General features: G+C 42.7%; 2 protein-coding genes, 2 long non-coding RNA genes and 1 pseudogene across 5 annotated transcripts in view; 2 read left to right on the forward strand and 3 right to left on the reverse strand.

Moving 5' to 3' along the window:
- Positions 1–19,772: 19,772 nt before the first annotated feature.
- On the forward strand, positions 19,773–41,479 carry LOC111524183 (annotated as a pseudogene).
- Positions 41,480–50,529: 9,050 nt separating this feature from the next.
- LOC111524181 (40S ribosomal protein S12-like) lies at positions 50,530–52,061 on the reverse strand. The gene is made up of 2 exons (XM_023189300.1): positions 51,984–52,061; positions 50,530–50,919 (listed from the first exon to the last, which is right to left on the reverse strand). The coding sequence occupies exons 1-2, from the start codon at positions 52,059–52,061 to the stop codon at positions 50,530–50,532; spliced, it is 468 nt and encodes a 155-aa protein (XP_023045068.1).
- Positions 52,062–77,795: 25,734 nt separating this feature from the next.
- Positions 77,796–78,672, forward strand: LOC111524195. Its single transcript, XR_002725724.2, has 2 exons — positions 77,796–78,021; positions 78,370–78,672. It is a non-coding gene; the product is annotated as an uncharacterized LOC111524195 (long non-coding RNA).
- Positions 78,673–131,118: 52,446 nt separating this feature from the next.
- Positions 131,119–133,254, reverse strand: LOC111524184. 2 transcript variants are annotated; one of them, XR_002725719.1, is made up of 4 exons: positions 132,803–133,254; positions 131,940–132,048; positions 131,683–131,752; positions 131,126–131,389 (listed from the first exon to the last, which is right to left on the reverse strand). It is a non-coding gene; the product is annotated as an uncharacterized LOC111524184 (long non-coding RNA). The 2 variants fall into 2 exon arrangements; XR_002725718.1 differs by lacking the exon at positions 131,940–132,048 and having other exon boundaries at positions 131,119–131,389.
- A 4,317-nt stretch (positions 133,255–137,571) lies between these two features.
- Positions 137,572–144,179, reverse strand: part of LOC111524180 (uncharacterized protein C2orf91) — a 15,686-nt gene continuing 9,078 nt past the window's right edge. The window contains exon 4 of the mRNA XM_026456111.1: positions 137,572–138,100. Within this exon, the coding sequence (XP_026311896.1) occupies positions 138,090–138,100 (11 nt within the window). The 3' untranslated portion in view covers positions 137,572–138,089. The remainder of the gene's footprint in view (positions 138,101–144,179) is intronic.

The raw sequence follows: 144,179 nt of genomic DNA on the forward strand, positions 1-144,179 counted from the left end.
ATGGAAGGTAGAGGAGAAGTAGCAGTCATTATTCTTTGAAGGTCCTTGTGGTCAAACACAGTGGCAGATGCCAGACTAAGTTCTAGTTTGTCTTTGTTCTCCTTTACTCCACACCTCAACCTCATTTCCTAACCCCAGTCCCTGCTGACTAACAGCAGCCCTAAGCACACCACCAGATTGTTGGCTATAGACTATCAGTACCAGTGGCTACACAGAGGCAATAAATTTTTGTAAACTGATTTACGACCTCCAGCTTTTAGTCCCACTTTACTGGCTGGATATGCTTGACTTTTCAGATTTCTCTGCAAGTTCTGAGTTGTCCACCCACACAAGTGCTTCAGGAGGAATAGTCAGTAACTCCTGGATCATCCCACAGTCACCCCTTCCAAACCAAATTACAGAGTACTCAATAGAGAATAAATTAAGTTGGAAATATTATGAGAGGAATGAATGATGTACTGGAGCCAACTCATACCAAGGTGGCAGAGCAAATTCTGTGTGTATCTTCTTAACGATGTGTTCAGTGACATCCCATTGGTAGCTTGACATTAGTCATAATGGGAGTATTTACACGATTGGAATTTGCAAATACTATAAATCAAGGATTTTTTTCCAGAAGTGCTATCAAACATTTACCAGCACATGATTGGAAATAGAGGAGAAAAGATTAAATGTCCAAGATAAAAAAAAAAAAATACAAATTAGTGGGAAAAAAGACCCTACAGGTAGAATTGTGGCCTTGAAAGAGGAAATAAACCAATTTTAATATAGTAAAACCAGTATTTAAAAGTCTGATCCAGTAATACTTTTCAGAAATACAAGATGTGGATAAACACATTGAAATTATCCACTGTTTAACTAGGAAAATTGATCTCAGTCATCTCTAAGATATTACATATCCAATTAAAATCAGCAATAAAAAAGAATGAGATCCCATCACTTGCAACATGGAAGGACCTGAAAATGATTGTTAAGTAAAATAAGCCAGGCACAGAAAGACAAACATCACGTTCTCACTTATTAGTGGGATCTAAAAATCAAAACTGTTCACTTATAATATAAAGAAAAATAAAAATCTCTGTTCCTTCATATTGAAAATACCAAATATTTTACAAAGGAAAGAAAAGCCAGGTTGACATTGAACTTCTAAATAGCAACATTCAAATCTTCACAACTTCAAAGCAACATGTTAAAGATTCTTGATGAAAAAAGTATGTGACCCCAAATTTTTCTGTTTAGCCAAGATATTTTATATGCAGTAACTACAGAATACTGCCCTCAAGAGCTCATTTTGAAGAATCTACTAGAGGATGAACTTCTTTTAATCAAGAGATGACTGGGGAAATTTGACCAAATTCAATTGCAGTATTGCATATAATGAATTATAAATCTAAGACTAAAACAAAGATGAGTCAAGGTTAAAAAAATGCTATGTAAATGTTATATACCCTGACAAAGAAAAAATAATGCAATTTTATAAATTAAAGCAAAAACGGAAACAGAGAAGAAAACATAGAATAAGTTTATTGATTGCCACACAGAGACCTGACAAAACAGTAGTTGCTTAAAGAAGGGGAATGTTTCGATATTTTGAGTATAAAAGGCATTGATACACAAATAATTACTATAACAAAAATACAAACATTCTTTTGTGTGTGTGTGAGGTGGAGTTTTCATTCTTGTTGCCCAGGCTGGAGTGCAATGGTGTGGTCTGGGCTCACTGCAACTTCAGCCTCCCAGGTTCAAGAGATTCTCCTGCTTCAGCCTCCTAAGTAGCTGAGATTACAGGTGCCTGCCACCACACTCAGCTAACACAGCAAATATAACAAAACACACAGTAAACATAATAGAAAATAATATCACAGAGTTGAGACTAAATATGTCAGGCATACCAATAAATGTAAATAAACTTTTTATTGCCTTAGGTTGTGTTTCCCTAAAATAAAGCCTGGTATGGAGTTCTTGTTAAAGTGAGTTCATGAAGATGTGCTCTCAAGAGAAATTTACAAGAAAAGGAAGCAAGATAGAGCAGAAGCAGCAGCTAAGCAAACATGTGGATTCATAAAAAGTCTAGCTTCAGCCCATCCATAGCACAGGAAGTTCTAGATCATGGATTGCACCACTAGAAACAAGAGCGCCGGGTTGTTAAATATCAACATCAGTGAGTCACTGTCTAGCATTGGAGGCAGGGGTCATAATTTCAAGGCATCTCCCAACTAGGTGACTCCCATCCACCAAAGGCAATCTTCCAAAGAAAGGTGAAGGTATGAGCCAGTATTAGGCAAGACATGGAGTAGCTAGAAGATAAGTGCACTGGCCCAGTTAAGGGAACTGGGTCCAGGCACAAATGTCAAATCCTGTGCTTACCACCTAAAGGAAAAACATTTCACATTGGATCACAAAGCAAAACTGAACTCTATGTTGTATACTCAAGAGACAACCTAACACTGACACAAAGACAGATGAATAGACCAATACAACAGAATAGAGAGCCAAGATATAAACTCATGAATAAAAGGTCAACTGGTCTTCCGCAAAAGTACCAAAATACACAATGGAGAAAAAATAGTCTCTTCAGCAAAGAAAACTGGGAAAACTGGATATTCACACATAAAAAATGAAACTGGATCCCGTATCTTACCCAAAAAAATCAATTTGAAATGAATTAAGGTTTTAAATGTAAGACCTAAAACTGTAAAACTCCTAGAAGAAAACATAGGGAAAAAGCTTTTTGACACTGGCCTTGGCAATGATTTATTGCATAGACACAAGAAATGCAAGCAACAAAAGCAAAAGTAGACAAGTGGAATTGCATCAAACTAAAAAGCTTCTGCACAGCAAAGGAAACAATTAGCAGAGTGAAAAGGCAACCTATGGAATGGGAGAATATATATGCAAGCTATATATTTCAGAAGTTATTAATATTTTAAATTCGTAAGGAAATCAGAGAACTCAATAGCAATGAAACAACCTAATTTTTAAAATGGGAAAAGGACTTGAATAGACATTTCTCCAGAGAAGATGTATGAGTGGCCGATAGGCATATGAAAAGGTTCTCAGTATCACCAATCATCAGGAAATGGCAAATCAAAACCCTGAAGAGATAGATATCATCTCATACCTGTTAGAGTGGCTATTATTAAAAATATATGTAAGATAAGTGATGCTGAGGAAGTAGAGAAATCGGAACACTTGTAAACTGTTAGTAGGAATGTAAAATGGTGTAGCTACTATGGAAAATAGTATGGAGGTTCCTCAAAAAAAGTAAAAGTAAAACTACCATATGATCCAGCAATCCCAGTTCTGAGTATATATTCAAAAGTATTGAAATCAGGATCTCAAAGAGATATCTGTACTCTCATGTTCATTGCAGTGTTTTTCGCACTGCAAGATACGGAAAAAATTCAAATACTCATCAACAGATGAATAAAGAAATGCGAATAAAATGCATAAAAATGAATAAAGAAAATGTGATACATTCATAAAATGGAAATTCAATCAGCCTTTAAGAAGAAGGAAATCTTATCATTTGCAAAAATGTGGAAGAAACTGGAAGATATTTTGCTAAGTGAAATTAAGGCAGTCACAGAGGGAAAAATATTGCATGATTCCACTTATATGAGGTAACTAAAATAGTCAAACTCATAAAAATGTTAAGTAAATTGGTGGCTTCCAGGGGTTGGAGGGAAGGGAAAATGCGGAGTTGCTGTTTAACAGGTATAAAGTTTCAGTTGTGAAAGATGAATAAATTCTAAAGATCTATATCAATATAGTGTCTATAGTTAATATTTACTATATTATGCACTGAAAAATTGTTAGAAGGGTGGATCTAATTTCAAGAGTTTTTACAACAATAACAAAGAAGAAAAAGGAAATTTTAAAGGTGACTGACATGTCTAAGCACTTTTATTGTGAACGAAGTTTTCGTAAGTATATTCATGTGTCCAAATTTATCAAGCTGTAGTCATTAAATACGTACAGTTTAACGATTATACCTAAATAAAGCTATTTTTAAAGGAGACAACCTAAACCAAAATTATTCAAAGAGACTAAAATTAAAGAGATGGGCAAATGTATACAAGGCAAATGAAAAATACTAGAAAGCAGGGATTGCAATCTTGGTATCACACAGTGAAACCTCAAAAGCAAAACACTATATGAAATAAAAAAGGATATTTTTAAAAGTCAAACAATAAGTTACAGTAAAAAACATAGTTAATAATATCTTTGTACCAAATAATTAACAACCATATTATTAAAGGAGAAACTACAAGAAATTCAGGGAGAAACAGACAGAAAAACATTAACAATAGGATACATTAACAAACCATTCTCAGTTCAAAGCCAGTCAAATAGACAAAAAAAAACAGTAAGTATATAGAAGATCTAAACAAAATAATTAGTAAAATGTAGATTAAAATGTATATTAAGCTCCCAAATACAACAACAGAGAATGTAACTTTTTTCAAGTATACATGAAACATTCACAAAATTGACCATACATTAAGTCACAAAGGAAACCTCCATAAGTTTCATTTAAAAATAGAGACATAATAAAGGATGTGTGGCAGACATATTCTAATGATCCATGACCTTGTACAATCCCCTCTTCGTGAGTATGGACAGAACCTACAAAGTGCTTCTGGTCAACAGAATATGACTTAGGGATGGGATGTCACTCCCATGAGTATACTATGTTATGTAAGACTCCATATTAGCAGACTAGAGTGAGAGATTCTTCTGTTGGTGATATGGTTCAGATGTGTGTTTCCTCCAAATCTCATGCTGAACTGTGATCCCCAGTGTTAGAGGTGGGGCCTAGTGGGAAGTGTTTGGGTCATGTGGGTGGATCCCTCATGAATGCCTTGGTGCCCTCCCAGTGGTAATGAGTACATTCTCACTCTGTTAGATCAGACAAGAGCTGGTTCTTTAAAGGAGTCTGGTACCTCCTCCTCTCTCTCTCTTTCTCCTTCTCTCACCATGCAACACGCTGGCTCCCCCTTTGTCTTCCACCATGACTGTAAGCTTCCTGAGGTCCTCACCAGAGGCACAGGCTGGCACTATGCTTTGTGTGCAGCCTACAGAACCATAAGTCAAACAAAACACTTCTTTATGAATTACCCAGTCTCAGGCATTACTTTATAGAAATGCAAACAGACTAACATAGCTGGCCTTGAAGTATACAGCCATGTATGAATTGCCTATGGAGAAGATCATATGTCAGGGAACTACGCAACCTCCAGGACCTCCCACCAACAGCAAGAAATTGAGGACTGCCATCATACAGTCACAGTAAACAAATCCTACCAACAATCTGAATGAGCTTGAAACAGATTCTTTGCTAGTTGAGCCTCCAGATGAGAATGCAGCCAGGTCACACCTTGCATGCAACTTTGTGAGACTCTGAGTAGACGCTCCAGCTAAGCCATGTTTACATAGCCTCCTAACCTGTAGAAACTATGAGATAACATGTGCTGAGTTTGTAGTGAGGTATTACAAAGCAATAGAAAACTAATACAGAGATAGGATGGTGCTATAATAAATACCTAAAAAGTGGGGAATGGCTTTGAAACTGGGCAGTACACAGAGGCTGAAAGAATTGAGTGGCATGATAGAGAACACTTAATTGCCTTGAACAGATTGTTAGTAGAAATCTGGACTTGAATCTGCTGGTGTGGACTCAGAACGAAGTGTAGAACATGTTACTTGAAACTGAAGGCATGATGATTCTTGTTATGTAAGGCACAGAGCTTAGTAGAATTATTCTTTGCATTTATGTAGAAAGCAACACTAGCAAGTGATGAAGTCAGATACATAGCTAAGATTTCTAAGCAAAATGTTGAAGATGCTACCTGGTTCTTCTTGCTGCTTATAATAAAATTCAGTATGAGAGGGATAAATTGAAACTTGGACTGTTAAACAAAAATTGACCAGAATTTGATTATTTTGAAATTTCTTGGCATCTCCAGACACTAAAATTAAGAGATTCAATATCAGGAAAGCAAGAGCTAGAGAAAAGACCAAGAGTATGGTTATACAATCTTTTGCTAAAGCCTCAAAAAGAGCAAAAAATTAAATTACTCAGTCATGAGAGGACCCTTTCAAGAATTAAAGGTGTGCCTCACAAATCTTCTCAATCAACCAGAGGACTTAAGTGTGGTCCCTTAGCCATCTCAGCAGAAGTCAAGAGACAGAAGGGTTTATTTCAAAAAGATCTGTCAATATGGCTTTTGTCTAGTGGAATGAACCCCAGGGAAATCTACAGGAGATACGCAAAGTTCTTATGGAAAATATTTCAGCAGAAATACCATTGGCTTGAACAAAATGAAATAGAAAGAGTACAAAACATATAAAGGCAGTCAGACTCCCAAAATTCTACTGGCAGTGGAAGGGCTGACAAAACTACTCACCTGCATACTTGCACTGGCTTTCATAAAAAGGAAGGGTGGCTCAGAAGGCAGAGCCAAAAGCTCAAAGGACAGAGAGAGGGAGCTATAAAGAACTTTTCCATTTTCCGCAGGTTTGAAGTGTTTCAAAAAACGTGTTGAGCATTCAAAAGCTAGCAGAAGGCAAGAAATAACTAAGATCAGAGCAGAACTGAAGGATATAGAGACACAAAAAACCCTCCAAAATATCAATGAATCTGGAGTTGGTTTTTCGAAAAGATCAACAAAATTGATAGACCGCTAGCAAGACGAAAAGAGAAGCAAAGAAGAAAAGAGAGAAGAATCAAATAGACGCAATAAAAAATGATAAAGGGGATATCACCACCGACCCCACAGAAATACAAACTACCATCAGAGAATACTATAAACACCTCTACGCAAATAAACTAGAAAATCTAGAAGAAATGGATAATTTTCTGGACGCTTACACTCTCCCAAGACTAAACCAGGAAGAAGTTGAATCCCTGAATAGACCAATAGCAGGCTCTGAAATTGAGGCAACAATTAATAGCCTACCGACCAAAAAAAGTCCAGGACCAGAAGGATTCACAGCCGAATTCTACCAGAGGTATAAGGAGGAGTTGGTACCATTCCTTCCGTAGGGACATGGATGAAGCTGGAAACCACCATTCTCAGCAAACTATCGCAAGAACAGAAAACCAAACACCGCATGTTCTCACTCATAGGTGGGAACTGAACAATGAGATCACTTGGACTCAGAAAGGGGAACATCACACACTGGGGCCTATTATGGGGGGGGGAGGGGGAGGGATTGCATTGGGAGTTATACCTGATGTAAATGACGAGTTGATGGGTGCTGACGAGTTGATGGGTGCAGCACACCAACATGGCACAAGTATACATATGTAACAAACTTTCACGTTATGCACATGTACCCTAGAACTTCAAGTATAATAAAAAAAAAAAGTGTTGAGAAGAAAAAGAGAAATAGAGACAGGCTTAAGGGTCAACAATTAAAAGTAATAGGTTTGAATCCTACTTTGAAAACAAACAACTGTTAAAGACATTTTTGAGCTAATCAGGGAAAACTGCAGCTACTATTACATGATATTAAATAGTTATTTTAATTAGGTAGAATGTGCTAATTATACATGGTTATATATTAGAAAATATGTATATATGCATATAGGCTTTGTAATGTGTATACATAATATATCCACAGAGTAAGAATAATAAAGCAAAAGTGGTTACATTTTAATTTTGTGTGAGTCTGGACAAAGGGATATGTAAATTCTGTGTACTACTATTCTTGCAACTTTTCTGTAAGTCTGAAAATATTTCTGAATAAAAAGTCGAAAATAAACATATACAGTGTTTTGCAATTATAAACTTAGAAGCTATTTTGTTTTCAAACCACATGTAGATTTTGTGTCATGTTGAAAACTAAAATTTAAATTACAAAAAAGTAAATATTTCTGAAAAAAATGTTTGAAAGTAAATGGAACAAGAGTAGCAAAATGTTGATAATTGAAGCTACATGAAAGGTACACGGAGCTCATTATATTGTTTTCTTTTATGTGTTTGAACTTTTCCATAATAAAATATTAAAATAGGCTGTGTGCGGTGGCTCATGCCTGTAATCCCAGCACTTTGGGAGGCCAAGGTGGGTGGATCACCTGAGGTCAGGAGTTCAAGACCAGCCCAGCCAACATGGTGAAACCCTGTCTCTACTAAATCCAAAACATTAGCTGGGTGTAGTGGTGCCTGCCTGTAATCCCAGCTACTCAGAAGGCTGAGGCAGGATAATCACTTGAACCCAGGAGGCGGTGGTTGCGGTGAGCCAAGATTGCGCCTGCACTCTAGCCTAAGTGACAAAGCGAGGCTCTGTTTCAAAAATAAAATTAAATTAAAATTAAAACATAAATTGTAACTCAGTAGTAAGCAGCAAAAAACAACGTAATACACAGGTCACCTGGACATCAAAACAACGGCATCTCCCTCAAACATTCTTTGTAAACTGTTATTGTCCCCATTTTACAAATGAGCAGACTGAGAATTTAAGACGACAGGACCAAACTGCCTTGCTAGCTTGTGCTGTCAGTGGAAATCTAAGCTGCCACCAGCTTGATGCACTGCCATAATAAATACTCAACAGCCTGGCTGTCCAAGGTGAAAGAGGTAAAACAACAGCTCATTGGAGGGGTTTTAAGTGATTTGTCCAGCCACGCAGACCCCCTGACAATCCAGAGGGGCATAAAAGCTCATCAAACCTAACAGCGTTACTCTTTTGGAGTAACCTCCCATGGTGACACGTTCTCACACTCTTCCTTACATCTTCTCTTACTCAGCCTCTCAGCCTGCTCTAATATCTGTGTGATTAAGACAGCCAGAGGCAGCTTCCTTTTATAGCCACTTTCCACAGGAGAAGTTGTGCCTTCCAGCTCATTTAGTGGGTGGTTAACCAGAAAATAGAGGTAGCTGAATTTCTTATTGGTCTTGGTTCTGAGATACAGAACCAAAATTAAACATGAACCAAAGTCTCTGGCCTCCACCACATTAAATGTAGGTAACACAGGTTTTCCTTTAAGTGCAGAGTCACCAAGGTATGACCTACCAAAGTCACCTACAGAGTTTCAAAATATAAATGACCACACCTGAATCTTCTCTTTTTCCTCCCTAAAGCATGTCAGCAACTCCACAAGGGGATGCCCAGACATGTATATTGTACATTTTTTAAAGCCCCCAAAATAATTCTGAAATTTTCCACATATCAAGATGGCCCGAATGACTCTTGGAAAAAGTTCAGACTATAAGATGGAGGATATCATCCTGGGATGAGCTGTGAAATTCCTGGTTGGAAAGTTTTAGAACCCCATCTATAATGGATGTAGTGATGGTTCCAAAGGCCATGTAAGAACCAGCACCAGGATGTCTGCATAAGAATCACTTAGAGCTTATCAAACTACAAAATAGTGGTAGGTAAGAGCTAGGAATCCGGATTTTTAACAGACTTCCCATGTAATTCTGATGTGCAGTCAGGTTTGGGACTGTATGTATATAGTACTCAAAATACCGTGTTAGAGCCCTTTATGCATTCACTCATTCATTCAACAAACATTTACTGTGTACTTACTGTGTGCCAAGCACCAAAGATTAAATAATGAATACAACTCAATGCCTGCCCTTGAGAGGTTCCCAAGTCTAATGAGGGACGCCAATCCTTTTGACATGGACCTTATAACACAGTGTGGCAAGTACCTGCACAGACTATGTGGAAACGGCTGTGGAGAGAAATTATTTAATTCTACCTAGTGAACCAAGGATAGGCTTCACCAAAAAAAAAAAAAAAAAAAAAAAGGTGACATTGGAGCTAAGCCTTGAGGAGAAGCGAGGACTTTGCCAGTTGAAGAGGGAAGGGAAGTTCCAGGTAGAGATCCAGAGAATGAAATTACATGGCATGTCTGATGACAAGCATGGCCAGAGCAGAGGGAATATGGGGAAAGTGGGCAATGGCTGGGAGGACAGGTGAGAATCAGATGGGGAAGGGTGTAGTTTCATGCTGAGGGGGTCATCTCTTGTTTTTAAGCATGATAACATGATCAGATCTTTATTTTAGATAATTTTGGTGTCAGTGTGCATAGGAGAGAGATATAGACAAAATAATTAATTAGGATGATATGAAAGTGTCCATGACAGATGAGGAGGTCCTGAAATGGGAAAGTGGCCATGGGAATAGATATGAAAGATATTCCATAGGTAGAATCTACAGAATAAGTAAGTGCTGCTTGAAAAAAAAAAAAACCCACATATACATATACACACAAAAACAAGAACAACCCAAAAAAACTTATTACAGAAAGATGTCCTTTCTCAGTATATCTTTGTCTCTTCTCTGCTTCATTCTCACCTGATCCTGTCATCTCACTCTGAAGAAAGAAAGTATCATTTTCCCTCAGTCCTCTCACAATTCATGAAAAATGAAACCAAATTTCCACTGTCCCAATCCTTTCAAATGAACTCAGGAATGAAGACTGTCGACTGCTGTCTACTGAGATGGGTGGGCCCTTAAGTGATCCTCTTTAGCCCTACAACCTCCTTGTTGTACACAATGAAGAAATGAGGCTCAGAAAAATAGCTGAATTTCCATCATCACACAAATGATTTTAAAAAAAAATACATACTATGTCTTCTGTTAGTACCATTTGAACCTTTCAAAATGCATGACATTCACCGCCTGTGTAGTGCTCCTGTCTGCCTTTCTTTAAAGATTCTAAGATAAGCTAAAATCTATTATTATTTCTGTTCTCTGCTCTTTTTGATAATCAAGAAATGCCATGGTTTCTCTCACACTGAAAAGGAGTCCAATGGACATCTAGTGGTTCACTTAGATAATTGAATCTTTAATAGTATTATCTATCACTGTATTTAGTGTGTTAAATTTGATTAGCATATTAACTAATTGCATTAGATTAGTGGTCTCAACCCTTTCAGATCTGATGATCTGTTTGTATAGCTATTTTGAATCACCCCCCTTTTCTATCCTGAAATGAAATTGATGTAAAATACAGTCTACACAAGTAATTGCAAAATTTCAATATAGTGCCCTTTTATTTTCCTTTTATAGAAAATAAAAGGAAATTAATTGCCAATAAAATAATACATCTTTCATATTTAAGTAGTTGGCATGGTCACACCTGAAAACATGATGTAGTCAGATGCTTATACTTATATGTGGAATTTCTGTGAACACAACACTTGCAAATGTAGTCAGATACAAGTGTGTGAAGTCAACAACTACAATATTGTGTAATGTTGTTTTCTGAAATGGTGACCAACTTTTAGTAAAATTTAGAACAAAACAAAGTATAATCTTTCCCTTGTTTTATACAGCATTTTTAGAAAATTACTAAAAATAATTTGTGACAGATGTAAAGCAGAATTGGAGTCTAGGTTCTGTTCAATACAGTTTTTTCATTACAAGAATGTCTGCTAAGATACTAAAAGCCATAAGTGAGAATACCACTTCTGTGAAGATAGAGTAAGATGTACTTTTCCATATTCCTCCTGATAAGTAAAAATAGAAATCCTGAACCTTATATATAAAACAAGCATAAAGCTACTTTGAAAGGTGGAGAGAAGAAAAGGATACCAATTAAAGCCCTTGAAACCTAAAGAATGACATGGTGGTAAGCTATCTGGGTTTTCCTTTTGCCTCATATATCCCAGACTGGATGCTGGATTAGCTGGCAACATGGAAATGCCAGTAAGTGCAGAAAATAAAGTCTCAACAAAACCCTGCTCTCTCTAGCTAAAGGACTGGGAAATGAGAAAGCTAGCAAACCAGAAAACTTTAGATCAGGAGTTTGAGACCAGCCTGACCAACATGGTAAAACCCCATCTCTACTAAAAAAAACAAACAAACAAACAAAAAATTAGCCAGGTGTAGTGGTGAGTGCCTGTAATCCCAGCTACTCGAGAGGCTGAGGCAGGAGAATCACTTGAGCTTGGGAGACTGATACTGCAGTGAGTCGAGATCGTGCCATTGCACTCCAGCCTGGGCAACAAGAGTTAAACTCCGTCTCAAAAAAAAAAAAAAAAGAATATAGCCACTTTCCTGCATTCAAACATCACAGGAAAAAACAAAACAAAACTATGATCCCACCTCAGTTCATACCAGCAAAGGCCATGTGGGGAACCAAGACTTCTACTCTCACTAGACTATAATGAAGTACCCCAAACCCCTCACGGGAGTAGAGTCAGAGAAATCCACACCAAAACAGATCTTGGTCAAAGGTCTGAAAACTAAAGACAAAAAAGTCTCGAAAGCAGCAAGAGACAAATGACAACTTACCTATAGAAGAAAAAAATTAAAATCACAGTGGACTTCTCATCAGAAACCATGGAAACCACAACAAAGTGGCACAACATTTTTCAAGCTCTGGAAGAAAATAACTGTCAACCCAGAATGCTTTATGCAGCAAAAATATCCTTTAGAAGTGAAGAAAGATCAAAAAATTCTTAAATGAAGGAAAATAAAGATAATTTGTCACCAGCAGACCTACGCTAAAAGAATGAATAAATGAAGATTTATAAACAGAAAGGAAGTGGTTAAAGAAGTTTCTTAAAATATTAGAAAAATTGAAAGCTACTCGGGAGGCTGAGGCAGGGTAATCACTTGAACCTGGGAAGTGGAGGTTGCAGTGAGGGGATATCACACCACTGCACTCTAGACTGGTGACAAAGCAAGACTCTGTTGAAAGAAAGAGAGAAAGAGAGAGAGGGAGGGAGGGAGGAAGGAAGAAAGGAAGGAGAGAGAGAGAAAGAGAGAGAGAGCAAGAGAGAGAGAAGGAGAGGAGGGAGAGAAGAAGAGAGGGAGAGAGGGAGAGAAGGAGAGAAGGAGGGAGAGAGGGGGAGAGAGAGAAAAAGAGAGAAAAAGAGACAGACAGAAAAAAGGAAAAGAAAAGAAAAAGGAAGAAAGGGAGAGGGAGAGGAAGAAAAGAAAAAGAAAGAAAGAAAGAAAGAAAGAAAGAAAGAAAGAAAAAGGAAAAGAACACAGTAAGCAAAAATATAGGTATGTGTAATAGATCTTCCTTAATCTCTTGAGCCTTCTGAATTATGTTGACAGTTGGAGCAAAAATTCTAATAATGTTTAATATGGTCTTGAATGTATGTAGAGAAAATATTTAAGACAATTTTGTTATAAATAGGGAAGGGAAAGGGACATAAAAAGAGATAAGCCTCCTACACTTCATGTGAAACTTGTAAAATGATGACACTAACAGACATTTGTGTGTGTGATAAAATGCATGTGTGTGGAAAGAGGGAGCAAGATGGCCGAATAGGAACAGCTTCAGTCTCCATCTCCCAGCACGAGCCACACAGAAGACCGGCGATTTCTGCATTTTCAACTGAGGTACTGGGGTCATCTCACTCGGGAGTGCCGGACAATCGGTGCTGGTCAGCTGCTGCAGCCCGACCAGCGAGAGCTGAAGCAGGGCGAGGCATCGCCTCACCTGGGAAGCGCGAGGGGGAAGGGAGTCCCTTTTCCTAGCCAGGGGAACTGAGACACACAACACCTGGAAAATCGGGTAACTCCCACCCCAATACTGCGCTGTAACACCGGCACACCGGAGATTATATCCCACACCTGGCCGGGAGGGTCCCATGCCCACGGAGCCTCTCTCCTTGCTAACACAGCAGTCTGCGGCAATCTAACCGCAAGGCAGCAGCGAGGCTGGGGGAGGGGCGCCCGCCATCGCTGAGGCTTAAGTAGGTAACTAAAGCAGCTGGGAAGCTGGAACTGGGTGGAGCTCACAGCAGCTCAAGGAAACCTGCCTGTCTCTGTAGACTGCGCCTCTGGGGACAGGGCTCAGCTAAAGGAGCAGAAGCCTGTGAAACGCGAACGACTCTGTCTGACAGCTTTGAAGAGAGCAGTGGATCTCCCAACACGGAGGTTGAGATCTGAGAAGGGGCAGTCTGCCTGCTCAAGTGGGTCACTGACCCCTGAGTAGCCTAACTGGGAGACATCCCCCACTAGGGGTAGTCTGACACCCCACACCTCACAGGGTGGAGTACACCCCTGAGAGGAAGCTTCCAAAGCAAGAATCAGACAGGTGCACTCGCTGTTCAGCAATATTCTATCTTCTGCAACCTCTGCTGCTGATACCCAGGCAAACAGGGTCTGGAGTGGACCTCAAGCAATCTCCAACAGACCTATAGCTGAGGGTCCTGACAGTCAGAAGGAAAACTATCAAACAGGAAGGACACCTATATCAAAACCCCATCAGTACGTCACCATCATCAAAGACCAGTGACAGATAAAACCACAAAGATGGGGAAAAAGCAGGGCAGAAAAGCTGGAAATTCAAAAAATAAGAGCGCATCTCCTCCTGCAAAGGAGCACAGCCCATCGCCAGCAACGGATCAAAGCTGGTCAGAGAATGATTTTGATGAGATGAGAGAAGAAGGCTTCAGTCCATCAAACCTCTCAGAGCTAAAGGAGGAATTACGTACCCAGCGCAAAGAAACTAAAAATCTTGAAAAAAAAGTGGAAGAATTGACAGCTAGACTAATTAAGGCAGAGAAGGTCATAAACGAAATGACAGAGATGAAAACCATGACACGAGAAATACGTGACAAATGCACAAGCTTCAGTAACCGACTCGATCAACTGGAAGAAAGAGTATCAGCGATTGAGGATCAAATGAATGAAATGAAGCGAGAAGAGAAACCAAAAGAAAAAAGAAGAAAAAGAAATGAACAAAGCCTGCAAGAAGTATGGGATTATGTCAAAAGACCAAATCTACGTCTGATTGGGGTGCCTGAAAGTGAGGGGGAAAATGGAACCAAATTGGAAAACACTCTACAGGATATCATCCAGGAGAACTTCCCCAACCTAGCAGGGCAGGCCAACATTCAAATTCAGGAAATACAGAGAACGCCACAAAGATACTCCTCCAGAAGAGCAACTCCAAGACACATAATTGCCAGATTCACCAAAGTTGAAATGAAGGAAAAAATCTTAAGGGCAGCCAGAGAGAAAGGTCGGGTTACCCACAAAGGGAAGCCCATCAGACTGACAGCAGATCTCTCGGCAGAAACTCTACAAGCCAGAAGAGAGTGGGGGCCAATATTCAACGTTCTTAAAGAAAAGAATTTTAAACCCAGAATTTCATATCCAGCCAAACTAAGTTTCATAAGTGAAGGAGAAATAAAATTCTTTACAGATAAGCAAATGCTTAGAGATTTTGTTACCACCAGGCCTGCCTTACAAGAGACCCTGAAGGAAGCCCTAAACATGGAAAGGAACAACCGGTACCAGCCATTGCAAAAACATGCCAAAATGTAAGGACCATCGAGCCTAGGAAGAAACTGCATCAACTAATGAGCAAAATAACCAGTTAATATCATAATGGCAGGATCAAGGTCACACATAACAATATTAACCTTAAATGTAAATGGACTAAATGCTCCAATTAAAAGACACAGACTGGCAAACTGGATAAAGAGTCAAGACCCATCAGTCTGCTGTCTTCAGGAGACCCATCTCACATGCAGAGACATACATAGGCTCAAAATAAAAGGATGGAGGAAGATCTACCAAGCAAATGGAGAACAAAAAAAAGCAGGGGTTGCAATCCTAGTCTCTGATAAAACAGACTTTAAACCATCAAAGATCAAAAGAGACAAAGAAGGCCATTACATAATGGTAAAGGGATCAATCCAACAGGAAGAGCTAACTATCCTAAATATATATGCACCTAATACAGGAGCACCCAGATTCATAAAGCAAGTCCTTAGAGACTTACAAAGAGACTTAGACTCCCATACAATAATAATGGGAGACTTCAACACTCCACTGTCAACATTAGACAGATCAACGAGACAGAAAGTTAACAAGGATATCCAGGAATTGAACTCATCTCTGTACCAGGCGGACCTAATAGACATCTATAGAACTCTCCACCCCAAGTCAACAGAATATACATTCTTCTCAGCACCACATCACACTTATTCCAAAATTGACCACATAATTGGAAGTAAAGCACTCCTCAGCAAATGTAAAAGAACAGAAATTATAACAAACTGTCTCTCTGACCACAGTGCAATCAAACTAGAACTCAGGACTAAGAAACTCAATCAAAACCGCTCAACTACATGGAAACTGAACAACCTGCTCCTGAATGACTACTGGGTACATAACGAAATGAAAGCAGAAATAAAGATGTTCTTTGAATCCAATGAGAACAAAGATACAACATACCAGAATCTCTGGGACACATTTAAAGCAGTGTGTAGAGGGAAATTTATAGCACTAAGTGCCCACAAGAGAAAGCAGGAAAGATCTAAAGTTGACACTCTAACATCACAATTAAAAGAACTAGAAAGGGAAGAGCAAACACATTCAAAAGCTAGCAGAAGGCAAGAAATAACTAAGATCAGAGCAGAACTGAAGGAGATAGAGACACAAAAAACCCTCCAAAAAATCAATGAATCCAGGAGTTGGTTTTTTGAAAAGATCAACAAAATTGACAGACCGCTAGCAAGATTAATAAAGAAGAAAAGAGAGAGGAATCAAATAGACGCAATAAAAAATGATAAAGGGGATATCACCACCGACCCCACAGAAATACAAACTACCATCAGAGAATACTATAAACACCTCTACGCAAATCAACTAGAAAATCTAGAAGAAATGGATAATTTCCTGGACACGTACACTCTTCCAAGACTAAACCAGGAAGAAGTTGAATCCCTGAATCGACCAATAGCAGCCTCTGAAATTGAGGCAACAATTAATAGCCTACCCACCAAAAAAAGCCCAGGACCAGATGGATTCACAGCTGAATTCTACCAGAGGTACAAGGAGGAGCTGGTACCATTCCTTCTGAAACTATTCCAATCAATAGAAAAAGAGGGAATCCTCCCTAACTCATTTTATGAGGCCAACATCATCCTGATACCAAAGCCTGGCAGAGACACAACAAAAAAAGAGAATTTTAGACCAATCTCCCTGATGAACATCAATGCAAAAATCCTCAATAAAATACTGGCAAACCGGATTCAGCAGCACATCAAAAAGCTTATCCACCATGATCAAGTGGGCTTCATCCCTGGGATGCAAGGCTGGTTCAACATTCGCAAATCAATCAACGTAATCCAGCATATCAACAGAACCAAAGACAAGAACCACATGATTATCTCAATAGATGCAGAAAAGGCTTTTGACAAAATTCAACAGCCCTTCATGCTAAAAACGCTCAACAAATTCGGTACTGATGGAACGTACCTCAAAATAATAAGAGCTATTTATGACAAACCCACAGCTAATATCATACTGAATGGGCAAAAACTGGAAAAGTTCCCTTTGAAAACTGGCACAAGACAGGGATGCCCTCTCTCACCACTCCTATTCAACATAGTGCTGGAAGTTCTGGCTAGGGCAATCAGGCAAGAGAAAGAAATCAAGGGTATTCAGTTAGGAAAAGAGGAAGTCAAATTGTCCCTGTTTGCAGATGACATGATTGTGTATTTAGAAAACCCCATCGTCTCAGCCCAAAATCTTCTTAAGCTGATAAGCAACTTCAGCAAAGTCTCAGGATACAAAATTAATGTGCAAAAATCGCAAGCATTCTTATACACCAGTAACAGACAAGCAGAGAGCCAAATCAGGAATGAACTTCCATTCACAATTGCTTCAAAGAGAATAAAATACCTAGGAATCCAACTTACAAGGGATGTAAAGGACCTCTTCAAGGAGAACTACAAACCACTGCTCAGTGAAATCAAAGAGGACACAAACAAATGGAAGAACATACCATGCTCATGGATAGGCAGAATTAATATTGTGAAAATGGCCATACTGCCCAAGGTAATTTATAGATTCAATGCCATCCCCATCAAGCTACCAATGAGTTTCTTCACCGAATTGGAAAAAACTGCTTTAAAGTTCATATGGAACCAAAAAAGAGCCCGTATTGCCAAGACAATCCTAAGTCAAAAGGACAAAGCCGGAGGCGTCACGCTACCTGACTTCAAACTATACTACAAGGCTACAGTAACCAAAACAGCATGGTACTGGTACCAAAACAGAGATATAGACCAATGGAACAGAACGGAGCCTTCGGAAATAATGCCACACATCTACAACCATCTGATCTTTGACAAACCTGAGAAAAACAAGAAATGGGGAAAGGATTCCCTATTTAATAAATGGTGCTGGGAAAATTGGCTAGCCATAAGTAGAAAGCTGAAACTGGATCCTTTCCTTACTCCTTATACGAAGATTAATTCAAGATGGATTAGAGACTTAAATGTTAGACCTAATACCATAAAAACCCTAGAAGAAAATCTAGGTAGTACCATTCAGGACATAGGCATGGGCAAGGACTTCATGTCTAAAACACCAAAAGCAACGGCAGCAAAAGCCAAAATTGACAAATGGGATCTCATTAAACTAAAGAGCTTCTGCACAGCAAAAGAAACTACCATCAGAGTGAACAGGCAACCTACAGAATGGGAGAAAATTTTTGCAATCTACTCATCTGACAAAGGGCTAATTTCCAGAATCTACAAAGAACTCAAACAAATATACAAGAAAAAAACAAACAACCCCATCCAAAAGTGGGGAAAGGATATGAACAGACATTTCTCAAAAGAAGACATTCATACAGCCAACAGACACATGAAAAAATGCTCATCATCACTCGCCATCAGAGAAATGCAAATCAAAACCACAATGAGATACCATCTCACACCAGTTAGAATGGCAATCATTAAAAAATCAGGAAACAATAGGTGTTGGAGAGGATGTGGAGAAATAGGAACACTTTTACACTGTTGGTGGGATTGTAAACTAGTTCAACCATTATGGAAAACAGTATGGCGATTCCTCAAGGATCTAGAACTAGATGTACCATATGACCCAGCCATCCCACTACTGGGTATATACCCAAAGGATTATAAATTATGCTACTACAAAGACACATGCACACGTATGTTTATTGCGGCACTATTCACAATAGCAAAGACTTGGAATCAACCCAAATGTCCATCAGTGACAGACTGGATTAAGAAAATGTGGCACATATACACCATGGAATACTATGCAGCCATAAAAAAGGATGAGTTTGCGTCCTTTGTAGAGACATGGATGCAGCTGGAAACCATCATTCTTAGCAAATTATCACAAGAAGAGAAAACCAAACACCGCATGTTCTCACTCATAGGTGGGAACTGAACAATGAGCTCACTTGGACTCGGGAAGGGGAACATCACACACTGGGGCCTATCATGGGGAGGGGGGAGGGGGGAGGGATTGCATTGGGGAGTTATACCTGATATAAATGATGAATTGATGGGTGCTGACGAGTTGATGGGTGCAGCACACCAACATGGCACATGTATACATATGTAACCTGCACGTTATGCACATGTACCCTAGAACTTAAAGTATAATAAAAAAATAAAAAATAATAATAAAAAAAAAATGCATGTGTGTGTTGGGGTGAGTGGGTATGAGGTAATACCTAAAGCAACTACTAAGACTCAAAACATTATAGACTAATAGACTCAAAACACTATTGGAAAATCAAAATGAAATTTTACAAATGTTCAAGCAGCCTGCATTTTGAACAGGAAAAAGGGAAAAGAAAATTGAGAAATAAAAGTTAGAGAGAAAATACAGCAAAATATATAATGGCAGACTTAAACTTTAAGGTATCAATAATCACATTAAATGCAAATAATATGGTTTAAAACAAATGGTTAAAAACAAAAGGATGGAGGTGCTGGAGCTGTTGCCACCAAGTCCGGATCTCATTGCCGCATGCCCCAGTGCTTGCCTGACGTGCATTCCCAATTCCTTTTGGTTCCAAGTCCAGTATTGCAACTCTCAAGGATCAGCTGATTCATAATCTTCTAAAAGAACAGACCTCCCCCATTAAGATTACATTTGTTGGGGTTGGTGCTGTTGGCATGGTCTGTGCCATCAGTATCTTAATGAAGGACTTGGCAGATGAACTTGCTCTTGTTGATGTCATGGAAGACAAATTGAAGGGAGAGATGATGGATCTCCAACACGGCAGCCTTTTCCTTAGAACACCAAAGATTATCTCTAGCAAAGACCATAATGTAACTGCAAACTCCAAGCTGGTCATTATCACATCTGGGGCACGTCAGCAAGAGGAAGAAAGTTGTCTTAATTTGGACCAGCATAACGTGAACATCTTTAAATTCATCATTCCTAATGTTGTAAAATACAGCCCGAACTGCAAGTTGCTCATTGTTTCAAATCCAGTGGATATCTTGACCTATGTGGCTTGGAAGATAAGTGGCTTTCCCAAAACCTGTGTTATTGGAAGTGGTTGCAATCTGGATTCAGCCCAATTCCATTACCTGATGGGTGAAAGCTGGGAGTTCACCCATTAAGCTGTCATGGGAGGGTCCTTAGGGAACATGGAGATCCTAGTGCACCTTTATGGAATGGAGTGAATGTTGCTGGTGTCTCCCTGAAGACTCTGCACTCACATTTAGGGAGTGATACAGATAAGGAACAGTGGAAAGAGGTTCACAAGCAGGTGGTTGAGAGTCCTTACAAGGTGATCAAACTGAAAGGCTACACATCCTGGGCCATTGGACTCTCTGTGGCAGATTTGGCAGCGAGTATAATGAAGAATCTCAGGCAGGTGCACCCAATTTCCACCAAGATTAAGGGTTTCTATGGAATAAAGGATGATGTCTTTCTTAGTGTTGTTTGCATCTTGGGACAGAATGTAATCTCAGACCTTGTGAAGGTGACTCTGACTCCTAAGGAAGAGGCCTGTTTGAAAAAGAGTGCAGATACACTTTGGGGGATCCAAAAAGAGTTGCAGTTTTTTTTTAATTTTTTTATTATTATGTTTTTGAGATGGAGTTTCACTCTTGTTGCCCAGGCTGGAGTGCAATGGCACAATCTTAGCTCACTGCAACATCCACCTCCCAGGTTCAAGCAATTCTGCCTCAGCCTCCCGAGTAGCTGGGATTACAGGTACCCACCACCATGCCCAGCTAATTTTTTGTATTTTTAGTAGAGAAGGGGCTTCACCATGTTGACCAGGCTGGTCTTGAACTCCTGACCTCAGGTAATTCACCCACCTCAGCCTTCCAAAGTGCTGGGATTACAGGCGTGAGCCACCACTCCCAGCCAGAGCTGCAATTTTAAGGTCTTCTGATGTCATCCATTTCGCTGTCTAAGCTACAACAGGATTTTAGTTGGAGTTTGTGCATGTTGTCCTTTTTTCTGGTCTGTGATTACAACAGTAATATTAAGATGGACTGGGAAAAACATCAATTCCTAAAGTTAGAAATAGAAATGGTTTGTAAAATCCTACAGCTATATCCTAATGCTGGATGGTACTAATCCTGCGTAGTCCTAAACTGGTTAGTCTGAAATAGTTCTACTACCTCTGAGGCACCACTGCCAATGCTGCACATGCTGCAGTTGCCCCTTGAGCCAGATGGAGGTTTACTGTGTGTTATGTAACTTCCTGGCTCCCTCACTGAACAATGCCTAGTCCAACCTTTTTTCCCAATCAGTCACATCCTGGGATCCAGTGTATAAATCCAATATTGCATGTCTTGTACATAATTGTTACAAAGGATCTTATTTTGTGAACTATATATATCAGTAGTGTATATTACCATATAATGTAAAAAGACCTACATATAGACAGTGCAACCAACTATCCAAGTGTCATACCAACTAAAACCCCCAACAAACCTTGAACAGTGAAAAAGAATAAAATAAAAATAGAAGAATGGAAAAATATAGATCACACAATCAAAAGAAAGTAGAAGTGGCCATATTGATATCAGATAAAGTAAATTTCAGAACAAATAAAATTACCAGAAACAGAGGAACATCATACAGTGATAAAAGAATTAATCCACCAATAAAATGTAGTAATCTTAAATGTGTCTGTACCAAACAATAAAGCTGCAAAATATGCAAAGCAAAAATTGATAGAACTGAAAGGAGAAATAGACAAATCCACAATTATAGCTAGAGATTTCAACACCCCTCTGTCAACAACTAGACAGAAAATCAGCAAGGATATAAAAACTCCACAATCTATCAACCAACAGAATCTAGTCAGTGTTCATAGAACACTCTAGCCAACAATAGCAAAATATGCATTATTTTCAAGTGCCCATGGAATATATGCCAAGATTACCAGGTTATCCTGGGTCATAGAACAAATTTAAAATAATTTAAAAGAATTAAAATCATGTAGACTGTGTTCTCCAACCAAAATGGAATCAAACTGGAAATCAATAACAGAAAGATAGCAGGAAAATCTCCATGCACTTGGAAACTAAATAACATTCTTTTAAATAATCACAGGGCAAAGAGGAATTCTTCAAGGAAAATTTTTAATATATTCAACTGAATGAAATAAAAATGCAGCATATCAAAATTTGTGGAATGCATTCAAGGCAGTACTGAGACAGAAATGCACAGCACTAAATGCATACATTAGAAAGGAAAGGTAACAGATGAATACTATAAGCTTTCACTTCAATAATCTAGAAAAAAAAACAGCAAAACAACCCCAAAGCAAGCAGAAAGAAGGAAATAATAAAGAGCAGAAATGAAATCTCCAGGCCCTGATGGCTTCACTGGAGAATTCTCCCAAACATTTATTTTAAAAAGAATTGAAACCAATTTACACATTCTCTTCTAGAAAACAGAAGAAAAAAGAACAGTTTCCAACTCATTTCATGAAGACACTATTACCCAAAACACAAAACCAGACAAAGACTGTACAAAAAAGATAACTAAAGGCCAATAACCCTCATGAATATAAAAGCAATAATTCTTAATGTTAGCAAGTAGAATATAATAAAAGTACACACACCATAATCAAGTGAGGCTTATTCTAGGGATGGAAGATTGGTTCGCTATTTTAAAATCAAAGACTGTAATCCACTATATTAACTGGCTAAAGAAGAAAAATCACAGGATCATATCAATCAGTACAGAAAAATACTGGAGAGAATTCAATAACCATTTATGATTAAAAAAAAACTCAAAAAATAGGAATAAGAGAGAACATCCTCAACTTGACAAGGAACAAAACACCTACAGTAATATTATACTTTAGTAAAAGACTGAATGTCTTCTCTCTAAGATGAGGAATGAGGCAAAAAATATCCACCTTCACACTCTTATTCAACATAGTGCTGAAAGCTCTAGCCAACGCAATATGGCAGCATATGAAAATAAAAGAAATAAATATCAGAAAGAAAAAAATAAGACTGACTGTTCCTACTTGCAGTAGACATAACTGTCTTTACAGAAAACCCCAAGGAATCTGAAAAAAAAACTCCTAGAAGTAATGTGAGTTCAGAAAGTTTGTAGGATATAAGACAGACATATAAAAATCAACTATATTTCCATATAGTAGCAATGAATACATGAATACCAAAAATTAAAAATGCAATATAACTTGAAATCACTCAAAAAATTGAATACTTAGATGTAAAACATGTACTATAACTTTTATGTCAAAAACTATTCAATGCCAATTAAAGAAATCAATTATTTAAATAAATGGAGACGCATATCATATTCATGGATTGAAAGATCCAACATAGTAAAGATGTCAATTATCCCCAAATTGATATACAGATTTGACATAACTACTATCAAAAATCCAGCAAGATTATTTTATAGATATGGACAAGATTATTCTAAAATGAATGCATGGAAAGACAAAAGAACTAGTATAACTAAAATAAAAATAAAGTAATAGGAATGTGTCTACTTACTTTCAAGACTTATTCTATTGCTACCATAATCAAGACTCCGTGGTACTGGTGGAAGGAGAGACACGTAGATCAATGGGATAGAATAAAGGCTGCAAAAATAGAACCACACAAATGTACCCAATTCATTTTTGACAAAGGAACAAAAGCAATTCAATAAAGAAAAGACTGCCTTTTCAGCAAATGGTTCTGGAAGAATTGGACATCTATAGGCCAAAAAAAGATCCTTGACCTAAGTCTCATATCTTATACTGACTCAAAATGGAACAAAGACCCTTAAATATAAACCATAAAACTATAAAACTTTTAGAAAAAAAAAAAAACTTAGGAGAAAATCTTCAGGATCCAGGGATAGGCAAAGAATGTTTAGACTTGTCACCAAAAGCATGATCCATAAAAGGAAAAAATGATAAATTGGACTTCATCAAAATTTAAAAGTTTGCTCTGCGAAAGACTGTTGCTGAGGGGATGAAAAGACAAGCTACATAATGGGAGAAAATATTTGCAAACCATGTATTCAACAAATGACTATTATCTGGAATACAAAAAGAACTCTCAAAATGTGACAGTTAAAAAATAATCAGATAAGAAAACGAGAAAATTACATAGACATTTCATCAAAAAGGATATACAGATGACAAATAATCAAATAAAAATATTTTCACATCAGTAGCCATTAAGGAAATGAAAAATTAACACCACAATGAAATATCTCTATACACATATCAGAATGCCTAAAATAAAAAACAGTGACAACACCTATCTGGGTGCAGTGGCTCACACCTGTAATCCCAGCACTTTGGGAAGCCAAGGCAGGTGGATCACTTGAGGTCAGGCATTCGAGACCAGCCTGGGCAACATAATGAAACCACACCTCTACTAAAGATGCAAAAATTAGTTGGATGTGGTGGTGCATGCCTGTAGTCCCAGCTACTCAGGAGGCTGAGGCATGAGAATCACTTGAATACAGGAAGTGGAGGTTGCAGTGAGCAAAGATCATGTCACTGTGCTCCGGCCTGGGTGACAGAGTGAGACTCTATCTCAAAAAAAAAAAAAAAAAAAAATAGTGATAACACCAAATGCTGGCAATGTTAAGAAGAAACTAGATCAAGGTTATGAAAAAACCTTCAAAGTTACGAAGAAACTGGATCACTCATACATTGTTGGTGAGAATGTAAAACAAGTACAAGCCACTCTGGAAAACAGTGTCTCTAAAAACTAAACATACAACTACCATGTGACCCAGCAACTGCACTACCAGGCATTTATCCCAGAGAAATGAAGAGCTATGTTCACACAAGAATCCATATATGACTGTTTATAGCAGCTTTATTTGTTAAAACCCCAAACTGAAAACAACCTAGATGTCCTACAATGGGTGAATGGAGAAACAACTGTGAAATATTCATACCATGGAATACTACTCAGCAATAATATTGATACATACAACTTCGATGAATTAAAAAAAAATGGACTGAGTTAAAAAAAAAAAAAAGCCAATCTCACATTAACCTTTTATATAACATTCTTGAAAGGACAAAATTATAGTAATGGAGAACAGATCAATGGTTGCCAAGTGTTAAGGAGGGAGGAGAGGAGGAAGGGAAGTAGGTGTGACTAAAAAAAAAGGCAGCACAAAGGATCCTTGTAGTGATGGAAATGTACTGTATCTTGACTGTGTCAATGTCAGTATCTTGGTTGTGATATTATACTCTAGTTTTGCAAGATGTTACTATTGGAGGAAACAGAGTAAAAAGTACATGGACCACTCAGTATTATTTCATGTGAATATACAATTAACTGAAAATGAAAAGCTTAATTGTTTAAAGTAACACTATTTAGGGTGGGGGGAGTCATGTGGTGTGGAGATGGGAAAAATATGTATGAGATTGTCAAGTGGATTGTGAGATGTTCAGAATTCCTGAATCTCCCTCTGCTCACCAAATGCCACCGTTTCCTCATTGTTATCACTTCTAAAACTTGCCCTATCCATCCCACATCACCCTTTATGGACAATACTCGTACAGCCCACACTGATAGCCACTGCACTGGAAGGTAACAATAACTCTATAGAGCTGGTGGAAGAGGCTACTTTATAAATGAAAACTGAGGAATCTGAGTGAGGCGAAGGCGCCCTCCCAAAATCACACAACAAGTAAATTTCACAGCCAGTTTTTCCACCGTTTCACATCACCTCACATAATCATTTCACTCCACTACATTTCTAATCATCTACCATTTTCAAAGCTCTTTTTAAAATGTTATCTTAATTGGTCGTAAGCTGTCCCAGCTAAAAGAAAATGACAGAGGGCTAGAATAATGGGAGTGGTAGCAATCTCTTAGCCAATGTGGGTTGCTGTGGCAAATTCCTGCCTCCACATCTGCAAGATGCCTACGTTTGTGTTCATATTTGCCCCCTTTGCACTCAACAAATTAAAACTCCTCCTACTTAAGCCTAATTCCTCCCCTCAGTTTTTGGATCCCACTCCCCATCACCTCATTTTATTGATTATGCCATCTGTTTCTTGCATCTTCAAACTTACTCACTCTACTGCCTCTTTCCCATCAGGAGAAAAAAACATGTTTCCTTAGCTTCGTGTCCTCTTCAGAATACAGCCCCTCTCCTTTTGAAGGAGAGTGATTAAACGCTCTGCCTTCATTTCCTCTTCTTTCCACTCCAGTGCAGTTTGGTTTCTGGCCCACAACTGCTCTTAAACTTTACCACATTCCCAGGTCTACCTTGTACTAGCTCCAACAGACACTCTTCAGTCCTTACCTTACTTAACCTGTGCTCAGCATTTGATACATTAACCTCTCCCTTTTTGAAACGCTCTTCCTTGGCCTAGGCTTCCCTGGTTTTCCTCCTACTCTCTAGCCATAGGACATTTCTCTTCTCCCTGTCACTCAAATGCTGATGTTTCAGTATTCTGTCCTAGTCTCCCTTCTCTTTTCCCTTTATACCTTCTCCCAGGTTTCATTTACCATCTATCATACCAGTCTCTCAAGCTCCAGAACCAAGTAACTCACATCCTGCTAAATTCAACAAGCCCAAAATGGACCAAAATTCAACAACTCCAAAACTGAACATCATCCTCCCCATCTCAAATCTATTCCTGAATAGCTCAATCTGTGGCATTTTCATACACCAGCCACACTAGATTCTTCTTCCTCATATCCACATTAAATTTTTCACCAAGCCTATTTACCTTCTCAATGCCCTTCAATCTATTTGCATGTCCAATGACACTGCCTTAGTCCAGACCCCCAAAATCTGTCAACTGAAAATCTGCAGTAGCTTCCTAACTGGTCTCAGCACCCCTAATTGTGTCCCCTTCCAATCTATTCTTTTAATCACAATGAGTTATTTTCCTAAAAATAACTAAAGTCCTAAAATATGACTCACTACATCATGTTCTGTCTTTAAACCTTTCAGTGGCTCCTCAGTGCCTTTTAGCTAAACTCTCACTTCACCATGGCCTGTCTAGTGGAGCCCTACCTATCTTTCCAGCCTACTCTCCCACTTGCTTCTCACATCCTGCAACTACCTCCTCTTCTCCCACAGTAAATTTCTTTCAATTCCCAATGCATCGCATTATCTCTTGCTCCTAGGACTTCACACAAGAAGAACTCACCATCTGGAACCTCATTCCTCAACTCCTCCCTCCACTGGCTTCCCCTACTCATCCTTCAGACCTCAGAAAAGGTCACTTCCCGACCTCCACTTGATGAGGCTGGGTCCCCCTGCTCTGTTCTCCCAACACCCTAATCTTTCCCTGTTGTGAAACTTATCACACCCTTTCACAATTACTTATTTATCTATTTGTTTTCCCCATGAAGCTGTAAGTCACTTGAGAATACTAATCTATCTTGTTTACCTTCATAGCTATAATGCTGGCACAGTGCTTTGAATGCTCAATAGATGTAGTTTTAACAGACTATACAAGAATATATAAAAAATTAAGAAATCCAAGCCTGTATGGCAGCTCTCCAGGGACTCAGCAGTCCCCTCTGGCTCATTTTCTGGCTTATGCAACCTTATGGTGACCCCTGTGTGGCACCCTCCCTTATATGAACCAGCGTTCTTTGTTCACATATAGGAGAACGCTGTTTGCTGTAACCTCAGCTTCGAGAAAACAATGCCCATATTGCATTAACCTGCTAGACCAGCTTCAGAAAGGATCTCTGAATGTCACGATTTCAGAAACCGTAAAATCACCCCTTGTTCTACTGCAGAAAAAAATACAGTGGAACAAGGAGTTCCCTGAGCAATTCTTAAAATTCCTTTGTCAGAGTCAAAGATATTATTTGTCAACTAGAGGCAAGTCAAACGCAAATAACTTTTAAATTTATACTATGGAAATTAAAATTATAAACCCTAAAATTTTAAATTAACTTTTAATTAAAATTACAGTTAAAAACCAGAAGTCACAAGTTTTTTTCATAGAGCGGTCTTGAGAGATTAAGAAACTGACCTGTTGACATGAGGCTTTGAGAATACTCTGCACTAAGCTAATAATTACACCTTGTTATACAGATAAGAAAAGAACTGGAAAATATTTACCAGTCAGTTAACTTAAACCCACTAAGAATACAAACATTAGATAGGTGAGAGGGTAGAATGCTTTTTTTGTCAGATTTACATTTTTTCTGTATCTTGTCATCATAAAATTCAGTAGTTTGTACATAGAGGTCTCTTGTAGGATTTTTCTCTAACTATAATGGTTAAATATTATACAGCCTTTAACCTTGAGACTATAAAACTCACCTACTTATCCGTTGTAGGAAATTGCAATCCCCAATCATTGTTTATTTGTTATAGGAAATTGGATTTTGTAATGTTTAACCCACTGTTAACTGTTTTACTGTTTAACACAGTGACTTCACTGAGTTTGTTATAATTAAATTAACCAGTATAAAACCAATTCACATCCTCTTAGGGTTAATGAAAAATCACCCATTTTTTCCTGGTACGGATTTTGATACAAGTAAATATAAAGAGTGATTACAGCAGAAACATTTTTAAACAATATGAAAAATAACTCAACTTTTTCCTCTGCAGCCTTACAGCATACATGATTGAAGCAGGGCCATTCCTCAGGTAATAACCAGGGAGAAGAGCTGGGGGGAGCACTGGACCCCAGTGACCTCAGGAGGGAGAAATAAAGGGTCCCCATGCAGAGGAAGAGGGGAGATGGAGGTAGATTCAGATTGGGGTGAAGAGGGCACCAAACAGAGTGTCAGTCTGGAGAGGTAACGTGGGCTAGTGGTTCTACATGCACTGGTTTGAGTCCCATTCACCTGGGCTCAAATCCTGGCTCTGCCTGCCGCTCATGCGCTCTGTCATCAAACAACTTGCATAGTCTCCCTGAGCCTCAGTTGTAACATAAGGATCCTAACAGTGAACTCATGGAGGTGAGAGGATTAAAAGAGATGTTTATAAAGCCTTTATCTCAGTCCTGAGCATGACAATATCCAGTAACAATGCTGCATAAATAGCCTATTTTGTGGTTGTGGTTGTTGTTAATATCTTCCATCTCACTATTTCACTTAGGGCTCAGTCTTGGTGACTCCACTGGGGCACTTTCTACATGTCCCAGCCATGGGGCAGCCAGCCACAGAGCCTCCACGGATGTAAAGGTGCTGCTGTCTCTTATCCTGGTCCTTGTTCTCACTGCAGTTCTAACCTCAGGGCCCTGCCATGGCAGCTCTCTGATGACAGCTGCATCTTCTCTGGGCATCCTATCAGAAATGGTCAAAAAGCCATTCTAAAATGTCTTCTGCCATTATGTTGAGGTGTAATGGAATGTGTACAAACTCTAAAATCAGATGTATTTGCAGACACCTTGCTCACCGTGTATTCTTGGCAAATTTGCTTCTTCCAGATTCTTTACCTTAATTTGGGTTTACTGCCACCTATCTTGAAGATTCATGGTAACAAACTCAACAAACTATATATATATATATATCACTATTACCACATTTGTGAATGTTTTGTTGAATCCTTTCTCAGGTTGAAAAATATTGGAGATTAGAGCTAGAATTGAGTTCAAAGATTATGCCCCAGCCATATCCTCCCTCATGGAAGCTGAATGTTTCAATCTATATAATCTCAAGGCCTTCTGTTTTCTGCTGACAAGAAAGAAGTTTTGTCTTTTACACATTACCCTTCTTCTCCAAGTTCTTTCTTTGTAATCCCCAGGATGCATACATGTACTCATGGCTTAAATCTGTAAATCATAGCCAATGCCATGGTCCCCATCCCACAATGGTGCCATGGAGTTGTGAGTTGGCCCTGCACAATAAGATCAACACCTCCTTTCAGAATGAGAAGGATAATGTTCTTTCTGTCTCATTTCCAGCCATGGGAAGAAGGGTCCTCAACATGTGTTTGTTGGTATGGCACTTTAGAATCACAAACAAAACTCTTTTCTCCTAGGATGGCTGGATCTAGATGAGTTCAAGATTCTGCTGCCACATTGTATCCCAACACTTGTCTCATTCTAAAATCAAGTTCCCTTTGCCCAAGTCCTTTTTCTCTTCTTTGAAGCTCGCTCTCAGTGACCTCCATCACCCTCCCTCAAATAGGACTTCAGACACAGACACAGACACACACACACACACACACACGCATGCATCAGTTCATCAGACATGGCTACAGATATTTTAACCTCTGGCACCACTGTGGACAGCAAAGAAGTCTTTTTTCCCTAGGCCCTTTGTAAATTAATGGTTACAAATAGGTACACAGAGATAGCAATGTCTCCTCATTCTATTCACCAAGAGTCCCACTCAACCCAGCCAAGACACACTCATAACAGATGAGGAAAACGTAAGGTTCGGGGACTTAGCCAGGACACATAGGCATCTGTTGCCCAAGTCCTGGTTCAGGACTCATTCTCCTGTACCACACTGCCCCCTCTCACTATGCAGGCTCCTTTCTCAATGTTGATGTCTTTGAGTTAGCCAGATGGTTAACCCTTTTTTTTTTTCTTTTTCTTTTTCTTTTTTTTTTTTTTTTTTTTTGCCACAAAGACAATTTGCTTTCCGAAAATCTCAAATTAAGCAGCTCATGACTGCTTCTTAAGATAAACAGTAAAGAATTCTAACACAGCATGGTAGAAACAACTTGACAGGACCATGTTGCTTCTGTTTCTTATCTCTGGATGCCAGAAGCCTGCTGCTTTCTCCTGTCCACCCACAAGGGATTTGTGATTGGGTTTGATTCTCCAACCCTGTTTCCTGGAAAAGGCCCCAGAGCCACTGATGTGTCTGCAAGAAAGGAAAAACATTTTGCCCACCAGGTATTGATGTGCCCTAAGGCACTTTGGAGTCCTGAACTTAGCTTTGGGTGGTAAAAAAGCATATTGGCAATTACTGAGTTTCAGAAGCAATTTTTTGGAAGGAAAAAAAAGATAGGTAGTCCAAGACTCCACATTGGCTGTGCTGACCACAATGCCACCAAACTGCTGACTTTCAGAAGCAATTTTCTGCAAAAAACATTTTAAAAATAGGTAGTCCAATGCTCCAAACTGACTGTGCTGACCACCATGCCACCAAATGAAAACTGAAAACTTAATCATCCAGTTCTGTATCAATAGCTAAGTGTTGGGTATCATTTAGGGCAAGAATATTTTAACTAATATTTAATCAGAATTTTTATTTTCAATTGTTAAAGTATTTTACAGACATTTTCCATTTCTCAAATGTAAATTAAGAAAAATCAGTCCACAAAACACAAATGGAAACAAGCACAAATTTATTTGACCACCTTTTGGAGAGACCAACTCAAAGTTGACAATGTATATTCACCATTTGAGAGGACATCTAACATATTACCTCCTTGGCTTCTCAAGGAGATGTTAGTGCCCACTTACTGAATATTGGTAAGCTCCTTCACTAATCTCTGATTATTTTACAGTCAAGACTCCATTCTCCCATCCCTTCTCATAACCCCCTTTCATACTTTAAAGCATTGATCTAAATACAAAATGAGAGAACCTGTGTATTAGTTCACTGGGGTGCCACAACAGAATACCACAGATTGGATGGCTTACACAACAAAAATTTATTTTCTCACAGTTCTGAAGCTGGAAGTCCAAGGTCAAGGTATCAGCAAGCTTGGTTTCCTCTGAGGCCTCTCTCCTTGGCTTGCAAATGGTCACCTTCTTGCCGCCTCTTCACATGGTCTCTATGCACAAGTGCCACTGATATTCCCCTGTACATCCAGATTTCCTCTTTTTAGAAAGACACCAGTCATATTTGATTGGGGCCACTCTATGGGCCTCATTTTAACTTAGTCATCCGTTTAGAGGCTCTATTTCCAAATGCAATCATGTGCTGAGGTACTGGGAGTTCAGGCTCCAACATAAGAGCCGGAGAGCACAATTCAGCCCATAACAACCTCTCTTTATGAAAAGTTTCCAAATTATATCAGACAGTAAAAAATCTGCTCCTAACTTAAGAGTCCTGTTGTTTTGGGCTGTGTAGAAAGATACAGCCAGACCCAACATGTGGTTTAATTTTAGGGACTGCTTGCTTCCTGTTCCCCAAAAATACTCCACATGCCTTTGAATTCTCTCATCAGAAATTCATATCTTCTCAGAGGCTTTCTTCTGTTAAAATGAAGAGAGCCTTGGGTTGAGCCTCATCTGTCACTAGACTTCGGTGCAACCATTGCTTCCTTTCTGAGAACAGTTTTTGATGAAGAGCAGAGGACTGGGTATCAATAGGGCCAGGGAGGAAGTAAGGGAAGGATCATAAATGGAGACAAAGGGAAGAGAAACAAGAAGCTGGAGGCATGAGAAGACAGACCTTACTGGCTTTACCATTTCACCCAAATAGTGGCAGAGGCTGAGTATTCATGCTCCAGTCCATAATTGTTGCTAGAGAATGGGTGCCTCACCCAGATGCCATATTCCCTGCATGGCTCCTCTTGCCTCTAGGTAGGGCCATAGGACAGATTTCTGACAATGGATTGTGAACCAGGAACAACTCCAGTGCCAGACCTGATCTATGGAAATTTCCTACACATTTTCTACCTTCTCTGTTTTCCAACTACCAGTGAAAGAAAAAGATTCTGAAGCCCTGAAAAATGGCAGAACCACAAAACGGAATAGAGTCTGGATCCGTGAATGACCACATGGAAGGCCTCTCACTGAGCACTTGCACTAAACTGTCACTGTGTGAGCAATAACTCCTGTGAGTTAAACCGCTGAGATTTTCAGGGTTTGTCCTTTTTAGTAACTATCAATGTTATAATTAATAAGTTAATACAGTCAATATAAGGCTGAGTTTGGCAAAAAATTAATAGTCACTTCAGTGGTGATGGTTTTATGCTGGTTTATTTCAAGAGTGAATGCTGATAGTAAGAAGAGTATAGGCTGGGCACAGTGGCTCCTGCCAGTAATTCCAGCACTTCAGGAGGCCAAGGCAGGAGTTGAGCTCAGGAGTTTGAGGCTACAGTGAGCTATAATCAGGCCACTTCACTCCAGCCTGGGTGACAGAGTCAAATCACATCTTAAAAAAAGAAGAAGACAACAAAGAAGAAGAGTATTACTTGATTTTTAATGTAAAATGACATTTAGATATTATTATTCAATTCAGGTTGACCTGTAATAGTAGTGATAATAATCACAGACAGTTGCAGTTTGCAACTATCATTGCATTTCAAACTACCAGGCATAATGAGAAGTACACAATAAAATAATAAAACAAACCACTGATAAGGTAAAAAGAGTGCTGGACTGAAAGTCAAGCATCCTGAATTCTAGTTTCACCCCAACACAAACCATTTATGACCAGGAGTCTCACCTCTCCAGTCACTACCAGCTCTAAAAGCCAGAATGGAAATGTCTGTTTAGGGGAAATAGTGCCTCCTATGAGTGAAAAACAAATGACAGGAGAACTGGTCACAGTGCTTTGTGCAGAGAAGATGCTCAATACAGATTTATTCAATTAATAAAAGTTTTTAAACAGACTCTGATAAAGTAATTCAACTGAAATGACAGAGGGTGAATACAGATTTAGACACCCACCCGTGTCCCCTCCCACCGAACTAGAAGTGTCTCTGTGTATTCATGTGTATAAAGAAATTGGCTCCATTTCTGAACAGTGAGAACAGGGCAGAAAAATGAATAAATCTGGGGATGACATATAATCAAAAATATAGCCATCTGTTTAAGTCCGGCATCTAAAATTTAAAAAATAGAAGAGAAGCCACCTGTCTTGCAATGTTGAAGTAAAATGCAAATCTATTTAATTGAAAATAATAATGTAATGTGAACTTTAGTCACAAGCAGAGAGCTTTCTCTATATAGTTATATTAAAGGGCTTAGACCAGTGCCTGGAGCATGATAGACACATAGTTGTTTGTTGAACAAAAACATCGTCATTGGATGCAAAGCATAGGGTAGGCATAGTGAGAGATGCCGAGATGGACAGAAAGTCATCCCTGCTCTCCAGAGGCTTGCAGGCTGGGAAGAGAGAACCATGTCTTCAACCCACTGGAACACAAGACAGAATGAAATACATGCTAAGCAGAGGTGAAAGAAACATGCTAGGGGAGGAAGAAACATTTCATTCTGATGGGAAGGAATCAAAAATGAGGTAGAATTTAGGCTAAGCCTTAAAGTGAGCAATCTCCAGGCTGTGAGGATGGCATGACCCAGGTAATAAAAAGATTGGAAGTAGTGGGCTGGTCAGGTCCATGCAGAGAACTTCAGGAGACAACCTTGGAAAAGAGTGTTGGAGCCATATATGAGTCTGGTTGTGACTTGGGAACAAAACTCTAACAGCCACAAAATTGGGTGCCTAGGAAAAGAAGTAGGTCCCCTTTGTTTTCTTTCTCTCTCCAAATTTGTAAAGTATTTACCTCTCTTAAACCATATAACATGTCATTTTATTAAGTCATTTAAATATGTGTAAGATGGCTGTCGGGCCCAAACTATTTTAATACTACAAAAGTTAAAATAACGTGAAGAAAATGTGTTATAGAACAAAGCATGTGTATATTTGAGTCCTGTCTTAAGTTATTTTAATTTCTGGAGAACAAAACCTCATTTTGTTTCCATTCTAATCATTAGAAGAGACTCCCTTAAGGGGAGTCTGCATTAGCAATACATGTGCATCCCCTGGTATACCGTTTTGCTTCAGAAAAGGACTTGAGTTCAGTACAGAAAGTATTTATATGATGGCGTCTAAAGAGAGGGTCGGCTAAGAGGTCCCCAAATGTCAGCGGCATCCTATTGGTAATCCATGGTCATTCAAAGCATTTTAAGAGGAACAGAGGAAACAGCCTTGTTTCAGTAACTGAAAGAAGGCCAATGTGGCTGGTGCAGAGCAGCAAGAGAGAGTGTGAAAAGAGTCAGGGATATGGACCCAACCATATCATGTAGGGTTCTAAAGGCCACAGAAAGAAGAATAAAGAAGTCTGAATCTTGTACAAAATGCAATGAGAAGCCATTGGTGAGTGTTAAGAAGGGTGATATGATGTCATTTATCCTTTATTTTGGCTGCTGTTTGGAGAAAGAATTGGAATGGGACAGAAACGAAAGCTGAGAGCATAGTTAAAAGACCATTAAAATAGTCCAGAGGAGAGAAGTTGATTATTCAAACTGAAGGCGATAGTTGTAGAAATGGAAATAAGCTAACATATTGGGGATATATTTTAAAGACAAAACAGATTAACTGGATGTTAAATGCAAGGAAAAGAACAGAGTGACTCCCAGGATTTTATCTTAAGAAACTTGGAAGAAATGGTGCCATTTTCCAAGTAAGAGACCAGAGACAGTTTAGGGAGAGGAAAAAGCAGATGATAAAGAGTTCTGTGTAGGGTCCTTTACATTTCAGATGCCTGTTTGACATTCAAGTCAGGTAGGCAGTCTGACATCAAGTAGACAGTTTGATTTATGAGCCTGCAGGCTCAAGGGAAGGTCAATGGAGATTTACATTTGTGAGTCATCTGCATATAGATGGTATTGAAATTATGGGACTAAATGAAATCCACCAGGGAGATGGCAAATGTAAGAGCCAGAAAGGTGCCTAGGAGGTCAAGCAAGGAAGATGGGTCCAGTAAACAGACTGAAAGGGAACATCCAAGGAGATTAGAAGTGGGGAATGAAACATGAGAAGCTGGTGTCGTAGAAGCCAGGAAAACAAACTATCTGGGTTATCTTTGCTTTGAAATTAGTACAGATAATTTTACAAAGCCATGTGAGTTGCTTAGAGCCTTGAGCCAGTAATTTCTATCTCACTATTCCTCATAGGAAGAAAAATGTCAGGATTGTTGAGACAATCTGCCTCCCAATGTATAGCTATAGTCTCTTGTGGAGTTAGTGAGCATGTTAACAGCCCTGCTTCCTCCTATCACTGGAATAGTTCATGTCTTTGGGGCACTGACTCAAGATAATTTTCTTCATAGTCAAAGAACAACACTTTCAAGACAGAAGTTCAAATCAGCTATGCCTTTGAGAGAATAAATTTACCTTTACAGGTACATTACACATATTAGAATACTAAGCTATGGTTTATAACCAGACAGGTCACAGATGATGAATGTGATGGTTTGCTTGCTATTAAATGGGTTGCCTTTGAGAACATATTCTAAGTGAAATATTGTGAATGGCTATCACCTTGTCTATGGAAATAGTTTGACCTCTTGCAAATGTTACCTAATTCAATACCCCATTATCACTTCCTTGTCTTTTGGTAAGGCTGTCAAAAATAAGAACATTTAATGATCAAATAATACGTGAAAAAAATTCCTTAGTCAGCCAAATAACCTCATTTCTCACATTAACTGTGGCTTATAATAAGACAGTTCTTTCAGTAATATAAAGTTTCTAGATTAGCCAAGGTGAGATATATCCAATTCTGTACCAACTTTAATAGACTTCAGTCACAATACTTGAGAGTTTTTCAAATTATAGCTTGAAATGTCAGAGTTGGACACCTTCAGAGATCGTTTGCTTGTTTTCATTGATATGTTCATATTTGAAGGGATACATATACTTTTTAGTTGATTGAGTAACAAGGAAGAATTTAAATAAAATTTTCTAGTCACCCACACATATCTTAAGAGGTCCATCAAAGTACATAAGTTGTACCTGAAAGCATGTACATTGGTGTATCCAGAATATTTCCACTCTGAAGTGGAGACAAATTTCCCTATCCATGAAAATATACGTGCATAAGCTTCCTCACAAATTTACATACAATTTCAGGAGGGTCTCAGATCCTCTGAAAACTACATGCACCCTCACAGCATCGGAGTTTCCAAGCTAAGCACTCTGGGTTTAGACTATTTTCTCTTATGGGTGCACCATGTGTGCCTTCTCCTTATTGGCCATCAGAAATCAGAAATTTCAGTTTCCAAAAGTATGGATTTAAGGAATGCTGGTGGTGGTGGTATTTCTAGGAAAATGAGCATGCTTCCTTGAGAATTAGAGTAAATTTCCCACAATGTATGGAGTTGGAAATTCTGGGCTCTGTCTCGGGTCCTGAAACCTAGGTCCAAGGTCACAAGGAGCTGTCCAAGGTCCCAAATGTCTTACACCAGTGCTTCTCCAAGTAATGATCTACAGATAATCTGCATTAAAATCAACTGAGTGTGTGCATTACACCGCAGATTCCTGATCCATCCAAGAACCATTGAATCAGAAACTTTGAAGGTAGGTCCCACAAATCTGCATTTTAAGGAGTGCCTCAGGAGATTCTTATGTCTGACGCTAAGATAATGTCTACCAAATCTTGGTACCACTTTGTTTACAGCTGGAAACCATTTAATCCCATTTAAATTCACTGATCATTATAAATGCACCTGCTACCTTTAATACCATCTATATTAACGATCATAATGAGTTGCTATATTTCTGTAGAAGACATTGACAACTTTCTTCCAGATGTTTTGTCACAATTTAGCACCAACCAAACATAAAAATCCAAGCCCTATCAAATCTCAAGAAAAGCAAACTCCTTTGGAGGTCAACTTCCTTGATCTTTTCGCAAATCTTTTCTCCTCATCCACTTTAATAATGAAAATAATTACAATTATAGGTAACCAATATTTCCTGATTATTCACTCCATGCCTTCCATCAAATCCATCATAACAATAGTAGTAAATGCAACAAAAAACATTTAATGAGTGCTCACTATATGCCCAGAACTGTTCAAAGTTCCTTATGTGATTGCATCATTTAATCTTTATAATACTGTACCTATGAGACCAAGAAAGACAGGAAAATGTGTATTCTATATTGCTTAAGGTATTAGTGCCATTTATAGGCTTTGTCATATAACTATGATGCCAAATTTGATTCCCTAGTGTTCTTTTTTAAGGTATGAAAATGGGGAAGAAGACAGTGCCCATTACTGATCGTCTGCTGTATTTCTGGCACTTTAACATGTTTTCTTCATTAAAACATCACCAACTATTTATGAATAGATTTTATTATCCCCATTTTAACAGGTTTATTGAAAGACTGACATATCATAAACTGCACGTATTTAAAATGTGCAATTTAATAAGTTTAGATATATGTATATACCTGGGAAGCCATATTGCAATCAAGGTAATGAACATATCTCTCAGCTCCAAAAGTTTTCCCGTCTCCCTTTATAATCCTTCCTCCTGCCCCTCCACTTGCTCATCCCCAGGCAACCATTGACCTGCTTTCTGACACTACAGATTAGGTTACATTTTCTAGAACTTTATATAATCTCTGGGTGTAATCTTTTTGTCTTGCATCTTATACCCAACATGATTATTTTAAGATACATCTATGTTGTTGCATTTATCAAAAGTTCACTCCTTTTTACTGCTGAGTGGTATTCCAATTGTCCTCATTTTATAGATAAGCAAACTGGGGAAATAAGCAGCTAGTTCTGAGATTACATAGTAAAGGACGAGATTCAAATTTAAATCTGCCCAACACAAAAGCCCCATATTTTCCCACTAAAAAGTATGCCTCTCTTCACTGTTAACTGAGAAATAACTCTACATGTATCTTCAGAATGGAAGAATGTGGCCTCCAAAGTCAACAGGCTATAGTAACCACACCAAAAATTGTTGCTGGAGGATTAATTGGAGAGGGTGTCAGCTGTCCTACCCACCTACCTCCACAATATGTGCTTAGCAGTACCACCCTTAAACTTTGGGCTTCAATTATAAGGTCATTCACCTGAAGAAGAACCCAGGAATCCTGGGACTGGCAAGATACATGAGACCACTGTATGCAGGCCCTGAGGTCTAGCTAGAGTCATCTCTTATAGGCCAGAAGGGAAGGAAGTATGTGGGGCAAATGATGGAAGGTGGTCAAATGTATGGTAGAGTAGGAAGGCATCCAAAGAACTACGAAGGTCCTGACTGAACTGGGTCACTTGTGTGACTTGAAGGATAGACTTTTAATTAAGGACAGAAGAGGAGATAAGAACTACAAAATGGAAAAGCAAGGAAAGGTAGACTAACCCTTGCCAAGCTCCCAAACTGTTAATTTGGTGATCTTAGGCACTCATCACTCTCGAAATATAAAAACTTAACAGATTACATTTTTCCATGATTCTCACAACATACTTTTCAGGAGGAATTATTCTTAACACTATGAATAATAACTAGCAGTTATAGAGTGCTTATAATGCACTACACAAAAGAATCATATTCTGTTTTCATTTTACTACAAAGAAATCAGTTCTCAGAAAATATAAGCGACTGTCCAAGATCACACAGCCAGAGAGTGATTTAGTTATAGCCAGAATTCAAGTCTCCAAGTCTTAGTCCAGTAATCTTCCCATGACTCAGACTCCAGACTTCCCTGCTCCCAACCAATCACCCAACCACCACACACACCTCACCATCATTGGTCCCAACCCAGGCTCATCCTAGAGTATATGCTGACTTATGTCCTTTGATTTCAAACCCCTGAAACCCTTATCTTCATCAGTACATGTCCTTCTATGTACACTGCCCTCAGAATACTGTTCAACACTACAGCCAACTTAAAAGATACTCTAATAAACTAATTCTGCACCAATAAGTTAAATAATTATGTTATGCTTTTGTCGGGTGCCAATGGGGCTTAAGAAAACAGTGCCTAAAAGAATAACATACACTGTGGGCAAGAGTGTGATATATAGATTTTCCAAGTCCTATCTTCATACATGTGAATGTCATAGGTTTATGGACTAACTCCAGACAAAGCAAGCCACTATTCCTCTTTCAGTAGGGCCAACTCAGGATGAATGGCCTCTTGCCTGGGGGAGGAAGAAGGGAAATAATAATCATAATAGTTAAATTATATGAATAATAGGAGCCAACATTTATTGATTGCTTTGTATTGGGTATTTTATCAGTATTATCACAATTAAACCACAATTCCATGAAGTAGGTGTTATTGTTAGTTTCATTTCCAGATGAGGAAACTGAAACAGGGAGGCTATGTAATCTCACCATGCTAGTGCTAAGCAGGGCTGGGACTCAACAGCTGTTCTTTCAAATAGCAGAACTTTTTTTTTTTTTTTTTTTTTTTGGTCAAGGTCTCACTCTGTCTCCCAGGCTGTAGTGCAGTGGTACAATTTCATCTCACTGCAACCTTGACCTCCCAGTCTCTCACTTCAGCCTCCCAAGTAGCTGGGACTTACAGGCACACATCACACGTCTAGCTAATTTTGTTTTATTTTTCATAGAGAGAAGTTCACACTATGTTGCCCAGTCTGGTCTCAAACTCTTGTACTCAAGTTATCCTCCTGTCTCAGCCTCACAAAATGCTGAGATTATAGGCGTGAGTCGTGACACCTGACCCAGAATGCTCATTATTAACCAGTGTACTGATCCCCACCAGTTATTGCTTATCGTGCACCTACTGTGTGCCTGGCACTGTGTGAACCTTAAACATATTAATTTCATTGAAACCTCATGGCAACCCTTGGAGATAGGTGTTATCATTGTCCCCATCTGACAGATGAGGCCCAAGAAAAAAAAAAAAAAACTGAGTTAGTGTGGAGCTGGAACCGACGACAGGCATTCTGGCTGAGAGCTCTCTTATTCAGCATGACTGATTCCTATTCAAGTTTAGGTCTTTCTCTTTCTACTTCATTTAGGTTAAAAGGCTTTCCTCTCCAGGAGCCTGGCAAGCCAAGCCCGCCCTCCGCGGGGCAACAGTGCAAGGCATTACCCCTACAGACCACTTAGGGGCACCATCCGTCCTGAGTTGGAGAGAACGATGGGAAAGCAGGGCTCCTTCCCAAGGCTGCGGGGCTCTTCTCCGGGCCCGCCCCCATCCAGCAACAGCCAATCAGAAACTCACTGACAGCGCTGGGCTCTCCACGGTAATGGCCGTGGATGATGATTGGCTAAGTCTCTTAAGGGCCGTCTGGTTTCTGGGGAGCTAGTGACACGCGCAGGACTGGAGGTCTCTGAAGCAAGAGGGGGCTCCAGACATCATCTTTACCTGAATAAGCCCCAACGCTGGGAGTGTCAGCCCGACCCTCCTACGGTAGAAAAGGCAGCAGCCAACTGCTATAGTCCCTTTAGGCTTTTCTCTCCCACCAGTCCTCACTCTGCCCTCTGAGGGGGTTCCTGGCCACTTCAGCTCAGTTTGCTGCTTACCAATCCAGCGGCCCAAGGGGAGCGGGGCTCTGTGTGGCGGGAGCTGGGGGCCGACACGGAGCCCCTTGCCGGGTGCCCCCGGGTTATACGGAAGGGCCTAGCCTAGGACAGCAGCCACTGCATTTCTTTGGCTTGCGCTGCGGTCCGGATGGTGCTCGGTTCTGACACAGAACGTGAGATCAGGTTCTCATTCAGCCCAGGGCCTTGCACGTGCGGCCCTACTGCTTGTAGTGGCTCACCTCTGCCTTTCAGGATCTCACACAAAGTTTTTCACTTTACCCTGCAGGGATGGTCCTCTCTGAGTGCCTTTGGAACTTCGTAAATAGCCGCATTGCAGCACTATGCCATTGTCTTATTTATTTCACTCGTATTGGACTCAGGGTAGGGACCATATCTCCAACGTCTTTGCTTTGAGCAAGATATTTAAACTCTCTGTGCAGCATTTTTCTCAAGTGTAAAATGAGCGTAGTAGTACCTCTTGTATAAAGTTGTGTGTACCTCTTGCATAAAGTTGTGTGCACTAATACATGTAAAGCGCTTAGAAGAGAGTCTTGCACACAGCGGATGATCAGAAAATGTTGGCCATTTGTTATTCCTACAATGCCTAGCACAAACACATCATAAATACTCAACAGTGTTTAGAATCAGTTTCATATATTTGTTCTTGGAGGTTTAAATCTCAACTTTGTCGAAACTGCTACAAGAAGCAAACGGTAAATATATATACAGGGCTGTAAATGTGTCCAAGTGCTTCAACCTGCCGTGGCAGTTGAGAACAGAAGGGAGCCTGGGTTCAAGTTATGACTGCAGCTGAACAGCCGAATGACCAATAGAAAATTAACTAAAAGTTAATTCCTCAACTATGGAATGGAGAGGATCATAATAGTATCTACTTCATCGGGTTGTGGTGCTTGCATTCTTATCCCACTTTCATTTTGGGAGCTAGGACAAGAATGTAATGACACAGTATAGTATTTCTATCTTACATTTGTCTCCCACTTTAACTTTTGCAAAGCACATTCATATATTATCTCATTTAATACTCACAACAACCCTGTGAAGCTCAGAGCACTTCCAGGTTTGTTGGAATCCTACGGCATGTCCATGGTGAGCTGCAGCTCGGTTTCTTTGAGTGCAATTTCAATGTCAGTGCCATGGCTCTGCATCAGAACTGAGCCAGTGACCACCTGGGTCTCAGATAAGCAGGATTTGGATCCCAGATTTTCAAGCCAGTTGTTCTGTGTTTTATTTCTGATTACAGCAGAAAGACGTAATTACATTATCTTTTAAAATGTGAACAAAACAAAGTACAAAGTCTGGTTGAACCACACACACACTGCCCAGAGGCAGCCACTGTTATTCGTTGAGTGTGGCATCTTCCTCACCTCCTGGGTATGGTTTCATGTGTGTACATGTTGGGGGGAAAGCTAGGTTTTTTGTTGTTGTTGTTCTTTTGCATAAACATGATTGTATTTTTAAATTTATTCTACTACTTGTTTTCTTCAATTAACAGTACATCTCAAAGATCTTTTTATGTCTATATCCTTATTTCTTTTTAACTACTGCACAGTCTTTTATACCTGAACTCATTTAACCATTCTCTTGTTGTTAATTCTAATGATTAAAGCCAAGTTTTGTTGAGTCCCCCTCAAATCCCAATTTTGTAGCTGCTTAGATTCTGAACAGTCTCTGGGCCTCAAGACTCAAGTCATCAGGACCTGAAATCCTTATGGTCAAGAGTTCCACCTGGCTCCATATTCTTCCCATACTACAAGCCCAAGGCCCTGGCAAGCTGTGAAACTGGAGTCCCTCCTCCCAAGAGGAAAGAGTGGGAAAGAAGATGTCCACATAGGGCCAAAATGGGCTGATGATGACTTTACTCCTCAGAACACTGCTCAGAGCTAAAGACATCTCTGGAACTTTAAAAGCCTCATAATTACCTCCAAGAAGCTGCATGGCTGAGATCCCTTCTGAAGAGGTAAAGCTGGTGAAACTCATTCTCTTCCTTGAGGCCCTGGTGACCTTCATGACTCAGTCCTTCCCCAGGCCCACCCCTCACCCCCAACACCCACAAGTGTCTCCCCGGGGCTGAAACCTCTGCTTCAGAACACAGACTTGGAATTGAATTGCAGGGGAATGGTGGGCACATCCTGTGGGTACTTGTGAAACACATGGACCTCAGATCCTCAGATAACCCCAAAAGAAAGGATGCAGGCTGGCCAGGGACTGGTCTAGGGACAGTGTCACTTCAGGCAAAATGAGAGGTAGAAAATCAGGGTAGAAATCAGCATATTACAGGCACAAATCCACAAGGGAATGTGCTGACTTCATGACCCTTCACTTCATGCCCTTTCTACCCAGCTCCAAAAGGAATTCACTTGCCTTTTCTCCAGCTACAACTAAAGATTCTCTGGAAAGAGAAATAGGTAAAGGTCTCATCACGTGAATTCCAGACACATCTCTGGTGCACCCAGCATTTTGTACATTAGCCAAAAAGCACATGTTCCCAGTTGAATACAATCACACACATATAACACAGATGCAGTCATGTTCACAATCAGGACACCAAACTGAAGCTATGTTGAAGATGTTCTGTATTCTAATACTCAACAGATTAATGCACTGGAGCCATACCAGACAAACAAACAACTTACAAAAATAGAACTCAAACTGGAAAATACATATGAATAAAATGCAATCTCACTAATCATAAAAAACATACAAAACTTAAAACCAGGATTCTATTTTTCACCTATAAAATTGTCATGTTACAAATTATAATATGCATTTCTTTTTTTTTTTAAGAGGAAGTTTCGCTCCTGTTTCCCAGGCTGGAGTATGACATGCTTATGACATGCTTAAGAATGACAAAAATGTGCTCTGTTCTCTGTTGCTGCTGGTAGAATAAATTAGTTAAAGCCTTTTGGAAAAATAATTTGGCAATACATATCCAAATCTCCTTAACCCAGCAATTTAATTTCTGAAAATCTAGTTAAATGAATAATTTCAAAGATTTTTGCATCAAGAAAACCTGGAAGCAAATATCCAACTTCAATATCCAAAAATAGGAAAATGGTTAAATGAATACTGACACTGCAAACATGTGTAATAACATGGAAAATGAGTATGATGTGGCATTGAATAAAGAAAATAAGATTCAAAAGAATCAGTTCGATATTATCACAACTACATTGAAACCTGTATTGCATACACACATACACACACAAACCCACACACAAATGATTTCATTTACTCCTCTCAACAATCAGTGGGGAAACTGAGACACAGAAGGGTTCAGGAACTGGCAGCTGGTCACGTAGCAAGTGGTAGAGCCAAATTGTATGCCCATGTTCTTCCCAAAATATCACAAAAGCAACCACTAACTATGAACAATGCTTGTTGAACTTGGAATCTGAAAGCTCCTATTTACATATTTTAAGCCCATGATTAGATTTTATAACTCAAGTAATCCTACTCTGTGAGATCTCAAAGAGTACTTTTATCTCATCCAACTAGGCCTGCTCCAGGAAGAAGCCTCCAGAAGTCCAGTCAGCCTTCAGAAGCAGACAGAAGAAAAGAATCTGGTGTGTTGCTGACCGAACTCCCAGGGAATCCACCCATCCTTTGGGCAGAAGGCCCTTGCAAAATGACTCTGGGCCAATTTCAGCGATTTACACACAACCTGTGACGGTTAACACTGAGTGTCAACTTGACTGGATTGAAGGATGCAAAGTACTGATCCTGGGTGTGTCTGTGAGGGTGCTGCCAAAGGAGATGAACATTTGAGTCAGTGGGCTGGGGAAGGCAGACCCACCCTTAATCTCGTGGGCACAATCTAACCAGCTGCCAATGAATATAAAGCAGGCAGAAAAACATGAAGAGGAGAGACTGGCCCAGCCTCCCAGCCTACATCTTTCTCTCATGCTGGAGGATTCCTGCCCTCAAACATTGGACTCCCAGTTCTTCAGTTTTGAGACTCCGACTGGCTCTCCTTGCTCCTCAAGCTTGCAGACACCCTATTGTGGGAACTTATGATCATGTAACTTAATATTTTCTCTCTCTCTCTCTCTCTCTCTATATATACACACACACACACACACACACACACACACACATATATACACACATATATACACATATATCTACACACATACATATACACACACACATATACACACACACACACACATATATATACACATATATACACACATACTGTTGAGCAGTCTTTCTTCCTTGGTAATAACAGAACCCTGACTTTTAGAGAGGAACTTTGCCTTTCAGAATAAGACTACACTTCCCAACTTCTTCCCAGCTAGTTTACTGGCCAACGAGATGCAAGAAAAAACTGGGAGGCACAGTAAAGGGAGGCCTGGCCCCCTTTTCCCTTTGCCCCTTCCCGCCTCCTATTTTCTGGGAATGAGAAGACCTTCACCAAAGATGGCAGTCACAAACTAGGATGTTAGGGCAGAAATGTAAAAGGACGCTGAGTCTTGACATACAGCGACCTTGAACTGCCTACATGTGGACTTCTTTGATGTGAGAAAATCAAACCCTTATGTGTATAAGTCACTGTCATTTTAGGCTGTTATATACAGCCTGGTCTAATTCCTAAATGGCTAGCCTCTCTTTCCCAAGGTTTAAAAGTATCTTAACTTACATAGAAATACACATTTATAAATTAGAACGTTCTTATGACTGGGCCAGGTTCAACAGCACAAAGTTAACCTTGAACTCATGCAACATTTTGGACCAAAACATATACTTTATCTAAACCACACATTGGCATAGCCTTGACATTCTATTTTCATGCTGAAAGAAAACAATATTCTGCCAAAGATGATCTTTTTCTTTTTCTTTTTTTTTTGTGTCACCCAGGCTGGAGTGCAGTGAGGTGATCTCAGCTCACTGTAACCTCCACCTCTCAGGATCAAGCGATTCTACCACCTCAGCCTGCCAAGTAGTTGGGGCTACAGGCACGTGCCACCAAACCCAGCTAATTTTTGTACTTTTAGTAGAGATAAGGCTTCACCATGTTGGCCAGGCTGGTCTTGAACTCCTAAGCTCAAGCAATCTGCCCGCCTCAGCCTCCCTAACTGCTGGGATTACAAGCGTGAGTCACCACACCCAGCACCAAAGAAGGTCCTTAACACACAGGAAAACACCTGGACATCTTTGTTGGTGGTCACTGTTCAATCCAAGCGCCAAACTGACCTCTAAGTAACAACTTCTTTTGAACCTAATCAGATATGTTAGAGGCCTCTGAAAAGTGGTCAGATGTTCACAAGCTGAATTCTGGTTGAAAGCTTTCTACACTTCCAATCTGTTTCTCCTTAGGAGGAACTCCAGCTGGCCCCTCTTTTAGCAAGTTCTCATTCTTCTTTAAGACCTTCAGAGAAATGTCCTTCAGTGTGGTTAGAGGTAGCTGGACCCTAGTGGTGGCCTCTGCATAGCCACTCTGAGAGTCAACCTGCCAGGACCTCTCTCTGTTCCCCTGTCACAGGGCTGCCTTCCAGCCCCTCAGGCAGTCCTCCTCCTCCTCACTGGGCCAGCTCCATGTCCCTTATGGTGTGGGGAATTGGTGAGTGGGTGGACTTAAATAACTTATTTTTATAATGACTAAATGTTAAAATATGTATTCCATAAGAAAAGGAAAATGTTAAAGAGTACCTTCTTTGGGAAATGTTTGTTAATAACTAACATTTATTGAATACTTACTATGTTCTGGGCACTGTACTAAATGCCTTTTTAAATACTGTCACCACGTTTGAGATCTAAAACAGGGTTGGAGAGGTGAAGTAGCTCTACCTGATGTGACTGCAGGGATTTAATTCCAGGTCTACCCAATTCCAAAGCCTGATCCTGTTTTGTTTTGTTTGAGACAGGGTCTCACTCTGTCACCTAGGCTGGAGTGCAGTGGCACGATCATGGCTCACTGTAGCATCAAAGTCATGGGCTGAAGGGATCTTCCGACCTCAGCCTCCCAAGTAGCTGGGACTAGAGTCATGAGCCACCACACCCAGCTCATTTTTGTATTTTTTGTAGAGATGGTGTTTCTCCACGTTGCCCAGGCTGATCTTGAACTCCTGAGCTCAAGCAATCAACCTGCCTCGGCCTCCCAAAGTGCTGAGATTACAGGCATGAGCCACTGTACCCACCTGAGCCACCTCACCCGGCACCTGATCCTTTAATGCTTAGGGAACACTGCAGTTTGAAAATGCTGCCAATGTTCTAATGCCACTAGAACACACGTTCTCAACCAGGGTGATATTGCCCTCAAGAGAGCAAAAGCTGGTTCTTGGTGGCCAATTAAAAAAAAAAAAAAAGTCTTTACTCCTTTTAAGTATAAAGCACAGATATACATACAGTGCATAATGGATTTGCAGTTTACCTGTGGTATTAAATTTTCCTGAGAGGAGGGGGCAGTTAGGGAAAAAAATCTAAAAAGGCTCCTTACAGGACAATAATCAATAATGAAAACAAGGTTGAGCAACAGTGTGTTAGGACATTTTGGCAAAGAGCATGTTTACTGAAAGCAAGCACTGTCTTACACAACTCCCAAGGTTTTCTCAGGGCACAGAAGACAGCGTCAACACCTGAGCTTTGTTCACTGAAACCTTTTAGTCATTATGCTGTGTGATGCTCCCAAGAATCCCTTCATGAAATCACTAAGGAAGATATTTACTCTCCACTTTTAATAGATGAGGAAACTGAGCTTTAGAGATGGTAATCACTACCTACACTTAGTACCAAATAAAACTACCCTTTAAGAATAAAAAGTGATATAAAGAAATTTGTAAACAAAGCAAAACCGAGTTTGTTATAGACAGAACTTCAGTAAGAGAACTCTAAAGTCCGAGATGTACAAGAGAATGAAAGAGAGAAAGCAAAGTGGTTAACATGTGAACAAATCTATAGGAATGTTGATATATAAAACCATAGTTGTAATGTCTACTTTGGGGGCTTCCAGAAATAAGACAGAACTAAAATACCAGGCAACGATGGCATATAAGTCAGTGGGGAGTGGTTAGAGGTTAAGCATGCTCAAGTCATTGAGTTGGTCAGGAGAAGAGTAAAGAAGTTACTTGAGAAAGTAAGCTAAATATACATGTTAAATTTCCAGGTTAAAAAAAAAAAATAGAAGACATCAAGAATTAACTGCCAAATCAGAAGAATGAAAAGTGGAAGGAGGCTGGGAGCAGTGGCTCACACCTGTAATCTCAGCACTTTGGGAGGCTGGGGTGGGTGGATCACCTGAGGTCAGGAGTTCAAAACCAGCCTGGCCAACATGGTAAAACCCCATCTCTACTAAAAAATACAAAAATTAGCTGGGAATGGTGGCTCTTGCCTGTAATCCCAGCTACTCAGGAGGTTGAGGCAGAAGAATCATTTGAACCAGGGGAGGCGGAGGTTGCAGTGAGCTGAGATAGTGCCACTGCACTCCAGCCTGGGTGACAGAGTAAGACTCTGTCTCAAAAATAAAATAAAATAAAATAAAATAGAAATAGAAATGGAAGGAGCAAATCCTATACTTCTCATGACAAATGTTATAAATCATTGAAAAATTATCAAATTGAGTCTTTAAATTCACTTAAAATTATCATCCTTCAATATAGTTGAATGTTGCTTAAAATCAATCGCATGGGTACAAAATTTTTTATACTAAAAATAAGAAAATATTTTTCTTTATGGCTTAAAAATTGCCTATGGCTTACATAGTGTTTCCTCAAGGGTGGTCCATAACTCCAGCCTCCTGAGATGCTTTGCCCCAAGGGAAAGCATCCATGATCCAGCCATCTGAGGGATGCTGCACAGCACAGCCTCACCTGTGGACTCACAAAGCTGTGTGGCCCTAAGACTTACATTTAGTAAAGAAGTCTGCCTGCCTTGATTAACTCTGGTGTTTTCCAACCAGTTTTTCCCCCCACTCCATGAAATACACTAAAACTCCATATACTAAAACCAAAACCAAACTCTGGGGAGCTCTAAATTAAAGGCTTTTTTGTTATTGTTCGTGGTGGTGGTGAGATGGAGTCTCACTCTGTATCCCTGGCTGGAGTGCAGTGGTGCAGTCTCAGCTCACTGCAACCTCCGCCTCCCAGGTTCAAGCGATTCTCCCACCTCAGCCTCCGAGTAGCTGGGATTACAGACACCTGCCACCACACCTGGCTAATTTTTACATTTTTGTAGAGATAGGGTTTCACCTCATTGGCCAGGCTGGTCTTGAATTCCTGACCTCAGGTGATCCACCCACCTCGGCCTCCCAAAGTGGGATTACAGGCATGAGCCACCATGCCTGGCAGTTAAAGCCTTCTTGTTTGAGCCAGATGGCTAAGATTGAGAACTCACCAAAAATGCAAAATGTAGACTCAATTCTTTTGAAGTTTCACAGAACTGTTTTAAAAGGTTGAAACTGCAACCTCAAGCACTTTGAAACATAGCCATATCAGCCCCTCACCCAACCTCACAAGTACACTCCTTGCTACCCAGAAATAACACTGCCTCTGTGACCCCACACACGTGCCCACGGAGTTTCTCTGGTGTGGGCTTGTAGGAAAGACAGTGATTGAAACAGCATGCCCAACATTCTCTCATAGCCTCACACCTTCTGCCGTCCCACCACAGAAATGAACATGGTTGGTTTGCTCACCTCATCGTTCTCCTTCGTTCACTGCTTACCCACCATCTTCTTCCTCTCCAGTCTAGCTTTGGAAGCTTGAAAGGAGTTGAGACTAAAGAGATATTTCTGAGATAGTCTCCTGGCTCCCTGGGATAAAGTCCATGGATTAAAGTACCCCAGAATAGTCACTTTCTTTCCCTATGTGGGCCTCAGTTTCCCCAGTGGTCCAAGGAAAGGGTAGAAAGCATGGCTTCTGAACCCCTTCTAATCTCTAATTGTACATCTGTAAAATGAAGGGATGGAAGATCATGATGCCTGACTTTTCTTCCAGCTCTTACATTCTCCAATCTCAGGAATCACCTCACTTTACTCTCTCTCAGAAAAGACAGCTGTAGCTCAGAGAAATGATGTGACTTGCCCAAGGCTATGCAGCAGGGACTAGACTTGCCGGGCCCGAGTCCTGCCTAGCTCAGCGTTCATGTGTTTTTACATGTGTGCTGTGTGTGCATATGTGAGCACATATTTGTGAATACATGACAAGGTGGCATATTCTAAAGATTCTTTGTGTGCATGTGTGAGTCAAAGATCTATTTCTTCATTTCTTGTATTTGAAGTACTCTTCAATGACATCCTTGGCCTGAGACTCTTTGCCATAGTCCTTAACTACTACACAACTGCTACTAACCACTTTACGGGGTTTCCCCCCTCTGTCAGTTTTACAGAGGCCTGCCCATTCCCCTAGTTTCTTGTTGTCATCACCCTTAATTAGGTTGACTTGGTGTTCAGCACAAAGGGCCTCCACCAACTTGACATACATAGGCCCATCACAGTTGGATGCAAGCACACAAAGATGGGCTTGGCGCTTGTCCAAGGCTTTGGTAGCTTTGCAAATTCTGCATGCTAGGTCATGGTGGACAAGGGTGGTCTTCAGCACCTCTTGTAAAGCAGTATTAACGTCCATTACACCTCCAACAGAAATGCCTTTCTCGGCCGTGGCGGTGGGTTATGGGTGAAGCCCAATCTTGAATGCACCAAAGCCTCTGCCTCTGCATGACTCAGCGGTGGCAAAGAAAGAGCATATTGTAAAGATTCTCGTTGAGCTCAGACATTTCCTAAGGCATCCATGCAGGTCAGGAGTGCTGTGCAGTCAGTCTTGGATGTGAAGCAGGAGGGAGCAGACATGAGAAGGTAGGAGCTACAGGAATGCTCAAAGGATCACATCTCCCTCCTCCTCCCCAGTCTCTGCATCACAGGGGCTCATGCTCCTTGCTTAGCCTGATGAGGCTACCTCAAACCAGTCCAGCCTGGTGAGCTGCTTCCTGCTCCCAGTTCAGGAGCACCAGGCAGGACTGAGCACAGCCAGCCATCAAATTCTACCTGATCTAGCCCAGTGCAATTATTGGCATTTTGTTTCTACCTCCATGTTTTGACCCTGGGTTCATCAGCTTGACCTTTAGCCCTAAAAGACACTATCAAATTTGCTGAGTTTGGGGGCATTTCCACAGCTGCTTCTGTCTTTACCCCCTGCAGCTACTCCTCTGCCATTCCACTCAGCACTTCTCTCTCCCAAAATCCACAGGTGCCTATCCCCACAGTGGCTGTTCCTGCAAGTCTCCCTGCTTTGATCAGATTCCCATGCTGTCTGACAGCCATTTTTTTTTTTAATTTTTGCACCCTACGTCTAGTCACCCACTCAAAGGAGGCCAAAACTACAATTCCTCTTTCCTCTTTTCCATCCATGCTGATATCACATCTCTAAGGCTCACTTACACTTCTATTATCTTCTCCACTGAGGTAGAGATTATAAATCAATACATGTCGTAAACTCAGTGTACGGGATGGCTGTGTGTGGGTGAGAGAGAGAGAGAGAAATACAAATGTTGGGATAGTAGAAATTGCCGCTAACTGATATGTTACAATATAAAGAGGGAATACTGCTTATCTTCAAATTCCTATTTTCAAAGTCAGACTCATCTTTCCAGAACTGTCTCTCCCAGCTGTGGGAATAAAGTTCAGGAGCTCAGATTGCCTTAGCTCCCTCCTTCTCACTCCAATGGGTAGTTCATACCAGCTCCACCTTCCATCCCCAGGAGGAGCTCCTTCCAGGTTCCTTGACACCTGCCCCATCATACGTCTTACCCCATGGTGAGCTGAAGCTCCAGCTCAGCCCCAGGGGCAACGGGCCTAGAGTGAACCATTTCTCAGGATCTCACTGGAGGTGGGAGGAGGTGGGTGGAGGAAGGTTTTGGCAGGTAAGCAAGAGGCAGAGAGACATGGTAGCACTGCTCCAATTGTTGTTGCTTTGAGATGGAGGCGTTAAAAGATAAATTCGTGAAAGACAGAGAGACTGGAAGGTTTTTCTCTCATGGGATCCAACCCTGGTCACACCACAGAATCCCTGTGATGCTTTCAAATAATGTGAATGTGCTGAGCACATCCCAGACCAAGGAAACTGAAACTCCAGGTGTGTAGCCCAAGAACCTGTGTCTGAAAAAAGTTCCCGAGGTGATTCAGATACACAGCAACATAACCTGACCTCCTGATACAACAAGAAGCATACAACATCACCAATGAAGCATTCTTGACAAAAATGTCTAACCTGAATCCAACCATGAGAATGCAATGTGACAAATCCAGTTGTGGGACATTCCATAACACAACAGGCCTGAATTCTTTAAAAAAGTCAGTATCATTTAAAAAAAAAGAAAGAAAGAAAAGTTGACCAGATGCAGTGGCTCACTCCTGTAATTCCAGCACTTTGGGAGGCTGAGGCGGGCAGATCACCTGAGGTCGGGAGTTGGAAACCAGCCTGGCCAACATGATGAAACCCCATCTCTACTGAAAATACAAAAATTAGCCAGGCATGGTGGCAGGCGCTTGTAATCCCAACTACTAGGGAGGCTGAAGCAGAAGAATCACTTGAACCCTGGAGGCAGAGGTTGCAGTGAGCCAAGATCACACCACTGTACTCCAGCCTGGGTGACAGAGTGAGAGCCTGTCTCAAACAAAAAAAAGAAAGAAAGAAAAGGACAGTGGGCTGCTTTAGATTAAAAGGTATTTAAAAAGACATAATATGAGACATAATACAATGCATAAATTTGAATTAGATCTCAGATTTAAAACACACATGCAAATATAAAAAATATTTTGGAGCCAATTGTAGAAATTTGAATATGAATGCAAATTAATTAAAAAATTATTAATTTTCTTAGTTGTAATGATAATGTTGTGGCCATATAGAAGTTTCTTACTTTTACAAAATGCTGCTAAATAGGTGAGAGTGAAGTGCTATGATTTCTACAGATTTCTTTCAAATGGATCAGCATAAAAGAAGTGTAGAAAACAGGAGATTAGGCCGGGCGCGGTGGCTCAAGCCTGTAATCCCAGCACTTTGGGAGGCCGAGACGGGTGGACCACGAGGTCAGGAGATGGAGACCATCCTGGCTAACACAGTGAAATCCCGCCTCTACTAAAAATTACAAAAAAAAAAACTAGCCGGGCGAGGTGGCGGGAGCCTGTAGTCCCAGCTACTTGGGAGGCTGAGGCAGGAGAATGGTGTAAACCCAGGAGGCGGAGCTTGCAGTGAGCTGAGATCCGGCCACTGCACTCCAGCCTGGGGGACAGAGGGAGACTCCATCTCAAAAAAAAAAAAAAGAAAACAGGAGATTAATGAAATGTGGCAAACTGGTGACAACTGGTAAATCTAGTGAAGGATATTTGTATATTTACTCTGCCTTTCTCTCTCTCTCTCGAGATAGGGTCTCGCTCTTTCACACAGGCTAGAGTGCAGTGGCATGATCAAAGGTGACCGTATCCTCAAACTCCTGGCTCTAGTGATTCTCCTACCTCAGCCTCCCGAGTTGCTAGGATTACAGGTGGCCACCACCCTGCCTAGCTAATTTTTCTTTAGTTTTTGTGTAGAGACAGGGTCTTGCTATGCTGCTCAGGCTGTTCTTGAACTCTGCGATTCAAGTGATCCTCCCGCCTTGGCCTCCCAAATTCCTGGGAGTATAGGCGTGAGCCAAAGCACCCAGTCAGTTCTACCATTCTTTTAAATGTGCAGTTTTAATATTTTTGACACCCTAGATAGCTATGTGGCTGCACACAATCAAAGTTACCACCCTTCCCAGCTCTTCTCCAGCCCCTCCCTTCTAATTCTGAGGTCCTAGAGTTCCTAGAACAGTGGTTCTCAAACCTCTGCACGCAAGAGCCTGGAGGTCACATTAAAGCACAGACCGCTGGGCCCCACCCCTAGGGTTTCTGCTTCATAGGTCAGCTGTAGGGCCGAGAGTGTGCATCCCTATCAAACACCCAGGTGATGCTGATCAGAGGCCTCACTCCAAGAACTACTCCCCTGGAGGGCTAGAAGATAGGCCAACGCCCCTGTTCATAGTTCATCTCCCAGATACGCTATAGCCTCCAGCTCGCAAAGCCAAGATGCTTAATCTTTTCCAGGAAAAGTTTGGGTAATTTGGCAATAACACCCACCAGAGGGCAGCAAACTCCTGTGGAAAGAAATTTTCAGGCCAGGGACGGAATCTGAACTCTTGGGGTCCCTTCCTGAGGATTCTGACATCCCACAGAGGACTGAGGTGGTTAAGGCCATCGGGGTCAGACTATAATAATTCCCTACATTTGGTTAACGCTTCATATCAAACTTTCCCATACTATACAATGGTCCTGAGGCAACAGAGCTTCAACATCTCTATGTGACAGATAAGATAACAAGGCTCAGAAAGATGAAGTGGAGGTGACTTGTCCAAGATGAGAGGGCTGGTGATTTATCAGATCAGGAACTTGGGTGCAGGCTGCCTGATGCCTCATTTCTTGCTTTCCCTCTTGCCTATCTGCAGTAATAGCCTCTGGGATTTCTTGATGATTTTTTATGTATTTCCTCTTTTAATTTTCACAGCTACCTATAAGGCATGCTCTCCAGTTGTCTCCACTTTACAAACAAGGTAAGGGAGGTGGGAGAAAACGGACTCGCACAATTAACAAGTAGTGAAGCTAGGATTTGAACTCAGGCCTGTCTGACTCAAGAATCCACAAACACCTACTGATTCCCTATAGTCATGTGTAGTCAGCAGCCAGTCAAGCAGCACTTACAGTAAGTCTGGGACTATGCAAGTCACTGGTGATGCCGTCCTGGCCCTCCAGCAGCGGCCAGTCTAGAAAAATCTAAGATGAAGGTGCCCGTGCCAAGTGGCACAGGAAGCCCACCAGGTGAGTCCCATCATCCCCATTTTACAGATGAGGCAATGGGGCCTAGAGAGGTCAATCAACTTGCCTAAGACCCCAAGACAGTAAGTGATGTATCGGGGATTCACACTTGGGCCATTTACTATACCTGCAGCTTTTACACATCTCACCCCAAATCTTCTGAGTCAACATGTGGGAAATAGAAAATGTCCCAAAACATGTGGAACATTCATTCAACTGCAGTGGACATTCATTCCGTTGCAGTCGTCTTCCCATCAGCTCTCTGCCACCCCTCAGCTCAGCCTGCAGCTCAGACTCCTGCCGGGCAAGGCCCTCCTCCCCTATAGAACCTCCCTTCCCCTCCCCATTGCCAAGTCAGGGTTTTCTTCTAGAATGGCCCAGAAAAATAGTCAGGCCATTTTGCATATTGAGGACCCTTGATGAAGAGCTGCTGTTGAGAGTCAAAGAAGCTTCTCTAGGACCCTCACCTGTCAGCCTCCACTACCACCAAGAGGCATAAAGTAAGGGCAGTGTCTGACAGCAGATCTGGGGCTGGGGACAGGCAGATGTTTTCCTATTTGGACCTGGGAGTCCCCTGACCCAAGCCAGGCCCCCTCCCTGGGAAGCCCTTTTGTTATTCCCGCAGATTCCAGTCATCACACCGGTTCTCCCATCTTGTGGTTCTCCCTCCTTACTTCCTATAAGCACACTTGGGAATTCTAATTCTTTCCCTTCAAGACTCAGTAGAATAACATATCCTTTCTGTGCTGCCTCCTAAAGCAAACTCACATGCCTACTACAAGAGAAGTCGTTTAGTATGTAGAAAAGAATATTGGATTTTGAAATCTGCCTTTAAATATCTGGGTATAAAACCCAGTTCCAGCACTCACAAGCAGGAGACTAGGACAAATCTCTTAATTTCTCTTGGCTGGGCATCATTTTCCTGTGCCCATGGGAATCATAGCCTCTGGGGCCATCTAACAAAACTACAGGGTTACTGTGGTGTTAAAGCAATATATCATGGAAGGCACTTTTTTTACTCAAGTTCTTTATACTAAGTATGAATATTAAAAACAAAAATTATATCATCTGGTGGCATTCTCAATGACATAGATGGAACACGTAGGACAACAAAAAGGAAGGATTAATGAAGCTATGTCGTTATGCCTTTCTTAGTTGCCAGAGTGGAGGGGTTAGCAAGGGATAAATGTTAAGTCTAAGTAGGATTAGGAATCAACAAAAGGGAATGTGTAAGATACAAAAGCAGAAGGCAGGCTTGGGTTCTTTGATTAACAGTAAAGGAGGTCCCTGAAACTGATATTTCTCACCTTCTCATTTGGTGCCTCTGAGGTAGCACCGCAGAGTAGCAGATTACAGGAAGATCCTGAATGGACAGAACTGCTGACCTGTGCAAAGCACAAAGGATAATCACAGGAGGACAAACAGCTTGAAGCTGCTGAGAAAATGGCTCCAGCATCTGCTTTGGGGCAGGGAAATTTTAGGAAAAACACTTATGGAAATTAAGGACCTAGAAATAGAGTCCCTTCCCATGCCATCAAAACTCCTGAAAAGTACTGCTATAAACCCAGTTTGAAGATCCTCTGAGATGTTGCTCAAAAAGCACACTCAAGGCCTATATAAAATTGGCTCCAGACCAAAGAGAAGTTGGCCACTCATCCTAGCAATGTCTTCTGATATGATTTTGTTGTGTCCCCACCCTAATTTCATCTTGAATGGTAGCTCCCATAATTCCTACGTGTCATGGGAGGGACCTGGTAGGAAGTAATTGAATCATGGGGCTGGGTCTTTCCCGTGCTGTTCTCATGATAGTGACTAAGTCTCACAAGATCTGCTGGTTTTATAAAGGGCAGTTCCCCTACACACGCTCTTCTTGCCTGCTGCCATGTAAGATGTGCCTTGCTCTTCCTTCACCTTCCACCATGATTGTGAGACCTTCCAAGCCATGTGAAACTGTGAGTCCATTAAACCTCTTTCCTTTATAAATTACCCAGTCTTATGTATGTCTTCATTAGCAGCGTGAGAACAGACTAACACAACTTCCCACGTTCCTGCCTCTCTCTACTGTGTCTGTTCCCAAGGGCCTCCTCTTGCTCTCGTATAAACCTGGGTTTCCTGTCCTGCCCAATTCAAGAAGTCTCCCTATAAACTCCTGGTCTTCAGCCCTGAAAGCCCCCTGATAACCTCACATCTTTGAAGACTCAACTTAGGCTGCCTCCACCTATCCTCCTTCCTATATGGAATTGTGCCCCTACTGTGCCCTATTCACTTTTACCATAATGTTTATAATACTTTGTTGATTTTGTTTATACATCTGTTCCCCATTTTTGGAATTAATACTTTATTCCTTTCTGTATCCTCAGTTCAGGAAACACTGTAGAAGTGCATTAAATGTCAATTGAATGGATGAAACCAAGGTCTACATGCTCTTTCTTTGTAATGACAGCCTCTTTCAATCTTGCCAACCTTAGTTTGACCCAGACCTGACATAATGTAACCACAATCTAGCCATGGCATGACTTGGCTTCAAAGCTCTTTTAACCCTGTCAGGATGCTGTTTACTATCCAAGTTACTGATAACTAGTTTCAGTGCTGACTGCACATTAGAATCACCTGGGAAGATTTTGTTGTTGTTTTTTAAGGCTAGTCAAGTGAAGCAAAGGAGATAGAGAAGAAACCAAGAAATCTATAGCTGGTTGTGATCAACTAGTTATAAACACCACTGCACTCGGCCCAACCCTGGGAAGTTTTTTGAAGTGTTGATGTTCAGGCCTCAACATAGACCACTAAATCAAGTTCTACAGAGTGGGGAGCCTGGGCATCAGCATCTTTAAAGCCTCCCAGGTGATTCTAATGGGTAACCAAGGTTGAGAACTGCCATCTTAACAGAAGGCACTTTGGGTTTGCACTATCTTCAGATGTGGAAGAATTCTTAATTCAACCTCAAATTTGTTTACTAATCTTCCCTCCAAGTGTGGGCTCCCAAATTTTTTCCTCAAAGCTGAATGCACATTCACCTGGATGTCAGCCCAGCATTTAAGCCCAAAATATCATATATCTAAATATTTAAAAGTTATAGATTAAGCTAAAAATTGTTAAATACAGTATGTCCTTTCCTCCTTCCTGATAAATACAACTTTTGTAACACAAAAATTGAAAAATGTGTACAAAACTAAGCTTTTACATGACTAAAAGTTGGCAAAATATCAAAGAGAACTGACTACACATGTCTGGTTGCATACCTTGATGCGCTGTTTATGTGGGTAATACAATAAAGGCGTACTATAATTACACTGGGCCCTTGAACAACAAGGCGGTTAGGGGTACCACCTCCCCACCCTACACAGTTGAAAATCCAAAACTTTTGACTCCCCCAAACTTTACTAATAGCCTACTATCGACTAGGAGCCTTACAGACAACATAAACAGTCAGTTAACACACATTTTGTGTGTTATATGTATTATATACTGTATTCTTAAAATACAGTAAGCTAGAGAAAAGAAAATCTTCTCCAAGTCATAAAGAAGAGAAAACATATTTACTATTCCTTAAGTGGAGTGGATCATCACGAGTCTTCACGCTTGTCATTTTCACAATGAGATGGCGGAGGAAGAGGAGGGATTGGTTTTACTATCTCAGGGGTGGCAGAAGTGGAAGAAAATTCGCATATAAGTGGACCCACACAGTTCAAACCTGTGTTTCTCAAGGGTCAACTGTAATTAGTTAGTATAATTTATTCCATAAAAATGTGTATTTTGGCCGGGTTTAGTGGCTCAAGCCTGTAATCCCAGCACTTTGGGAGGCCAAGATGGGTGGATCACGAGGTCAGGAGATTGAGACCATCCTGGCTAACGCGGTGAAACCCCGTCTCTACTAAAAAATATACAAAAACCTAGCCGGGCGTGGTGGTGGGTGCCTGTAGTCCCAGCTACTGGGGAGGCTGAGGCAGGAGAATGGCATAAACCCGGGAGGCGGAGCTTGCAGTGAGCTGAGATCCGGCCACTGCACTCCAGCCTGGGCGACAGAGCAAGACTCCAAAAAAAAAAAAAGTGTATTTCTTGCTCTTCATTTCAGTGAATCACTAATAATGTTGCTATAATCAAAATTGTTCACAGTCATGCCAAATTGGCAATTTTGTTTAAGGGAAACACTGCTAAGCTAGTAGCCATTGGAATTGTCAATAAATTTATTAAAATGATACTTAGATTGGAAATTCAAACCAATTTCAAACATTGTAATGAGGTCATCTATGGTTAGTTAGTGTTATCACTGGAAATATGGCCAAATATTTTAATTCCATTGTAGAAATTACTATTGCTTATTGTACTAGTCTGTTTTCACACTGCTGTAAAGATACTACCCCAGACTGGGTAATTTATAAAGGAAAGAGTTTTAACTGACTCACAGATCTGCATGGCTGGGGAGGCCTCAGGAAACTTACAATTATGGTGGAAGGCGAAGCAGGCACTTTCTTCACAAGGCAGCAGGAGAGAGACAGAAAGCACAGGGGAAGTTGCCACTTATAAAACCACCAGGTATCATGAGAACTCACTCACTATGATGAGAACAGCATGAGGGAAACTGCCCCCATGATCCAATCACCTCCCATAGGTCCTTCCCCCAACATGTGGGAATTACAATTCAGGATGAGATTTGGGTGGGGACATAGCCATACCATATCACTTACATAGTTATTTTTAGCTTCTTTTAAAACAATATCTACATTGATACTCTAATCCATAAGTTCTTTTAACTTTTTCTGGACTGGATTATTACAAATAAAAAAATACCAATATATTGGTTTGTTTAGATTTACCTTCAATCAATACAATACCTTAATCTAGAATGGCCACAAAACAGTCTGTAGAAGTCAGTTTCCAGATTGTATATGTGTGAACTTTCTCCTTCATAGTCATGCAAATGTTTTTGTTTTGTTGTTCAAATTGCCTTGTATTTTGCTGGGATTTTACTTTTGTTACATATTTATCATGTATCTTTTTTATTTAGAATAACAATTTTCTTTTAATCTTTAGATATATTTGTAGAATCCATTTTAAAGTGAAATAAAACTTAAAGAGATCATGGTTTTGTTTCTTTATTTTTCAGCTAACATTGTTTACAGCAAGCTGTGGTTCATAACAAATAACTGAATGATGAGATTTAAAATTAATTTCACATTCTGCCGAAGACTGAGATTTGTTCTTTATTTGAGGATTTTCTATGGTTTTGCTTAGTTCTATTAATGGATTTCATATCTTGCCTAATAAAATCTAATTGCTTTGACAGTGTTTCATTAGAATTTCCACTGTGTATCCAAGCGTGTTATAAGGTCAGATTTGGTATGTGTTTCATCAATATGTTCCACCTTTACAGAGATATAGAAAACAATGTAAATAATGTTTGAATTGTTCCAAGGAATACCATTGCTATCAGCACAGGTAAAGCCGACATTTCCTTGTTAAAATTCAAACTACAGTTCAAAGGATGTTTCTATATTTTCAACCATAATTCTGGATTGCATACCTTTTTCTTTAACAACTATATTAACGTCATTATCACAGGCTTACCCACAATCTTTTAAATCAATGGCTAAAATTTAAAGCTGTGTCTTTAGTTAAGACAAAAGCTCTATTTTTCAGAAGTGTAAAACCAATAAAATACTGATTAATTTCAAGTTCCTTGTTTTCCTCTCCAGAGAGTTTAACAGTGAGTATCATAAATGTGAGTCATTCAGGCTGGGCATAGTGGCTCACACCTGTAATCCCAGCACTTTGGGACCCTGAGGCAGGAGGATCACTTGAGGCCAGGAGTTGGAGACCAGCCCGAACAACATGATGAAACCTCATCTCTACTAAACTACAAAAAGATTAGCTGGGCATGGTGGCACACGCCTGTAATCCCACCTACTCGGGAGACTGAGGCAGGAGAATTTCTTGAACCTGGGAGGTAGAGGCTGCAGTGAGCTGAGATAGCGCCACTGAACTCCAGCCTGAACACAAACACACACAAAAAGTGAGTCATTCAACTTGACTTTTGACCGCTGCAAGCTAGTTCAACTGAGTCATATTTGCTTTTTTAAATGTTAAATATTTGTATCATTTTATGGTCCTTTAATTTAATAATCTCTTTTAATTCTCAATCCTCAATAGAGATCATTTGTGTGTTTTTAGTCTCTTTCATGTTTGATCACCCTAACAGCAAATTTTTAAATCATTCATACAAAACCCAGAAAACTTCATTGTTTTCCATAAGAAGTATATTATTAAGGCTATAAAAAGCATCATTTTGTTTGGCTAAATAACATGTTTCTTTTAGGAATATTATGGCAGATGTTCTTTATTGGTGTTTACTTGTCTTTGCTGACTACTACTCATTGTCTGCTGCTTATTAACCTTTTTTTCCTCAAACAATTGATTGTGTGCTTTTTGTATGTGCACAGGGCTTTCCTCATCTGGCCATAATACATTATTTAACCAAAGCTAATCTTCAAGATTGGTGATAATTGGTATAGAATTCACAAAATATTTTGTATTTGAACTTAGCATATAAAAGCCAGTTTCTATGATGTCTTTCCCAGTCAGAAGAATTTTCGTGTAAAATGGAATATTGGATGTTCTGCCATGTTCATCCAAAAATTGTAACCATTCACTTGGATGGGACTGTGTTTTGAGGACACAGTCTCCTGCTATAAAGAGGCCATTTTGGCTGGGTGTGGTGGCTCGTGCCTGTAATCCCAGCACTTTGGGAGGCTGAGGCAGGAGGATCACTTGAGGCTAGGAGTTCAAGACCAGTCTGGCCAACATGGTGAAATCTCGTCTCTACTAAAAATGCAACAATTAGCTGGGCGTGGTGGCACGTGCCTGTAATCCCAGCTACTCAGGAGGCTGAGGCTGGAGAATCGCTTGAACCTGGGAGGCGGAGGGTGCAGTGAGATGAGGTTGCACCTCTACACTCCAGCCTGGGTAATTGAGTGAGACTCTATCTCAAAAAAAATAAATAAATAAAGAAGGCCATTTTCCTGAATCAGCCTCCCACAGGTACAGTAAAGCCCCAAGGTTTCAGTTTCATCTTTCTCCTCTCATTGGGCTAATTTCATGAATGTAGCTTCCTTTATGTCGCCCAGGCAGGCACAAGTTGCATCCATCTGTGGCTTCTGAATTGTTAATTTGATATGAATAATTTCCTTTTACATTCTCATTGTTTTGATCACTAATTAGATCTACATTAAGTAAACAATCTGTAAGGTCCTGTGTAAAAAATTTTTGTGGGCTAGTCCAACAAATGCCTACTCACTTTTATTATTTCTCCAGTGTTAAGCAGATTACCTCACTGATTTTGTTTCTTTTCAGCTTCTGAACTTCACCCTATTTTATCTTTTTATCCCAATCTTGACTTATATCCATTCTCAATAATAAAGAGGATTAAGATAAAATGTGATTCAAATTTGTTCAGTATAAATATATTTCATCAAATACATAAAAATTTTACGTATATGTATTAGTCCATTCTCACACTGCTGTTAAAGACATACCCAAGACTGGGAAGAAAAATATGTTTAATGGACTTACAGTTCTACGTGGCTGGGGAGGCCTCACAATCATGGTGGAAGGCAAAGAGGAGCAAGTCACGTCTTACGGATGGCAGCAGGCAAAAAGAGAGCTTGTGCAAGGGAACTCCTCTTTATAAAACCATCAGATCTCATAAGACTTATCCACTATACGAGAACAGCACAGGAAGGACTTTCCTCCATGATTCAGTTACCTCCCACAGGGTCCCTTTCACAACACGTGGGAATTCAAGATGAGATTTGGGTGGGGACACAGCCAAACTATATCACAATATATTTTTAATTTATTTTAACTATCTTTTAGTATTTAAAATTATTAAAATTAAAAGTCAGATACAAATTATAGTTAATGAATATAAATTTTAAATAATAGTGACAATTTAATTTCCTGAAAATGTAATTAGGTCATATTTAATGTTTTTATAAAAATAAAACATCCTTTTTTTTTTTTTTTTTGAGATGGAGTCTCACTCTGTCACCCAGGCTAGAGGGCACTGGCATGATCTCAGCTCACTGCAACCTCCACCTCCCGGGTTCAAGCAATTCTCCTTCTTCAGCCTCCCCAGCAGGTGGGATCCCAGCAGGTGGGATTACAGGCACCTGCCACCATGCCTGGCTGGCTAAGTTTTGTACTTTTTTTAGTAAAGACAGGGTTTCACCATGTTGGCCAGGCTGGTCTCGACTCCTGATCTCAAGCAATCTTCCTGCCTTGGCCTCCCAAAATCCTGGAATTACAGGCACATCCTTTAATTTTAAATTGCAATACAGCATTGCAATTCTAGCATCCAAAGTCTAACTGGTTGGTTGCCTTCTGAAGTAAAGAATGGATGCTATGTCTCACACATGTTATATGGAGATGCACATAGATACAAGTTAAGAGTAACATCAGTTGTTTGGTGTTGCAAATATTTCTCAGCCCTTAGACGCAGTTGTTGCAAATATCACACAGATTCCTGAATAACTCCAGCACCAAGAATTTGAAGTTGGAGAAAAGTAGGAAAAGGGATACTTAGCACTCCTAGAAAATATTTGGTAAGAATCTATAGCATTTATATTACCTGAGATGAATGTTTTCAAAAGTTTATTGGTAGTTTTCTTTTCCCTACCTGTGTTTCTGACACTGAAATCCTCCCTGAACTTGGATTAGTGTCCTCTGATATCTGTAGCAACACAGCCCACAAACATACTTCACATGGGAACGCAGACACCTTTCATTTCTAGGACATACCACTCGGGACAAATGGAGAAGCATTTGCTGGAGCCTGAATGGTGTTAGGGAGCAAAAGTCTAGGGTTGCAAAGCGCCACACACCTGAGTGGTATTTTCTGCATGCTTACCACAAGTGGGTCTTCTAGAGCCCTCCTGCCCTAGCCCCTGGCCTCACCTCCTTGATGAGAAAGGCACTTTCTTATCTTGCCCAAGAGAGCGCCTTCCTAGGCTTCATCCCTCCATGTCCTAACACAGCATTTTTCAAGACACCTCTCCTGAGAGTCGGAGGCTCTATGGATCCACTTGAAAACCCTACCTACCCATCCCAATCTGCAGCCTGAGCCTCTCTGCCCTATTTACTTTACCTCAAGAATATTCACCCTTCCATATCAATTAAGATGTTGTCACTGCACCGAGGTTCTGCTCTGGCATTTTGGCCAAATGGAGCTAGACCAAGCAACACATACAGACTGACAACCAGGTAGGCTAATGATTTGAAGACTCTTCATCCAATGTTGTGTTGTTGTTTTAATATTCAGAATCAGCGGAGCAGAGAGCTTAAAAAATGGAACTCTGTTGCTCCACTGCCTGGGTTGGAATTCCAACCCTGACACAAGCTGTGTGACCTGAAGTCAGGTTCTGTATCATTTCTCAACCTTAACTTTCTCCTCTGTAAAATGGGAATACCTACCTACCTACCACATAGCATTGTTGTGAGTCATATAAACAATGACATACATAAACTACCCGGGCTCCGCCAGGCGCGGTAGCTCATGCCTGTAATCCCAGCACTTTGGGAGGCCAAGGTGGGCGGATCACGAGGTCAAGAGATCGAGACCATCCTGGCCAACATGGTGAAACCCCATCCCCACTAAACATGCGAAAATTAACTGGGCTTGCTGGTGTGTGTCTGTACTCCCAGCTACTCAGTAGGCTGAGGCCAGAGAATCGCTTGAACCTGGGAGGCGGAGGTTGCAGTGAGCTAAGATTGTGGCATTGCACTCCAGCCTGGGCGACAGAGTGAGCAAGAATCCATCTCAAAAAAAAAAAAAAAAAACAAAAACGAAAACAACTACCTGGGCTCTACCAACACTCTATAGCTACTCTTTTTTTTTTTCTTTTTTTTTCTTTTGTGAGACAGAGTCTCTTTCTGTCACCCAGGCTGGAGTGCAGTGGTACATTCTCAGCTCACTGCAGCCTTGATCCACCAGGCTCAAGCAATCCTCCCACTTCAGCCTTCTAAGTAGCTGCAACTACAGGTGCACACCACCATGCCTGGCTAATTTCATTTATTTTTTGTAAATACAAGGTCTTGCTATGCTGCCCAGGCTGATCTCCAACTCCTGGACTCAAGCAATCCTCCCATTTCCAGGCCTCCCAAAGTGCTGGGATTACACGCGTAAGCCACCATGCCCAGTCTCCTTTCATTATTTGTTTAACATTTGGTTACATATTTAGAAACGACCTTATTTTACAATAAAACGTTTTACATCTTTCTTTAGGCTTAGGACACGATATTTATCATAGGTAATTTTCCAAATCAATTTACTGGGGAAAATGGGGAGTATAATAAAAGGTCTTAATTTTGCATAATAAAGTATATCATTTGTAACTAGCATATATATTGGGCCAACTTGTCTCAGAATTGTAGCAACTGCAAAAGCTAGCATCAAGCAAATAGCAGCAGCTGGACTCAGTTACTGGAGTGGCCTATAAACATGTCATGCAAAAAAAAAAAAAAGTCATATTTGCATGTGTAAGTCAACTGGTAATATATTCCTGATGTGGTCCACCAATGTCTGGATGCCCCTATAGACTGGCACTCCAGCTGGCTGAGACTGCCGGCCACTCACCTTGCCTGGTACCTGGTTTTCCTCATGGCCCCTGCCCTGGGCAGCAGCTTCCCACAACCCAGGGGCTAGCATTGACCACACCAGCATCATCTAACAGCCTATAGCACCTACATGTCTTTTTCTTCAGAGCTGTGTGCCTCCTGGGACCTGTCACTAAATCCCAGTTTCTAGCGCCTCCAGTCTAGGTTTGCTTTGGCTGGTTATTATTTTTTCCAGACCTACTCCAAAGCCACTGAGAACATATGCTTACAGGTCTACAATATCAAAATACCTCAAATGTATAGTAACACTCAAATTTGCCTTCAAGAAAAGGGAGCCTTGTTCTCTCAGCAAGCCCTGGGCCCCAGTGCTGGGATTTGTCTTCACAGGACGTCAAATAGGTCAGTCTCTTCCATTTAGTGCAACAAAAGTCAGTCAAACCAGTTGTTTGGCATCATAGCCCAAGTAAACTAGAAAATAGATGGTAACCAAAAGAAAGAGAAGCTACGCGTTTGTGTAAACCATGGGTCCTATTATCTTTGAGAGACATGGGGCACATTAAAATTTAGGCTATGTCTAACCAGTTTCCCCAATCAAGATTGCAGTGGTTTCAACCAGAGGAGCCCTTCAAAGTCTTCACAATAAGAAATAAGTCTTGCACAATAAGAAAAGATTCTCTGCGTGATCACTTAGAAAACAATTATCCATTTCCTTCTTTGTCCCAGATTTAGAGCCTAAAATGGATCTTTTGTTTGATATGTATTTTGAGATGAAAGAATACTAGATAAAGACATATTCTCTGATATGCTAACATGCAAACAAAGTTTTCCCCACATTCGCCCAGTTACTGAAAGGGAACCCTAATCCACATGCTATTATTTTCCATCAGTGGCCTTTGTCCTTCATCTATGTCCTTCTTCCCTTCTTCCCCTTCCTCCTACTTAATCTAGACATGCCTCTTTTAAATGATCGACATGGTTGATAAATTTCCATGTCATTTCTTTGAAAAAGAATTGTTTCTCTTTGTTATATATGTAAAAGAAGATTTAAGAGTACAACTTATCAATGTTTCCTATTGTATTAGTTAGTTTTCATGCTGCTGATAAAGACATATGCAAAACTCGGAACAAAAAGAGGTTTAATTGGACTTAAAGTACCACATGGCTGGGGAGGCCTCAGAATCATGGCGAGAGGCAAAAGGCACTTCTTACATGGCGGTCACAAGAGAACACGAGGAAAATGCAAAAGCGGAAACCCTTGATAAACCCATCAGATCTGGTGAGACTTATTCACTATAACGAGAATAGCAGGTGAAAGACCAGCTCCCATGATTCAATTACTGCCCCCTGGCTCCCTCCCACAACATGTGGGAATTCTAGGAGACACAATTCAAGTTGAGATTTGGGTGGGGACACAGCCAAACCTTATCACCTACTGAGTTGCTATTATTGCATACCGTCTTTTTAAAATAGTTATCACATTTCAAGAGGAAACACTATCATTATTCATAAATTTACCACACACTCAATTTATTTCTCCCATATTTATTCTACACAATCTTGAACAAGTGACATTAACTTTTTGTCTTCTAATTTTTCTCCCTTAAAAACAGATTGTGTCTAGCTTGAGTTTTGTCTTCCAAATCTCCACATTCTAAATCCTCATTCATCTGCCTATAATGAATAGTACATATGCTTCCCCACTTTTTGAGTATCTCTTTCAAAAAGTCTTACCAGAAATACAAAACATTAACACAATGTTTAAACCTACTGATGTGGAACAAGCATGAACTTTCTGTTCAAATGCATTGCACAGAATGGTCCTCAGTCTTCTCACATTTAAAGCAGTCAGATGCACTAGACTCAAGAGACGGTCTCTGCTGCTCAAATTTTTATTTATCCTTAGTTATTCTCACAGGGCAGACGGTGCAGGAATCTTCCGGTAGAAAGAAACAAAGACAAGAGAAATCAACTGCGAGAGAGAAATGGAACAATCGCTAAAAGGAAGCTGTCCCAGATCCAGGCGAGAAAGATGTCTGACCCAGGGCGAGCCCCATCTGGGGAAAGGAGCTCTTGTCCTGTTGGTTCCTCCCAGCCACAAATACCAGCACATGTGCACACTCCATGTAGACAAATCGCACTCTGCACATACACACACACCACACACATACACACCATCGACTTCCACACAAAGAGCTGGCTATGGCTCCTTCTCTCGAGTTGAGCCTGTATTTGAGAACTGTTGAGGAGGTGGAAGCTGGGAGTGGCCAATGAATAAGAAAACAAAAAATGAGCTTTCTGTGAGAGTTCATTGGGATATCACAAAATGTCTTTTTAGTCCTGGAACGATTTTCTGTTGTGTGGGAGGAGAGGAGAGGAGCAAGCGTGATGCCTGGGGATGGAGGTCTTGAGGAGGACGTGTGCAACTTCCTAGGAAGGGCAGAAACCAAAAATGAAAGTCAAGGCCAGGTGGGCAACACAGGGTAGAGAGCCAGTGAGTCTTCACAGTACCCTAGAGTCAGAAGGATCTGCTGGTTTTGCTCAAGGCTGGGATGCACTTTACCTAGATCCTGGAAAGCAAGAGAAATTGCTGCCTTGACTGGTCACAGCTGACCATGGGGATGGAGGTGATGAGGGCTAAGCTCTGTATTCTATGTGCAGTGTAGGAGTTCACTCAGCCCCAGCCGCGCAACTAATGCCTTCCCTCTGCAAACATTCCACAAATGACCATAAACATCCCACAAATGACCATTTCCATGTGAGCTTTTAACACTTGGGCTCTCAAGCCTTAAGAAATTCTCCACTCTTCAATTTCTAAAAGTAAATCACATTTGGGCGTTTTACAGAAGGTCAAGAAGTTTTGCCACCTACATCAGAGACATACATCTTTCCTTCCCTCGTCTTACTTTTGAAATGACAGCCAAACCCCAGTGGTTTCATTGCCTGGGAGAATGCTGTGCCACACACATCTGTAAGCAGTTAGTTTTCCAAATGGGAGATGGTCACCACAGATGCAGAACTTTTAAAAATAAACATTAGAAAAATATTACTCCAGCAAAAATGAAAGCCTAGAATCCACGTGAGTGAGTGGGAGGTAGCTGACGCAAGGTAGATCAAAGCTGCATCCTAGTTTGCCTGGCCATGCAAAAGCAAGAAAAATAGAACCACAGAACTTCAGGGAAAAAAAAAAAGGACCTTTGTAGGTATCCTAGCTCCCATATAGTGGGGAAATTAAGGCCTGGGCCAGGAAGTGAGTGCCTATCTGCGTTAGGACTGGACCTCAGGCCGAGAGCTTTCTGCTCTTATTAAGCCTCATTTTTATTAGGGTGTCTCAGCTTTTTCCCTTTTAAGAAAAATAAAAATCCTCTGACGTAACCATGGCCTTTAGCCCCTACGTGGGGCCCTTTTGAGGTGGGCGGGTGACTCCAGTCCTGGCCTCCTGAGATCGGTGTATCCCCTACCTATACCCCTCATCATGCACGCCCTGCATCTGGATGGCAAGCCATGAGAAGCGAGGACACTGAAGAGGCCAAGGCTAGAGCAAGACTGACAAAGGCCTAAGAGAGGGAACTCCACTTGGGTAGCTACTTCTTATCTATTTTATGGAATGAGGTAGCCAAGCTTGAGAATCTTGTGCCCTGAGACTGAAGAAAGCCTGACCAGCATGAGTTATAGAGAGGTCGGGGCAGGGCAAGCTGGACATCCAACTGCACCCACATCACCCCACAACCATTCCTCTCCTGCCTCAACACAAGACTGGTGCCTCTGGACAGGAGCAAAGTGAGGCACAAAGTATGTTCCCTACACAGAGACAGGCACAGAACAGGCATTCAGTAAACCATAATTTGGCCAGGCATGGTGGCTCACGCCTGTAATCCCACCACTTTGGGAGGCCAAAGCAGGCGGATCACCTAAGGTCAGGAGTTCAAGACCAGCCAGGCCAACATGGCGAAACCCTATCTCTACTAAAAATACAAAAATTAGCTGGGCGTGGTAGTGGGCATCTGTAATCCCAGCTACTCAGGAGGCTGGGGCAGGAGAATTGCTTGAACTCAGAAGGTGGGTGCTGCAGTGATCCGAGATCACACCACTGCACTCCAGTCTGGATGACAGAGTGAGACTCCATCTCAAAACAATAATAATAAAATAATAAACTGTAGTTGTTTAGGCTTGGAGTGAAATGGAAGAAATATGAGGAACAGATAGCACATTTAAAGGGATCTATTGTTCCAGCCCAGACGAGCTCCTGGACATTCCTGTGTGTTATGCTTTACCAGGTGCCTTTTAACTGCTTTATCCATCTCTTCCCTACACGATGGTTTTCTGCAGGGAGGCTCCAAAAGACAGAAGCTGAGTTCTGCCAGAAGAAAAAGGGAATGGAATATGTAAAAGAAAAGGACAGAAGAAAACTGTGGGCAGACAGGCAAGGCTAGTAGGAAAGCGGCAGTGGGGTCTCTGAGGAGAGGAGAATCCTCAACCTGGCAAGAAGGGGAGGCTTAAAAGCGGAGGAGAAAGCGGTGGAGGTCGGGAGGGCAGAGGAAATCCCAGATGTGGTGGCCAGCAGGGGTCGCTGATGCTCCACCAACAGCCTTAGGGCTGGGGAAGACTCAAAGGGAGGAAGATTTTCAGCAGCTCAGGTGGGGTTCATTCCTTCCCCTACCCCCCCCCCCCCCCCCCCCCCCCCCCCCCGTGCCAGACTCTTCCTTATGGCATCGAGGTCTCTCTTCTTGGGTTCTGGAGGTTCCTTTCCCTGTGATCCTTTTCCTGAAAGTGAGCAAGAAAGCCTGGCCAGGCAGCCCTGGGGATGATGGAGGCACCGGCTGGGGAGGGAGAGGCCTCCTGGATTTGCCCTCCAGTGCTGCTCCCATGGGCACCCATGGAAATGGGGGTAGGAGGGCCCCTCTGACCACAGGCTGATGATGGGGTTGGCACAGGCAGAGGAAGGGAGGGAACTCCTGTTCCTGGCTCTCCTTGTCAAATAGCAAACTCAGAGCAGAGCCACGGTGAAACCTGGAGGTGAAGGAACGCCCCGCCGCCAGCAGTGGTTCAGGTCTGTGCTTAGGAGCACCAAACCTGAGCCTGGGCACTGCGTGCTCTTAGGGCCAGTCCCAGCACACACTGTTCCCCCGCTGTCTGAGGCCCAGCACCTGTTGTCTGGGATCAGTGTCTACTTGCCTCTAGGCAGACACCCTGACCAATTCTCTACCCTCCTTGGCTTCTCCGTTTTCAGTTCTGCTCCTCAAACACCAAAAGCTCCTATCACTACAACCTTCCTCATATTACCTTTTCCAAGATTCTGGCTTAGCAAGTGTTAGTTACAGTTCAGGTCAAACAATGTCCTCCAAGAAGGGTTTAGGAAGATGTGTGCATCCCAAGTCCTAATCACATCTCAGGATGGTTCTGCCACACACTCTGAGATTCTTTCAAAAAGTGTGTATTGATCTGCTCTTGCTTTCCTAGGGCCATAAAAGAGGCAGGCTTATGGAACCAAATACGTTGCAACTCTGAGCTAATGGTTCCGTCTTTGGAGGCCACTCCTCGGGGTAGTTCTTAACTGACAGATGACCCCTGAGATAAGAAGAGATGTCAGCATAGTCCAGGCTTGGGGTAGGACCCTGAGCTATTTATCCCCAGCAGTCAGAAGGAAGGCTGCAGTGTCCCACGGGCACCCAGCCTCCAACTGAGCCGCAAGGAAGGGTCTGGGATGCCAGACAATACTATGGTCAGATTATGGACTTGGGAATTGCTGCGGATGCCACTGGGGGTAAGGAGGAATAGGAAATTCTGGGACTCAGGAGCTGCCCAGGCAGCCAGGCTGCCTCTGACACACCCAATCCTCATTCAGATTTGAGGAAAGGAGACTTGAACGCAGGAGAAAGGCACCCAGGAGCCTGTGAGTCGTGCCTAAGCCTCTGGATCCCACATCTGAGGAAACGACTTAATGTCGGCTTTGAGTGGTGCTACCACCGTCGCCTCTGAGGTTTAACCGAGGCACGATTGTTGCTGATTGAAACCATGAGACCTAATTCCAGCCCCCCCTCCCTCCAGTGGCAGGCGGAGGCTCCACATCCATTTCCTGCCTTGGTCAGAACTGGCTCCAGAACGGGACAGGCCTGCCCGTGACTCCAGCTTGGGGAGGCTAAGATGGATAAAGGCACTGATGGAGAGGGATCCAAAGAAACCAAGGATGGATGTGAAGAGCTGGTGCCCCCTGCCACCCATCCAGGTCCTCCCAAATCCAGGCTCATGCCAAGGGAGGGTGTAGGGGGTCATTAGTATAAGTCAATCCTGTGTCTGTGATGCTGAAAAAACTGTACAAATGCCTATCACCTCTCTGGGGACAGCCCTGCTCCCCAGCCATTGCCTATAACAAGTCATCGCCCTTATACAACCACTTTCCCCCAGTCTTGGAGATGGTCAGCTCTGCAGAGCTTACAGAAAAGCAAAGATATATAGGGTGTTATTAGACGAATCCTAGCAAAGGGCAGGTTTAACCAATGCCCTCACATTGTATAACTGAAATTCAGAGAGGTTAAGCAACCTCACAGAACAAGATCTAGTCTGCAACTCTTTTCTTCTTGGTTTTTGGGAAAGGGTCTCACTCTGTCACTCAGGCCAGAGTACAGTAATGCAATCATAGCTCACTGTAACCTGTAACTCCTGTGCTCAAGTGATCCTCCCACCTCAGCCTCCCAAGTAGCTAGGACTATAGGCACATGCCTAGCTACTTTTTTTTTTTTTTAAGAGACATAGTCTCACTATGTTGCCCAGGCTGGTATTGAACTCCTGGCCCTGGCCCCAAGGGATCTTCTCGCCTTGGCCTCCTGAAGTACTGGAAATATAGACGTGAGCCACGGCACCGAGCCTAGTTTGCAACTCTTGACTCCTGATTCCTGAGTGCTCCTTCTCTGACACCAGAATTTTCCAGAAGGTCTCTGAAAGAGGTCAAGAAATAAGCAGCTCTGATCCAACTATTAAAAAATCAGCTTCAGGCGAGGCTCAGTGGCTCATGTCTTTAATCCCAGCATTTTGGGAGGCTGAGGTGGGCAGATCACTTGAGCTCAGCAGTTCAAGACCAGCCTGGCCAACATGGTGAAACTCTGTCTCTATTAGAAATACAAAAACTAGCTGGGCATGGTGGCACATGCCTGTAATCCCAGCATGCGCCACCACACCCAGAGTTCCGAGAATCGCTTGAACCCAGGAGGCAGAGGTTGTAGTGAGCTGAGATCATGCCACTACACTCCAGCCTGGGCAACAGAGCGAGACTCTGTATTTTTTGTTTTAATAAGCTTCAAAATTGTAATAAGTGAATAGTCAATGTGGCTGTTTGCAGATAAACACACCAACATGTCATTTCATTTAGCATGATCCTAAGGGCCATGCCTCATAGAGAGCCATCCTCATACTTTCCTGTTTCCCCCTCAGTCTGCTCCCCTGAGAAATGAAACCACTTCCTGGCCTCAGAGCAATGCCTTGAGGTTGCCATGGTAAGACATATGTGCGGTAATATCTCACCAATCCTGAAATCACCTCTCCAGCTGATGGTCAAGGACAGGGAAGTGAAAAAGACCCCCAAACAGCCACTGTAGACCTCACAACGTCCAGGTTCCAAAGTTCATGCCAAGCAGTCACAGAAAGGCCTTTCAGACTCATTTGGATTCTTTTCGTCCTTGCTTCACCAACAGCTCTAACAGACTTACCCTTCTGAATTTTTGTTGTTATTATCACTACTTTTTTTTAGTCCCTGGAATATTGGAAGCAGGCAACAAATTAGAAAAAAAGATACTGAACTGCTAGTGATAGGCATACTGGGAATCAAAAAAGTGATGGTTAGCTGAAAGACACAGGACAGCAACAAAAGCACAAATAGGAATCCCAAAAGCATCAAAATCTGGAGTCATTTTAGTATAGAGATAAATAGCCATGTACATCTCAGTAGACCTGAAGGTATCACAATGTTCCTGAGTCATCAAAAATAATATCTATAAAAGGAGTCCTTCCATCCATCTTTCATCCCAAGAATAATGGCACAGCCTCATCCAGTTCATAGGATTTTTACTCCTGTAAGTCCAGTAAGTTGTTTTCAATATCAAGAATGAGATTCTCCCTAGGGAATCTAGCCTGTGTTGGCTCTTCCTCTTCACATGCGCTGCACACATTCAGAGGCAATGGACAGAAGCTCTCTGCATTCCCACTCCCTTAGCAGAAAAGAATATGACTGTAAATTAGCATAAAGATTCTTCAGAGACAAGGCACAGAAACAGCGTATGCAGAATATTGGAGGAATGTCCAAAACACTTGAGCACGAACTGTTTGCAAGCTCCCATAAGCAGCTGTGCTGCTTCTATTTATCTACAAATAACCAATATGCTTCAGATAATCTTTCTTCCGTATTTATTAAAGGAGACCCAAAGAGCCCCTCTAGGCCACTGTTGACTGATTACACCAATGGGTAGATGGATGGTAAATAAATAAACCTGGTGACATAGCTGGAGTTATTTGAAAATATAGCCCTACAGCCCTATACAGACTTTCACTGATTTATACATTCCCCCGCAAGAAATCTGCACCAGCGAGACCTGTGTTCATATTTATGTTTCAGATCATTTTAGCTGCTTATATTTTAAGATGACATCCAATATTTAGATGAAAAGTCAAGAACCCATCATGTTGAAGCATTTGAGTATCCAGATGGTTGGCATCAGTAGATATAAGCATTGTGTATCCATTCATTGAACAAATATTTATTAAGTGTCTGCTCCATGCCCGGCTCTCTGCTAGGCCCTAAAGATCCCAAACTGAGTAAGATTGATGACTCAGTCAACTTCACAAAACCAAATCATCTTGAAGCTTCTGCTTCAAGCAAACTATAGCAACTACCGGAAGAAAGCAACTATAACCTGTGCCATGCCTGCCACTGTTTTAGACACATTTATATAATATCTCTTTTTGTTTCATGACAAATCTCCAAAAGTCAACCCTTAAACAGATGAAGAAACATACTCAGAGAGGTCAGATAAGTTGTTTAAGCCACACATCTAGCAAGGGTCACAGCAAGAACTGGAGCCCATTTCTCCGCACAGCCCATTAGAGTGGCCTGTGGTGGAAGGCAAAAAGCAGACTACACTGACTCTGCCCCCTGCTGCTTGCATCTCTTAAAAAAAAAAAAAAAGACAAGCTCTTCTGAGCCTCAGTTTCTCCATCTAGCCGCTGGGATCACATGCCTCTCTCAGACGCTAGTTGTGAAAGTCAAAAGAAATCATATATGTGGGGGCTTCTGACTTTGGATCCAACATGCATTAGGTGCTCAGCAAATGTTTATTACATGGATGGAGAGGAACTTCGAACCTTCCTCCACTCTCACCTCCCACCCGCAGTGGTCCTCTACACTAGCGTCTGCTGACAGCAGCATCACCACACACTTCCAGAATTAGGCAGCTCACGACTTCCTGAAGCACCCTGTTTCAGAATTGAAAGGCCTCACTCACCTGGCCTCGTGTACCAAGTGTGCAGAGGACAGGAGAAGACACAGGCCACCCCTGGAAGGTGACAGTGTAGCTCTGGAGACAGTCTGTCCATTCTTGAAATATTAAAAAGCATTAAGGGGGCCGAGAATGGTGGCTCACACCTGTAATCCCAGCACTTTGGGAGGCCTAGGCGGACGAATCACCTGAGGTCAGGAGTTCGAGACCAGCCTGACCAACATGGTGAAACCCTGTCTCTATTGAAAATACAAAAATTAGCCGGGTATGATGGTGGATGCCTGAAGTCCCAGCTACTCAGAAGGCTGAGGTAGGAGAATCACTTGAACCCAGAAGGTGGAGGTTGCAGTGAGCTGAGATTGTGCCACTGCATTCCAGCCTAGGCTACAGAGTGAGACTTCGTCTAAAAAAAAAAAAAAAAGCAAGCATTAGAGAACTTTCCAAGATGCATCATCTTCAAGAACACGAATGGGAGGCAGTGGAGGCATGGCATCTCCTCCTTGGGATGCAGAAGCTGAGCCAGCCCCCAGGCCAAACAAGGGTGGCCAAGCCTCTCCCTGGATCCTGGTACTCACGGAACTAACTCTTCGTTTCCTTCATCTCACTTCTCTCTCCTGCTCAGTCACCTTTCAAGCTATTGTCCCATGTAATTTCTCAGCCAGCTAGGTATCCCGGCCTTGTGAGACACCAGTCTTGCTCTAATATTTGGAATGTGAACCATCATGAAAAAGTAAAAATGATTAAAAAGGAGATTTTGTAACTATTCATCAGTGTCAGAGGGAGCAAAATCCTTCACATTCTACTACTCTAGCTGGATATCCCTAAAGGGTAGGTGTTTAAGCTCTTGAATCTGGCTTTTCTTTTCTTTTTGACAGATCTTGCTCTGTCACCCAAGCTGGAGGGGGCAAGGGCATGATCGTGGCTCACTGCAGCCCCAAAATCCTAGGCTCAAGTGATCCTCCCACCTCAGCCTCCCAGGTAGATGGGATTACAGATATGCACCACCATGCTTGCTTTTTTTTTTTTTTTTAATATATAAAAACAGAGTCTCGCTATGTTGCCCAGGCTGGTCTCGAACTCCTGGCCTCAAGTAATCCTCCTGCCTTGGACTTCCAAAGTGCTGAGATTACAGGCATGAGCCACTGTGCCCAGCCTGAACCTAGCCATTTAGATTACCTCCCAGCTCTATTGCTTCTAACTGGTAAACCTAGGCAAGTTATTTAACCCCTTTAAGCCTTGATTTTTCTCAACGGTAAAATAGTTCCTCCCATAAAGGACTGTAATAAGGAAGAGAGGACAGCGATCTGTGGTTATGGGGCCAAATCTGGCTCACCGTCTATTTTTGTGAAGACCTATGAACTAAGAATGGTTTTTACATTTTAAATGGTTGAAAAAAGTCAAGAAAATATTTTGTGACACACGAAAAGGATATGACATTCAAATGTCAGGGTCATAAAGTTTAACTGGAATATAGCCACACACATTTGTTTACATGTTACCTGTGACTGCTTTTCTGCTACTACAGCAAAGTTGAATTGTTGTAACCAAGCTGTTATAGCCCACAAAGCCTAAAATATTTACTGTCTGGCTCTTTACAGAAAATGTTTGCCAACCTCTGGTAAAGAAAAAATGAAGGAATGCCGAGATGTGCCTATAATACAGCAAAAACCTTTAAAATGTCAGCTCTCATTTTCTTTTATTAATATCTAGCTCCTGTCCAGCCATGATATTTATGCCGCTCTGTATTTGCATCAGGATAATTTTTTAGATCATTACAAAATATGCATCCTCCTACAGAACACATGGGAATACCTAGTGCTTAAATGGCATTGCTAACGCAGAATGCACTGACCTGACCTCACAGAAAGGCTATGGAACAGAGGTCCCATCCTTCCAAATGTCATCCACTGGTTTTATCCTTATTGAAATAGACAGCACACGGATCTGGAATGGAAGCAAATAACAACCAGGTCTCCAGATTCCATCATATCACAGAACATGGAACCAAGAAAGTACCTGAGAAGTTATCTAATCCAGGCCGGGCGCGGTGGCTCATGCCTGTAATCCCAGCACTTTGGGAGGCCGAGGCGGGTGGATCACCTGAGGTCGGGAGTTCAAGACCAGCCTGACCAACATGGAGAAACCCAGTCTCTACTAAAAATACAAAAATTAGGCAGCCATGGTGTCGCGTGCCTGTAATCCCAGCTACTTGAGAGGCTGAGGCAGGAGAATCGCTTGAACCCAGGCAGCGGAGGTTGCAGTGAGCTTAGATAGTGCCATCGCACTCCGGCCTGGGCAAAAAGAGCGAAAGTCCGTCTCAAAAAAAAAAAAAAAAAAGAAGTTATCTGATCCAGTCACTCCTGTTTACCAACAAGGAATCTAGACCCAGATGAAGTTAAAGGACTTACCCAAGAGTGCCCGACAACTCTCTGGCCACCCCCAGGCTCCCATCTTTGTGTCTTTTCTGTGTGGGCTGTTCCCTGAAGTTCTTCCTGATAGGCACGTTGTCTTTTCCTTTGATTTTAAATTCTTGGCTCAGATGACATGCCCAGACTATATCGTGTGATGTGACCTTGAAAAATACTTTACGTACAAGTCTTGAAAGCAAATCAAGTTTTAAAACAAAGTAGCATCTACTCTGTCGCAGCCTTGACATCTATTACAAAGCAAATGCTGGCTCTTTAATTTCCCTAATCAAAGCTGGTCCTATTTAGCCAACCTCCTCAAGGGGTCCCAGCACCACACCCACTCCAACGCCTGATGAAGCTCCAGAACAGGTGAGAAAAATGAGAAGGTCCTGCCCAGAGCTCTGGGAGTCGGCCCTCACTGCCTGCCCTTCAGACAGCAAGACAGAAAAGGCATTCATTTTCTTCCTCCACGTCATGATACCAACTGAAATTACCTTTAAATGAGGAAGAAGGTCATTATTTAATCAATAAGATTGCGTCAATTGAGGAAAATTTGTCTCCAGTGTAAACAAGCGGAACGTCTTTGCGCTCTATGAAAACAAGGTTAAATTACTTGCAGATCCAGGCGACGTGGAGAGATGTAGGAAGTGAACCTGAAGCCTGACACATTCAAGGTCTGGGAACCAAAAATAATAGGAATTGTTCTTATTTTACCAGTGGAATCGAGCACAGAGATGGGCACGCTTCTTTACAGAACCAAAGATTCAGAACCATGCCTTACCCTTTGCTTGTGAGGCGGAGGAGGACGTAGAGGAGGAAGAGAAAGAACCCCACAAAGAGAGATGGCAACAAAGGTAAAACAAAGGCTGGGCCAGCCGATCCCACTCAGGCTGACCACAGTGAGGGAGCAGCAGTAAAATGAGAAATGATCAGGTTTCAGAAGCCCAGCCCTTCTTGCTGAGTCTCGTCCTTTGCTTCATCCATTCAAGAAGTCATATTGAAAATAAATTATTAATACAATGGTAGCTCACATTATCGGGTCTCACTCCATGCCAAGCATGCCAAACCCAGGTCATGTGTGGTGCTACTCAATGTTCACAACAGCTCTAGAGGTGGGTGCCAGTCATGCCCACTTGGCAGATGTGGAGGGCAGTCGCAGCTGGAGAATGGCGGGCAGTTCTGCCTGCTTCCGAGGCCGCACTGCTTGAACTGCCAGCCTCAGAGCCATCTGCTCGCTGGGTGCTCAGCCCTGTGCTGCACGCTGTGGACTCACAGGGGGATGTATGAACCAGGCCTACCCCTAGGGCATCCCCACATCCCTGGCAGAAGGGGACAGAGCATTTACTCCTGTTTAGGGAGAGGCTCAGCTCGTCTGGGAATCCCTGGATGAGCGGACTCCTTGCCTGCTCCTCTGCCGTACCCCTTCCCCACCCATGTCGGCTGCTTTGGCCACAGCACATAAAAATGGGTCCAGCAAGCCACAGTCTCTCCCAGAGGAGGCCCCAAAGATCTCTTGCCCACACTCCTTGATCGCTGCTAGGATATAAGCTGGAGGCTGTCGGTGGTGAATGTGATGTCTTGTCACTCCACAGGCATCTGGTGAGGTCTAAGTTCCCTGCTTCCTGACAGAACTTCTTGATGGGGATTTGGCTTCCAGGTTCTCCTCACCCACTCAGGAGACTGGGCTAACACTGAGTGAGGTTTGCTGACACCCTCCATTCATTAACAACAGGACCAAAACCAAGTAAGTTTTAGCTCTGGGCTTTTGGACAGCCAGATTCCAACACTTTGGTGGTGAATCCTGACTAACGTTCCTGCCCCATCCCTCCTCTTCCCATCCCCTAACCCACCCCGCCCAGCTCCATTTCTGAAGTGTCCGAATGTAGACTTCATAAGCTGCCTTCCTTCCGTGACCATGCTGCCCACATGGCCTCCACTGAGGATCTAGGCAACACAGTCACCACAGGAGTAGGCCCTCAGTTACCGTAGCAGCGATCTGAGGAGTGTGGGCCAGGGGCTTTGGGGCCTCCTCCAGGAAAACTGTGGCAGCATAGCCAAGACAGCAAGAGTGTGGCCCAGCCAAAAAAAAAAAAAAAAAAGCTTTAAAAATAAGTTTTTTTTTTTTAAGTGAAATGAAACATATTTGACCTGGGAAGAAATAAAAGACCTTTCACGTTGTCAAAGTGACAAATTAGACAAAGAGGCCGAGCAAATGTGAGCTCCTGGGGAGTCCGTCAGAAGGAGCCCAGATGGAATGGATGAGGCTGGGGGTGACCGGAGGGATGCAGACAGAGGATTTATCCGGGTCGGGTTGGGAGACCAGTCAGAAGGCTGCACAAAGCTACACACAGTCTACCCTTTGTACTGGTATTTATCTAACTTGTCAATTTTATAGCCACATTACCTTCCGAGTGTTCAGGAAAGCAGATATTGGTGCTGTCAAGAGTCCTGGCTGTGGTTTGCACAGCATAATGACAGATGCAAAAAACAAAGGGGAGGGGAGAGGGGCCTTCAGAAACCACAAAAGAGCCTTTATAATTATGCCTCTGCCTCCCTCCTCCCCTGAGAGTATGCCTTTCCCTCGCTGCAGAGGTGCCCGCTCCAGGGGTGCTCTCTCCCCCTATATTCAGCTGTGCCGGGCAGCTGCGCTGGGCAGCTGCCTAGCACACGTCTACCAGTCACCCTGCATGGACTTGAAGGGAGCTGTTACATGACTGCCTCTCTTCCCCAGGCTAAATAGCTGCAGTCCTTTAACCTCTCTTCATGGGCTTGATTTTCCATCCCTTTAATCATCCCTGTCACTTTCGGCTGCAGCCTGTACTCACCACAGCCCTCCCCCAGAGTGGAGACGCAGCTAACGAGGATCATGGGCCCAAGGGCCTCCAAGAGCTGCTCCTTTCAGACTGCCCTCACCATGGGCCCACCCTGCAGCCACAGGTCCTGGGAAGCCTATGGTCATGGAGCCCCTACGGCTGAGTTACTGCAGCTCATGACCCAATTGGAGCTCTTCCCTCCCTGCTCTTGGATATTCCCCATGACCAGAAAGTCATTAAAATCCCACAGTCTCCTTCTGAGCTGATTCTTGTCATTTTTCTCTTCCTCTTCATCCTTAGTGCCTCACTCCTACACACTAGACCCCTGGAATATCATTTGGACCATGGAGCCAGCCCCCCAGCCAGCTTCCCTGCCACCATTTTCCCCTCCGAGACACTTAAAGGCCAACTTTGGAAATATTTTTTTAAATCGAATGTCATTTTTATCAAGTCCTTCCCCTACTCAAGAGCCTTTAGTGGCTCCCTATTTCTTGTTATAGCAGATATAAATAATTCGCCAGATTCTGAAAATACTTTCACCACTCCCCCAACCCCTCTTCTGCCTATGTCCAGATCTACACTCAAAAAAAGCCTTCCCTAGTTAATCTCCTCCCCTCTCTGTCCACCCCTTTACCCATCCCCACAGTTCATTGGATACTGTTTTGGTTTTCTTGAGATACTGGGTTAGGGTTCTTTGATGGCAAGCAACAGAAACTAGCCCTGACTAGTTTAAGGAACAGAAAGGGATAGATTGGAAATGAATGGCATAGTTTGGAGAATTAAAAGCAAGCCTGAACTACGGTCCTGGAAAAGACAGAACTGGACAGCTCTGAAGATCTTCTGGAACATTGTCATCAAATGATCAGCTCCAACTGCCTTCTCTCATTTCTCTCTCCTTAAGTTTTAGAATTTCAGGACTGAACATCAACAAGCAGAGAGAAATCAGGGAGCAGAGTCCTGTGATTGGCTGCCCTACCAAAACCACTCACGGTGTGGGAAGGTTGCAACATTTAGCAAATAAAAATACAGGACGTCCAGCTAAATTGAATTCCAGATAAACAGTGAATAATTGCTCATATAAACATATCCCAAGCGATATTTCCTGATTTGTCTTCTCATTCTTCCCTTCCTTCAGTCCCACTCTGTTGCTCCCAGGTTGGTCAGCACACCTCAGACCTGTACCGGTACCCGCTGTGACTGTACCTCACTGTTAACGAATCTCTTCAGTCCTTTCAAAGTGGCTGTGAATTTTATTTCTTCCTCTTTAATTTTAATAACCAAGCTTCCATTGACTGGAAACTATACATTAACTGACACAAATAAAAGGGTACACATGCCCTTTGGCAACCTTTCGTATTTATTTTCTCTTTAGCCCCATTGGAGAAAAAAACCAACTTTCTCTGTCTTCTCTCTTTTGCAAAATACTCACAAAACAGCCCTAATAACACTTCGCATTTGTGTAACTCGTTAGATCTTAACGTACATTTTCACACTCGTTTCATTCAGTGTCTTAACCCCTCAGTGAGTTAAGTGGTTAGCGGGCACACGTAACATAGTGCCCCATTTTACAGATGAGAAATTCAGATGTTGAAAGGTGGGTTACAAAAGCTAGCATGCATCCAAAGTTGTGGATCCAGGACTTGGAACAATGTGTCCTTTCCTCTCTTCTATAAAGGGCTAGATAGTAAATATTTCAGGCTTTGTATGCCAGATGGTTTCTGTTGCAACTCCTCAACTCTGCCATTGCAACACAAAAGTGGCCATAGGTAATACATAAATGAGTAGATGGATGTTCCAATAAACTGCATTTATAGAAACAGGCCAATGGGCCATATCTGGCCCAGGGGCTATACTTTGCAAGCTAACCCCTGCTTTACACCACACAACAAACACTTTCCAATCTTTTTAAGTCTATCACAGTTTACCTCCAATTGGGATGCCATAATTTTGACCTCAATCAATTTTAGATGACTACTTTTTTCTCTCCTCTTTACCTTTTATGCATCAGGATTGTTGGGACAATGACCAACTTGGCTTCCCACACCCACTTGGTCCTTCCTACACTGTGGCCAAGTTTTCTCTCATATGTGTGAATGTGCTCAGCTAAGCCCATTCTTCCTCCCCTGGGTCCTTCTTTACCCACACATGAGATCAGTACCAACGGACCTTGTGGGGAGGCAACTGTCTGGGATGGGTCATTGTCTGAGGCCCCCAGGATTAACCAGGATACCCAGAATTAACCATTAAACAGGATTAGCCATCATCCTTCCCTCTTTCCTTTACTCTGGGCTTCGCGTGCTTCCTCTCTTGGGCCTTTTCCATGACAAGTTTGTCCCCAGGAAACTCATGCCTGGAATGGTAGCTCTACGACCTGGTCTTTCTGTGGCCCACGGAAGATGGGGACTGGGTTCAGTTTCTTCTTTAACCTACAGAGTGAAAAGACTGGTCCAAGTGCCCTCCCTAAGAAGGGTAGGAGCTCCTTGAAGGCAAACTAGTTTGGTTTATACCTGTCGCTGTTTATAAACAGGATCTATAGATCCTGAGCTATATTGAGGGCTGGAGGCTGTATGTGGACAGCAGCCTCCTGGGCAAAGATTCCAGCTGCTTAGATGACTGGGCTTACAAATCCTCAGACATGCTGACTGGCCACCTGGAACCTGAATTCTACATTTTGGGAGCCAGTGGGCCATGACTGATGCCTCATGAAGGGGATGCCAGGTCTTTAAGTGGGCTTCACAGGTACATATGTCCGTGTGCACACCGGAGTGTAAAGGCAAGAGACTGTAGAGATCAAGCTGCCCAAATCCTTCATTTACAAATAAAGAAACCAAAGCCCAGTGATATCATCTCGGTTTTCCATGATGCCAAGAGGTAAAAATCCATATTATCTTTATAAATAGTATCCACAAAGATGATGATAAACTTGGTCAATGAAACTGATATTTATAACTATAAAGCTTTCTTTGGATTTTTGGGGGTTTTTTTTGTTTTGTTTTGTTTTGTTTGAGAAGGAGTCTTGCTCTGTTGCCCATGCTGGAGTGCAGTGGTGCGATCTCGGCTCGCTGAAACCTCCACCTTCCAGTTTCAAGTGATTCTCATGCCTCAGCCTGTGATTCTCATGCCTCAGCCTCCCAAGTATCTGGAATTACAGGCACACACCACCATGCCCAGCTGATGTTTTTAATTTTTTTTTAGTAGAGACACGGTCTCACCATGTTGGCCAGGCTGGTCTCAAACTCCTTACCTCAGGTGATCCACCCACCTCAGCCTCCCAAAGTGCTGGGATTACAGGCATGAGCCATGGCGTCTGGATGAATATCAACATAATTTAGATAAGGGGCAGAGAATATGCCCATCCCGGCACAGCCCAAAAGCCATACATGAGATCAACTTTTTCAGAAATACTTAAGATTTGTTATCAAGACTTCCATATGTCCAAAGGTGGAATTCTATAGAAACACCATGAGCCTCCTCCAAATATTTTTGTAAAGTCTCTAAAAGGGTCAAGAGAGGCAACAAAGAGTAGAGGGCACAAGGAATACTTCAGCTTTGAATGCTCTGGCTCTGCCACTTTAAAATTGTGTGACCTTCAGCAAATTATTTAACTTCCCTAAGCCCCAGTTTTCTCATCTGTAAAATGAGCATAATGATAGTACTTACCTCATAGAGGTAATGTAATAATTAAATGAGACAATGTACACAGACCACCTAACAGGGCTGACAATAACTACTTAATATTCACTAGTATCATGGTGGTTGTTGTTGACACCACAGACTTTTTGCCTTAAGTTCAACTCTAATTTTGAGTTGCCTCCTTTTATAACTGTGAAAAAGGGATAATCATTTAACAGGAGAGACAGATAACTAGAAGTTAGTTATGACCTGGACAGAGTGCTCTGGCTCCCTGCCCAGAGCCACAGTCTGCCCCAAATGATCTCCAGGTTAAGAGACAAAGTGGCTTTTCTGAGCAGGGTTGCCTCTGCGGGGGTGGCCTCCAGGCAGGACCCAGCTCGTCTGGAAGAGGTCATGATCTCAGGTCAGAGGTGCGAGTAATCAGGGGAACAGGCCAGGAAATGTGAATAAGGCTAGTGCACAGTTTTCTTTTTGGACAATCTTTTTGGCATTACGATGTTTTAGTCAAATTGTGCCCTGCTTGGAAGTCCTACAGGTTGAAGGCAAGGGAAGTCAGAATTTCTACAACAACAACAAAAAAAACAGAAGGCCCAGGATAGCTCCTAGATAAACATCATCCATCAAGGACATCTCGGGTTGGGCAGACTATAGCATTTTCATCAACTCATGCCATTAAAAAAAAAAAAAAAAAAAAAAAGACAAAGAAAAAAAACAACCCACCTAGAACTTGATTTTTCCGGTGATAGAAGAAACACAGTAGACACAACAACTTTCTCCTTTTCCCTGGGTTACTTGGCAGCAGCAGAAAACACTTGACAAAAAGTTTCAGAAGGGCTGGATATTGAGTTTGAAAAGTACAAATTCCCACAACAATCACTGACTAAAGTAGCAATATTTTAGCCCTTCACAGGAATCTGGTTATTATTACCATTTATGCCAAGTATCTTGTTTCTATTCTTTGTGATTTAAGGTCATTTTCTCTGTAAAAGGCCTGCTTTGTTAAGCACTACACATTGATGTTGGTTTCAGGAGAAAGAGGACTGGGCAAGTTGGGAAAGTATCGTATTGTGCCGAAACATTAGATGGCCTGGTTGTAAAGAAACCCTTTGTTTTTGCTCTGAACCTGATGTATTTTTCTGGTCTTCATTTCCTAGTTCAGTGCACTAATTTCAGCATTGTCCACCCTGACAACGATAATACCTGTGCTTGAGCATGGCAGGTTCCAAGGAGGGAATCCAAGAGGTTGTACCTACCTGGACGGGCTGGGGTGCAACCTGGCCAAAGGAGACCCAAGTCAATACCCATGTCTAAAAAGTCACCCTGTGACTCAGGGTCCATTGTGTAGACATCTTGTGAGAAAGGATACCAAGAGAGTGAAAAAGCTTGCTCAGTGATATACTACCAGGGACAATTTTTCCCCTTGGGGGACACTTGGCAATAACTGGAGACATTTTTGGTTGTCACAACTCAGAGCCAGAATACTATTGCGCCTACTGGGTAGAGGCCAGGGATGTTGCTAAACATTCTACACTGCACAGGGTGGTCCCCACAGCAAAGACTAACTCAGCCCCAAATGCCAATTGTGGTAAGGTTGAGAAACCCTGAGACACACAGAGGCACAGAAAGGCCTGAATGGGCAGGCCCCTGCCCACCTGCCCAGCCTTATTTTGCCCCACTCCCCCATTCTCTGAACCCCAAGTGCATAGACACCTTCCAGTTCCTGACTTCACTGTGTACCCTCAGCATATCCAACCCCTCTGCCTGCCAGGCTCTTCCTTGCCATGCCTAGTTAACACCTTCTTCTCCCCCAGAGCTCACCTCAATACATACTTTCTTGAGATGCCTTCCCATCGAGACTAAGTCAAATCCCCCATTCTATGCTGTCTTCCCTTTATTCTTTCTTTTTCCAGGGCTTTTGAAGTATCTTCATGGGCCCAGGTGCGGTGGCTCACACCTGTAATCCTAGCACTTTGGGAGGCCCACACGAGCAGATTACCTGAGTCAGGAGTTTAAGACCAGCCTGAGCAACATGGTGGAGTCCAGTCCCTGCTAAGATACAAAAAATTAGCCAGTTGTGGTGGCATGTGACAGAGTGAGACTCCATCGGAAAAACAAACAAACAAACAAAAAAGTATCTTCATGGCTTTTCTGAATTCTCCCAAGCTCCCTGCCTCTCAGCTCTGACATCTATGGGCTAACAGCACGAATGCTAGAGTCCCATGATTTGTGTTTGAATCCAGTTCCGGCACATTCTAGTTGTGGGACGTTGGACAAGTGACTTAACTTTTCTGTGTCTTTGTTTTCTTACCTCCAGCATGAAGATAATAACAGTACCTAGCTCATGCGGATGTTGTGAGGATTAAATGAGACAGGCTGATATAGTGCTTAGGACAGTGTCGGGCCCACTGTGAGCACTAGAGAAAATTCTGCTCTTACTATTACTTTGAGAATTTAAAACTGCCATTCGAAGACATGGAGCTACAAGATGAGCAACATATGTGGCTGGGGACGGTGGCTCACGCCTATAATCTCAGCACTTGGGGAGGCCAAGGCAGGTCGATCACCTGAGGTCAGGTGTTCGAGACCAGTCTGGCCAACATGGTAAAACTCTGGCTCTACTCAAAATACAAAAATTAGCTGGATGTGGCAGCAGGTACCTGTAATCCCAGCTACTCAGGAGGCTGAGGCAGGAGAATTGCTTGAACCCGGAAGGTGGAGGTTGCAGTGAGCCAAGATCATGCCACTGCACTCCAGCCTGGGCGACAGAGCAAGAATCTGTTGAAAGAAAGAAAGAAAGAGAGAAAGGGAGCAAGAAGGAGAGAAAGAGAAAGAGAAAGGATGGGAAGAGAAAGGAAGGGAAGCGAAGGGAAGGGAAGGGGGAAAGAAAGAGGGAAAAAGGGAGGAAAGGAAAGAAGGAAAGGGAGAGGGAAGGAGGGAAGAAAGAGAAAGGAAGGAAGGAAAGAACTAGGGAGGGAGGGACAGACGGCGGGCGGGCAGGCGGACAGGCAGGCAGCATATTTTCTTCCCAGCAGCACAACCCTACATCACTGTCTTTTTTTTTTTTTTTTTTTTGCTACCAGAGAAATCAGAGCTCAGATCATTTGAGGCAGGGGAGTCAATGTCAAATGCTTTCTATTTACAGACAGAGAAATTGAGACTCAGAGAGGTTAAGGGATTTGGAAAGGTCACATGGCAGGTTTTCTCTGCCTGATAAGTCCCTCTCTCTCTCTCTCTCCTTCCCCCTCTCTCCATCTCCCTCTGTCCTTCCCTTTTGAGATGATAACTGGTGTGATTCTTAATCTACACTAAATGAATTATTCCTTAGCAACTATCTTCATCAGACTACAGGTCCCTGCTTCCAGCCATTCTAGAAAAGACCTGGCAGTTATAAAATCCAGGCTTATCAGAACAAAACACACCAAACAGAACACAGCAAGGTTTCTAAACAGAGATTTAAGGTGCTTGCACAAAATCCTGGAAAAAAAAAAAAAAAATCTAAGCCTGAAAAAAAGTAGACCAAATGCAAACAATAACCTAAAAAAAAAAAAAAAAAAAAAAAAACACTGAGGCTGTCTCTTGCAGCTTTCTGCCATGAAATGATTCGTCCTGAGAAAGGGCTAGGAATGTCCCTGCAGGGCTCCACAGGCTGGGCCACATCTCATTTACCTTAACTTCTCCAAATCCTAGTTACCCTTTCACACTTCCCAGCTTCTTTTGACAGTTCTTACTCTTTTTCCACCCACTACAGGTTTTGGAAGCTGATTCTTTGCCAACGCTATGATGTTTTAGCCCAAAGACTTCTTGGAACCTAAGGCCTCATGGGGAAGAGTGTGGAATCCAGAACGTAGAGTGACAGTGGCTTCTGACCTCTTAGTCTAACCATAAGTGAGGAACGCAGCTTTGGCTGGGGTCCCACTCTTCAGGAAGCACATGAACAAACTGGACAGCAGAAGAAAAGTCCAATGGAGATAACGCACCTCATCATGTGAAGGGCAACTGGTTAGAGAAGTCTTAGGGAGGAACATGAAAGCTGTTTTCAACAATCTAAAACCCAGTCAGATTTTCAGTTTTCAGAAACAGTACACACTGAGCTAAATGGACTTCCACTCCCTCTACTAACCCATTAAAATATTGGTAATACATAGCAAAAGAAGGAAAGAAAGAAAGAAAGAAAGAAAGAAAGAAAGAAAGAAAGAAAGAAAGAAAGAAAGAAAGAAAGGAGGAAAGGAGGAAAGGAGGAAAGGAGGAAAGGAGGAAAGGAGGAAAGGAGGAAAGGAGGAAAGGAGGAAAGGAGGAAAGGAAGGAAAGGAAGGAAGGAAGGAAGGAAGGTTGGTTTTGTAAACATAGCTAAGCTCATAAAAATAGAGTAAAATTGGCTAGGTGTGGTGGCTCACACCTGTAATCCCAGCACTCTGGGAGGCCAAGGCAAGTGGATCACTTGAGGCCAGGAGTTCAAGACCAGCCTGGCCAACATGGTGAAACTCCATCTCTACTAAAAACACACAAAAAATTAGCCAGGTATGGTGGAATGCACCTGTAATCCCAGCTACTCAGGAGGCTAAGGCACAAGAATCACTTGAACCCAGGAGATGGAGGTTGCAGTGAACCAAGATCATGCCACTGCACTCCAGCCTGAGCAACAGAGTGAGACTCTGTCTCTAAATAAATAAATAAACAAACAAATAAATAAAGTAAAATTTCTAGGTGCCAGAAATTAAAAAGAAAACTCCTAGTCAGAGTAGGAAACCTTAGCTGATGTCTTGATGGTCCAAGATTATATTTATCCAAATATAGGTCCTAATGTCTAGAGGCTAGAGTTTTGATAGCCCACAAAACTTCAAATCCACACTAACACAAGTGTGTTCTACAAATTTACACTGCTTACCTGGCATATTGGTCAGGGTTCTCCAGAGAAATAGAACCAACAGGATAAAGAGATGAGGGGAGGGAGGGATGGGGGATAGAGAGATGGGGAAAGAGATTGATTTTAAGGAATTAGCTCATGCAATTATCAGGGCTGGCAAATCCACAATCTTCAGGAGAAGCCATCAAATTAGAGACCCAGGGAAGAGATGATGTCATAGCTCAAGTCAAAGGCAGCCTAGAGACAGAATTCCTTCTTTTCCTTTTCAGGCCTTCAAGTGACTGGATGAGGCTCATCCACATTATGGGTGGTAATCTGCTCTAATCAATGCCCACTGATTTAAATATTAATCACATCTTTTAAAAATTATCTTCATAGCAACCCCAAGCTAGGTGTTTCATCAAAAACTGGGTACCATGGGTTAGCCAAGTTGATGCATAAAATTAGCCGTCACAATCTAGTGTTTGAATCCCAAATCAAAAAATTCTTCTTATATTCTTAATATAAGAATTTGTCCTCGCTGGGCGCGATGGCTCAAGCCTGTAATCCCAGCACTTTGGGAGGCCGAGACGGGCGGATCACGAGGTCAGGAGATCGAGACCATCCTGGCTAACACGGTGAAACCCCGTCTCTACTAAAAAATACAAAAAACTAGCCGGGCGAGGTGGCGGGCACCTGTAGTCCCAGCTACTCGGAGGCTGAGGCAGGAGAATGGCGTAAACCCAGGAGGCAGAGCTTGCAGTGAGCTGAGGTCCGGCCACTGCACTCCAGCCCGGGCGACAGAGCGAGACTCCGTCTCAAAAAAAAAAAAAAAAAAGAATTTGTCCTCAACAGTCTCCCTGGGGCACATGGAGAAATTCTAGAAGAATAGAAAACTTCTCTACAGAAGATCCTCTCTATCCCAAGGGGAAAAGCAGCTAAAGATGAATTCACAACAAAAAATTACAACTCACCTGAGGAAATGAACCACCATAAAAAAGACTAGAAGATGAATAGGAAGATTATCACCTCAAGAATTTAAAATAAAAAAATCTGAAATAAATAACAGAAACCATAAAGTACAAATAGAACATTGTTTCTTAAAAAAGATAAACTTGAAAAAGTAACTTCTAGAGCTTCTGTAAATAAAAGATACAGTCAAATGATTCATTAAATAGCAGACAGACAAAACGAAAGGAGAGGAAAATTTTCCAGAATGTAACATTAAACAATTAAAAGAGAAAAATATGCAGAGCAAATATAGGACATAAAGGATAGAATGTGAAGGTCCAACTTCTAATATGAATGCTAGAGGGAGAAATTGGAGAGAAGAAATTACATCTAATATGAATGCTAGAGGGAGAAATTGGAGAGAAGAAAGGAGAAGAAATATTCAGAGGTAATGGCTGAGAATCCTTACATTGATGAAAGGCGTAGAGCTTCAACTGAAGAAGCTCTTGGAATTCTGAGCAAGATACCTAAGTAGAAAATTATACTGAGGCTCATTTTAGTGAAACTTCAGAACATGACTGAGAGAGAAAAATTATAAAAGCATCAGGAGGCCAGGCGCAGTGGCTCATGCCTATAATCCCAGCACTTTGGGAGGCTGAGGCAGGTGGATCACGAGGTCAGGAGATCAAGACCATCCTGGCTAACACGGTGAAACCCCGTCTCTACTGAAAATACAAAAAATTAGCCAGGCGTGGTGGTGGGCGCCTGTAGTCCCAGCTACTCAGGAGGCTGAGGCAAGAGAATGGCGTGAACCTGAGAGGCAAAGCTTGCAGTGAGCCAAGACAGCATCAGAAATTAAAGAGAGATCATTCATAAGAAAAAATAGCAGACTTGGCATCAACAAACAGAGACCCAATAGAATAATTTTTCTGTGCTAGAGAAGAAAAAAAAAAAAGCTATCATTGTAGAATGCCCAGCCAAGATCAACTATCATTCAAGAGTGGGGATTTTTTTTTTAAATCACATCTTCAGAAAAATACAAGAGAATTTATCACTTCTAGAAGAAAATTGAGCTGAGAGGAAGGAGTAGAGTGGAAGAATCAATGGTAAGTGAAGAAATGGATGAACATGTGGGTAAATCTAAACAAGAATTGACTGTAAAATAGCGGTAACAATACTATTATCTGATTTTTATGACATTTAAAGACAAAGCAGGGCTGGGCACGGTGGCTCATGCCTGTAATCCCAGCACTTTGGGAGGCCAAAGGAAGAGGATTGCTTGAGGCCAGAAGCTGGAGAACAGCCCTGGCAACATAAAAAGACGCTGTCACTACAAAAATAAAATAACAAAATTAGCCAGGTGTGGTGATGTGTGCCTGTAGTCCCAGCTACTCAGGAGGCTGAGGCAGGAGGATCACTTGAGGCCAGGAATTCGAGGCTACAGTGAACTATGATCGTGCCACTGAACTCCAGCCTGGGCAACAGAACAAGACCCAATCTCATAAAACAAAACAAACAAACAAGACCAAAGTGGACCTAAAATGCTAAATACTAGTAACATAAAATTTAGGATGGAGTAATTAAAATAAGAGCATCCTAAGGATACACAGAGTCTAATTTATTGTAAAATTGTTACAGTCATATGCATGAATTATGTATACTTATAGCAACTCACAGTATATAGTCTCTCTTTAATAGAATCTTGATTTTTCATAGAGCAGCACTGTGCCCAGCTAAAAATACACACCTTCCCAGATTCCCTTGAGGCTGAGGTAGCAATGTATTGCAGTTCTGGCCAATGAAATATAAACAGAAGCCTGCTGGTTGACTTCCAGAAAGAACGCTTTGCCCTTTATCCATTACCCGTTTCTCTTCTTCCTACCTAAAATAAGGACGAAATGCTTGGAGGAACAACAGACACCCTGCGACCACGAAGATAGGACAAAGTCACATACTAAGGGTAAGAGAAAAGGATAATTAAATTTAAAAACCCTGGGTGCTTGATGATATCCTTAAAGATGTGTACTAGCTCTGAACTTTTTACTCCAGTCTTCTCATTTCAAAATAAACCCCTAGATGTTTAATCCGCTGTTTTCTATGATGTACAGCCAAGTATAAACCTAAATTGCAGCGTGATACAATAAAAATCAGTATATGATCTTTGTCCCTGGTTCCTGGCACACACCTCCTAAAACCCTTAGCATCTATGGAGTGGTAAGTATCTTTTGTATGTTAATAAGGGGACTGGTAGTTGATAGTATGTGGACAGATTCAGGAGTCTTGGTCACCTGAAAGACCTAGGCAGGATTAGAGGTTTGAAACTTTCAGCCCCACTCCACCCACAGCCTCCAGGGAAGGGAAAGGGGCTGAAGGTTGAGTTCAACCACCAATGACCAATGATTTCATTAATCCTGTCTACATCATGAAACTCTCATTAAAAACTACACAAAGGGGTTCAGCGAGTTTCAGAGTTGGCAAACACATCCATGTGCTGGGAAGATGGCAGACCCCAACTTCACATGGACAGAAGTCTTGTGTTTGGGACCCTGCTGGACACTGTCCTATGTGTCTCTTCATCTGGCCATTCATCTGCTCCTTTACAAAAAAAAAAAAAAAAAACTGTCAGCAAAGTGTCTTCCAGAGTTCTGTGAGCCCTTCCAGACAATTATTAAACCTGAAATGGGAAGGTGCTGGGAACCCACAACTTTATAGCCAAGTCAAACAGAAGTGGTAGTATCTTGGGCACCCAATTTGTAATAGGCATCTGAAGTGAGCCCGTAAACCTGTCGAGTCTGATGCTAACTTCAGTCAGTAAGTGTCAGAATTGAACTGAATTGTAGGACACCCAGCTGGTGCCCAGAAAGTTAGAAACAGTTGTGAGCAGGGGAAAAAAAAAAAAACCACACATTTGGTGTCAGAAGTGTTGTAAGTAAAAACAGTTTAAAATTGGTAGCATTCACAGAATTTTAAAAATTTAAGGATAACCACTCCAAGGAGAGAATTCAAATGTTTGTAACTGTTAAAACAATAAGAGAGAAAAATAGAAAATTGTCAATATACTAACAGAAAGAAAAAAAGAAATGAAAGAAGCTAAGAGATTAAAACAAAAACATTAAGATATCAATATATACCAGTCATAACTGTGTTCTAATAATCACTGTAGTAAATGTAAAGAATTAAAATTACTTCTTAAAAGAAACACTAAGATCAAATAAGAAATTCAGCCTTTTGGTTTTTCTAGTAAACACACTTAAACTATAGTAACACAGAATTATTGAAATGAGATCAGAAAAAATATACCAAGTGGTCATTATCCAAAAAAAGTGATAGTAAGTAAAGCATCTTCCAAAGTTCTGTGAACCTTTCCAGCCAATTATTGAAATGGGAGGGTGGTAGGAACCCACAACTTTGAAGTCAAGTGGTGAAGCAATATTAAAGTCGGAAAAAATAAAGAAAACAATTAGAAAATGATAAAAAGAAGAATTCTCCAGAAAAGTAAAACACCCCTAAACATGAATATACCTAATAACATAGCCAAAAATAAAACAAAGAAAAACTAACAGGTTTACCACCATGGTGAGGGATTTTCAGAGGGGAGGGAACAGGCTGATTGCCCTGGGTAGATGTGAAAGTAGGTGGAGACAAGTGAGTGGAAGTTATGAAGCGGAAGGACGTTGACTCAATCTATGGAGGGACACCTATAACTTTCAGAGCTGTCCAAAATTGAAATGGGCTGCCTTGGGAGGGAGGGAGAACTCCAAAAACATGGTTTTCTAAGCACAATCTGTATGGCTACTCAATGAGACTATTGTCCAAATATTCAAATATCAGACACTTAGCCCCATGAGGGCAGGAACCATGACTGCTTTGTCTACCCTATGTACCTGGTGTCTGAAGCAGAGCCTGCACAGACACAGCTGTTCTTAAGTGTCTACTGTACGAATTTACTTTCCAGACAAAAAAAAAAAAAAAAAAGGAGAAAACCACCCCTAGAGTGGCTTTTAATTCAGAGATTCAGGAATTCTTATCTACCCATTCCTCTGCTCTTTGTCCTCATTCCAGTCTGAGGCCCAGGGTCACCAAAAACCCAGGAGACCTGAGGCCGGCCGGGCCTGAGAGGCACAAGAAGGCTGAGGAGCGGACAGAAGAGCAAGGAATGGACAGAAGAGAAGCCTAGAGAATGAAAGCCAACTCTGCAAAGAGCTTCCAAGAGTCTTCCTGCCACAGAAATTCCACTTGGCCACTGAACTGGCCCTGGGCCTGGAGAGAGGTGGCGACAAGCTGCACACGGCAATGACTTTCAGTCAACATATCTTGCCTGTGCTTCTAAGGGTGGAGATGCAACTGTGAGTAGCTCACTGGGTCAGGCAGGTCACAAACCAAGCTCCTCCCACACAGTGAGTTCACGGAGACAGAGAGAAGGAAGGGAAGGAGGTTCCCGGCTCTAGGGATTCCTTAGGTCAAGGAGGGACAGGGTCCCTGTACTTGGGGACCCTCCAGTCTGATGGGAAGATACAAGTCAACCCTCTTAGAGCCGTAGAATGAATGCCACCTACAGCTCCTCTCTTCAGGAAGGAAATCCAGTCTGATGGAAGAGATATGGCCCTGTTGTATCATTATTGCCTTCTCACCTATGTCACACAAGGGAGTGAAGGAGATGGCAGGCCCTGGGATAGGTCTATTTCTGTGGTGAATGGAGGCTCTCAGGGGACGTTCCCATAGCCCTGCTGTTGAGGGACCCTTCCCCTCCCTCCCTCCCCGCCACGATGCCTTACCCACTGGAATGAATCCGGAGCTCTGAGCCTTTTCCTAACACAGGAATGCTGACCCCTTTATCACATCCCGCTTTGCCTCCAACTTTGTTTTTTGTTCTTTTTCCCACCCAGACTCCCCCTCCCCCCACTTGCCATTTCCCAAGCTCGCCCAGGGAGACTAGACTCAACGGCCCACTGGTGATCTTGTTTTACATGAGACATTTCCAAAAAAGACCAAAAAATCCTTTCCAGGAAAATGCCATTTTAAAAATTCAGCTCCAGACACTGTGGCAACATTAGGAAAACAAAGGACTTGGCAGAAAGGTTTTCTGCATGGAGACTTTCACTCGAAAATACCTTTTCCAAATTGTCTCCAGTGGGGATGACTCCAAGGGTCAGTTCTGGAGCACCCAGGCAATTGCAGACAGAGTCACTTCTGGTTTGTACACTGTCCCAGGTCTTTCCTTATCTGAAACCACCCTGGGATCTTCCAGGCTTAAACAAGGAGCCCCTTCCAAGGGTCCCCAAAGGAAGCAGCTGTCTCTGAGGGTCAAGAAATAATGCTGCTTCCTCCCTCCAGAGGGGACTCCCTAGCCCCTCTCTTGCCACCATCACTAAGCAGGGGGCCCAGGTTAGGAGCTGGAGGGACATAGTGTGCTTAGTAGAGAGCTTGTCTTCTCTTATCATCCAAGTGAGAGGAATACACAGCTTCCCCGGGGACATACATAGTGGTGTTCCCCTTTTTGCATGTATCAGGTATAATTAATCAGGTTGACGTCACATATATAATAATAATGGCCATTATTTATTAAACGCTCCTGATGTGTCCACCCGTAACCTATTCTTTATGTTTGTTTTACCTCATTTAATCCTGGTAACAATCGTCATGGGCTGAACTGTATCTACCCACTCCCCACCACTCAACAAGACTCATATGTTGAAGTCCTAATCCCCAGTACCTCTGAATGACTGTGTTTGGAGACACACCCTTAAAATAGGTAATTAAGTTAAAGTGAATCCTAATTAGCATGGGCCCTAATCCAATAGGATTGGTGTCCTTATAGAAGAGGAAATGCGAACATTGTTAGGCACATGCTGGGAAGCAAGGACACAGGGAGAAGGCAGCCATCTGCAAGCCGAGGAGAGAGGCCTCAGAAGAAACTGGACTTCTGCCTCCAGAACCATGAGAAAATTAATTTCTGTTGTTTAAGTCATCCAGTCCATAGTATCTTGTTATGGCAGCCTTAGCAAGCTAATACAACACCCATACAATCAATCTTACCATCTTACCATTTTACAGAGGACAAAACAGTCTCGAGAGGGTATATAACCTTCCCAGCAAGCACACAGCAGAGTTGTAAATGCGTAATCAACTGCATGACTCTAGAACACAAGGTCTTAGAACTGGATCCTGCTGCTTCTCCTCTGTGCTCTACTATGCATGTGCATGATCCGTTTACTTATTGCTACAAAACAAACCATCCACAATTTATTGGCTGCAAACAACAACATTTATTTTGCTCATGAATCAGCAATTTGGGCAGGGCTTATTGAGAACAGCTCATCCCTGCTCCACTTGGTATCAGCTGGGACAACTTCAAGGATGATCTGAACTCCCAAGCACTCCTTTGTCTGACAATTGATGCTGACTGTTAGCTGGGACCTTAGGTGAGTCGGCTGGTCTGAAATTTCATGTGGACTCTCTATGTAGCCTGAGCTTCCTCCTAACATAGTAACTGGTTTCAAAGGCAAGCATCCCAGGAGACAGAGCCAGGCGGAAGCTGTATCTCCCTTCTCTAAACAGCCTTAGCAGACACACAGCATTACTTTCGCCACATTCTTTTCCTTAGAAGCAAGTCACTGAGGCTGGTCCATGTTCAAGGGGAGAGGAATTCAATACTACCTCTTAATGGGAGGAACATCAAGGAATTTGCAGACATGTTTCAAAACCATTACAATGCATGTGCCATTGACATGCTTGAACATATTTTATGTCAAGTGTCTATTTACCAGCAGCACAGTATCATTGAAAGGACATCAGACTGGAAGTTCAAAGTCCTGAACAAGAGCCTGTCCGCTGTATGGGGCTGGGATTTCAACACCCATCTGTGGGAAAAAAAGCAGTACCTGCTTGTTCACTCAGTTCAGCCACTCTCCTCTGTATGAAAATGAGGTCAGTTAACCCCATTCCAGTCTCTAAAACAAATACTAATCCCAGTCAGCAGGTTAGTTAGAATGCTGCTCCTGGGGCACTTTATTTGACTCTGAGTTATGATAGCCTAGGTTCTCCCTGTCTCTGTGCCTGAGCCCGTATCTTAGAAATGTAGCAGTCTAGGTATGGAGCACATCCTCAGTACTGGGCACTGCCACTGGTGCTTTATATCTGCTATCTCATTCAGTTATTTCAACCCTATGAAGGAGGTTTCTTTATGCCCATTTTACAAATGAAGAAACTAAAGTTCAGGGCAGGTAAGTAATTTGCCCAAAAGTTAGTAAAGGGCAGAGCCACAACTACGAGTTATGCTGTGGCCAGCTGTCTCCTCCGGGATCTGCTGTCCTGCCCCTGGACTGCCTGCCAGGACATCTGATGGCTTCTGGGTTGTCTGTACCTCTGCTCCTCTTCCTTTTAGGGCCTCACCATACTTCTTGTTAAACCTTATCCCTGTCCCCTTCATGAACGACTCACTGGACTTCTATCATCCTGTGTTCATCCTCCTGATCTAACTCCATATCCCAGCCTTCTGCATCTGTCCCAGTCTATGGTGCGCAACTGCATAGTGTCCCGGCATAGCTGGAGAGCAATATCAAGCAAGAGAGCATCGCCAGTGAAAAAACAAACGCTCTGGAGTCAGACTGATCTAGATCCAAATGGTGGAGTGAGCTCCACCGTTTATTATTTGTGTATAAAAGTAATGACACCCATGTTGCCTCGTTGTGAGGATTCGCAGTGAGTTAACACAAGTATAGGGCTTGGCACAGTGCCTGGCACCTAGCAAATGCTTAGTAAATATTAGTTATCTTTGCTGTTATTATCAATAATACTTGTAAAAGATCCACTAGAGAGCCTAGCATATGGTAGGCATTCAAAAAATGATAGCTGTTAATCTTGTTGTTTAAGTCCTGGAAAAGCTACAGGAATTCAGAGAAGGGCCAGATAACAAGGTAGCAGAGACAGAAAACAGGCTGCCCAAGCAACTGCACAGATCTGCAGATCTCTGTCTAATCCTAGAGCTTGGGTATGACTGGCCTTGATTAAGTGGAAACGCCTCCCTACAGAACTCTCATCTTCGTCTGCCTCAATTAGGAGATGACAAGAGCTTCCTGAGCTTGGAAGCCCCTGGGAAGAGGAATTTCAAGAAGGAAAATCAGAAACACCCTGTCTGTGCTACTACTGACCAGGATCCTCTGCTGTGGCAACATGTATCACTGGCCACCCCATTGTGCCCTGATCGTCTAGTTGTCTTATCAGTCTGTAGTTTCACAGGCTTCATCTGAGCCTACAAGTTCTCAGAAAGCGGGTGAATGTGGTCAGAATATGTTTCAGCCTCCCAGCCTCAAACCCACTCCAGGTTGAGATGTCAACAAAAACAGCAAGCAGGTGGGTGGGAAGCAACCATCAGATTTATAAAAGAAGAACCATTAGATAGCCACACACACGCACTCACACTTGTGAGCATTTGAGAGCTGCGGTGGCCCTCTTTTATTTTTCCTGCTGCTACCTTCCCAGGATCCTCACAACCAGATCCACCAATGCTCATAGCTCCTGAGTCAATGCTAACCGAGCTGGGGAGTATGTAAAGTTTGAGCAGACACAACGGCTTAGAATAATGTCACCAGCTCAGTTACAACTACTTGGCTCCTGTGTTCCTCCTGATTTTCCTTCAAGCCAGATGATCAATGAGGTGACAGGTATTTCCCCCAGACCACTCTCATTTCCCTTTTCCAATCATACACGGATCTGGTGCCCTCTGGAATGACCTCTAAGAACCCACATTCCCGCACCACGTTGCCTCTGAGCCTGAGCTCACCTCTCCCCTCCCCGAGTCCATTCTGATACAATCAGGCTCTTCTGTCCCTAATTTTGCCTAGGACCCAATTTCTCCTCTGTGTAAGTCAGCCATTGCTGTGATAATACTATGTAATAAATCATCCCATAATCTTAGTGGTTATAAAAACAAACATTTTCCCCACTCACAATCTGTGGGTTGGATAGAAGGGCAGTGACTCAGGTAGTGAGCTGGGTACAGATCAGTTCCATCTCTCTCTCCTGGAACCAGCAGCTACCTGGGATAGGCTCTTCTCATTACATGTGGAAGCAGCACAAAAAGGGGCTAGTGGAAGCTTTCCATGACTCTTAAGGCCTCAATTCAGAACTGGCTCGTCATGTCCATCCATATTCCCATTAGCCAAAGCAAGGTAACTGGCCAAGCTCACAGTTGACAGGATGGGAATATAGGCTCTACCTCCTCTAGTAGGGTGTATGCAAAGCCATATGGCAAAGGGCATAGGTGTATAATTCTATGGCAGGGAGGGAGCAGAGAATTGGAATAATCATTCCGTCTCCTACATTTCTTAACCTAGAACTCAGTTACAAGCTCACCTGAGGGGATATACATCTTTTACTTGCCTGCTGGGCCTTCTACCCCTGATCCCAGCCCACTGGCCTAGGATGTGACTCTGAGTGAAGAGGCCTCTCACATGGAGACCCCCGCCCACTTGGCTGCCAGTCCTTGGCTGTCACCAGCAATACTTACAATGATTCACCCACCTGACTGTTCCTCTTGAATTCCTGAAGAAGCCTACCAGCCTAATTAGCTCCTCAGCCCTTATCTATACTGGCCTCAGGAGGGGCTAGAACCAAGAACTGGAAAACCAGAAAACCACTGGGGAACCAAGCAGTTTCTCCCACTCTCTCTCTCTGTACTTCTGCTTCCTTCTCGCTGTGGCCATCGGCTTTCTCTGCTCCTCAACGAATGGTGGAATAGGGCCTTCTCTAGGCCTAGAGCCACTTTTGGCACCATCACCAGGATAAACAGAATTCCAGTGTCCCATTTCCAGAGTCCCAGAGAAAGACCCCAGTCAACCATGGCTGGTATCATGACATACAAACATGGTTGCCCACCCTTCTAGATGGAGGAGAAGAGAAGTGTGAGCTGCCAGACAGTAAGAAAAGCACGGAAACCAGAGGTTTCAGGCTGTAGTCTTCTGAGCTGACTCTGGCCAAAGATGTGTTTTGTTTGGCCCAAGGGATTTTTTTAATGTTTTGAATTACTTGACAAAACTTAGAAATTAAGAGTTCACATACAAATCCAAATACTTTTTTCTTAAAAAAGCTGAAAGGTCTCAATTGGAAAGAAATGTGAGGGGCCTTATGGGTCCTGGTGCTGTTCTGTTCCTCGATCTATGATCTATTCATGAAAATTTATCAAGGCACATACTTAAAATAGATCCACTTCTCTATTTGTATATTACGTCTTCTTTAGGTTTAAGAATTCAGAAGGTCTATAATGAAATCACATTCCAGCAAGGAATGAGTCCTCTGCAGCTGAGTAGTTTTCCATAGCACCATACCCCTTACTACTCCCCATTCTCTTCCTATCACTGAGGCTGAGGGTGTAGTCACTCATTATCATCCTAGACTATGATTTTCTTATAACAGAGTTGGCAAGAAAGTAACTTTTATATGGACATTCATATATATATCCATAACTCCATCAAAAGGACAGACACAAAAAAGCATCAAAGAGAGCTATGTGTTCGCATGTTTGGAAAAAAAAATGGAAAATAGCTTTTTATTTTTGGAGAAGTTAAAAACATTCTTCCAAGTTTGACATGCAAATGAAATGTGTCAGTATCAAAAGAATTCAAACAAAAAAGCTGTGAGGCTGGTAGGAAAACTTAATGATCCAAAATAAAGGACTGACGTTTCAACATGTTTTATTTTTCAAAGCAAATAAAACAAATGACACAACTGTGAAATGAAGTTCTGGAGAAGAAGAAAATATTGCTCATGCATTGAAACCTTTTATGAATGGTAAGTTTACAAAAGAGTATCTACTGAGGATAGAGAAATCCATACCTTGAGCAAAAACAAGTATTTGCAAATGGAAGACTAAACAGAAACACCGGTTGCTCAACAAGATGACGACATGGCTGAGAACTTACAGGACAGGTTGTGTGAAAAAGTTAAATCATTTGTGGCATTTCCTAGTGAAGCTTATGAGAGCCCAGTTAAAATAATACCACCCAGTCAGCTATATTTATTTATGGTTCCAAAGAGACTTCAATGTGATTGGAGAACTTTTGGGCATGGTGTCCATCACAGGCACAATTTCAGGAAATGACTTAGCTTTGTGTGTTGAGAAGCCTTGAAAAATTTAAAGCAGACAGGTCAAATTTAGTAAGCCTGGCTACAGAACAGAGCTCCTAAGATGATCAACATCAACACTGACCTTATTATGAATCTTAAATCTAAGGTGGCCAATTTTGCACAATTATGGAAACTTAGTAATTCACCAGGAATTGCCTTGTGCTAAAAAGTTAAAATAGAACACATATCATGGGCCTAGTGAATGGGATTTACTCCCATGGCTAAAAGCATAAAGAGTTCAGTGCTTTGCCTCATAAAGTGGCTATGCACTAGTCATAACATTTGTCTGTTCTGATAAATAAAGGGTAGTTAGTGTGCAATGTCGGAGTCTTTCATTGGTGGGAGGGGAGGAACAGCTGAAAAATTATTAACTTGTTCATATCATCCAACAAAAATACTCACCCCAGCTCACCAGCAAAGATTGGATCAAAGTATATGCCTTTTCAGTAAATATCTCAAGCCATCTAACCCTTTTGGGTACCTCTCTTTAAGAATCATCACAAATATGCAAATGGACTATTCAGTTTTCTCATTCTTAGTGAAATTATATCTTAGGGAAACTCATTTGGCAAAGAATCATCTGGCTCATTTTCCTATGCTGAAATCAGTTTTCAAAAATGAAAGAGGTCTCTTCAACTGCTCTCTAAAACTTGTGGAGCTGAAGACAGGATAAGATTCCAAAAAAGTTTCTAATTTTATGAAAATGATCTTTCCTAATATTGTGCCATACATGCAATTTTTTGAACTCACCTTTCTCAATATTGTAATATAAATGGAATTTTTTGAACCACAATTCATTCCCCAAAACTAAATTTTGCAACGTTAGAATGCCAGAATTCTACAAATATCTCAGGAGTGGTTACCCTAAATATAAAAACCATCATACAAAGATTCTATCAATGCTCAGCCATGAACAGCTGTTTTCCATTATGAAACTAAATAAAACGATTGCTCTCAGTTAAAAGATTCAAGGTTGAATTCTACACAGCACATCACAACATGAAATGCAAGACTCAACACTGACATGTTGGGGTAAAAGAAAAAGTGTCACATTTCTGGTTCAAAAGCAAAGAAGTAATGAGGTATGAAAGAAAAAATTAATAATTACATATTTCTAATTTTTTATGTTATGTTTTTCAATTTCAAACTTAATATATAATCTCTAATATCATACATGTTTATATTGTATTATGTACTTATGCCCTAGTTAAGCAAAAATGAAAGTTGATTACATTTCTGGCAGCTGACTTTTCTTAAACCCAGTTCACTTTACTCATTTTTGTTGCCATTCTGAATTCTGTAAGAATCTGAGTTTACAACCTCTGGTGTACACTCTACATGTATGTTATTTTCTAGGAAAAAAAAAAAAATTCTAATTGAAAAATAACACATGCTCAGCTGCTCAATGATGAAAACAGAAAATCTAGAATAGAATGAGAAGACTGTCTTACCATATGAGAGTGTTTATCCAAAAAATTCATTTGTAGAATATATAATTTTTTTTAGAAACAGAGTCTCACTCTATCACCCAGGCTGAAGTGCAATGCTACAATCTCAGCTCACTGCAACCTCTGCCTCCAGGGTTCAAGCAATTCTCCTGCCTCAACTTCCTGAGTAGCTGAGATTATAGGCAGACGCCACCACACCCAGTTAAATTTTTTGTAGTTTTAGTAGAGACAAGGTTTTACCATGTTGGCCAAGCTGGTCTGGAACTCCTGACCTCAGGTGATCCGCCCACCTTGGCCTCCCAAAGTGCTGGGATTATAGGAATGAGCCATTGTGCCTGGCCTAGAATATGTAAATGTTTAATTAAACATGGGATGATACTATACAGAAAGTTTCATAGATTTCTAGTTTTAAGTGTTCTTGGAGTAGAAATATTAGTGGTAACGTTATTCTGTAAATTACTTGTAATACAACTATCTTAGTTTATTTGCTATTATTGCATATGTATGTTATTTCCCGTTTTTAAATTATTAGTCTTGATACCTAGCCTGGCTCCATCTTTTTCTTTCCTATAGCCATGTTATTACTGCAAGTCTTGTGCCCAATACCTGAGTTTCTTTCCACTTACACCTTCCAGTAAAGGCTGGCATTGGTTCAAGTTAGAGTTTGGTAATCCTCCCAGGGAACTGAAAATAGTTCAAACATGTGGGCCCTTCTTGAGCCCAACCTCCTCTAGCACTTCCATTTTTCTTGACCCTTAGTTCTTGTTGCTCAGAGAGTGACAGGTTTATTCTGTTTGATGAGAGGGGTCTCTGACTGGTTCATTCGCCTATATGGACCTCCTTGAAGGGAAAACAGAGCTATTCCAGAAAGATAAAATCTAATCTAAGTTAGGAATTATTAAATATGGTTAGAGAGAACACCTCATTGAGGTTTAGACCAACAGCCAACTGCAGCCCAGTCAGCCCAGATATCACTGTTTTCCTTGAGCTTGTGTCTCCTGACTGCCCCCATTGCCAATCCCCTGCTTACCATTATCTGTGCTCATCACACATGTCTGGAAATCCTCCTGGTCCTAAAAGAAATAAAGGCATAAATAGGAGGCCTCCAATCTGACGAGGGAGGCAATCCCATTTGGGGGGGCAGTCCCATCTGTGTAATTAGGAAATCATTTACATCCCTGGGGATCCCTAGTTTGACGGAGAGGTAGACCCCACCACCAGGGAGCCTCTGGTTTGATGAAAGAAACCCAGTTTGCTGCCATGATCAAAGGCTCTCAGAGAACTTGGTGATGGCTTCAAGTGGGCAGGTCAGCATGTGGAAATAAGCAAGAATTTGCAAAGGGGGAGAGAAGACCTTCAGACTAACTGCTTAGGCTGGGGCTCCAGGACTGCAGAATGGAGAGATGAAGAAAAATGTATCTCATCACAGCTGAACAAAGGATGTCATGAGCTTACCAGGGCAAAACTCTGTAGAATAATTATCATTTCTAAAAAATGATAGACCACACATGGTGGCTCACATCTGTAATCCCAGCACTTTGGGAGGCTGAGGCAGGTGGATCTCTTGAGCCCAGGAGTTCAAGACCAGCATGGGCAACAGGACAAAACCCCATCTCTACCAAAAAAAAAAAATACAAAATTTAACTGGGCATGGTGACGTGTGCCTGCACTCCCAGCTACTCAAGAGGCTGAGGCAGGAAGATCACTTGAGCCCGGGAGGTGGAGGTTGCCATAAGCCGAGATTATGCCACGGCACTCCAGCCTGGGCAATGGAGTGAGACCTTGTCTTGAAAAACAAATTAAATAGATTATATAAATAATTAAAAAATGATAAAGATCCAAATTAAATGGCGTAACAGTACATTTTTAAGTGAAAGAAAAGTCAAGACTGTCCCATAGCAAAAGAGCAGATGCATTTACCTTCTCTTCCTCTTGAGACTTTACCAAAATTCATTTTTAAAATGTATAAATCCTTCATAGGGAAGAAAATGGAAGGAGTCTTTCAGCAGAAGAAAAGTTTCAATCCATTTCTAGAAATCTTAAAGCCAATCGAAAAGAATTAGCTGACAAAGCAAAGTAGCTGGCAGAATAGAAATCCTGATCTTCTAGAAGCTTCCTAGGAGCTGTAGCTGCCCCACCTGGTCCTACCCTGGAGAGGGTCTGACTCAGACAATAGACAAGGTGGGTGATGAAAGTGAGAAGAAGTGGGAGATTAATTCAAAATATGTATACAGCATGTTAAGGGTACTCTAACCACATCCACAACCCCAGCTATCAGAATGTTTTGCAACCAGGCTCTGAATCCTAAGGCCGGAGATGGGAGAGGCAAAGAGAGAAAAGGACAGAGGGGAGGGGAAGAAGAGAATAAGTATCCTCCAAGGAAATTTCATTGTCTTGGAGAACAGGGACAACAAGGGTTACTGGTGGTACACCAGAGTAAAGAAAACCCCAATATCCTGGCTTTCAGAAGCCCACAGCAAGATGGCCAGCTCCTCAGCCCCAGCACCCATCCTTCCTCTCATCAAAGCCTTCCAGTGACCACCCATAAACACAGAGCTCCCAAATATATTTCCCAGTCCCTCATTCTCAACAACCCAGGACCCCAGATACTGAGGAAAGCCTGCAACATAAAAGAGCTATAGAGAGCTAGCTCCTCATCCATCAGAGCCAAAATCAGCAGATAATGCCTGAACTGGATAAATGAAGGAAGAATAGTATACACACATCATTTAAATATGCTTTAGAACTAAAAACAGAAACAGATAAAAGTGGATGTCTCTTAGTAGCAGAACAGGAGGTGGAGGGTTGGGATTGGAAGGGAAGGTGACTGTTGCTTTGCATTATAAGCTCTTCAGTAGTATTTGGTTTGATTTTTTTTAACTTTTAAAATACTTTTAAGGAAAGGTCACACTGTAAAACTATTGCCAAAAAAGGAATCATGAAAATAATTGCTATGTAATCTTAACTTTTTGTTCCTGAATTGTTTTCAAACAACCAGTGCAAACAGAGATTCTCTAGCAGTTTCTTCATGCATGTCCATATCAGGCAGTAAGTGCCTTATGTTTTAGGGAATTGTTATAGAAAAGGAACCAGATTAAATTACTCCTAAGTTTTCCTTTTTGTTTGCCAATTAAATCAAGGAGAAAGTTTAAGATCTAAAAGATCAGGTAAGACTTCCATCATCCCCAATATTTCTTGAGCATACACTTGTGTATTAAGCAACATTTTAGATGCTGCAGGACCAGGACAAGGTACTGTCCCAGAACTAACATTCTAGTGGAAAATAAGAGGCAGAAGACTATAGACCAAAAAAATGAGGCAATATTAGATAGTATCAAGAGTTAAGCCGAGGACTGAACTGGTTTAATGATAGAAAATGGCCTAGTGTAGATCATCGGGTTGGTTGGTCTCTTCAAAGGATAAGAGTAACGTTTAAGCTGAAGTCTAAACGAAAAGAAAGAACCAGGCTTATAAAGACTGGGGTGGGAGGGTGAGTGGTATTTCAAGTAGAAAAGTTCCAAGTGGGCCAGGCATGGTGGCTCACACCTACAATCCCAACACTAAGGTCTCTGCATAAAGCCTTGGGATTATAGACAAAACATTATCTTGGGAGTTTGAGATCAGCCTGGGCAACACTGCAAGACCCCATCTCTAATAAAAATTTAAAAATTAGCAGGCTGTGGTGGTGCATGCCTATAGTCCCAGCTACTCGGGAGGCTGAGGTGGGAGGATCACTTGAGCCCTGGAAGGTCAAAGCTGCAGTAAGCTGTGAAGGCACCACTGCACTCCAGCCTGGGTGACAGAGACCGACTCTATCTCAAAAACAAACAAACAAAAAAAAAACAACAAAAAAAAAAAAATCCAAGTGAAAGTGCTCCTGCAAGTGAAAGAAGGAAAAACCTCCATTTCCTATGATATATATTTATGTATTCTAAGAACTGAAAGAAGACTATCATGACTGACCTCAGTAGATAAGAGGGTATGAGAAGAAATAATAAGGTAGATAATACAAAGACCAGATCATGTTGAGTTTCTAAGCCATAGCAAGGAGTTTGGGTTTTATTATAAGCATAACAAAGTCTTTGAAGACATTTACACCATAAAGGGACTTGATCTGATCTATGTTTTTAAACTACTTCTGGGATGGTTTGAGTCCAGTTATTTGCTATGTCTTTAATTATTAAGCAAATAAAGAGGGTTAAGGTAAACTCAAATCAAGTTAGAGTGACTTCTCTATTAGGAAGACAAGCTTTCATTCATTCATCATTCATTCATTTGAAACTATTTCTTGATCATTTGCCAATTGCCCAGCATTATGCTGAGAGTCAGAGATAATACAAGTCCTTGTCCTCAAGGAGGTTGCAGGGACAACTGGCATGGAAAAATCTTGTTGAATCTCATACTGAGCTGGGATAAAGTTTGGGATGAGGAAATGCAAGATTTTCCTTCTCTGAGAAAGTTATCAGGTCATCTGGATTTGACAGGACTCAAGAAGTGATGCCTCCTTTCTCTGTCCTCGAGAAGAAATGTAGTAAGCTTGCAAAGATGGCCTCCCTCCTACCCTGACTCGGGGCTGGCCTTGTGACTCGCTTTGGCTGATGGAACAATGGCAAACATTACCTAAACAGAGACTTGAAAGGCACTTGCACATTGAGGCTTGCTCTTTTTTGATACTCTTGGGAAACTTGCAGCTACTGCCCTGTGAACAGCCCAGGCTAGCCTGAACAATAAGAATATGTGGCCAAGTGTTCTCCATTGCTCCAGCTGCCATGGAGCCAACCACCAGACGTGAGTGTGAGGCCACTCTAGACCATCCATCCCCAGCCAGGACAGACTGTACCAGACGATCTACCCAACCTATCCCCAGAATAGTAAGAAATCGTACTCTGTGAAGTCGGTACATTTTGGGAGTAGTTTGTTACACAGCAAAAGCTAGCTGATACAAGAATGCAGACAAGTCCATTTATCTCTCCCAAAGAAAGGCCTCTCAAATCACATACTTCAGGCAAAGGACTGGTTCCTCTTTGTCAATGACTTCTGAAAACTGTTTTTTTTTTTTTTTCTAACATTTCATCATAACGTCTATTGATTCTTCCTTTGGATGCTCACCTACCTTAGGAGAAAAAAAAAATTGACAGCTCTGGCCAAGAAAGGAGCTGGTCCTATCAGAGGTATGTACAACGGAATCCAAGTACAGTGGAACCCAAGTACAGTGGAACCCAAGCATGTGATGGCAAAGTCAGAGAGGCTGCACTGCAAATGCTGAACTGGGATAGACAGGAACATAACAAGGAAGACACCAGGGCAGAAAACACCCTAAGCAGCTTTGCTCTGAACTCTCCCCTCTGCAAGAACTCTTCACCCAGCCCAGGGATCTGCAACTCAATGAAGAGCCGGTAAGCACAGTAAGAAAGAGTTTACAGCTTCCTTCCTCAAAAGCTTCCAAGATAAACAGAATAAACACCAGTTGGTCTCAGCTGGTCGCACGTTGGCCTGCCTGGAGGAGGGGGATGCCAGAGATAGCTTCTTGGGGTTGCTTCCAGCATTGCATTCTAGGAAATACACAATTATGAACAACATGGATTTTATTATCGTGACATCTCTAAGGTCTCTGCATAAAGCCTATATTTAAAAATATAAACATGTAAGTGAAAAAATGTCAGGGGAATAAATATTTGTCTTAAAAGAGACCATCTGTTTCAAATTTTTATTTAAAAAAAAAAAAACCCAACATGTGTTTTATTTTAAATTTGTATGTGTGTTGTTATCCTTGGGTTAAGTATTAGGTAAATAGACAGAAGCATTGAGAATCCATTTTCCAGCAAATTTTGGTTAGAAATCCTCACACACGTGACGCAGGAGATAATTTGGGGGCTAATTGGAGCTTTGTGGGTAGCCAACTCCTTGCAGACCTCTCCCCCATGCAGTCCCTGTTTGACAGGGATGAGGATTTCCCTGGCACTAGTGTTTGTTTTGGACAAGATGGCATTTTACACCTCTGGGGACTCAGCCAACACAACACAACACATCGCAGGCTGTTCCGAGGCCAGCCCAGTTGCACACCCAGATGTGGGTGCAGCCAGCGGGGCAGAACCACAGAGTCCACTTCTGTTTGGGCCTCAGTTGTGGCCTCAAAGCTCAGTCCATTTGCATAAAAATCCTGTTTGGTGGTGGTAGCTAGGCTGGCAGGGGTGGGGTGTCAAGAAAATCTTCCAAGGAAATGACTGAGAGCTGGTCCTGGTGGGTGACCAGGGGAGAGGCATGGAAGAGGTTGGTCCTCAAAGAGGGTGCAGCATGGAGTAATGACAGGGTCGGGGTACTTGGGGAAAGACATCAAGCTCAGTCACTGCAGAGCAGGGCACAGGATGGAGAGTGGCGGGAGATGAAGCTGAGTGGTGTCTGGGAACAGGGAATGGCTCTCACTTTTTTGTCTGTTCTTCATCGCTTCACCATTGGTTCCAGGCAATTCTGGTGGGTCTGTTAAGCTCTCCATTCAGAACACCATCCCACCCCACCCCTGACACAGCCATCGGCCCAAGAGTGCTCATGACCTGGTTAGGGCCACACGGAGTCCTTTTCAGGGAGATTAATGGGGATCTACGAGAAACTGCTCTCCCTTTCCTTCTGTGATCATGGGCTGAAAGCACCCAGTAAGGCATCTTTCTCTTTCCCACCTTATGGAGCGTTCCTGTGGTGGATTAAGACTAGCATAGTAAAAGCAAAGGGGAGGGAAAGGGGGAAGGAGAAAAAGAGGAGGAGTTGAGGAGGGATTCATATTATTTGAGGTCCTAGGTCCAGCTTCACCTAACCAGGATGTTTCTGGTTTTACTAAAGCTGGTCAGGGTTGGTTTTCCAAGAAATGATTGACTAACACAGTTGGAGTCAAAGTTAATCTTGCAATAAAAGGCAGACAACTTTACCTGCAGGCAACAGTCCAGGAGTTCCCTGCAGTTGAAAGAGATAACTGCTCGCCAAAAAATATGCTCCCACCTCCTAACTAGGAATTAGATGCCCAGCTAAGAATCACATTACCAGCCCCCAACCCTCCCTTGCATCTATATGTGGCCTGTGACTGTTGCTCACCAGTGGAATGTGAGCAGAAGTTCTCTGAGTCATTTCCAGACCAAGACTTTAAAAGTGGCCCTGCCTTCTCCACACTCTCTTTACCCTTCTGCCTGCATGGGGAGGATGACGAGAGGTCCTGCAGGATAATGACACGACAGTATGATTTCCATCAAATTTCCATCAAAAAAGAAATAAACTTATTTTGCCTTTGAGCCATTAATGCAGTATTGGATCTAGTCATTACAGCAGCCGGGGTTAGCCTAAGTGGCATATCCCCTTCAACATTCTGGAAGTTGCTTGCAGTTCCAGAAGTCCACTGCCTCCTAAATTGCTCTCCATTGCCAGTTACCCAGATCAGTGACCCCTACTGTTGAAATCCACCAGCACAAAATCTGTTAGTTTCATGTATTTATTGGGCACCTACTACATTCTAGGTTAGGTAGTAGTGTTTGCGGTTAAGATGGTGAATTAGATCAACCACATTTCACTGACTTTAAGTCACCGTCAGTTGTGAGACATATCATTATCTTATGTACCACTAAAACAAAAATTATGGAACACTGAGAAATATACTGCCAATTGAACTATGATGACAGGCCATCGAAAGCTGTAGTAATTTCAGAAATGTAAATATGTGGAGGGAAAATAGATATCTTAAAACTGATAAAATATTATATTTCTTACCTTCAGATAGCTGAAGGTCTTGTGGAATAGGCAGATAGACAAATAAATATAAACCACACAATACAAATACTTTAGCAAGTATATAGATGGTTCCTCCAGAAAGAAAGTCATCAACTTGGCTTTAAAATGGGGGCAGCTTCACAAGGTGATGTTTGTACTGAATTCTGAAAGAGGAAGAGGGAAGTCAATTGCCAGGAGACATTTTCCCCTTTGCAAGCAGGTCTTCTAGGTTCCCTCCCCACACCTTCAGAGAGGTGTGCATGCATCCCCAGGAACTACGATGGTTTAGCAGAAACTCAAAACACTATAGCAATAAATTCCAACCAGACAGCTTCATTTTCTGGATAAATGGAAGCTAATCCGTTAGGTGCCAAGACATCATTTTAATGGGATATTTTTTAATGGAAAACCTTTCAAAGTGTACCATAGTAAACTCTTGGCATCTGCAAGGAGTACATTAGGGGGTCTTGGTGAACCTCCAAATTCACAAATACAGCTGAACCTGGACAGACTCCTGGCTTGCTCAAGGATCACATTTACAGGAAAAGCCACAGGTGTCCACTGTGTAGCCTGGCACCATACACCATCCCCCTTTCCCCTGACTCTACACTTTTGCCTCTTGCTTGATGAGCAATTATATGTAACCAGTATATTGACCACGCATGACTTATGATGTAATCAAAGCACAATTTTATTTTCATCTGCCATTATCCCTTTAAACCTGATTCCACATGGGTAGTCTTTCTCTACTGCTGAATAAAACCTCCTGCAGGTCCAGAAGATCCTGCAGGGGGTTTTATTCAGCAGTAGAGAAAGACAGAACTTTTTGGTTCAGTCTTGTGTGGTTGACACGCTAAGTCACTTGAAGTGAAAAACAACAGTCCCAATGTGGTGACCTGAATGGCCATTCTGTGCAATAATTAAACTTTCCAACTTGATTGAACAGCATGCCCTCCTCCCTACCCGCAGCTGCACTTTGTTTTAGGCTGGAAGCCTGTGGTGAGAAAGGAGGAGGCAGTTGGCCCGTCTGCCTTGTGTGTCTTTTACCACACACAGACCCTGTGGGGAGGGAGTCACAGCACTGTAACAGCTCTCAGCAGAGAAATCTCATTTCTAATCCATTCTCCCTTTTCAGTGCCTCAACCATTTTATTTTCTCAAGGTGGATACAGCAGCGTCGAGTTCACGTTCCTGTGTACATTCTGCAAGTGGTGATCTAACTTTGTAATTTCACATCTATTGTACCTTGGTGTCTCTGTCCACTTTCTTTTTTAACATTCCATGAAATATATTATGATGGACTTAATGTTTGTGTTCCCTCAAAATTTATATGTTGAACTCCAATGAGATGGCATTTGGAGACGGGGTCTTTGGGATGTAATTAGGGTTAAATGTGGGTGGGGCTCTTGTGATGGGATTAGTGCCCTTATAAGGGATCCCTCCCCCACTCCCTCCCTCCCAAGTGAGCACATAGTGAGAATGTGCTCACCTGCAGTACAGAAGAGGACTCTCACCAGAACCAGACCAGCCCAGCACCCTGACCTCAGTCTTCCAGCCTCCTACACAGTGAGAACATAGATTTCTGTTGTTAGCCATCCAGTCTAGCATAGTTTATTATGGCAACCACAGGTGACTAATACAATTACTAAGCAGAGCCTGCAGTGAAATAATTTTACAGATCTTTCTCTCTAGTCTTTCTCTAGTTTTTGTGCTGGGCACATAGTAGGCATTCAAAAATATTTATTAAATGAATGAATAAGTGAACATATGGCACAATGACAGAATCACTCACTTCAGAAGTCGAAGTCACTGCAAAATGCCACATTCCATTCTCTGCATGTGTGTGTGATTTTATTTGTTTTTTAAATATGTAAGTAATACATAGGCTGGGCACAGTGACTCACACTTGTAATCCCAGCACTTTGAGAGGCCAAGGCAGGAGGATTGCTCGAGCTCAGGAGTTTAAGACCAGCCTCGGCAGCATGGCAGAAAACCCATATCTACAAAAAAATACCAAAAAATTAGCCAGGTATTGTGGTGTATGCCTGTAGTTCCAGCTACTCAGGAGGCTGAGGTGGGGGGATCACTTGAGCCCAGGAGGCAAAGGTTGCAGTGAGCTGTAATCATATCACTGCACTCCAGCCTGGGCGATAGAGCCAGACCCCATCTCAAAAGAAAGTAATACATGAACACATTCTTATGTGTTTTAAGTTAAACATCATACAAGCAATACACAAGTCCTTTCTTGTTTATGTGTGTGCATGTGTGTTAAGTTAAACAACATAGAACTAGGTAAAAGAAAGTTTCCATTCACCAGTATCTTCCCCAGACCATCACACTTTCCTACCAAGAAAGTACACACATACAGTTAATGTGATCTGTTTCTTACAGACCTTTGTCTTTGCAGCTCTGTGCCTGTAGACCTGTATTACGTGGTGTCATGCCAGGCATACGGTGCAGCAACTTGCACTTTGCACTTCCTCTTATATCTCACAGATATCGCTATACCAGTGTATCCCCCATTCTTTCAAGTGCAGAAACAAACCATGCTTATTTAAATCTATCCCCATGGATGGGTATTTCAGGTGTTTCTACATTTCCTCTCATATAACATTGCAAAATATATCCTTTCCCATGCCTCCTGGGCACCTGTACGAGAGCTTCACTAAGACAAACATTTCTAATTTAATACCCAGCTTTAGATGATTTGCACACTGACATTTTTGATAGCTTCTGCCGTGTGGCCATCCTGGAGGCAGGGTGAGTTTATACTTGACCAAGAATTGTCCCCACCTCATGGGATACTTTAAACTTTCCTAAATTTTTATCTATTTGTTATTAGGAAGATATCTCATTGTTAACTCTCAGTTTATCGATTACTAGTCATCTATTTCTACTATGACTTGCCCATTGCTATTCTGTGTCTGCTGTTTTAATCTGGTTGGTCTTTTAACTGTCAATTTCTAGAAACTCATTTTGTAGTTATTATTCCTTTGTTATATATGTTACAAATGCTCTCTTTCAGATACTCATTTGTCTTGTAATTTTGTTTGTGGTGTCTTTTTTTGTACAGAAGTTTTTATTTTTCTGTAGTCAAAAATAACAAATATTTCTTTTGTGGTTTCCTTTGCTACGTCCAAGATTAATGCAATATTCATCTATATTTTCTTCAGATATTTTGAAGTTGTTTTTTAAGTTTAGCACTTTATTCCATCTGGAATGCATTTTTATATATGAGAAAATAGGAAACCAACTATTTTTTCTAAATTTCCAGTAGTCCCAATCTCATTTATGGAATAATATATCCTTTCCTCCACTTATTGGCAATGCCACATTTATCATATACTAAATTGCTTTATGTACATACATATAATATTTCACTCTAATTTATCCAAAATATCTCTTCTTTAACTCTTTCTCTAGCACCAGGTGTTGGCTTTTAGGGAGGATCTATTTCTCACATACACACACACATAGAAAAATTGTTTTTACTTCCATATTGAAAGACAGAATGCAAGTGCGTGAGGCCGTTAATAAGGGGTTCCTTCCCCACCCTGGGTTTGCACTGTTACCAAATCAAATCTACGCTGCAGCAGTGTCAAATTCTTATGCGTCAAGGAGCATGCAAGCTTCAGATGCAGCTATCCCACCTCGGACTACTATTTCACTCAGCTATAAGAGCATACTGGATGATGTGCAACAGTTGTTGACCTGAAGTGAACCCTGACTCAGGCTGCTACTTAGAACTTGGATCATTAACGTCTGCCCAGAACCAGTTCTGAAAAATAGGAATGATCATTCATGTCAGTAGGATTTGGCTTCTAACTATAAAATATGTCCAGACATGTATTATAGGGATGTGTTCTGGAATCATTTCTTTCTAGGTTGTTTCCTAATGATGTTTTGGACATCCTAGATGCCAATCCCGACCTCCCCTGCAAAGCAAAAAGACAGTCATTCTTGTATAGAGAGATGACATTGTATTACCTTAAATTAGAAGTGACCTGAAAATAAACTTGCCATGTTAGCCAATTATTTTCAAAAGGAAAGCCCATAGATCTGTCCTAAAACTAAATATGTTATCTCTGATAGGCTCCACATTGAAACTGATTTATAAATAATGACCCAATACAAGTTACTTCATTCAGTTACCTTGGCACTAACATGGAGTTTGTCTTGGACAGGGTCCTGACAGTAGCATTGCCCAAAGTCAGGCATTCTTGGGTGCTTTGCCAAGATTTTATTTGGCTGTGGCAAGGTCTAGTTATACCAGTCTTAAATATTCTGAGGCATGGGCACTACTTCAGCCATGTTAAATGAGGTAGACTTTGGGGGCCTGATTTGCTCATTCATTTACACACTGGAGTGGACTCAAAGCAACTTCAGAAGAGAATCCTTGTCTTGCTGGTGGACAGTGATGGAGGACTCAGCTTCCAAAGGCATATCAACCTCATCCCAGCTTGACTGTCATAGGCACAACTTGATTAATGTGGTACTCAAATGGCAAAAAAGAACACCATCCTTTGAGTTCACCTAGAGAACACAGTTGTATGCCCCACTACTAAATATTTATGTAAAAGCCCTGCTTAAAAATAACACTATTTCAGAGAAGATCACTTGAAGGACAAGCAGTTCATCTGTTCTTCCAGATTTTCTAACACCAATCCCTGGATCCCACCAGAGCAAGGGAAACACGGATACCTGGAGTATATCATATCGGCCCCAAAAGAATTACTGTTGCTGAATTGTTTTTTGTGTGATGCAATCAGCATTTTTTTAAATGTCATTACAAGAAACAGTCCCACGAAAAGCATCATTGTATGTGGGGTCACATCACAGTGCTATCACAGTGTTTTCAGTACCCTCAGGGGTTATTCCATCTGAATTTAGTACTAAAAATCGTAGTGTTTCTTCTGGGCAACTGGCTTACCTATCTGTGGCATGGTTTTCTAGAGGGTACTCTGAGGAACACTGGGGTAAAAGGTAGTTAACTGGTGTCCCATGAAAGGGGTATTCCATAATCAAAAATAATTTTAAATCTCTAGCGAAAAACCAGTCATTGGTTATTTGGCTATTTACCATAGGACTTCTCTGAGTTGCTAATATGCATTATGTAGTATTACTGAGTGTAACGTTTACTTGTGGAGTAGGGATGTTCATAACAAACCACTCTCTTTGTGTTGGGCCCTAACCATTGAAGCTGACATAAGTATCTCTATGCCAAAATTGGCCTTCTCTCCCCAACCCTGAGACCTCTGACTTGTCCTGGCCAGTTCCCCTTCAGCCTGGCACTGAAGTCTTTGGGGTCCTGAAATGTGACACTGTGACTAGTTTGTCTTCTCTCTTGCTCCCATCCCCCTCCTCCACCCTGTCCTGGGCACATACCACAGGAGAAACATCCGGGTCTTCAGCAGCTTTGCTACTCACCCAGACTGCCTGTGCTCTCATCTCACAGAACGTTTGCTGCCAGCCCTCTTCCCACCACTCTCGCTCTTCGGGGCTCTCCAATTCTCTTTTCTCTTTTGTTGCCTGGTCTTGAGAAATTTGCCTGGTTATTTCTGGAAAATTTCTCAAGACCTTGAAGAAAAATGCTAGGGTTTTATAGATACCACTATATACTCACGATTCTGCTTTCCTTCTGTGCAAGGAATAAACTAATCAGAAGTGACATGGTTTGGTCCTGTGTCCCCACCCAAATCTCATCTTGAATTGTAATTCCCACGTGTCAAGGGAGGGACCTGGTGGGAGGTGACTGGATCATGGGGACGGTTTTCCCCATGCTGTTCTTGTGAGTTCCCACGAGATCTGATGCTTTTATAAGCGGCAGTTTCCCCTGCTCTTCTCTCTCCTGCCACCTTGTGAATAAATTGTCTGCTTCCCCTTCTGTCATGATTGTAAGTTTCCTGAGGCCTCCCAAGCCATGTGGAACTATGAGTCAATTAAACCTCTTTCCTTTATAAATTACCCAGTCTCAGCAAAGTTCTTTATAGCAGTGTGAAAATGGACTAATACAGACAACATATTGTCCTCTCAGAGTATTTATCTTGGGCCTCTGTGTTTCTTGGTTGCTGGTTGCTAGAGCTCCATGGCTGCCACTTTGCAGATGAAGAGGCTGTCTATTCCCACTCCCACCAACCCATCCTCTTCTGGATCCATGGCTAAGGCAGATGCCTTAAGATTCTAGAAAACTGCATTCCGGTTATAGCAGAGACTATTGCTTACCAATTCCCCTCTTTCTTAGCAAAATCAGTCCTAGTTTTTAGCATCTGACTACCCAGAATAAATATTGCATTTCCCAGACTCTTTTGCAATCAGGAGTGAACATGTGACTAAGTTTTAGCAATGAGATGAAGTGAAGCTGGCATTTGTAACTTCCAGCAAGTGTGCTCTAAGGTTTGCCTTTCTTAATCTGTCCCTTCTTTCTGCTGGTTGGAAGGTGAATATGATGGCTGGAGCTCTTGTAGTCACTTTAAACCATGAGGTAGCTCACCATGGATGACAGAGCAGCAACATGCAAGAAGCTTAGGCCCTTGGCAATTGTGAACAAACCATACAGCCCTAGAGTTCCTAACTATGAATGCTTTTATGTGATACCTTGTTTAAGCTTCTGTTATTTGGGGCTTTTCTGTATCTCACACAGCCACACTTTGTCCTAAAATACCAGGTAACTGGGGTTTTACTAGAACTGGAAAGAATCTAGGATTCAGAGTCTAAGGTTGAAGGGACCTTCAAGGGAGGAAACCTTTTAGTTGTCAAAAACAAAGAGAACACGTAGAACAGAAAGTGGGAGGTAGAGCCACTGGAAGCCCAAGAGTACCTGGCCAGAGATGTATTTGAGGACTCTGCTACTCCAAGGATAGTCCCTACATCAGCAGCATTGGGATCTCCTGGGAGTTTGTTAAAAATGCAGAATCTCAGGCCCCATCCCAGACTTAATGAATCAGAACCTTCATTTTAACAAGTAACCCAGGTGATTCATACACACATTGAAATGTAAGAAGCACTGCTTTAGAGGGGCTTTAATACCACATAAAAACACAAGCCAAAGCCACAGTTCCTATTCATCACAAAGAACTGGATCTATGCAGAAATTTTGGAAAGAATGATGCCATTAGAAAAACTCTTTCCATACTCAAAGTTACAGCAGAGAAGCTGGCTGACCACCCCAAGGTGTGGGTAGGGGGAAAAAAAAAAGAATTAGAGGACCTAGTTTGCATATACTAGTATAAAACCCAAATTCTCATACTTTTTACCAGGAATAGAAGCCCACAGTCTAAATTTAAAGAAAAATTGGTCTAAGGTGCAGCAATATGCACCTGTAGTCCCAGCTACTTGGGAAGCTGAGACAGGAGGATCACTTAAGCCCAGGAGTTCGAGGCTAGCCTAGTCATCATAATGAGATCCCATCCTTTTTTAAGATGGTCTAGAAAAGAGACTTTTATAATGCAGAAACTACAGCAGAGGGAGGCCTCATGTCCTGGAGAATATACAGGACTCCGCATGAGATAAGTCCTGCTGAGGATGAGACGAAAGTTACAAAGCATATAGGGACATGATACTGCTAGTGTCAGCAAATGTTACAAATTCGTTCGTCAGGAGAATTCATTCCTAAGGAATTGCCAGTAATTGAGAATTCTGAAAAAGGAATTTAAAATCAGTATGTCTAAAATGTCCTAAAATTAGAAGACCATAATCTATATTGTAAGCACAGAACATAAGAAAAACTGGTTTGCAAAAGAACTAAAATCAAGTTGTAAAAATAAAAAACACAATTATCCAATTTTTAAAAAATCCTCAACAGGCTGTTTAAATAGCCTATTGATACAGAAGTGGAGAAAAATGGTGACTTGAAAAATGGATCTGAGAAAATCATCTAGAACACAACAAAAAGATAAGGCTTTTTCAATGAGAAAGAAATTGAAAAACATGAAGAACTTTTTTTTTTTTTTTTTTTTTTTTTTTGAGATGAAGTCTCACTCTTATCCCCCAGGCTGGAGGGCAATGGCATGATCTCAGCTCACTGCAACCTCCACCTCCTGGGTTCAAGCAATTCTCCTGCCTCAGCCTCTCAAGTAGCTGGGACTACAGGCACGTGCAACCCCACCTAGCTAATTTTTGTATTATTAGCCGAGACAGGGTTTCACCATGTTGGCCAGGCTGGTCTCGAACTCCTGATCTCAGACTATTCACCCACCTTGGCTTCCCAAAGTGCTGGGATTATAGGCATGAGCCACCACCCCTAGCCAAGAGCATGTTTTAATAGCCCTGTATCTCTCAATAAGTGCTACAGAGAGACAAAGGAGAATAAGGGTGAGAGGAAATATTTGAAGGGAGGTTGCCTAAGAATTTTCCCGATTTGAGAAAAGCTGACGGGCCTTGAGTTGAAAAAGCATACAGAATAAGTAAAAACAAACACACATTTAGACACATGAATGTGAAATCACAAAACATCAAGGAAAAAGATTATAGTTTTAGGCTGGGCACGGTGGCTCACACTTGCAATCTTTGCACTTTGGAAGGCCAAGCGTGGTGGATCACCTGAGGTCAGGAGTTCGAGACCAGCCTCACCAACATGATGAAACCCCCTCTCTACTAAAAATATAAAAAATTAGCCAGGCATGGTGGCAGGTGCCTGTAATCCCTCCAGAGGCTGAGGCAGGAGAATCGCAACGGGGATCCCCACGTTTATCTCCACAATGTGAAAAGAAGTATCAAAAGATGAAGAGATAAGAACTAACATTTGTGGAATGTATGCTTTGTGCATTGTATGGGCTGCTTTGCATATATTTTCTCAATTTTCCCAACAAGGGCACAAATATCATTAGCTGCACTTTAGATGTGGAAAGGGAGTGAAAGCAACTTAACGTATGAGTTGTTTCTCTTATGGAAAAAGATTGAGGGATAGATGCCCCAGGATCCTAAACACATGACTCCTGCCCTCCTTACAGCCACCCCCAAAATGTTCTCCAAGGTTGTAAAATGTCCCAGGATGATGACAGCAATAACAGCAACAACATAACAGTAAATATTTAGTGAGTGCTGAATATGTACCATGCATTATACCATGTCTATAAACACAATGATAACCTCCATTTCACAGAAAGACAAAAAAACTGGAGATTTATAGGGGTTATGAGATGTGCCCAAATTGAAGCCTATTAAATGACAGAGGTGAAACTGCAACCCAGGTAATTTGACTTCAGAACCCAAAAGTGTGACCACAAGATTAATTAGGGTTGGATCCCAAGTGACAGAAAAGCCCAATATAACAGTGACTTAAATGAGACCGAAGTTTCTTTCTTTCTGCATTAAAATAATGCTGGAAGCTGATGATCTAGGGCTATTTGGCAGTTTCTCAATCCTCTGGATCCAGCTTATCACTCTGTCTAATGTATGTACCTCATCCTCCTGTTCTAAGATAGATGATAGAGTACCGGCCATCACAACTGCATTAGCAAGATAGAGAAATAGAGAAAAAGGCAAGTGATCAAACATTACCTGCCTTCTAAGGAGGTTCCCAAAAAACCACCAGTGCTAGGCATAGAAAAACTTTATTCTAGCTGGGCCTTTGGTCCCACACTCATCTCAGTGAGTTGGGCTAGACCAAGTATGAACTCAGGACAGACAGGCCTCAGGCCTAGATTAGGACAAAACAGGCCAATGATGTCACTGTCCCCTTTCCACAAGACCTATCTTGCCACAGATGCAACAAGGGAAAATAAAGAAGTCTCTAGAAGGGATGGGAAACAGAGAGAGGAAATGGACCTAACTCAGGGGCCCAGCAGACATCTCCTCCCCCTCCCACAGTGGTTTTTGGTTTTGTTTTTGTTTTTAACAGATGAAGTCTCACTGTGTTGCCCAGGCCGGCCTCGAACTCTTGGGCTCAAGGAATTCTCCCACCTTAGCTTCCTAAGTAGCTGGGACTACAGGCTTGTGCCACCATGCCCAGCTACCCACAAGTGTTTAAATATGTCTTTTAGTAAAGGTGGGAAGCCTTTGGGATTTGACCCAGGGTTGACTGACCCCAAATCCCATGTTCTTTCCAGTATACCACACCATCTCTCTTTTTTTTTTTTTTTTTTAAATCAACATTATCTTCCAGTAGTTATTCAAATACATACAGGGGCCTATGAGGTGAAGTGGCACAGATGTTTCTAGAGCTAGGGAACTGCTCCCAGGGCCCCTGCCACCCAAGCCAAGAGCCACTCTGCACGGCAATGAGAGCTTAAGTCCTGAGTCACTCAGTGATGGAGGGAAGCCTGCAGGACCTGATAGACAAGGATGACTCCATGATGAGTCACATTTGGTTCTCACTTGGGCCACGAGAAGAGGGGGACTGCTGAAGGGGGTTTTCTAATTCGCTGATGTCTGCATTTTCCTATTAACTATGTCCTGTGACAGCGCAACAGCCCACAAGATGGTGGCAACTTCTTTTTACTCTATAAGGGGACTTGCTTCCTCCTGCCCCAAGAACGTTTCCTGCCAGAGACACTGAAGCAGGTTGTTTGGACCTCATCGCTTGATCTCATGGACATTTGTCCCAGAAAGACATTCAAACTCACACCTAGTAAAGATGCCCTTCAGATTTCATCTCGCCTTCTGTCACTCTACATTACAGCCCCCTAGAAAATGCCCTATGACCAATACAATCATTGGTAAGAAAGTCAATTTTTTTTTTTCTGTAATGAAACATAACTGCTCAATGAATCTTCTCTTCCTATAACATTTACACAAAGCTGAATTGATTCAGGTAGAAATAATTGCTTTTTTTTTTTTTTTTTGAGACGGAGTCTCGCTCTGTCACCTGGGCTGGAGTGCAGTGGCCGGATCTCAGCTCACTGCAAGCTCCGCCTCCCGGGTTTACCCCATTCTCCTGCCTCAGCCTCCGGAGTAGCTGGGACTACAGGCGCCCGCCACCTCGCCCGGCTAGTTTTTTGTATTTTTTTAGTAGAGACGGAGTTTCACCGTGTTAGCCAGGATGGTCTCGATCTCCTGACCTCGTGATCCACCCGTCTCGGCCTCCCAAAGTGCTGGGATTACAGGCTTGAGCCACCGTGCCCGGCCAAAATAATTTCAATAAAATGAAAATGGGAAAAAATAGAAATGTTCTAATGGTGTCACGTACAGAAAATTGATTGCAGAAGTAAAAAGCATACTGGTCCCTTTAGAGGAGGCAAAACTTATCCTAGCACTTAGCTCTAAAGGAATTTTCTCACATGGAGTTTCCATGTTCACTTCTAGCACTTTTGAGTCACCAGCTTCTTTGTGAATGTGATAAAATCTGTTAACCCATTCCCCAGAAAAAAAGCACACACAACAATCCAACTACATTGTTCAATTTCTAGAAATTCACAGGCTCCAGAACCCCATCCATAAATCCCAAGTTAAGAATCCCAATCTAGATTATGGGTGTGAGAGGGACATTTGCCTCAAACCCTTTCCAGGTGAGAAGGAGACAGAGAAGGGACTAAGGACTGATGGGGAACAACATTGGCAGAAATTCCTGAGAAGTGTTTGGGTTGAAATGGGAGCCATCATATGCCTTTAAGCCTTACCAAACATTCACAATTAGAAATGTACAAATTCTTTCAATGTTTAGTTCTCTCCCTCCCCTGCTTTTTAAATTAAAGACCTATTTTAATATAGTGAACTAATACCAAGGGCTCATGACAAAGGGAACTTTACCTTTATGCTGATCTAGAGAGCAAGGTTATTCTTACAGGCTTAGAGTTAGGGTATGAACCACCAAGAAAGTGAGCCTAGAAGTACTGGGCTGCAGACAAGATGACAAAGACTGAGAATGAAAGCACTCTAATCCTCTGAGTTCATGAACCTCTGGTACAAGGAATGAGGAAGGGCTTGGCTATCAGACAGACATGCATGTGGATGTCACTTACTGCCTCCATGGTTTGAGCAAGTCATTCCATCTAAGTCATGTGCTCAGTGTCTGGCACATTGTAGATACCAAATAAACAAGGGTTTCCTTAGAGAACTGACATGCTTAGGGATGCAATTACCTCAGTGCCCCAGGGCAATAAAGAGGCAGAATGTCCATCCTTGGAGTTCCCAAGGGTGTGCTTTGAGATTCATTAGATGCAGGGAGTCGGGGGCAGAGTAGAAATCTCAGACTCACTCATAAAGACCCAGAACCCAGCAGCACAGCTGAGAACTGCTCTCTGAGGAGAAATTCAAGGCTGAAATGGAGGCAGCACTTTTGTGGAAAAGGGTAAAAGAAAAAGATTTTTAAATAGCCATCAAAGATGGAACAGAGAGCACCAAAGACAAGGCATGGTGCTTGGGGAAGGGTTAGAGATGATGCTGCTACTGCCATTTCGACTAAAGAACAATTCCTGAGTCCCATCTCCACTGCCAAGAGTCAAACCAAGTTCTGCCTGGGGGTTCTAGACACCTCTTCAAACCACCCTTCCTCATGCCAGGTCTCACCATCCAGAAGCAGCGGTAGCTGGCTCTGCCTACCCTCAAAGACAGCAACTACCACCCAAAGTGAAATAGGTCAGCCCAGCCTTTTCCCCATATGAAATTATTTCCAGAAAGAAAAATCCACCAAGAGACAAGTGCTGCCAAGAGTAGAGAGAAGAGATGGTGTGCTGGGGCCACATGGGACACTTCTGGCACTGCCCATACCCAATAGATAACAGAGGAATCATATAGATGAGGAAGGGACATCTTCCTTCACAGCCTCCATCCCTAGACATTTATTTGGAGAGAGCATGTCTCTGTCCTCTGGAACAGAAAGGTGCTGTACTGGTCCTGCTGGTCTTCCTGAGAGGAGCCATGCAGAGACAAGCCTCTCCCCAATTCCACCCCTCCTCCTTTGGGCATCCCTTCTCCCCACACATCAAATTACCCTGAGAGTCCAATCCAGAATGCAAGGAAAGGAATGCAGGCAGGGAATCTCAGAGCCTCTCCCCACTGAGCTTATCTCCCTCCACCCCCACCCCCCATCTCAGGCTTGTTCCCCCTGGTAGAGTTCAAGGCAGGCTTATTTCCTCCAAGGTTGTCACAGACCAATTTTCTAAACTGCATGAAAACAGAAAACAAACAGAAAATCAGACCTACCAAAGCTCAAGTCTCAAGAATAGCTTGGCAGGCCTGAGCAACGTGCTAACAATTTCATGCTGCTTTAAGAGTTTCTAACTAAGCAACATGTACCAATAACCAGATGTGCCCCAACACCGGAAGAAGAGAACATGGGCTTCTAGGGACAGAGATTTAGAAAACAGGAACACACTCATCAAGAAACACAGCTTCCAAGCATGCTGGGCCTGGGGTTAGAAGGGAGGCTGTCTCCATTGGCCTGGATATGCCAAACTCACAATCATTCAGTTAAGTTGCAGATATTTTGATCAATGCCTGCTTTGTGCAAGTCACTGTGCTGGGTACTTGGGATACCAACTAGATGCTCAGAGCCTGTGCAGGACAAAGTCAAGGGAATAAATATAATCACAACGCAATGTTATGCTCTGAAATGGAGAAGAGAAGCCCAGGAGAAAAGGGCTGATTCAGGGTGCTTCTTAGAGAAAATTTGATTTCATTTATTTCAATATATACATGGAACACTTATTATATGCTTAGGATACAGAAGGGAAAAGTCAGGCATAATTCCATCGAATAGGGAAAGCAGTAGTCATCAAATAAGTGAATAAGAGCTGTTGACTGTGCCTGCAGCAGGTGACTCAAGTATTTACTCGGCACCCACTGCATGCAGGCCACTGGAGATGGGGTCAGCATAAATGCTCACCAGCCAAGAGCCACACAACCTTTGAAGCAAGCCAGACCCACCTCTTGTTTACAGGCATGTTATGGCTTGTGAATGGGTCTAAATTTCCCCATGGGATGAATCATCTCCAGGTCTCTGTCACCAGGGCCCCCATCCAACTCTAAGATGACCACTGACCACTGTGGCTGGCAGAGGCCAGAGCCCTGGGCTGTAAGCTGCCCCATGGGACCGTCCCCATGGAGTGGGGTTGGGGGTAACCCAGGACAGAAGGGTTCTTTAGACTTATATCCCATTATTTTGTCTTACCACCTGCTTGCAGTACACAACATTTTTTAAAGCCTTAAAATTATTGCGAAATAACACATTCATATTACATTTGAGGTTTAAACTTGTTAACCTGACAAATATAAACATGTAAGTTATAACATGATTTTGTAATGTAACACTATTTTGGCAATTCTTCTTTTTTTAAATATACTTGGAAGTAAAAAAATAAAAAGTAGCTAGCCTGAGTTGGCCTCTCCTGGCCTGAGAGGCCGCTCCAAGTCAGGAGTCCTCCTTTGCCTCAGGAAGTCCCTGGTTCCTAGCAAAAAGTACATTAACTCAGGCCTAATGCTGTCCTAAAGCCAGTGGCCTTCTTTATGAGGCTGTTTTTGTCACCTGTTAACTTGTTTATTGCACCAGTTGTGGAGTGGGGAGGGAAGGATGGGCATGAAGGTCACAAGTAGGTGGGAATTGCACACCTCAGGCCTGAGCCTCTCCTTGGTCATTATTTTCTCAGAATAACCTCTGGGTGGATAGAGGCTGAGGGTACAAAGCCCTCCTTGAACTAACACATGACAAGCCAGCACAAAAGAACTGCAAACAGGCCACCCCTAATTAATGGGTTTGCTTAGAGCTGTTTCCCTGTTTAGGGACTTCATCCCAATAATTGCAGGCTCCATAATCATTAATCAGTCACCACTACTTTTCTGGGTGCCGACCACAAGCCCAGCCCTGTTCCAGCAACTGCGAGGAGAGAAGAGCAGCGAACAGGAACCCAGATTTATTAAGCGTCTGCCCTACTCCAGGCATTGTGCCAGGGGCTTAGTTTGCATAAGCTCGTAAATCCTCACAGTGATCTGGAGAGGAAAGCATTATTATCCCCTTTGTACAGATGAGGAAACTGAGTCTCAAATTAACTAGCTCAAAGTCATCAGCTTATAAGTAAGAAGCACAATTTGAACCTGGGTCAGGCCAACTCACAAGACTTGGTTCTTACACTCTGGAAGGTAAGAGACTAACTGCATTAGTCTGTTCTCATCCTGCTATAAGGAACTGCCCACGACTGGGTAATTTATAAAGGAAAGAGGTCTAATTGAGTCACAGTTCCACCAGGCTGGGAGGCCTCAGGAAACTTACAAACATGGCAGAAGGGGAAGCAAACGTGTTCTCCTTCACATGGCGGCAGGAAGGAGAAGTCCCAAAGGGGGAAAAGCCCCTTATAAAACCATCAGATCTCGTGAGAACTCACTATCCTGAGAACAGCATGGGGGTAAGCACCCCCATTATTTACCTCCCACCAGGTCCCTCCCATAACGTGTGGGGATAATGGGAGCTACAATTCAAGATGAGATTTGGGTGGGGACACAGACAAACCATATCACTGTTCAAAAATGATACAAAGGGACAAGAGCTCAAGCTGGGCTCTCTGGACCATAGGAGCCTAGAGAGGGCAGGGGACAACAGGGCTGAGGTCCCAAGAGAAGACTTCTCAAAGGAAAGGCAGCACACACTAGGCTCTGAAGGGTGGAGAGGATGGCACACATTTAATAAATTGTACTCGGCACTTTCTCCAACCACTAAGTTCAGGTTTGGAAAGGACTGTGGAATTTGTGCCTCACTTGGGGGCCAAGAAACATTTAGTAAAATGTCCAAGGAGGACATGTAGAGACACATGCACACAGATCCACCTTGGCAGCTCCAGATAGAGCCTGGAACTGGCACAATGAGAAAGGACTTCAGCAGGCAGCAAGTTACTGGCATCAGACACCAGCAGGGATTAGGGCGAGGGCCAAACCGAGAGGAGGAGATGTGGAGTCAGCAGGTCCTGTGACCACCCTGGACCTGGAAGGTTGGCAGCTCCCTGGGAATGTCTCATCCAAGTGCCCAATTTAGACCTTACCCCAGAACTTGAGAAATGCCAGGGAAGGGGAGAAGAGCCAGGAAATGATGATGAAGAGCGGGGACTCACTGAGAACTGGACCTTCTCTCCTTTCCCAGTCATTCCAGCCACACCCCCAGCTCTGAGCTCCCACTTCTTGACCCCCTAAATAGACACTAGTTGGGTATTCAGACCCCTCAGCTTCACGGGAAGTAATGCACACAACACAAGCCTGTCAGGATTCATCTATCAATCTCTCCTGGGTGCTGGCTCTGTCCACATGAATGTCTCCACCAGGCAGAGACTCAGGGCTCTCAGGCCAAGCTTGGGCCTGGTTAGAGGTAAACATATGACAACCAGCCAAGATCTGGCCAGAGGGGCTCATGCCAGCCCAGCCCCAACTGGGGTATATGTGCCAGCCTGGGGGAATCCCACAGGACAAGCTGTTCTTTCCTAGAGCTTGGATAAGGATGTGAGCCTGACTCCAGGGGTCACCCAAGCCCATCTTCCATGGCTCCCAGGGCCTAACACATTGTCTGTATGACAGTCCACAGCACATTGATTTTGCCAATAGGCTGTGACTCGGGATTAGGTTCCAGAGTGAACTGTTGGCCTGGAGGCCCAAGTCAGCTCTTTTTCACCAACTAGGCCACTCAGCCTTCTGGAAAAGAGCACTGTGGTCTTGGAGAAAAGGCATGGAGGTCTGGGCCCTGGCTGAGAACCTACAAGCTAAACCCCAAAGAGACAGCAAGGCCCAGACCCATTACCAGTCAGGATGCCTCACCTGGAGACCCGCCTCTCACTCAGATGCCCCAGCCCTAAGCAAAATCTGCATGAGGACCAACCCTCTTAGACTAGGGGACCTTGCACATAAGAGTTGAGGATTGTCCTGTCCTGGAGCTGCCCCTCCCATCACCTGGCTTGTCTCCCAATCTTCCACAGAGCCTCTCACTCTTCCTGCCCTAAATGAAGTGGTCAGAGAGCCGAAAGGCCCATTTATCATTTTAATTAACCACCAGATACAGACATTCTCTGGAGAGCCCTCCCACACCACATCTAGGTTGCCTGTGGGAGAAGATGTTCTGGAAAGACCATCAGGAAGGAGGCACAAGAAGACAGAAAACAGAGAAGGAGACAGAAAAGCCTGGATTTCCCAAGCTAGAATCCCAGAAGAAACACAAAAACCAAGTCTGTGACCATCAGGTAAACGACAGCGCTTTATTATTCTGGGAAGATGGTGGTGTCAGGAGGGAAGTGGGGAGAACTTGCAACAGTAGATATTCTAAGTGAGAGCTCCTCCTGGGAGACCTGCCAGCTCTCCCAAGCCTCACCACGCCTGCGGGGCCTGACCAGCAGAGGAGCCTCACAAAGGGGTCATTTGTCCTCTAGAACATCCAGAGAAAATTGGCCGTCGCTCCAGAACCTGGCCCAGCCCATTTTCCAGCCTTCACATGCCCTCCTGAGCTTTTCTTAAGGCTAATTGGTTCAGATACTGCTTCAGGAGAGACCAGCACCAGCTTTAGACCTTTAGAAGGATAGGCTGGAGGGACAAGCCAAGGATACCCTTCCTGATCATCCTGCATCTGCCTGCACGTCCCCAGCTAAGTAACCAGCAGTGGTGACCTCCCTCTCCCTCCTTCTCTAATCTTGCACTTCTATCTGGCTGTAGCTGTGCATCTCTTGCTGGCAGCTGGCTCTTCCCCACTCTCTGCCTCCCTTTCTTCAAGCCCCTTCACACTCTGAAGACTGTGAACCCAGAAAATCTGAGACGGGTCTCAGTTAATTTAGAAAGTTTATTTTGCCGAGGCTGGGGACATGCCTGTGACATAGCCTCAGAAGTCCTGACAACATGTGCCCAAGGTGCTCAGGGCACAGCTGGGTTTTATACATTTTAGGCAGACAGGAGACATCAATCAACATATGTAAGAAATACATTGGTTTGGTCTGGAAACGTGGGACAACTTGAAGCAAAGGTAGGAAGACCCTTCCAGGTCACAGGTGATACATAAATGGTTACATTCTTTTGAGTTTCTGACTAGCCTTTCCAAAGTAGGCAAATCAGATATGCATCTATCTCAGTGAGCAGAGGGGTGACTCTGAATAGAATGGGAGGCAGGTTTGCCCTAAGCAATTTCCAGCTTGAGTTTTCCTCAGTGATTCTGGGGGCCCAAGGTATTTTCCTTTCACAAGCCCACAGGGAATGAGCTGTTCTGAGTTGAACAGAACGGGAAACTGCACTTTTGACTCTGAATGTATTTCAGTGGAGCAGCCTCTGCTGAAAGCCGGGCTCAGACACTGAACAGCCACTTCAGGGAGATGTGATGGTTGCAGCTTGTGAACCGTGCTTTCCTTTCCATTCCCTTTTCTCTACATTTGTCTGATTCACCAGCAGCTCAACACGTCGCCTCCAGCCCATCAAGGCCCTTCAGCCTCCTTACTCTTGGGCATAAATTGGGCAAGCAACAACAGGAGAGGAGGGTACCCCAGAGGAACTCCCAGAAACCACCTCACCACCAAGGACTGCAGGTGAGCCCGGCAGAGTGAAGTTCAAGGACATTGTCCATAGGCACGGAGTCACACACACACACAAACACTGGGGCTAGTTTGGGGACGCTGAGCAACACCCGTAGAACACAGGTGAAGTCCATGGGTAGCTGTCAGAATCCTGTTCTCAGCTGGGCATGGTGGCTCACGCCTGTAATCCCAGCACTTTGGGAAGCCAAGGCAGGCAGATCACCTGAGGTCAGGAGTTCAAGACCAGCCTGGCCAACATGATGAAACCCCATCTCTACTAAAAATACAAAAATTAGTCTGGCATCGTGGCAGGTGCCTGTAATCCCAGCTACTCAGGAGGCTGAGGCAGGAGAATCACTTAGAACTCGGGAGGCAGAGACTGCAGTGAGCCAAGATCACAACACTGCACTCCAGCCTGGGTGACAGAGCAAGACTGTCTCAAAAAAAAAAAAAATCCTGTTAGAATCCTGTTCTCTGATCTACCTGGGAACAGGATTCTAACAATCACCCATAGACTTCACCCCAAGACGGCAAGAGCCAGCTCAAGGCCTAGAGAAAGCCCCACTCACAGGGCAGATTTTTTAATACTGAGAATTTAGGGTTGTATATGGAAGAGGGTTATCAGATAAAATACAGGATACCAGGATAAGACTGAATTTCAGATAAACAACAAATTTTCTAGAATAAGTACGTCTCAAATATTACAGGTGTCATACTTAGGCTAAAAACATTGTTTATCTGAAATTTGAATGTAACTGGGTGCCATGGGTTTTTATTTGCTAAATCCAGCAATTCTACAACTACGCAACTCCACAGTCACGTTAGAAATGATGACAGTATCACAGAGTAAAAAGAACAAGAAAATTGCAATCAGCTCACCTTTTGCTTATCCCTCAGGGTCTTCCTCTCGGTCCTGGCGCTCCCAAGTTCTGCACCATAACCTCTCTTGCCTCCATCCCACCTGACCCCTTAGCTGCTCTGAGCTCCTGTGGCCCAGGTGTAGGCCAGTGCTTTTGTCTCTTAACTCAGCTGCATTGAGGTTGAATTTTTCAAAAGGAACTTTATTAGAAAACTAGAGGAGCATATAAATATCTGAATTCATTTAAAAAAAAAAAATCGTAGTTATCGCATGTAAGGAGATTAAATATCAAAGCCCTGGGAGCTAAGTCCAGCCATGGCCTACTCATTCTTTTTCTCCGAATGTTACTGGATCCATTGACTTGCAGTGAGGGTTTTTAAGCTGGCTGTACCTTCAGTGAAGCCGAACCAACATTCCGGAAGACAGGCTCCACTGGCTGCATATTAGAATCACCTAGGAGTCTTTTTACCGCCTATCCTAGACCAATTAGATCAGAATTTCTAAGACTAAGTTTGGGCATTGGGATATTTAAAAGCTCCCCAGGTGATTCTAATATGTATCCAGGGCTGAGCACTCATGCACATTGGAATCACCTGAAAACCTATTTAAAAAACTGCTTGCCTCCCACCCTCAGAAATTCTGATTTAATTGGTACGAGGTGTGGCCTGGGCATTGGGATTTTTAAAAGCTCTCCAGATGATTTTAATGTGCAGTCAAGTTTGAAAACTCCAGCTCCTCACACTTTAACAGAGTCCAAATCTCCGGGGGATTTTACTAAACTGGAGATGCTGGGGTGGGGCCTCAGAGTCTACATGTCTAACAAGTCCCAGGTGATACGATGCTGCCGGTCTTCATACCACACTTTGATTAGTAAGGTCCTAGATCAATGGGTCTCATGACTGGATACACAGTGGAATTACCTAGGGAGCCTTAACAACCGCCTCGGCCTGGGCCCCACCCCAGAGATTCTGATGTAATCTGGATGAGGTGGGGTCTGGACATCAGGATTGTAAAAGCTCCCCAGGTGATTCTCACATGCAGCCAAGGTTGAGAACCTTGGCTGTAGACCAACATCTAGGCGTCATTTTACAAGTGGCCCTGTGACCCCCAGTGGGGAATACCACTCTCCACAAGCCTTTCTGACTCACCTCCGTTCCCTGCCCCAGCTGGCAGAAGATACTTTCTTCTCCTGCCTCAGAAGGCCATGCCCTCTAGTAAAAATTCCCTTTCTCCCACTCCGGGCTGAAGAACGCCTCTAATTCCCAGCTCGGTTGCAGAAGAGAGATGATTGGCACAATACCCTGAAAGCATTTCTGGTCAGGCCTGCCCCTTTGGCCTTCCTCAACTTTACCTCTGATTATCAACCGTTCCCCCTGCTCAAGTGCTCTTCTCTAAGGCCGCCTCTGCCAGAGCAGCCACGGGCCACAGTGAAGTACGCTTCACCTGCCAGTCACAAGCAAAGAAGAGAAGTTCTGTGCTTTGACAGAACACTATCAATCACAGGTGCTGAGCCAGTTTCATTACTTAGCTGTTCCCAGGCCAGTTAACATACAACCTCTCCCCTCTCCTACCTCATCCCTTTGAAATGGAGTTGTGGTGACACATGAAACAAGATGTGGCCTGCAGAGAACCAAAGGGAAAACGTGAAATTAAGGAAATTATGACTCTATTTTGAGGTAATTTCCCTGAAATTATTTACGAATCTTTTCTTTCCCTAAGGGGTGGCCATAAATCTCACCTTTAATGCATCTTCATTCGTAGCTTTCATCTTCTGATGGGCCTGCATCTTTTGTGGGAAGTTGGATGTTGTTGGTAGAAATGTTAAGTCCATGTCTTAGGTGTACGGAGTTTGTATAAAATATGAACTCTAATGTGTAGAATTTGCAGGTCGCTGAAGTGTCACAGTCTACTGAAATGGGTCTGGAATCAATAAGGTACACATCAAACTCAATTGTATTTAATTTTCATTGCTACCTAGAGGAAAGCCTTGAATGGCCCTACACGCATGAAATTAAACATAAAAGCCCATCTGAAGTGTAGAAGCAATACTTAAAATGACCTGTAAATAGAGCAAAACATGGCAGCCCAGCCCATCGCAATATTATCGTTCATTTCTCTTTCCACAGTGGAGGTGACAGCCCCCATAAGAAAATCGGAAGAGACACAAGCACACTGCAGATCTAAAGGAGAGCTAAGTGTTTTCAGTTACACACCAGCAGGGCTTCCCTCTCTGCACAGCCCTGGAGTCTCTTCCAAGTGGAAAATCACACTCTGTCCTTCAGCCTGAGAGTGAAGAGAGAAGGCAAGTAAAACAAGGACCTCCTGAACTTGGCCAGCACTCCACCCCTGCTGCCCCCCACCCCACCCAGCTCAGTTCCTTGGCCAGTGAGATAATGGAAGGTTCAGCCCTTGCAGCTGACGAGGGGTGGGGTGCAGACGCCCACTCTGGGCACTTCCAGCTGACACTGACCTTTCAGTCATGGAGACATTCCCCAGACCGACACTAATCGGGGGCACATCTGGCGTTTGGACTGCATCCAGATGGGGGTTTGTGTTAGTCGAGTCAGCATGATAACCCGCTGGGGAGGGAGGGAGAGGAGAGGACACAGCAGCTGAGAGCAATCCCCATCCTTGGCTGTGTGAGGGAGAGGTGGTCATGCTGTGGCCAGTGAGTCATAGACTAGAGACCACCTAATCCCCGTCCACCCCTGCTCTCCCTGCTCCCTCCAACAGAGGACAAAACTGGATCCACCCAGAAAGGCAACTCGCCAGAGTTGCACAACTGGTCAGCAGCAGACCGCGATCTCAGTGTCCCGGGATCAGTGTCTCATCCACTCTATTGCACTGCCCACTTTCTACACTCTCTCAAAGTGTAGCATGTTATTTCAGGATAAAATGTGTGCTAAGGTGATGAAAAGAGTGCAGCTGTTTCTTCTCTTTCACTTCCTCTGATTTGTAAAAGTATAAGATGATTTTCCAAGACAGTGACAAACCACCATCGCTCACACCCATTCCACCCACCCCAATTCTTTCATCATAGCTTCTTTTCTGGATTTGGAAGAAGAGGCTGCCCTTTCTGACTGTTTCATGGACTTTGTCAGAAATCAACACAATGTCTTATCTCCCATCCCTAGAACGAGCAACTGCAATTGGGATTAAGACTTCATAGTATCGAAGGTCCAGCTACACAGGTCAGGAATGACGAATAGTCTTGGCCAGCTCTCAGCTTCTGCCTTTACAAAGTCTGACACCTGTTGCAGTCACGAATTGCACTGCTAAAGAGGTAATCAAGCAAACCAAAGCCAGGATAAAAGGGATTATGTCTCCACTCACCCACACAGAAAGAAGGCTGTCTCCAACTGCAGAAGGAAGTTCTTTCCATGGGCCCTGGAGTGCCCTCCCCACTTGTGGGCACCATGGTTCAAGTCTGCCCCAGTGATCCTCTCCTGTATAAACCTCCAGGTCCAGATTATGGAAACCAGGAATCTCATCCAGCTGCTCAAATAACAAAGAAGTTAGCAGGATCTTCTGGTATGAATAATTGTAACTGCAGAGATCTATTCAGCCTTAACCCTTTGCTATAAACCTACAGAGAAACAAGGAAGCAACCCAGGTAAAAGCAAGATAATGGTCAGTGGTCAACTTCCCAAGGTAGGTTTCAGCTTCCACATTAACTAATCAGCTTGCAGAGCTTGCAGCACCTTCTACATCCAGCCTCTAGACAAAGGGCAACTATCATCCACCAACCAATTTTGTCCTCTTCTGGAAGAATCAGAAAGGAAAAATGTCTTCAGTCCATTTCTCCTACCCTCCTCAAGATCACCTCCCTCCCCAAACCCCTCACTTCTGTTGTCCTCTCTAAGAAATATGCTTTATCCACTCCAATGGGCAGGACAGTAGTAACTGAGACAGGAGAATGACCCTCCTCCTTGCTTTAGGGAAGTTATCAGTTCCACCCTCCTCGGGAAGCTCTGTAGTCTCTGAGAAGAGGCTCACAGACACCATCACTCTACCTAAGCCAGTTAGGTCCTCTGCTGGTGCCAGCCTCTTTTTTCCCCACCAATGAGTTGGTACAAAGCCATTCCATGTTCCATGCCTAACCAGTTATTCGCAACACTCATCAAAATCTGCCTCCGTCCACTAACTCAGCACTCCTGCTTTCCTAGCATAGCCAACCTCCCTAACACCCTGACATCCTGGCCTTCAGCTTCACTGTTTACATCACATGAGAGATTTGGGTTTTGAAAGCCCAATTCCCTCTGAAGAAAGTATGCAGATGATTCATCTTCTCTGAAAAAACTACCCATCCCAGGCCTTGATATCCATGCCAAAAAGCTCCTGAGATGGGGCTCAGAGAGGACAGAGTGGGGGAGTTCTGTTACACGGGAGACCACTGTCTCAGTTTCCAAATGAAAAAGATGACACTCTGTTCTTGGGGCACTGCTTTGCCGGGGTGTCCTGCAGAAACCAAGGAAGCTTCCATCCTGGAGCCACTGTGGACACAGCCTTGGATCACCGTGGAGCCTCAGACCACAGTGACTCCTCCCTGTCTCCGTGTCTAACCCCCTCTCACATAGAGAGATCTGACCGACCACAGACATCCCCCCTGGCCTCCCGAGTGGTTTCTTCAGCACAGCTTCCAGAGCCAAATTAAACGTTCACTCTATGTCTATAGACAAAAAGGGTTTTGACTAAACTCTGTGTTTTAGAGAGGGAGTTAAATGCCGTTAACTTTTTAGGGGTGGGTGAGAGGGATGACAAATAACAACTTGTCTGAATGTTTTACATTTCTCCCCACTGCCTCAGGAAGGTTCACAACGAGGTCATCCGTGATAAGGAGTAGACCTCCCAGCCGGACTGTCCCTCAGCCCCCAGAGGACGCTCCACAGAGATATGCTAACTGGACTTGGAGACTGACTCACACTCCGGGGAAAAGCATGGAGCAGGGGTGCAGGGAGTGGGGCCAAAGTCCCAGGGACACAATGTCTAGGAGAGAGATTGGGGTGAGGGTAATCCAATGCAATTACTGTGGCAGCTCAACATTCAAGGGAGGGGGAAGAAAGATGTGCAGCAGAGATGGTAAGCTCCAAAATTTGAGGCTTCGGCTGCTGGAAAGTCTTAGGGGCAGAGATAATAAGACATAACAGACTTTGAGGGTTTTACTACACACTAGACGCTTTATGCCTTTACTTACTTATTATCTCTTATTTATTACTTTGTGTAACTCTTATAACAATCTTTTGAAAACAGAAACCCTCACATAGCCATTTTACAGATGAGAAAAGTGACATTTTGAGAGGATAGCTAAGGATAGCTAGTAAGTAAAGGAGCTGGGACCTAAATCAAAGCCTTTCTAACCAGAGTACACACTCTTTTCTTTTTCCAGGGTAATTTTTTTAATTTTTATTTTAAGTTCTGGGATACATGTGCAAAAGGTACAGGTTTGTTACATAGGTATATGTGTGCCATAGTGGTTTGCTGCACCTATCAACCTGTCATCTAGGTTTTAAGCCCTGCATTCATTAGCTATTTGTCCTGATGCTCTCCCTTCCCTCCCCACACCAGACAGGCCTTGGTGTGTGATGTTCCCCTCCCTGTGTCCATGTGTTCTCATTGTTCAGCTCCCACTTATGAGTGAGCACATGTGGTGTTTGGTTTTCTATTCCTGTGTTAGTTTGCTGAGGATGATGGCTTCCAGCTTCATCCATATCCCTGCAAAAAACATGATCTCATTTCTTCTCATGGCTGCATAGTATTCCATGGTATATATATACCATATTTTCTTTATCCAGTCTATCATTGATGGGCATTTGGGTTGGTTCCATGTCTTTGCTATTGTAAATAGGAGTGCGCACTCTTGACCACTACACTGGAGCACCAGGCCCTAGAAATAGTGACTATGTACATTAACCAATTAGAAACTAGTATGTGGAGGGTATTGGGAGCAGGTTTAAGACTCTGAAAGATAGTCTGGCTTCATTTTAACCAGGGAATTAATCATCCATTCCACGCAGCACCATTTTCAGAAAAGCCATTCCCTGGCGCTCACCCTAAGGGTTTGTATTCTATGGCTAGATAGGCCAGTGTATAACCACTCCTTTTTTCAACACTTCTTCCAGCAAAAACACAAAAGAGCATGGTGAGCTGAGCTTATACTCCTTACCAGAGGCCTCTGATGTCCCATCTGTTAGTAGGATACCAATCCATGGCTCCTCACTTTCTAGGAGTCTCGGAGGAGACAGTGGACCCTGGAGACACCCAGGACACAAAACCAGAGCAAGATGAAGAAGCTCCACTCACCTCTCCCCTCATTCTTGCCCAGAAATTTGCTCTATCGTCCCCATTTTTTGTCCTGTCCAAATTACCCACCACAATTAGACAAAAGGCCTCAAGAGGTCTGCAGAGGGGCAGGATGAGGGCAGGGGTGAGCTTTTCTCCTTCAGTTGATTGTTTTGTGATTACTATAGACTTAGTCTAGTCAGGAAGAATCCGTCACTCTCAGCAGGCAGTGGGTGGGGAGAGGTACCAGCAGACTTAGAAGTATATATGGAATGTATTAAACCATGGTGCAAAAAGAAAGGCCTGAGAGGTTAAACCAAAGAGGGAGATGCAGTTGCACAAAGTTAGGGGATTGAAAGAGTCCCCAGGGTACCAGAAGGTCCAACATAGTAAGAATTTTAAGAGGTGATAAAGGTAACTTGCTGTCAGAAGAGGCAGATATTACTAAAGAAACAAGTGAAATTGATTCCTTTCTCACGCCACCATAAAGGTGAATGGCTACCAGATGGTCAGACAGAAATACCTGTCCACAGGCTGCCGGAGAGAAAAATAAATGCAAGAAGAAATCAGATCCTCCTCTGAGCAGGTGAGCAGGAAATTAAAATATCTGTACACTGACCACAAAGCAAGACCACACATGGTCGTCAAGAGGCTGTTCAGAAGACAGCAGCAGTGGAAGTTAGCGTCTATCCTGTCTGCCGCCCCACACGCAGAGAGCCTAGTCACAAACCTCCCAGTATCAGAGGGAAAAGCCTTTGGAGAAAACCCAGCAGAACCAACAGGAATAAAGATGGGACAGCAGAGACCCAGGCCACTGTGGGAAAACCAAGCTCACATCCTAGAAGAGTCATTGGTCCAAGTAACAATTCCTTGAGCACGTGTTATGTGCCTGGCCCTCGGCCGGGAGCTTTTTCAGTGTTTTTCTAAGTGTAGGCAGTTTCCGAAATGGCTCTCAGTGATTCTTGCCTCCCATGTAATCCCTTCCTCTAAGTGGGGGCTGGACTTAGGGACTTGGTTCTAATGAATAGAATATGGTAAGAGTGATGGGGTGTCACTTACTCCCATCAAAAAATCTCCCTGGATTTGTGCTTCATAGACTCCCATCTCTCCACTCCAGCATGCCTTTCAGATTCTGGGCATCGGTGAGCAAATCTTCTTCCTCTCTTTGAATAATCATCTCTTCTGTGGGCTTGTTGCTACATTTCTCCCAGAAGACACCCACATACACACACACACAGCATGCACGCACACCATTACACTGGGAGGAGGAGGGAGCTCAGCCTCCTCTTGCCATTGTCCTGCTCTTTCCCAATCAATCTGCCAACCACAAATTAGCATTACACAGGCATTTACAGTGCAGCCTCCAGGGATCGATAGAAGCTGCTAATCCTTAAGAAGGAGCGCTGGTACAATAGCAAGTGGCCTGCAGCCTCATCTCCACTCACGGGGGTGTTCCTGTGCAGCGCATCTTGCTCCTTTGTGAGCTGGCCAAGTCAGCCACAGATGGTGGAGTCACTGGGCCTTGGGCAAAGAGGAGACACTGGAAATCTAAGGATCACCAAGCTTTGCAAATGCCTGCATGACACGCCGTTCACTGTTCGATGACTCTATTTATCCTCAGCAGATGATTCTCTTGGAATGGATTCCTTCTCAGAGCTTCCAGCCTGATCTTTTGTCAGTGCACCCTTCCATTTTCCATTTCTACTGGTTAACATTAATGAACGGCTCCAACTGGGACCAATCCAGGGCATGAAATCCCCTGGGGGGGTCAAGTCTGTAGTTCCCACCTGCTCCACCCTCTCAGCAACTTGGATTAACAAAGCTGGGGTTTGTTTTGTTTTACTTTTCTTAAGGGATTGATTTGGCCCTCTGAAGTATGATTGAAATTCCTGATCCCAAAGGAAGGCAGCCCTGGCTAGGTTCCCAGGGTCCTTTCTATCCCCAGGCACGGTCTTCAGGGCCCCCAGGGGCCTCTGATTGCAACTCTGCCTGCTGAAATCCCAAGGGCTGGCTCTTGCAGCAGCCTCCTCTGAGGCTCCCTGCTCAGCTCCTGGGCCCTTATCCTGCAGCTGGGTCTGGAAACCAGAGGAGCTTGCAAGAGGCAAAGCCTCTTATCACAAACATTTCCTGCCTATTCCCGCCTGACCCCGCATACCATAGCCTTTCCCTGGCTAGTTGGGCCACCAACGCAGCCCTCACACAAAAGACTTGAAAGGCAGGGTCCCCAGACTTGTCTCTACTCCAGATTCTTCTCCATCCACACTGTCTCCTTTATCTAGGGAGCTCACAGGCTCTTCCAGGCCACCCAAACGGTTCAGTCACTGAAAAGCATGGAAGGAATTCAGGTGGAACCTGCAAGAAAGAAGACAAAAGGCAGGTAGAATTTCTAGTTCAAATAGAAGATGTGACTCACAGCTGGAGTTAGGCCCACCTCCCCGAGGACCCCACTGTGCTATCTCTGACAAAGAGATGGAGACAGACTTGAGAGAAAGGCCTGCACACCTGTGTGTGTGTGTGTGTGTGTGCATTTCCCTGGCATCCCCATGTTGTGCTGCAAGTGTGGCTGAACCCTGTATGGACTGTTGATGGTATGTGCTGAAGGTCTAGGAGACAGGGCCAGAGGGTCTAGCCAGCCCAACCCAGCTGTGCTCAGCAGGTCACTAAATTCCACAGCCCCTCTCCCCTCCCCACACCTGGGGCACCCTAGTCCCACCCCTTCCCCCGGCCTACACTGGCCTTCTCTCTGCCTCCTGCCCCCAGCTCACTGTGTGGTCCAAGCCCTCTGCCACAAGAAGAGCCAGGGAGAGAGGGATGGGCCTGCGTGTTTACAGTCAAGCATAACCGAGCCTTTATTTTAAATAAATAAAACTTTAAGCTAGTTTTTATTTTCCCTTTCTTTCCAAAAGCAGTTTTGTCCCTCCTCCTCCTCCTCCTCATCATCATCATGGCTGAGCCTTTATCTGTGGGGCCACCCAGGGAGGGGCTGTGGGAGGAGGGAGGAACAGAGGCCAGACTGACCCTGATGCTTCATATCTTCTCAGGCCGTGCGAAGTTCTCTCTCTCTGTCTCTCTCTCTCTCATCCTCACAGAGCCTCAAGGTTATTAAGAATTCAGGGATGTCCAGGCCTGAGGAATAGAGACTAAACAGGAAGCCCAGGCTTCATCGTCAGCATATTGTCCATCTGTTCCCCCCAATCACAGGGTCGCCCACCCCCCATATGAAATTGCCATCCATCTGTCTTCCTCTTTGGTCTGTCATCTCTCTGTCTCCCCTGTTGGACCCTCATCCATCTGCCCTTCCCATGGGACACCGTCTCTCAAGGTCTCTTTTGGGTTGTCATAAATCCACCTTCCCCTTGGGATGTTCCATCCGCCTGTTACCCCATCGACCTATCATTCCATCCGATCCCCTTGATCACCCTTTTTTGTCCATCTGTCTCCTCCCATAGGACTTACTTTTGCCCATCTGTCTCCCCGAATGGGGCCAGCAATAGTGAGTCTCTGAGGCATGGAAACAGTTGGGATTCTCTTCTGGTTTTGATCCCAGCAACCACAATAGTAGCTACCATCAATCAAGTGTCTATGTGCCATACACTTACATACATTATTCCCTTTTGCCCTCCAACAGCCCTGTATGTGCTTATTTCCCTATTTTACCAGAAGGAAACAGAGGCTCAGAAGGGTTAAGTGTCTTGCCCAAGGTCACACAGCTCCTAATGGGAGACACAGGGTAAAAACCGGCTCTGCCAGTATGGAGTAGGGGTGAGGACACAGTCTTCTCACTCCACCCCCAGACTCCCCTTCCCCTGGCCCCTCTGCACATTTAATTTACACTTTGCTGCTGGATGTTTTCAGACTGATGAAGTTTCCTCCCTGCCCTGGCTCTGCACAAAAAAGTGAGGGAAGAAAAGCAGCCAGATGTGAGAGCATTTTGAAGGTCTTTTTGGGGGGATGGAGAGTGATGTTAAATAAACATCCAATGGTATTCTTTCTGCAAAACGATCCATTTTCATGGCACCCAGGAGTTCGTCCAAGGGTCTCTGGGTCACTGGGGAAAAGTATTCCGTGTGTTTTGGCTCCATATTCTTCCATTGGCCACAAAGAGCTAATTCTTCCAATTAATGAAATCAGCACCACTGATGGAGATGTACTGACAAATTATTTTCAAGATGAATATATTCACACCCATGGTGGGACTGATTGGCCTGAAGGATTTGGAGGCTACAGAGTGAAGGTCCCCCTGCCCACCGAAGACACTGAGGTCATTCATGGTGGCCAGGATGTTGGCCACCACCTCAAGGGACGCCTCTCTCCGCTGGAGCCGGAGACCGGACTGGGTTGTCTGTGTGGAAGGGCTGCCTATCAATGGGCTTCTGTATGGCCTCAGCAGGTCCCCAGTACCCCCCACCCCCTACTGCCCCAGCCAAGTCCCCTTCAGGGCCTGGTCTGAAGGGCCTATTCAGCATTTAGGACTCCCTGATGGGAAGTGAAAGAGAGACAGACAGATGCTTCCGTGGAGCTGGGGAAAAGCTAGAAGCCTGGAGACAGGAAGGGAAGCTTGAAGCCACCAGGGAGGAGCCCAGAGAGAAGAAGAAAGGCAGGCCGGAGGTCCTATAGGATAAGAAAGAGAAGAGGGGAGGAGGGGAGGCTGTAGGGGGGAAGAGAGAGGGTGGGAGAACCAGAGGAGGGGGAGGAGGCCGGAAGGAGGCCTCCATGCCGAGGAAGAGATCCCAGTTGGGAGACAGACCAGAGCCAGAAAGCAGTGTGGGATTTTTTTAAGCCACAGATTTAATTTCCTGATGATATTTTTTTCAGGCTGATATTCACAGCATTTTTCATTCCCCAAGCAGATCCGCCAGTCATGAAAAACTGATCCAGAGTGAGCTGAGTGATGGGCCCAGTTTGAACCTGAACAGACCCATCAGGATAGCCCAAAGTCAAGGCAACATGGCCTCTCTTTTTCTAACCACTAGAGACTAAGGACAAATTTTGCTTCTGGCTGGTCTTGGAGGAGGGGGAAAGAACAGTTTCTAGGCAGCGCTGGTGAATAAGTGACAACGCAAATTCAAGGGCTAAAAGATCTCTGTTAATCATCTCTTTGGTTTCTGTTTTCCTGTGTGGGCCCTGACTGAATCAGTATTCTGAGCTTTGAGAGTTATAAGTTAGGAGCTAAAGAAACCAAAGCCCAACTTTCTCCAGGGCATCTTATACCACTACCACCAAGCCATCTTTCTGAAGCCTTATTTTCCTGCTTAAAAATCCATCTGTGCAGCCCTATGCTTAGCAAATAAAGTCTACACCCTTCAGCCAGAAATGCAAGGCCCTCTAGAACCCAGCTGCTCCAAGTGTGGTCCAGCTGCCTTGGCATCACCAGGGGCCACGCCATGGACCTGCTGAATCACCAGGCAACCCTTGTGCGGTGACAGCACGAGAAGCCCTGCTCCTTACCGCTTCTGACCCACTCCAGATAATCTCCTGCTGCTGCCATGGAGGAGGGCTACTTCCGCAGCAAACTGGAAGTATAAAAGTCTTCAAATATACCTTTCGCTTATCCAGTTCCAAGTGCTGGTTTCTGACTTTCCTTCATCTTAAAGATGCTTCCCCTTGTACCCCCTTGAGGAAATCTCACCCACATTTTAAGACCCAACTCAAATGCCATCTCTTCCAAGGATCCTTCCCTTCTCACTGTCCCCTTTCCTCGCCAGAGGTTAGAACTTCCAAGGCAGTTTGTTTGAATCTCCCTTGGAGTGCTTTCTACCTTCTGTCTTGCATTTTGATTACTCATGTACTTATCAAGGGGCAGCATTGTATAGTGTTTTGCAGGGTTTCCTGGGTTCAAATCCTTGTCCCATGGCTTCCTAACAATAGCACCAAACAAGTGCTTAATCTCTTTGGACCTCAGTCTTCTCATCTGTAAAATGGGAGTAATAATGATACCTACTCATAGAGGTTCTAAGGATTTTTAAAATATATTTATTGAATACCTATGTGCCAAGCAATGGAGAAACAAATGTGACCAAAACCATATAGTTCTGTTCTCATAGTGGATTATAGTGCTTGTACAGTGTTTAAAACACAGCCAGTGCTCAATACATTTTAGCTATTATTATGCCTTATCACATTCAGCATACCCTGGGCATTTGTGTAAGGCAGGGAGCATATCTATAAAGATACATAGGTGTTATAGCCTGAACATCTAACACAGAGCTTGGCATATAGTGTGCACTCAAAAAGTGATTGTCAGCTGACTGAGATGACCCAAAGAACAATGTTCTTAATTGCACAGGAAATGAGAGCTGTCATCCCTAAAGCTCAGTGCTTACCCAACATGGCAGTCTTCCCAAGGTTGACTGTTTTGTGCCCCTTCTCCTAGAACCATAATTTGTTTAATCAATGATTGCTGTTGTTTGTCTAATAATCATTGGTTAAAAGTTCTGTTTCCTCAGTGTGGTTTCCATGCTGTCCTCTCATTGGTTTCTTTCTGTGTCCCACTCCCTGCTTCCCCTCTGAAAGCTCAATGTTATGTTTTGGGGTGGGTTTTTAGGGGAGCAAGTGAAATATTTCAACTGGACATAGGATTTATTTTATTTTTAACTTCTTTGTATAACTTAATCAATTGTCTCATTAACATTCTTTTGACTCCCCCAAAAAATGGTTTCTTAAAATTCTTATTTTGTGTTTTCATCTCCAGGGGAACACTTTGGCTGGGTTTTCTACCAAGAATGACACAATTCTTTCCATAGCTACATAGAGGTGGAATTTGAAAACCAAGAGACTTGTATTGGTCCAGCTCTATTGCCTTAGTCCTACGCCCCAAAGAATTCCTCATACACGCAAGACCCCAACTCTCCCACTGGCCACGTTTCGCAATGCTGCCTCTATTAAAAATGTTCTCTTTCTGCTTAAATCCTAACGGAAAGTGAAATAAATACCATTTAAAAAGCTCTTTCAAGATGAGGGTCATTCCAGAGTCCAGTTGCCTTGAATTACAATGATCCCTGACATATCACTGTTTCCTTCAGACTCAGTTATTGTATTTTTTTTATTTCAATCAACAAGCATTTTAAATTTCCTTTCGCATTTCCTTGTGGTGACCTGGTTTTGTTTATTTCTCCTTTCATTTTTTCAAGATGGGGTCTCACTCTGTCGCCCAGACTGGAGTACAGTGGCGCAATCAGAGCTCACTGCAGCCTTGAATCCTGAGATCAAGCGATCCTCCCACCTCAGCCACTCAAGTAGTTGGGATTGCAGGTGCAGACCACCATGCCTACTTCTGGTTTGGTTTAGAGGCAATTCAAATATCATATGTCTCCTATAGTTCTGTCCCATCTACAATTTGCATGTCTCAATCTTCTTTTTTGTTATCCACAGGCAAAATATTATTCAGTGCAAGCTCCCTCCACCCTGGATAGGAAAAGATTTTCCCCTGTATTGCCTTAGCTTTAAGAAAGGCGGAAAAAGACAAGTAAAGTCACTTGTTTGGGATTCCAAGGAACTGGGAAAAAATAGAACCTCTGGCAAGTGGGTATGTGATCTACATGGGAAAATCTCTGAGAAGACACCTGCTCTTCCACTGGTCTTTGTCTCTGAGGCTCCTGGAGCTGCAGCCTCATAGGAGTGGCTCCTTGTTGGAAACTGGGGCAAAAAAGTACAGCACTGGTAAGGACAGAGGGCTCTGTCTGTGGAAAAGGGACAATCGGTGAACTTTCGAGCCCAGGGGCAGGGGCAAGGTTTCCAGTGTGAGCTAGACGTCTGGAAACTCAATCTCACCTAGAGTATCAGTTACCTCACAGACTCAAACCCTCTCCTGCGTAAAGGGTGGCAGCAGCGGGGCGGGCCTCTGACATGAAACCCTCCGTTCACTTCTTAATTAACTCTAAGAAATGTGCATCAGAATCTCTTAGAAAGGGAAATTGTTCTGCCCGGTAGAAGGACAGAGGTGTCATCAAGATAGGAGTTTGAGTACGACAAAAATATCAAGAGCTTCCCATGTCTGCCTTGGCCCAGAGAATTAGACATCAGTGGGGTCACTCTTTAGATCATGGGACCATTGCTCCCTGCCAAATTTCTGCTCAGGGCTTGTTTTCCAAAGAGAATCTTAAGAGTTACCCTTGCCCTACCTACTGTTTTGATATCAAATGTCCTTGGTACTCGAGCATGAAAATATGAGGAACTCTCAGATCCTGATTCTACACACTCTGGCAATTCCAGATAAGCACCTGAATTACAGAATCCTATTTAACATCTGGGTGTGAATTCTCTCCCCATTCACTCTGAGCCTGCCACCAGACTAGCCCTCTCTAAGCCTTCATTCATGTATTCTCCATCAGCATTTAGTATAAACCTATCAGTATGCTTAACACTACACTAGGGACTTGAGGTACAAACAGGCCCAAGACATGATCTGTGCCCTCAAAGGGTTTATTTTCTA

The sequence above is a fragment of the Piliocolobus tephrosceles genome, chromosome 15, assembly GCF_002776525.5.
Source record: "Piliocolobus tephrosceles isolate RC106 chromosome 15, ASM277652v3, whole genome shotgun sequence".
Lineage (NCBI taxonomy): Eukaryota > Metazoa > Chordata > Mammalia > Primates > Cercopithecidae > Piliocolobus > Piliocolobus tephrosceles.

Excerpts from the sequence above, each read along its gene's own strand:
- LOC111524181 (XM_023189300.1), bottom strand. The coding sequence starts at position 52,061 with ATGGGGCAGGTGTCAAGGAACCTGGAAGGAGCTCCTCCTGGGGATGGA. Across the intron at positions 50,920-51,983 it reads GGTATGAACTACCCATTGGA|AAAGGCATTTCTGTTGGAGG; the intron begins GTGAGAAGGAGG and ends GCCACGGCCGAG.